At 47.8% G+C, this 112162-nt stretch overlaps 8 protein-coding genes and 2 pseudogenes across 12 annotated transcripts; 9 read left to right on the top strand and 1 right to left on the bottom strand.

Moving 5' to 3' along the window:
- The first annotated feature begins 2321 nt into the window (after window positions 1-2321).
- LOC120706097 lies at window positions 2322-6788 on the top strand. The gene is made up of 3 exons (XM_039990667.1): window positions 2322-4738; window positions 5378-5507; window positions 5879-6788. The coding sequence occupies exons 1-3, from the start codon at window positions 2966-2968 to the stop codon at window positions 6565-6567; spliced, it is 2592 nt and encodes an 863-aa protein (XP_039846601.1). The 5' UTR covers window positions 2322-2965; the 3' UTR covers window positions 6568-6788.
- Window positions 6789-7828: 1040 nt separating this feature from the next.
- On the bottom strand, window positions 7829-8917 carry LOC120706096. The gene has a single exon (XM_039990666.1). The coding sequence runs from the start codon at window positions 8776-8778 to the stop codon at window positions 8158-8160; it is 621 nt and encodes a 206-aa protein (XP_039846600.1). The 5' UTR covers window positions 8779-8917; the 3' UTR covers window positions 7829-8157.
- Window positions 8918-13125: 4208 nt separating this feature from the next.
- On the top strand, window positions 13126-18954 carry LOC120706093 (plastidic glucose transporter 4-like). Of its 3 annotated transcripts, none has more exons than XM_039990663.1 (14): window positions 13126-13402; window positions 13596-13865; window positions 14682-14793; window positions 14999-15066; window positions 15479-15611; window positions 15684-15783; window positions 15919-16031; window positions 16192-16285; window positions 16366-16519; window positions 17208-17354; window positions 17432-17505; window positions 17597-17685; window positions 17781-17895; window positions 18426-18917. In XM_039990663.1, exons 2-14 carry the CDS (start codon window positions 13622-13624, stop codon window positions 18606-18608), a joined length of 1626 nt encoding a protein of 541 aa, XP_039846597.1. In that variant the 5' UTR covers window positions 13126-13402; window positions 13596-13621; the 3' UTR covers window positions 18609-18917. The 3 variants fall into 3 exon arrangements, with proteins under 3 accessions (XP_039846597.1, XP_039846596.1, XP_039846595.1); XM_039990662.1 differs by having other exon boundaries at window positions 13143-13402; window positions 13602-13865; window positions 18426-18954; XM_039990661.1 differs by having other exon boundaries at window positions 13148-13402; window positions 13553-13865; window positions 18426-18954.
- Window positions 18955-19229: 275 nt separating this feature from the next.
- On the top strand, window positions 19230-25370 carry LOC120706094. 2 transcript variants are annotated; one of them, XM_039990664.1, is made up of 13 exons: window positions 19230-19363; window positions 19400-19695; window positions 19845-19992; window positions 20071-20222; window positions 20323-20505; window positions 21009-21084; window positions 21260-21337; window positions 21698-21783; window positions 22460-22533; window positions 23168-23213; window positions 23385-23494; window positions 23871-24045; window positions 24975-25370. In XM_039990664.1, exons 2-13 carry the CDS (start codon window positions 19432-19434, stop codon window positions 25143-25145), a joined length of 1563 nt encoding a protein of 520 aa, XP_039846598.1. In that variant the 5' UTR covers window positions 19230-19363; window positions 19400-19431; the 3' UTR covers window positions 25146-25370. The 2 variants fall into 2 exon arrangements, with proteins under 2 accessions (XP_039846598.1, XP_039846599.1); XM_039990665.1 differs by having other exon boundaries at window positions 19232-19363; window positions 24745-25370.
- Window positions 25371-25862: 492 nt separating this feature from the next.
- Window positions 25863-27413, top strand: LOC120710480 (annotated as a pseudogene).
- A 5104-nt stretch (window positions 27414-32517) lies between these two features.
- Window positions 32518-39366, top strand: LOC120709646 (annotated as a pseudogene).
- An 842-nt stretch (window positions 39367-40208) lies between these two features.
- Window positions 40209-41737, top strand: LOC120710478 (glycosyltransferase BC10-like). Its single transcript, XM_039996157.1, has 2 exons — window positions 40209-40788; window positions 40922-41737. Exons 1-2 carry the CDS (start codon window positions 40222-40224, stop codon window positions 41576-41578), a joined length of 1224 nt encoding a protein of 407 aa, XP_039852091.1. The 5' UTR covers window positions 40209-40221; the 3' UTR covers window positions 41579-41737.
- Window positions 41738-43249: 1512 nt separating this feature from the next.
- On the top strand, window positions 43250-45964 carry LOC120706091 (probable leucine-rich repeat receptor-like protein kinase At1g68400). Its single transcript, XM_039990660.1, has one exon. The coding sequence runs from the start codon at window positions 43497-43499 to the stop codon at window positions 45618-45620; it is 2124 nt and encodes a 707-aa protein (XP_039846594.1). The 5' UTR covers window positions 43250-43496; the 3' UTR covers window positions 45621-45964.
- A 9527-nt stretch (window positions 45965-55491) lies between these two features.
- Window positions 55492-60324, top strand: LOC120706090 (delta(7)-sterol-C5(6)-desaturase-like). Its single transcript, XM_039990659.1, has 3 exons — window positions 55492-55987; window positions 59086-59391; window positions 59755-60324. Exons 1-3 carry the CDS (start codon window positions 55750-55752, stop codon window positions 60042-60044), a joined length of 834 nt encoding a protein of 277 aa, XP_039846593.1. The 5' UTR covers window positions 55492-55749; the 3' UTR covers window positions 60045-60324.
- Window positions 60325-80251: 19927 nt separating this feature from the next.
- Window positions 80252-82832, top strand: LOC120706089 (protein SAR DEFICIENT 1-like). Of its 2 annotated transcripts, none has more exons than XM_039990658.1 (6): window positions 80252-80496; window positions 80584-80659; window positions 80765-81460; window positions 81556-81747; window positions 81860-81971; window positions 82074-82832. In XM_039990658.1, exons 1-6 carry the CDS (start codon window positions 80408-80410, stop codon window positions 82238-82240), a joined length of 1332 nt encoding a protein of 443 aa, XP_039846592.1. In that variant the 5' UTR covers window positions 80252-80407; the 3' UTR covers window positions 82241-82832. The 2 variants fall into 2 exon arrangements, with proteins under 2 accessions (XP_039846592.1, XP_039846591.1); XM_039990657.1 differs by having other exon boundaries at window positions 81857-81971.
- Window positions 82833-112162: the final 29330 nt, after the last annotated feature.

The raw sequence follows: 112162 nt of genomic DNA, 5'->3' as shown, positions 1-112162 counted from the left end.
TATTTATATGGGATGACCCAGATAACTTGGCCTATCAGTACCAGCCCAAGTCTAACTCGAACAGGCCCATTACATGATCCTCATCTTCTCAAATTTTGTAACCTCCCCAATCCCCAGGCCCAGTCCATCCCTCAAGGTCACGGTCTCACAACTCACACTCGACGCGCCTACCTGCGTCGCTTGGACGCGCTGTTGCTCCCACCCCGAGTGGCCGCCGCATGGTCGCGGCTCGTCTGCTGCCTGCACTACTAGCTGATGCTTGACTGCTTGTGCGCTGGAAGATTGGACTGGACACTGTACACTCTCTGCACCGTGTCCACTGCCCAGCAGCCACTCACCTTGAACCTGCCAAGTTGATGCGCAGCAGCAAAGTCTGATGGTACGTGTTTTTTTTTTGTTTGAAGCGAATGCCGGTACATGATTTGAACATCAGTATAGGTATAGACTCATGTCTTCTAAGTTACAGTCATTCCGGTGTAAGTTTTTGGTTCCGGTCCTTCGTGGTATTCCCACCCATATTTGTCCATTTTCGTGATCCCGCATATCCCGTTCCCGCTCCCGTTCCCGGCTATTCCAGTCCCGCTCTCATTTCCGGTAAAATAATATGGTAACAGAAATGAGAGAAGTTTTTCCGTCCATTCCCGTCTGTTTTAATTTCAACGCTAGTTGAAACGGAAGCCCCGCCACCCAGGCACCCACAGCTTGCACGGCGGCGTCCCCATGCATTAAGATCTGCCCAGACCTTGGATCTCGGAGCATCCTGTCGCAAGCGCCATGAGTGAGGAGAAAGCTACCGCCATGAATGATGCCACGGAAAACAAAGGGACGCAACCGATCGAGCAGCAGCACACTGCCCCCCGGTAGCAGAACAGCAGATTAAAGGTTAATCTGGTCGCAATGGCATCGCCTGATCACCGCCTTCATGATAGCGGGAGCAGCAGCCATGGTTGCTGGCTGGTATTGTGGTGGGTCCGCGGTGCCACTCAAAACGAAGATGATTTAGCTCCCGTTAGAAAATGATTGGGAGACCACGACGCGCGCATCAGATCCGTTTCGATTTTCCGCCCGTGGACTGTGGACAGGATCACAGGAAGGAGCTGCTGACACGAGACGACGAGGCGATGCAAGTACAGTACACACCGTGCCTGCTAGTCGCTGCGTGCGGCCGCAGATTCCCGTCCCGGGCAGTCGCTCGCTCGCATCCCGAGCCAGGAGCACGGAGACCACCGCGAAACATTTGCTTGCCGGAGCAGCAAGCCGCTCCTTGATCGTAGAATACACATGGCACGTCGCTTCGCTTGATCGCTGCGAGAGCAGATGCGTGCCGGCGGTGCCGGCGACACGGCGTCGGTGCGGCAGGCCCGCACTGTTGGCCCGTGGCCCTGGGGCGGCGTCCGCGTCACGGCGTCGGCTTCTGGCTTCTCGTTCTCGACGAGCGGCCCGGTCCCTTTTGACTAATCCACGCGGCACGGGGCTAGTGCCCCTGCCTGCCACCGGCGCGGGCACGAGTGTCAGAGCCGAGGAAAAGGACGACGCGCTGTCAACCTGCCCGACTTGTCTGTTCCCACCTCCCCCCTCTTCCCCATCTGGCTACGGGCTGTACCTACCTACCACCATCTCCCGTCGCCTGTGCTGCGAACCTGTGACCGTGATCGGTCTCGCTCGCCGTCGCCCGTCGGGCGTCGGCCATGCACACGCGGAGGGAGCTCGGCGGCTCGGCCCGCCCCGGCTCGATGCGACGCCCACCTCCTGTCCTGCCCGTGCACAGCACGGCCCTCACCTTCCCCGCCTGTCCGTATCCCGTCGCCATTACGTCCTCGTCGTCATTACGCACGGAAACACACAGTGCCTCAACAGCGCCATGATTTAGCACGACTATGTCGTGATAGCCATGGAGATGGAGGCACCGACGAGTTTTTCACTTTTTCGCCCGCGTCGGTGGACCGACTCCGACACGGACCTTTTCCGCCCATTGATGGATCTGTTTCTTTCTTTCTTTCTTTTTTGCTTGCTCAACTTTTGTTGCTTTGCGGAATGCGGAATTTTAGTAGTGACGTTGTGGAAGCATGGAGCTCTTGCTGGCCACTATACCTCCTCTAGATAATCTTGGAAGCGAAATGGAAAAGCCACGAATTTCTCCACTAGCGGCCGTGTGGATAATGCGGTCATCTTGTTATCCTATTAGCAGCTTTGACCAGAAAGACGACCGCCGCCGCTCCTCCGGCCTGCACAAAGAAGGCCAGCGGCGGCGGGTCGGGGAAGGCTGCCATTTGCATCGTCCGGTGGCCTGTGGTGAAGTCCGCTGCCGCCTCCCAGTCCCATCTCCAACTTCTTGCACGAGGCCTGAAGGTGAAGGCCCGATCTGTCACCTGTTACCACGAAGCCCCACCAGCCTTCACCCATTTTTCATGCGCGCGCGCACGAACCTTTCTACCCTTGCCCTATTTCTCCATGCCCGTCGGCCATCGTCGTCCCAGTCCCAGGACCGCCGGTCCTTCTTTCCTCCTCGGCCTCGCTTGCCGTGCAGACCTGTGCGAGAGGAAAAAAGCTGCGTGCCTGCCTGCCTGCTCACTTGGCTTCCTCGCTACTCGTTCTTCCCTTCCGCGCCACGCCCACGCTACCTCCTCCCACTGGCACCTGGGCCCGTGCTCTCCGGATCCCACCTGTCACCTATCGCTCCTGCCACCACTAGCAGACCTCGACGCTACCTTCTCCCACACTGACAAGTGGGGCCCACGCTCCGATCCTGCTGCCTAGCTGGACCTTCCCCCTCGCAGCGCGTGCCGAGGTGGAGGAGGAGAGCTAGACGCCGTTGCGTGCCAGCTACACTACCCGTTTCGACCCCCGGATCGAAGCACGCGGCTCGGTAAAAGAGCGGGGGCCCGGAGCGGCACGCCTTGGCACGGAGACCAGCGGCCGAGTTGGCAGCAGCCAGCACCAGCAGCAGGTTGTGGAGAAGCGAGGGATGAGCAGCAGCCTCGCCATTGTGGAGAAGCGGCCGTCGCCGTTCCCCGGCGGCGGCTGCGCGGGCGGCGTGCTCTTCCACCTCCTCGACTGGCACCGGCGCCTCGCGCGCAAGCGCAGGCTCTTCTCCCCGCGCCGGCTGCTCCCCTCCTCGCTCCGCTCCTCCCCGCGCAGGCTCCCGTGCCCGGGGCCTCCGGCCGCCCCGCCGCCTCCCCCAGCGCTCCACCCGGCGGCCGCCGGCGCGGCCGATGGAGCCGCCCCGGGCGTCGTCGCGCGCCTCATGGGCCTCGAGTCCTGGCCCGCCGCCGCGGCGCCCCCGAGGCCGCAGAAGCAGAGGAAGGTGGAGGCGTCGCGCCCGGACGGCGGCGACGACTCCGCGGTGGTGCTCGTGCTGCCTACGCCTACTAGCCGGAGCCGCCGCCCTCCTGCGCCCGCGCAGACGACGGCGAGGAGCCACCACGGGGCCGACCTGCCGGCGCGGAGCCCGAGGCGGGCCCGGATCGTGCACGCGGCGGCGGCGAAGCTGCTGGAGCAGGGCGCGCGCGCCAGCTCGCGGGCGAGCGCCAGGATGGCCCTCGCGTACGCCTGCTCTTCCCCGCAGCACCGCAGGGACAGCCACTCCGGCGCCTTGCTCCAAGGCTCGGACGTGGGCGACGACTTCCTGTCTCGCTCTGAGAGCCTGTTGACGCCTTCCACTTCTACAAGGGTACAGATGCAGCCTCCTGTTCTTCTAGCGGAGACAGGTTGTGACATCGCTTCTGTCTCGCGTAGGCACGAGCAGCGCTCCATTGACAATGCTGCTAGTGTAGATATCACTACCAGTACAGTAGTGTTGCCAAGAATGGATTTTGCTGATGGAAACATCAGCAAACGCAGCTTGGCTATGGATGCCAAGCACAAGGAGAGTAGAGTAAGAGATGAGGTAGTACGCACTTGTGCCAGGGTTAGATCGAGTGCTGCTGCCGTTCAAACTGGAGCTGAGAGGTTGCGCAAACGAGCAACACCCACTCGGCCGGATGTTTCAGGAGGTGCCAACTCTGGAAGCTTGGCTGAATCAACGCGCCTAGTTGGGCGTGCTCGTGAATTGGTATCTGCTGGTAGGAGAGTACCACAAAGTGGTTCTGGTCCAAGAAGAGAGTTCATGGGTTCGATCCCCGAACAAGGGAACACCACTCGAAGAGATGTGATCAACCGAAGTGGATTAGCATCCACAAGCAGGATTTCAAGCAGTGCATCGGGGCCAAAAAGGGGATCACGGAAGGTGGGGCGTGATACATTAGCCAGTAACAGGGACAGCAGAAATGCAGTTGCATTTACTTCTAGATCATCCACAAAACTAGTAGCCAGAGCTTCGCCGCACAGCAGCATGTTGAAGAGTGAGTGCCCAAGTAGACTAGCACACGATACAACTAGTACTCGAATGCCGACTCCAAATACCAAATATGTGGAAGCCTCGCCTTCTGTTATGGCTACTTCTGAGAAAGATGAATTTAGCAGGCTGTTGAAAGCAAAAGTGAATGAGCTTGGCTTGTCTGACAGTAATGAGTTTACATCAATTGATGAGCCTTCAGAGAAATTGACGGCAACTATGCTGCAAAAGCTCATTTCTGCACTTACTAGTGACATGAACACTTCAATCTCTAAAAGTAGCAACTGCTCAGATGCAACAGTACCCTTAAGTTGCAATGGAAGGAGTGAAAATATTGACTGCATCGATCAATCATGTTATATTTTCACCAATGATCAATCACCTGATTTCCAGAAGTGTTATCAGGTCAGTTCAGATGCCGGGATCCTTATGTTATCCCTTCTTATTTCAGAGCTTCTGATTTGTTCTTCCTGTAATAAATGCTACTTTTATCGTGTAATTTCTTTTCCAATTTGCTTAGTAAATGCATGGTGTAGTTTTAGTGCATGTAGTGTTACATGAATCACCTTCTATAATGGTTAATATTGCTCTAGTAACTTAAAAGTCTATGATATTCTAACATGGTAACGTACTAAGGTTATGAGTGGATGCATCTATCTATACACCTTATTATACAACTGTTCTGCATGCATTCTTATGCAATAATTGACATTGAAATTTTTTGGTCTTGTACAAAAAATCATATATCAAAATAATTCTTATTCCGAAATCTATCATCATAACGAACCATTCTTTGATGTATCTTGGACAGTTGTCAGATGCATTGGAAATCATTCTGTGGAAATTAATTATTCATCTGCATCCACTTGCATTCCTTACTTTTAACAAAGTCCACAATTTTCCATGCTTTCTTCATCTTCAAAGTTGTGTTTGGTCTAGAGAGCCGTTAAATTTACTGAATTAACTACTTACTAAATTGGTAGCTTCAGAACAAATTTGTACAAAGTCGTTGTGCTAACTACTAGTCCTTCATTCTGTGCACAGAATGAACAAGATGTTGATTCTTCTGCTACATCAGTGAACAATGAGCCCAACCAGCCGAGTCCAACGTCAGTCCTTGAAGCATCTTTCTCCAATGATGCTTCTTCTGTAGGAAGTCCAGTTGAAAAGAATGGTAAACATTTCTCTTACCTTGGCTTTTATAGTAGAAAATTTTATTGCTTAGTGCTTCGAGTTATCAAATTACTGCTGAAATCTCAAATGAGAAACCAATTTCTGCCTAGCACAAAACTGACTGGTGTTGCATGTCTTGAATGCTGCTTTGCCATGTTTGTCAATGCTCAACAATTAAGAAAATTAACATGCAACCATGCCAAGGCATGAATGCTTAGATATTATTAGTCAGAATATTAACTGGTCTACAGTTCTTCATGCGTAGCAAAAAATAATTGACTGCTCTGTGTTAAGTTGAGTGGCAGAACGGATTGAGATTGTAAATTTTGTGCATGTATTTATTGATGAACTCTATCTTCTCCTTTCTTTCAGAGTGTAAAGACTTATTTGTGTCAACTGAGAACAAGATGGAAGACCTGTTTAATTTGGAGTCTGACATTGTCGATTTAGCAATGTCAATTGATACAAGGAAAACTGATGTTTTTTTCTCGAACACAAGGAAAACTGATGCTGAAGAAACGCCTTATGACAATGACAAGTTATCATGTTCACAGAATTTTCTTGCACCTGATTCTAAATTCTTTGAGTCTAGGCTCCGCAGCATCGGAGAAGCAACCATTTCAAATGCTGAACTGCTTTTGGGCAGTACAATCTATCCTTTCATCATTGAGATGCTGGAAAATGCTGTGGATATGTTTGGTGGATTAGAGTATTCTGATCTTGCTGAAGATAAGAAATATCAACATACCAACTTCCTGTTTGACTGCATTGTAGAATCATTGGATTCAAAATTCTGCGATTTTGGCAAATGTGGGTACAAGGCTTGGCTGAGATTACCGAGCAGTTTGAGCAAAGATCTATTGAAGGGCCAAATATTGGAAGATATAGGCAATTGGAGGGAATCAAGTGGGACTGCTCTTAGACAAGTTTCTGACAAAGAAGTGGACCAAGTGACTGCCAGGTGGGATGCATGTCAGGTTGAAGCATTTAACATCAGCATTGCCATCGAGAATGATATTCTCGAGGCGCTTGTTGGTGAGTTTGCCCTCGACCTATGGTGAAACAGCGTATTGACTGCTTTTATGTGAGATATTGACATGTTTGGACTTCTGCTCGCATGATTAGGGATAAATAAGATACTGCGGATTTGTTTGTAGTTGTCTGCAGTAAATTTTGACAGGGTCATGTAAGGTTGAAGGACCCCCCGGGTTGTTTTCCTATTTGTATGTTGATATGTTCTAATGGAAACATGCTAAAAGCTTAAGAGTGTCTCCTATTTTTACTCTGGGTGACTTTTTCGTGGGCACCTTTTTAACCCAACTGATGGCATAAGGGGCCGTTTAGTTCCCAAAAATTTTCACCCAAAAATTTTCATCTCCCCTTTGAACACATGTATGAAGCATTAAATGTAATTAAATAACAAAACTAATTACACAGTTTAGATGTACACGGCGAGACGAATCTTTTGAGTCTAATTAGGGTATGATTAGCCATAAGTGCTACAGTAACCCACATGTGCTAATGATGCGGTCAAAGGCCTCAAAAAATTCGTCTTGCGGTTTCCAAGTGAGTTCTGAAATTAGTTTTTTAATTAGTGTTTGAAAAGCTCTCCCGACATCTGGTCAAACACTGATGTGACACCCAAAATTTTTTGATTTTGGGAACTAAACGCCCCCTAAGCCAGGGTACATTTTGTGCGTGGCAAAAAAGGCACCTTTGCTGGATCTAGTGTAAAGCATGACTTTTGAAAACTAATGTAAAGCATGACTTGGGTGACCGTTAGTTTGTCAACGTTAACACATGTTCTTCTCTAGGATCCTTCTCTGAAGTCTGAATCTCTGTTAAACCAAGATCCAAACGCTCCACCTTTTGGCTCTGTTATGTTGGCAACTTTCTCTCGCAGCAAATCAGCACCAGCTATAGCTAGTAGAACAGAGTGATAGTGATTTGCAAATGAAACACCAGTTTGCCACTGATTGAACCACAACTGAATCTCAGTGGAACCAAGGGAATTCAAAATCAGAATGCCCCTCCTTCCTGGACCTGTACAGCTTGTCCACTGTCATCTCAGGTCAGGTGGAGTATACTAGAGAACAAATCAGCGCCAGTTCTCAAAGCAGCGTTTTGTCAAAAGTCCTTCATCGATCAGCTTAATTTATCCAGGATACAAGACACTTGACCTTAAATTGTTATCCCACATTCTAGTATATCATATGTTGATTGATCTCTTTCCAGTTTCCATGATTTGCTCTGTCACCTACTATGGCCGCTCCTTTCCTATTCCGAAATAAAGAATCCATGAACACAAATTTGAAGCAGAAATTGACATTTGTGCGAACCAAAACAGATACTAGCACGGATGATTTGTAATTGTATACAAACTCAAAACACTACAGAAACGAAAATTGAAACACATGGATTACAGGGGAAAAAGTGGAGCTACAGCAGGGGAGAAGAATCTCCCCCGTCAGACAGCTCCGACAACAAACTCACACCTGATGACAAAACAACGGTAACACGAACGGTGCACGACACGAAGAGATTAACCGAACTGCAGCTAAGATAGCAGCGGCGAGCAATTGATTGATTCTACCCGATGGAGAAGGAACCGGCAAGGCAGCGGCAGCCGTCGAAACGAGGGGGTCGTCTATCTAGAGCTGGCGCTGGACGAGAGACCTCTGCCTCTGCAGCCTCATCTCGGCGTAGAACCGCTGGATGAAGCGCTCGGCGCGGCCGTCGACCTCCTCCTCGTCCTCCTCCTCACCGTAGTCGATTACCTCCTGCTCCTGCTCCTCTTCCTCCTCCTCCTGGTCGCCATCGCCGGCGTAGGCGTCGTCGCGCCCCCACTCGAGAGCCGGGGCGAGCACGAGCTGTTCCCTGTCCGAGCGCGCGTCGGCCCGGCGCGCCAGGCCGTCCAGCACGGCGACGTCGACCTCGTCGCCGCCGCAGAAGAGGGACGTGAGGATCATCCTGGCCCTGCCCCGGCGGCGCTTGGCGGCGGCCCTCCGCCAGGCCGTGACGCCGGGGGGCGGGCCCGGGAGGAGCGGGGAGCGGGAGGGCGAGAACTGGTACTCGCCCACGTACGCGTAGTTGTAGTGGCGGAAGGGCCTGTAGCAGCGGCGCCTGGCGGCGGCGGACGCGCGCTTCTTGAAGAGGAGCAGGCCGCACTTGGCCTTGGAGATCGGGGTCAGCGGCAGCGCCAGGATGGTGGCCATCGCCCGGCCCAGGATCGGCCTGGAGCCGGAGCCGGGGCTGGAGGAGGACCGCGGCATGGCCGGAGCGGCGGCGGCGGCGGCGGATAGTTGGGGATACTCGCCGGCTTGGGCGGGCTGGGCGGTTTTCCCTCTCTTTCTCACATTCAAATGCCGGGAGTGGGAGGCTGCGATCGAGTTGGTTGCTGCGGGTGGTGGGGGGTTTTATGGTGGTGGGGCTGCGGGCGCAGCGGCACGGCTCCTGTGCAGCCGCTGCCTGCCGCTGGCTGGATCGATCGTGCCGTGCGTACACCAAAGTTATCAGGGCCCTGTTTGGATTTTAGGGGTAAAGATTTACCCAAAGGTAAATGTTTTACATCTTACATTTGCCTCTAACTAATTTACCCCATGGGATGTTTGGATTTAAGGGTAAAATGAGGATAAAAGTAGTTGAAAATAGCAATCAATGCCTCTCATGTACCCAATTTTACCCCAATTTGACACCCTCTAAGGGGTAAAGGGGTAAAGAGGGGGCCAATGGGTAAAGGGGCACATTTACCCTACATGTTTGGATTTTTAGGGGTAAATGGAAGGCAAATTTACCTCTTTTACTCATTTACCCCACCATCCAAACATGGCCCAGTAGGCAGCAGAGTAAGGCTGGTTCCAACAGTGGGTCTGCAGCCCCAGCCCGCAGCCACAGCCACATCAGCGCCACGTCAGCTCTCGCCAGCCCACTCGACCCCAGCGCTCCATCAGTGAGCCTGCAGCCTCAGCCCACAGCCACGTCAGCTTTTCCATTTCAGACTTAACCATTTCAGAACGCATTCTTTTATAATTTAAATGGACACAATAACCTCATTTTATTAAATTTAAAAATTCGGAAATTACATAAAAATTCGAAATAAAAATTGGGGACGAAATTTGTGATTTTTTGGATTTTTTTTCGAATTTTTTGGAGTTCAAACGGTCAAAAATGGCTAATTGCAACGGCTAGCTGACGTGGTAGCCGTTGGCCAATCACAGAGCGCCATGTGGCAGCCGACCGGACGCCGGGTCGGTACCGACCGGCCGGGTCGGTATCGACCGGCCGGTACCGACCGCGCGCGGCTCCAACGCCGGTCGGTACCGACCGCCCGGCCGGTCGGTAGCGCTACCGCCCCGCGCTCTCGGTTCCCGCGCTTACCGACCGGCGCGGGTCGGTAGCCGGGTCGGTACCGACCGGCGGGGGTCGGTACCGACCCCGTTGGAACCAGCCTAATGTAGGAGTAGTATCGTGGTGCGCCTTTTTAGCGCTAGTCCTTTTCGACTCGTCAACTCGTTAATGGCTACCGGGATCGGGGTTAATTCGCATTGAAATGGTGTTTTTTTTTGTTATAGATCCGGCGATGGCCATCACGGGGGCAAATTGATGGCTTACGATCCGTCAGCTCGAAAAGGATCTTGATGGGCTACGCGTTTGTGCTGCTGCTAGTAGTGTACCACTCCTGCTCCGCTCCACGGGTCCTGCTCTTTGCTGGCTCAGGCAACAGCGCGAGCCGTGGTTAGCAAACGATCCCGAGGGATCGGTTTTCACGGTACAGTATCTACCCCCGCCGTCGGTGTACCCCCTGTAGCCGATCGCGACTCGTATGCCGCCTTTATCGTTTACCCCAAGGGGATCGGAGTACGCGCTCGGCCGCGTGGTCTCCGGCGCATTCATGCTCAGCAAGCACGATGGTCTACTCGTCCCGGGACCTTTGCCCCCAGTTGCCACGGCGCTCGTCAAGCCCGCGCTGGTATACCGCGTGGGCCATTTCTATTTGCCGGTCCGTGATTAGCGCACGGCTGAGATCTTTGATCCGCGCGATGATTGTTACACGGAGCACGTCGCCGGAGCAAGTATACGGGTACCAGTACGTAGCAGCAGCAGGAACCAGCGGAACGTCGAGGCGGCGTAACTGACCGCCGCGTCGTGGGCGCGGGCCTGGCCCAGCCGGCCGCAGGTGGCCGGGCCCGGGGCAGATCACACCGATGGCGACCGACTGGACAGGGGAGTAGTAGGCTGTAGGCCAGGGGCGGGCGGGCGCGCGGTGCCGGTCGCGCCTCCCCGCGGCCCGCGCGCTCGACTGGCTCGGCGTGGGGTGGAGCGGTGGTGGGGTTCGCAGCTGGAAAGCGTTCGCCGAGGTCGGTGGTCTTGTCGGATCAGTGGCGCGCCCGGGCCGCCCGTGCCGTGCTCTGAGCTGGTGGCCGGGCACTTTCCCAACTTCAAAACCGAGCTAGCCGTTGGTTGCCCCGTTCCCTTCCCTTCCTTGTTGTCGCTGCGTTCCCGCGATGCACGCAGCCCCTCCTCCACTGCTGGCTGGCAACGCGCTGCGCAGGGGCTCGGCGCGTGATCGTGCGGATGAGTGTTTTTTCTGCCCCACGCGGGCACCTGGGGCCATGATCCGTAGCCGATACTACTTCGAAGAGAAGTAGTAGCAGTTTAGCTCGTTGATAGGGATGGAACAAGAACAAAAATAATATTAACCCAACGGCATCAGACATGGCACGCTCCAAGGTCTCCGTTCAGCGTTCACAGTTCGCTTCAGGGTGTGTTTAGTTCCACCCCGTAAACGCAAAAAAACCGTAAACGCATTAAAGTGAAAAGAAATTTTACTAATTTAAAGTACTAAATGAAGTCTATTTATAAAACTTTTTGCATGGATGAGCTGTAAATCGCGAGACGAATCTAATGAGCCTATTTAATCCATGATTTACAACAGTGATGCTACAGTAACCATCTGCTAATTATTGATTAATCATGGATTAATTAGCATCATTAGATTCGTCTCGCGATTTATAACCCATATGTAAAAAAAGTTTTGTAAATAGACTTCATTTAGTGCTTCAAATTGGAAAGATTTGAAACGCAAAATTTTTTTGCGTTTACACCCTACCGAGCTAAACACGGCCTCAGTTCGAGGAACAGGGGAAGAAACAGAGCCAGAATATGGGACTGCATACGTGCAAACAAAATTTATTCTCCGGCGAGGCGTCTGGATTTGCCCGTAGTGACGAGAATCGCAATACGGCGGACTGCATCACAGCGCGCTTGACAGCTGCTATTAACTAGCGTACAGGAGCTAGCTAGCGCAATTTCTAGCTAGCGCAATTTGCATCGGCCAAAGTGATGCGATCTGCCAATCCATGCCGTTGCCAAAGCGCTGCGGCGCCAGCGAAACATCAAACATGGTTTAGTCCTTGTTAGTCTTAGTGATGCTCGCAAAGTTCGCAGCTTGGAAGACTTGCAGATTGCAAAGATGTGAAAAGGCAAACGGGCCCCGGATTCATGCGTCACAGTTGTTACCCATCACCACGCCTTCTTCTTCTTTCGTTCTTTTAGGCCCCTTTGGGAGCGCTCCCGCTGCATCGGCTCCGGCTCCTTGGCACTGTTTTGCACTGTTTGCAACACTATAGTTTGGAGTTGGTTTTGCTGCTCCGCGCTATAGTCAACGTAAGGAAGGTTGGAGCCACCGGAGCCAGCATTTTGTGGCTCCCCCGCTCAAGTGAACAGTAGATGAACAATGCTGAAATCCGAGCTGACCAGAGCCCTCCTAGAGAGGACCTTAATAAAGGGTGAAAAAAAAATGAAGACCGATGTCGTACTGCTATTCATTTGACTAGCAGACGCATAGCCACATTTGACCGACGGCTGTACGAGCATCCCTAGGAAAAGGTTGTGCGCATGTGTGCAGTGGCAAGCACTAGAATTGCAATTCCTCGGAGAAACATTATCAGCTATTGGAGCGTCAGGCCTAAATTTTAAGTTATCATCCTGGAAACATTCTGCACATCCACTATTTAATTTTGCATCATCGGCGGCTCTTTGTCTTCTTCCCAGCAGGTGTGTGTGGTACTACAGGATTAAATAACTTCTGAGTTTTTTTCGGCAGACTTAATAATTTGGCTGTTTTAAAATTCACAGGACATAACTTCTGAGGTCTGGCTCCATAGCACGCAGCAGCAGATGGAGCAGACTCAGGAAACTGGGTCCTCTTTAGATTGAAATAATAAAGCAGCTGTTTTTTTTATAGATTACACAGTATAACTCAGACACTCACAACGCACGCACACTCACACCCCTATGAACACACGTACACAAATTCTATCCCTATGAGTATCTTCGAAGACTGAACTGACAAATCTTCGAAATTGACAAAGTTACCACGGGTGCCTTGGACATTACTGTATTTTTTGATTGGGCCAAGCTGGTATTGAGACTTGGATTATCTCAGGTGGGCTTACCTGGGCCTGAAGAACATTACTGTATTTTTTCGATTGGGCCAATTTGTAGCGCGGCCTACCAGGCCGTGCCCGTCTCGCTCTCACTCCAGATTCCAGAGAACGACCCATCTGTCAGGTGCTGTTATCGATTTTCGGGCGCTTCTTATCCGGCCGGCGCACGCGTCGGCGGCGTCGTTGCCAGCACGGCAACTCCTCCCCGAGACCCCGACCCCTCGCGTCGCGTGGGCGTACCTCGTGCAGCCACCAGCCGTGCCCAAACGAAAACGAGACGAGGGGAGGAACGATTCGGCAAGACTCGGCCTCATCCGCTGCAAACCTCGCGACTATCGGATCTTGCCAAGGCATCGTCGTCGTCTCCCTCCCCCGTCGTCCAATCTTATAATCGCATTCCCAATCCCCAAATCGAGACCTCGCCACTCTCCACAGCTTCCACTCCAAGGTACGGCCACCGCTGGCTAGCTCTCGGATTACTCGAAGTCGTTTCCCAATCCGCAAGCTACCGCTAGCACTCTAGCAGTCTGCGCTGGTCAACGCCAACTCACGGCGACCTTTTTTTTAACCCTCCTTTCCTATTTTTATATGTATACAGAGGAGGAGTAATTTTCTGCGGTGGTGGTGGTGTGCGATCGCAGGAACAGTCACCGTCGTTAAGAAGAGGATGATGCGCTGCGCTCTCAAGGGCGGCGGGTGCGTCACCTCGTGGAGCGGCGATCGGAGGTCGCCGGCGGCGGCCGTCAACCCCTGCGGCGTGCGGATGCCGACGGGCGGCGGCGGGTGCTGCTCCGGCCTGCGGTCGCGGGCCGCGGATCTCGCGGGGCTCGAGATGGCCACCATGCGCGGCGGCGTCGGGGGCCTCTTCCGCTCCAGCCCGCGCTACGGGCGCTTGCAAGCCACGGCGTCAGGTGCGTCTCGGGACACGGATTTGTCGCGTTGGAATAGCGGATCGATGCGCTTGCGGTAGGGGTTGGTGTCACGGTTGCGGCACTGTATGTGCTGGCTGCAGTTAGATTCTGCGTGAGGGGATCGTGGTATGGGATTTGGTCATTGTGGAGGTCGATGGATTTGCTAGGGCATGATGTTTTATGCTCGGCAAATTTTTCGTGAATTGCATTGGCCATCGGGGATTCATGGAAACATGATGCATTTTCAGTATCAAAATAAGCTGCTGTGATGCTCCTGTGTGGTTGGTTGGTTGGGGACCTGCCCTTCTTATTGTTCAATCCATGTTTGGAGACATCAGAGTATATGGCATGGTCCTCAGGCGTGTCATGTGAGGGTGTAGATGTTGAGCTGATTTACTTTTGCCCTCAATTGGGAAAGGAAAATTTATGTGCATGTTCCACTGGTGATGGTGCTATCTGAATTTCAAACACAAGGGAGTTGACTTGCACATATCAGGATTTTGTGATTTTTATGAATGTCATGACATTTATTTGGCTTTTAATGAAAGTCGAGCATTGCGCTTAATTAAACTATAACACTTATTAGCAAGCAGAGAAAGTGGATGGGAATACTTGCAGAAAAGAAATCTGCATGATATTAGAGTGCACGTATCTTGTGTGACCCATTTTGTAAAGGGGATGCATAGATTACTATATCACCTCTGATGTTATAGATGTTGCTCATGCGCCGTGTGCACTTAAGCTTTGCTGCTGCAAGTTTAAACTGCAGATGGAAATTCCTGCTAATCTCTCAACTCGTTTTATTATCTTATACAGTTGATCCTGAAGACATTCCATTGGAGAAGGTTCAAGTTAAATCCTCGGGACATGTTCTGCCATATGTTGGTGTTGCTTGCTTGGGCGCTATTTTGTTTGGTTACCATCTTGGGTATGTACTTTGTCATGTCAACTAGTTGACTAAGTTTTCATGACAACTGCATTAGCATAATTTACTAATAATTTGAATTTCAATTGATGAAAATGAATAACAAGCTGGAGCAGTATGATTCCATCTTTTGTGCACTATTCCTTTGAAATACATACACTGTTAGATAATAACATGGTTTCGTTTCATGAATATTTATGGACTACAGTGTGGTCAATGGTGCGCTTGAACATCTTGCCAAGGATCTTGGGATCGCTGAAAATGCTGTCCTACAAGGTATGGCATACTTTACGTGCCCAGCTTAATCATACTTCCCTGGTTTCTTTATTGTAGTTATGAGTACCTTTTAGCATGGCCTTTTTCTCGGTATTTGTAAAGGAACAACTGAAATTTGAATTGTTGTGCCCAAATGCATCTTTGCCAAGAAACAGTGGCATAGCCAGGTAGGTACTCTGGTGTACCTGGGCACACCCAGGTTTTGCAAATATCAGTGGAGATCAGCTCTTTACATGACCTAAATTATGTACGGTCTAATACACCTGGGCACACCCAATTTAAAATTCCTGGTCACGCCATTGCCAAGAAATACAATCGGCATGTTTTCTATGTAGCAGATAGATGACTAGAAGCACTCAATGATAACAGTTGCTTTGCCATATGCTTCACTAAACATGTGTTTGTTACTCAGGATGGGTAGTCAGCACATCCCTGGCTGGTGCAACAATAGGTTCTTTCACCGGAGGGTCTTTGGCTGATAAATTTGGTCGAACGAGAACATTTATCCTGGATGCAGTCCCGCTTGCTCTAGGTGCATTCTTGAGGTGTGTTTTGAGCTATTTAGATGCAAGTATACACTGTTATCTTATTTGAAACTGACACATAAACGTTTGCAGTGCAACAGCTCAAGACATCCGGGCAATGATTATTGGTCGATTGCTTGCTGGAATCGGCATTGGGATCTCATCTGCTCTTGTTCCCCTGTACATATCTGAGGTTGTGATTTGTTAAAATGATTGCTGCTTTGTTCAAAACCTAATGCTGTGGCCTAATGCTACAGTCATTGCCTATCTTTGTTTACTGCCTATGCTGACAAACATTTCCAACAAATGAACTTCTTGTACTTTGCAGATATCACCAACTGAAATCCGTGGAACACTTGGCACTGTTAATCAACTATTTATCTGCATTGGAATTCTCGCAGCTTTGTTGGCTGGATTGCCTTTGGCTGGAAATCCTGCCTGGTGAGTTTTCCATTTGCTCATTCATTTATTTTTCTGCTTCAGTCTACTTTTTATTAGCAAAAGTAATCTGTAAAGTAGATCTAGATATGAGTATGGCAACAAATTTTGTATGATAAATGGATGGTATTCATGCTTTTGTCCTTTGTAACTATTTAATCAGGTGGAGGACAATGTTTGGAGTTGCTGTAGTTCCATCCATTTTACTAGCTGTAGGAATGGCCTTTTCACCTGAAAGTCCTCGTTGGCTGTTCCAGGTTTCTATTTGCAAATTCTTTGACTCTAGACTTCCAGGCTGCGGCACAAAACTCAACATTTATTCTGACATTAACTGCAGCAAGGAAAGGTTACCCAAGCAGAATCAGCTGTAAAAAGACTGTATGGAAAAGAAAAGGTTACGGAAGTTATGTATGATCTGAGAGCTAGTGGCCAAAGTTCTTCGGAGCCAGAAGCTGGCTGGTTTGATCTCTTCAGCAACCGCTATTGGAAAGGTAGTTTTGTTTTGACAGTCTTAGAATTTGGAAATGTGGTTCCCTAACAATTGTGTGAAGAATTTTTCTCTGATTATTATATCATTCCATTCTATTGCTATCATCATCCAACATCTAATGAATTCAATGACTTGGTGGAGAATTTTGACCAATTTTCCACATACTGTGATGGGTCAAGTTGGGCTGTGTCTGTGAAGTGACCACTAGGACCATGGCCCATTACCACCCCTAATTGGTGCATAGCAATCGCCAACGTATATCCATGTTACATATATGAAAACAAAACACATATATCAGGCTAATAATTATGTTAATGGGTTTTATGCTATCACATTTACGATGGCCTTGAATTCCATGCACCCATCATAACTCATAAATTGCTTGTGAACAAGCTAAATAATTTGTGTAGCCAATTTATTGTTCTTTTGATAGCTTCATTAGGACCTGTATGATACTCCCTCCAGTTGCAAAAAATTAATGTTCTGGATATAGGTCCCCGAAAAACACAACTTTGACTACTTACTATATAAGATTGATAATAGGAATATTATATAATATAGCATGTGCAAATGTTTGGTAATTGATGATGGCAGATTTGATATATTGACTGCGTACAACCCTCAACATTAAGTAATTGATATTATGGTGAAAAATCAACATGTATCCTGATATATTTCTCGTACTGCAGTTGTGAGCGTGGGGGCAGCACTGTTTTTGTTCCAACAGCTTGCTGGTATAAATGCTGTTGTATATTACTCTACATCGGTGTTCCGCAGTGCAGGAATTGCATCTGATGTTGCTGCTAGTGCTCTTGTTGGGGCTGCCAATGTTTTTGGTATGTTTACTTTATTAATAATATTTCATAATTAGTTTCAGAACGTTATTTCTGATGGGGGTATTATTTACTTGTAGGCACCATGATTGCATCTTCTCTTATGGACAAGCAAGGCAGGAAAAGCCTTCTGATAACAAGCTTTTCTGGAATGGTAATGCCCTTGTTCAACAAATCATATGATTATTTTATCTCTCAATCAGCAGAGTTGCTTACATATTCACTTCTTTTTTTAAACCTTGAAGGGTGCTTCTATGTTACTTCTAGCTCTGTCCTTCACCTGGAAAGCTCTGGCGCCTTATTCTGGGACTCTTGCTGTTGTTGGCACTGTTCTGTAAGTTGTTTACCTTATTTGGCCTTGCTGATTAATATGTTGGTTGTCTATATGAAACCGAACATTCAACACAACTGGAATGTAACTTTATGCAGGTATGTGCTGTCTTTTGCTCTCGGAGCTGGTCCTGTTCCAGCTTTACTTCTTCCTGAAATATTTGCCTCCAGAATAAGGGCTAAGGCTGTCGCATTATCTCTAGGCATGCACTGGGTGAGTCATAACTGTTCACATATGCACTAATGAAACCATATGCAGATATCTGTCCTTACCAATCACATTTTGTTTTCTTTGTTGCAGTATATCTTGATTTCTGTTTGTCATTCTGTTACTGTTACATATTTAACCACACATCATTAAAAACATAGTTTACCACACATGATTTTGCAAAATACAAGGTAAATTTGTTACGTTGGTGGATGAAGATTGATTGGATGCTTGGGCATGCTAAGTTGTTTTTCTTATAGTTAATATTGACTGATCTGGTAGATAGGTTTTCAGTTTGAAGGCATTACTCGTAAATGCTTCAGATTCCTCCTTGTCTTACCCATTCAAAAAGTTTTTTTTTAATCATTGTAAGTCAGTGTATAATTCTTTGAAGATCTTGCACTTGAATTTATTCAAATCTTTGAAGTTTTATGGAATCCTTTCTAGTTGCCAAGATGGTCGAAACTTTGGAGCATAATTAACCTAAGATTTGTCTACCTACATCATTGAGTCCTTACCCTCCTTTTTCATTGCAGGTATCCAACTTCTTTATCGGCCTGTACTTCTTAAGTGTCGTCAACAAGTTTGGCATCAGCACCGTTTACCTGGGGTTCGCATCAGTGTGTGCTCTTGCAGTTCTTTACATAGCTGGGAACGTGGTGGAAACCAAGGGGCGATCCCTGGAGGAGATTGAACGGGAACTAAGCGTAGTAGATTGATATGCTGTCCATTTTGGTGATCGAGAATGCTACCAAGCACACAACCGAGCATCCTTGGACGTGGAGACCCTGTTTCTAGTTCCATTTTGCATAAGAAATAAGCTGAGTGGCAAGAGCGCCAATCGTCGCTGACTTGGTGTGCGCAGTGAGGGCTTTGTGTTCGAGCAGTAAGTTTAGCTGCCCGCCGTGTCATCTGTCAGAATCAATGAACCCGTCGATGTTCCTGGAGATAAGTTTTGTGTTCTTAGATTTTTCGTTTTTCTGGTGTATAGATGAACCCTGTCTCCCGAAAATAAAGTCGATTATTGTCAATCAAGCCTCCTGTGTGCCAGTTTATGATTGAGAAGAGATCCATTTGTGCTGGACATAATTCTGAAGTGTTGAATGCTGACACTGATGCATAGATTGAGCATGAAAAAAAAAGAAAATCGTAGAAAGGCCCTTTCCGGACGCATATGGTTCTTGAATCTTGATGTGGACGCAAATTTCTGTTGTTGCACATGCCTTTGGCAGATGTGGATGTAAAGCCTGAACTGCTCCCGATCGTCCTTCGTACGCGCGACATTACTCGTTCGAACGGAAAGCCAGCCGAGCACGCCGGTCCCTTTCTGCCGCCATCGCTCGCCCCGTCCGCCTCGTCTTTGAAAGCGGATGAAGCTAGGCAGCTCGCCTATAAGCTGTGTAACCTACCGCTCCTCATCAACCTCAAATAACCCTTCCTGTCTTAACTGCTGACAACCAAGTAAGGCAGTAACAACTCAGAGCACAGCTGCTCAAAAAAAAAAAAAAAAAACTCAGAGCACAGCAGCCCGGTTCGCAGGAGATGGGCTCTCCGTCCTACCGTCTCGCGGCGGCGATCACGGTCCCCTCGACCGGCGAGTTCCTCGTCGTCCGGCAGCCGCGCCCGCCGTCCCCGCCCGCGGAGGAGGGGGAGGACTACCGGCGCTTCGTCGACAGCGACCTCTACGACCTCCCGTCCGCGCCTCTCGAGCCCCTCGCGGGGGAGCCCCGAACGGAGGTGGCCATTGCCGGCGCGGTCGCCGGCCTCGACCTCTCACGCTTCGACGTGTCCGCCGCCCTCGATCAGGTGAGCTACCCATCAGGTGAGCTACCCGTTTAGCCTAAGCAGCTACTGCCTTTTTTTTCCCTCCGTGCTTCTTCGATTCGACCGGTAATTTTTTGAGGCTGGCTGTCATTGCATCGATTTCGACAAACGTAACTGTTGCTTCTCGTCAGATTTTTTACCGATTTGGCTTGCCGGATGGGATGCGTGGGGAGTGGCGGCTCCTGAAGTACGTGGAGGAAGCAGAGTTTGGCCCGGACGCTGGCGTCAACATGGTGTTCCTCATCGGGTCGCTGGTGTCGAAATTGGATGCTCTACCAGGTGAGATACTTGAAGTTTTATTGTTTCTGAATTCTGACTAGTATAAATTGCTTAACCATCGTGTGTTGTGCGTGGCAGAGTCGTGTAAATGGATGACCAAGGAGTGTGCATTGGTGCTGCTTTCTGAAGCGAAGCCCGGTACCGATCGCATAGGGCAGTATGCATATATTGGACTTCTGAATTCAGAGCTGTCATCAAACAGCAGGGCTATCCCTGCGTTGCCCTCCCAGGTAGCTACAGTTTTGCTTTCTTCAGATTGTTCATAGAATAGAGATAATTAAGATATCAGAAGTGAAATGGTTGCCATTTACTAAAATGAATTTTCAATAGGAGTACCCACCTGGAATAACTCTTGTACCGATGAAGAGCAAGACATTACAGCCATTCCGCACAACTAATCTTGTGGTAGTACGAGCAACCAATGTTGCTGGTGGATCTACATGTTCTGACTGTTTTGCTTGTGGGGATGCTCTACTGTTAGATCCTGGGTGCAGTTCTCAGGTTCATGCAGAGGTAAGAGCAATTTCATCAGATTTTCTTCTTATAAAAAAACAATGGATATTCATGAAGTATCTTTCACTTAATTATCTTGTCAATTGCATTTTCTTACTTGGATCTGTTTGCTTTAATTATTCTGAATGGATCGTTGTAGAGTTTCAGAGGGTGATCCCTTCCTCTTATTCATTATCTTCAGTTCCTTCCACAATAGAGCTATAGACTCGACACCGTCTTCTTCATGACGGAAGTGCTTTTGCCTGATTATTTCTGTACTATCACATTAGAATTAAAAAAGAAAAGAAAAGAGGATGGCACTGGGTCCAAATTCATTAGGGGACTTCTTTCTAGAACATTAGCTTTTCAAAATGTACCAATTGCTTTTATAGATAACATTCCCTACACAGTTGCAAGGCTGCAACTTGCAGTGTTTATTATAATTTTATTTTGAGTAGAAGCCATGCATTTGCATGTACTGGTTCTCCCGTTCTATTAAATATTACATCCTTTATCATGTTCAGCTTGCAGATCTCGTCGATTCCCTTCCAAAAAAGTTATTAGTTCTTGTCACACATCATCATCATGATCACATTGAGGGTATGGTGAGAAATGTTTTAGTCAGCATTTCGTTAGTTCTTTTATATCGTATATGTGGGATCATCAAACCAAGGTGGTGGAATGGTTATCATGTAGTAGTGCTTGTTATATTCATTACTGGCAGACCTATTGTCCATCATAAAGAAAGTGAATCCATTTTATTTCAAAATTGTAGGTCTTTCCATTGTTCAGAGATGCAATCCTGATGCTGTTCTTCTGACTCACCAAAACACAATGAACCGCATTGGGAAAGGTGATAAGCTAAATCTGTTCATCTCATTTTGTTATTATTGTAAAACTTATCTTCATTGTGGCGGAAATGTATTCATCTTCCCATTTCTAAAGTTCTAAAATCAGTTGGGAAGCATGATACTTGATAAACTGGATAGGTATCTGGCAATTGAAAAAAATGTCTGTGTTGCTGTCAAACCAACTACAAATCTGGCACCTCAACTTAGTTATACATTCCAGATCACCACAGTTAAATCGTACTTAGACCTTGATAGCTTGATGTGAATATTAGGAATTCATTTGAATAGTCTTTTCTACATCTAAATGCTTAGCATGATATAGTTCGATGCATCTCAATGTATGTGATTCCCATGATGTATAGGAAATTGGCAGATTGACTACACTGCAGTAACTGGTGGTGAAAAGATATGCATAGGTGACCAAGAACTAGAAGTTATTTTTGCTCCTGTAAGTCATTGTGTTGCATAGAGAATTGTTCTCCCATTTTTATGCCAACAAAATTTTATACCTATGTACTTGCTGATGAAAATCCTCCATGGATCTCTCAACACATGCATTCAGTCGGTCCAATCATTGGAAAGTTTCTGAATAACTCAACTTATTTGCATAACATGATCTATTTTACAGCCTAACTCAAGAACATCATGCTATAAAAAAAGTCTGTAGCAGTTGAAAGTAATATATGTAATGCTTGGTTGCTAGCAAACATTTCTCTTCAATTTCCAGAGGAAAAAATATTAGCAAAACTAGGACATGTCTTGTACAAACTTAATATATTTGGATATTCTTTTATATATGTTCCTGCTGATTGCATGGAACTTACTATGAGGAGTCAGAGAAGAAACATATTTATTTCATTCAGATTTTGGGAGTTAAGCCGTTTCCTGATGTGATCTTAATTCCAACTATTGTCAATTCTTGCATGACTCATTTGATACCGAAAACTCAGATGTTACCTATATGTCCGCAAATTCAGTTTTGTTTGCCAAAATGACACTACCGTCACCTAGATTTTTTAGATAGTTTTATTATTTCATAAATACTATAGCAGTGTATCGCTCGTATATTCTATTTCTGTGTATTCTATTTTGGTCCTTAATTCATTACTGTATTTGAATACTAGGGTCACACTGATGGTCATGTGGGGCTTCTCCATGTTAATACCAATACATTAATTGTTGGAGATCATTGCGTAGGGTAAGTATATTCAGCTTATAAGTGCTAGCACAAGGAGGCATTGTGTGATGTTCCAGTGTGAATCAACTGTAATTATGGGATCACCTTTAAGGTGTTAACTTGTTAACCAAATACTTAATGCCCACAGTTTCCTCCATTTCAAGATCACAGTGGAAAACAAAAACACATGCCCAGATGCCTATGCTATGCACAAACCTTGCAGTACACCTTTGCCGATGTTTTCTTCTTACTAAAATGCAGTGTTTTTAAGGAAAAGAACCTGAACCAAATTCGGTTAACATTTGAAGTGCTGAAATTTTGCAGAAGTAATAGATGCCTGTTTTTCGTTTTGTCTATTTGGAACTTAAATTTCTTCACTGAAGACACAAACTGATTTGACTGATCTCCTGTGCTGTAGCAAGCAATATTGCATTCCTTTGCCATTTCCGAAATACTATCAATAATGGTTATATATTAAACCATGGTAAATATGAACATGTTAATCTTTGACACGAAGTGGTACTGGTCAACTTTAGTACTCTATGTACTCTCCTTCCCTTGTGAAAAAAAAAATCCTATGTACTCTAAACTTCAATGAGTTGTGTTTGCTCAGTTGTCTGCTTATTTCTTTTTCAAATTTTTAAACCATTTGCAGGCATGGAAGTGCAACATTGGACAGTAGAAGTGGTGGCAACATGAAGGTAATTGTAATTCTTTTTTTTTTTAACATGGAAGGTTATAATAGTGATGCATTGCGTTATAGGCTTACAGTACTTTGTGTAACTTGAGGGAATATGTCCCCCCTTCTTCATGCACACTCTTCCCTCCAAAATAGTGCTCTGTAACAGAGTGTTTCGATTTGAAATATGCAGGATTACTTTGAAACCACATACAAATTCTTAGACCTATCACCACATGTCATAATTCCAATGCATGGAAGGATCAACCTATGGCCCAAGCATATGCTCTGTGGATACCTCAGGTTTGGCAAACTAATAATTTATGCATACTTTTCTTTTTTAAGAAAAGGGAACTATGTTACTCCCCGCATTCTACAGAAGCCTGGATTGTGTTATTCTGCTGGCTATATATAGACAATACAAGTTCCATGGTTAAAGTTATTATTGTTTTTTTCTAATTAATTCAAATGCAGCATGTTTACTTCTTAGTTCTTACCCATGTAAAGGGTTTTTATATTAATAATGGAAAATTGAACTGTTTTTTTTTTGAGCTTGTACATGTAGAGCACATATGGTTATATACAGCTACATCATTTTTTGTTTAATTACTGTAGATGGTTTGTCACTTTTCAAGACTCTGCAGACATTCTGATTCAATCTTTGTTTTACTACTTTCAGGAATCGAAGGTCTAGAGAAGCCTCCATTCTGCAGTCCATAGAGAATGGAGCGCAAACTCTATTTGAAGTAGTTTCGAAGACTTACAGTGATGTAGACAGGAAGTTGTGGATTCCTGCTTCTTTCAATGTTCGCCTTCATGTTGATCATCTGAACTCCCAACATAAACTGCCCAAGGTGCGTGTTCAAAACAGTGTATCCTTTTTTTTTTGAAGAAGGAAACATTGTATCCTGAGAGTCGTCTTTCCCCTGAATGCCTTAACGAAGATATAAAGACATATAGATAATTGTACACGTGAATATTGTTGATTTAGAGCCACATGATTGAGCTAGAGTTTCTCATTTTATATGAGACTATGGTTGGTTTGCATTTTGCAATATTAAAACTGTGCCTGACCCATTAACTCAGTACCACTGCAAAGAGGTATACTGGAAAGTGCAATCCACCGTAACTGTGTGAGGATGTGGCTTTCACTACTATAAGTTTATGCTCGTGAAAAACCAGAGGCGCTAGAAGCATGGGTGAACGTCGCTCCTGCTCGAGGGTGCGATGGTTGCATGTTATATGTTGTGCCAAAAACAGTACAGGAGCGTACAATCTAAAGAACCCTGGAGATATGCTCGTCCTGAACCAACTAGACAACAACCGGGCCAAACATATCTCGTGGATGAATGAGTTTGTACAGTTGATAGATTATCTAATAATGCTAGCTTCAGTTAGATGATTTATCAAGTTATGGTTTTCCTCATTCGCAAAAAATGAAGTTATATTTTCCACATTTAATCTATACCTTCCTAGTTCTTGCTAGAACTAATTATTCAATCGTACTAAAAACAGTTTGTTTAATCAAGATTATTTTGGGGATCATCGTGCAGGATTTCTCCTTGGAAATGTTCAGTCAAAGTTGTGATGATTTTTTCTCTAGCCTTTGACGGCCATGTATGAGAAGGGAATTCGAATTCTCAATTTGAGTTCTGATTCCATTTCAGCTGCTCTTGTTTGCCATTTTATGAAAACCAACTTCTGTAATCCATTACGTATGTAGATTGGGAACCAAGGTTAACATTATTAGCCCGTGCTTGATTAACCACCCCAACATAAGCAGGACTTCTCATTGGAGAATTTTAAGGGGAGCTGTGGAGTGCATTTCATATTCCGTTGGGCGGTGGCGTATGTGCAATCCAATAGCTCCCCAGCTATCCTTGCGGCAAGTGCCCTTGCTGGTGGTCTGGCAATTGCTTGCGCTCTCAGAAGGAACAGTGGCAAGCAATCATAGATTCTGTTGGTCGGTAATTTCCAGCCACACACATCTTTTTTTTTCTCCCTAAGATTCTGCTACCATTATGTTGAGTCCAATGCTGAATTGCCAAAATTGTTGGTCTCCGATTGTGTGGGTGAACTTTGCCACATCTTGACCCAACCGAGTCCTGGGATGGATTTTCCTCTGCTTTTGGATGGTGTGATTTCAACGTTTCTGGAAATGTGAAACAAAAGTTTGTCCCTTGCATCGAACAAATTTGCGGCTTCTTGAAATGACCAGCCTATGAAATAAGCGGAAAAGCGTAACAGGAAAGTGCCCAGATTAGGGCTTGGAAAGTATGGGATTAGGATATAAATTGTTAGGATTTTCATCCAAATTGAACTGAATCTGAATTTAGCGCTGGACCGAAGTGGCATACTAAAAAATGAGCATCTTCAGGCTTGTGCCGCCTTGACGTCTTGTTACCGCGAATACGTTGACCTGGACCAATATAAAAATGCTAAGAGCAGGCGCGGCAAAGCGCGATATCTGTTGTCACTCCTACGCATGGCCGTGTCACTCCAGAGTGTCTCTGTTACCACTCCATGTTGTTTCTACCTTTTTCCTTTCTTTGAAAAATGGGGAGTAAAATCAGCAGCGAAATTGAATGATAGTTTAAACATCAGATCCCCTACTGACAATGAAAAAAAAAGAGTTCGTGAACGCTAATACGGAGTAGCATTTTCAGGTTGAAGCCATCGCTAATAATCTGCAGAGCAAGCAAAGCTGGAGCTGTGGGAGCGCGTGTATTAATGCGAGAGGTTCCATCTGGTTGAGGCAGTGGAATAGCAGAGGTCGTCGGGAGAGCAGCTGTCTTTCTCTCAGTCATGCTGCGAGCTTGAGGCCGATCGAGCCATGAAGGACACAAAGCAAACCATCCCGGCGGCGTCTCACACAGCCGGGAAGCTCCTCAATGTGGTGCCCATGCTTCTCCTCTTCTCCCTGGGTGTTGTCTTCGGCATGACCTACAACTCCAAGTTCCCAAACTTGTACCTCCATTTTGTTGCGCCATTGCCCTCTCCTGCACCGCCGCCACCACCTCCACCGCCACCATCACCGACGACCAACCGGCAACCGGGGCCGATACGCTTCCTGTCACCGAGCACCGTGACGCACAACATGACCGACGAGGAGCTGCTCTGGTGGGCGTCCATGACGCCCAAGGTCCGGCGCTCGCCGTACCACCGCGTGCCCAAGATCGCCTTCTTGTTCCTGGCGAGAGGGGACCTGCCGCTGCGGCCGCTGTGGGAGAAGTTCTTCGCGGGGCACGAGGGGCTCTACTCCATCTACGTGCACACCGACCCCTCCTACACCGGCTCGCCGCCGGCGGACTCCGTCTTCTACGGCCGCAAGATCCCTAGCCAGGTAATCAACCGTAGATTCGTACACGTAGCAGCAATCTGAGCACACGTCTTCTCGTTGTCGATCTCACGCTTCACTTTCAAGGCAACGAACTTTATATTTATATTTATATTTATATTTATATAAATGTAACTTCGGTGAGCGCATGCATGGGTGCAGAAAACGATGTGGGGAGACATCACCCTGGTGGCAGCAGAGCGCCGGCTGCTGGCGAACGCGCTCCTGGACCTGGGCAACGAGCGCTTCGTGCTGCTCTCGGAGTCGTGCATCCCGCTCTACAACCTGACCACCGTGCACGCCGTGCTGGCGGCCACGGACACGAGCTTCGTGGAGTCGGTCGCGACGCCGGCGCGGCACGACGCGGTGTTCGCGGCGCGCCACGGCATCACCGCCGCGCGGTGGCGCAAGGGGGCGCAGTGGTTCGCGGCGGACCGGGGCCTGGCGCTGGAGGTGGTCGCCGACGGCACCTACTTCCCGACGTTCCGGGACCACTGCGCGGGGCGGCGGGCCTGCCTGATGGACGAGCACTACCTGCCGACGCTGCTGGGCGCGCTGGCGTGGCCGCGGGGCGCCAACCGGACGCTCACGTTCGCGGATTGGGACCGGCGGCGGCGGACGGGGTTCCACCCGCACGCGCACCGGGCGGGGGAGGTCACGGCGGGGCTCATCGGGGAGATCCGGAGCGGGGAGCGCGCGGGGGCCAACTGCAGCGCGTACCGGGACGCCGCGAGCGGGGGTGTGCTACCTGTTCGCGCGCAAGTTCATGCCCGACACGCTCGAGCCGCTGCTCCGGCTGGCGCCCACGGTCCTGGGGTTCGGGTGACAGTGACACGAGATCGAGGTCGGTGTGTCGCAGTGCCTGCATGCGCTTTTCGGATGTTTTTTTTTTTGAAAATTACGGAGGAATTGTCAGGATGCGTGATGTGTAGTACCAATGCAACAGGTAAGAATAAAATTTCGAAGCTTCTGCTGACGTGTGCCTGAACAGGTGAGCTATCGTGTAGTTCGTTAACAGGAACACGTGGCTGTGGAACCCCGTTGCTTGCAGAGCTACTCCGGCTGTGGCAGGTGTGTTTGCGTCAACGACTCAACGTGGGATAAGGTTAGACCGGACACGCTAGAGGCCCACTCCGGTTGCAAACGGCATACCCGTTTCCTGGCGGGAAAAAAAATGGAAATGCGTATTCTGGAGCAAATATGGGCCTGATCTTCTCGAGCTGTGACTTCCGTGTTGAGCCCACATTTGGCCCATCCGTTTCCACCAGGTAGCCCACGCTCCCGCTGGCCCAACGCCCCTCTCACCCATTCCCTCTTGCCCGTTGCCAAGGCTGACCGAGCTCGGGCAGACCCGACGGCCAGATGAGCATGCGCGCGGCGGGCAGCAGCGGTGATTTAGGGTTCGCTAACTGTAGTTCCCGATCCCCATCTCGCAAATCCATCATCGCCCTTAGAACATCTCCAAAAGGTCTTCTATTATGTTATGTAAATTTGGTGATTATACTCTCTTTGCAAAAAAAACCATCTAATTCTATAGGGTAATCCAAGAGACTAAATAAAACATGATTTGCTATATTCAAAACTACTTCCACGTCATCCTATTCCATCCGATCGTTTTCCTTTCCATGCCCGCCGCTGCGCCCATCGCAACGCCGCCGCCGCGATCCCGCGACGCCGCCACTGCGATCCCTCCGCGAAGGCACCATCGCATGTCGCCGCCGGCGCCTTCACGTTGAAGCTGCGACACCCTCATCGCGTCCACGTGAACGGCAACGACGATCGACACCGCACCCATCGCACTGCCGCCACCGCAATCCTTCCTGTACGCCGCAAAGGCACCATCCCTGTCGCCGCCTGCACGTGGACGATCGGCGACACAGCGACCACCTGCTGCAGGACGTTCCATCAAATTGAATTCAGGTACGTGCTGACTACCATATAGCGCCTTCAATCCATATTGCATTATTGAAGCCGTTTTTTGATGAGCCATGTTTTGAATGCAGACTGAAATCTTGCGTGGTTGATTGGGTATTAGACAACAACATCCTAGACTATGGATTCAGATGATGAATTCAATCAGTCTGGAATGGATGAAATCATTGATTCCTCATCTTCGGATGATGAGAGGAAAGCTATTATTTCTGTTGCCTCACACTTGATAGTTGAGGATACGCTTAATCATCCGGGTCGAATTGGTTCCATTGTGGAATATGAAGTAGTGGATCGTGAAAGACTATTACACCATGATCTTCTTTATAAAGACTATTTCTCGGATAAACCTACTTTTGGACCAAAGATTTTTAGATGCAGGTTAGTATTTGTGCCTAAAATTTATATCGTTATTTTTTATGACTTGTTTTATAAATGTAGATAATTTTTTAATTATGTCATGACATAGATTTCTGATGAAACGACATGTATTCATACGCATAATGAATGCTGTTGAGGTTGAGGAGCATGATGAATATTTTGTACAGAAGCGGAATGCGGCTGGTACCCTAGGACTATCTTGTCTGCAGAAGGTTGTGGCAGCATTTCGGCTGCTAGCTTATGGCGTCGCGGCTGATGCTTTGGACGAGTACATTCGTATTGGTGAGAGTACCGCTTTAGAAGCTTTCAGAAAGTTTACAGTCGCTGTCGTTGAAATTTTTGGACAAGAGTACATGAGATTGCCTAATGAATAGGATACCGCTAGATTACGGCAATTGGAGCCAACAGAGATTTCCCTGGTATGCTTGGGTCCATAGATTGTATGCACTAGACCTGGAAAAATTGTCCTACTGCATGGCACGGTATGTACCATGGACATAAAAAGGAGCCAACAATTATACTTGAAGCAGTTGCTTCTAAAGATCTCTGGATATGGCATTCATTCTTTGGTATGCCTGGTTCACACAATGATATCAATGTGCTTCAAAGATCTCGTATATTTGCAAGGCTTGCTGAGGGAGAAGGTCCACAAGTTAATTTCAACATCAATGGCAATGATTATTCTATGGGTTATTATCTAGCAGATGGCATATATCTATCGTGGGCCACTTTTGTGAAGACTATTCCAGAGCCTCAAGGTAATAAAAAGAAATATTTTGCAAAGGCACAAGAAGCTTGTAGAAAGGATGTTGAACGGGCATTTGGGGTCCTACAATCTCGGTTTGCTATTGTTCGTGGGCCGGCTCGCTTGTGGGATGAAGACTCGCTAGGGAATATTATGAGGGCTTGCATCATAATGCATAACATGACTGTTGAAGATGAGAGAAATGAGTACACTGATGAATATGATTGCGACTATAACGACATGGGAGTAAAGGTGACAGTATCCCATAATGAAGCACCAGAACTAGAAGCTTTTATTCAGAATTACAAGAACATCAAGAATAAGGAAACCCACACTTGGCTTCAGGCAGATTTGATCGAGCACCTGTGGAATTACCACCCAGATTTATACTCTCTTGATCGGCATCATCTTTTTTCATCTTTGCCACAAGATAGTCCAATGCTTCGATGGTCGAACGTTGGCGTAGCTTCTTTTTCTCTGTCTTGGTTCCATCCGGTCTTTTTGAAGAATCTTGAGCTGGTGCTGCATCAACACCGCTACTACCAGTTGTGAGTACGGGTATATGTGATGACGGAGAAGAGTTTTCTTTTGTCTTCTGTTTCTTGTTACTAGTTGCTTTTGGTCCTCCAATTTGCTTGCGTCTTTCTATCCACTTGGGCTGGTCCTTCAGAATTCTCCAACAATGCATCAAGGAAAAATTCCTATGCTTCTTGTCTTCTGACTTGAACAGTGCACATGCTGCTGCAATCTGTACATAGACATGAAAAGTTTTAGTTGCAACAGGATCACATGAAAGACAATTATTTGTTTGCAAGGAAAATATTTACCTTGTCATCAACTGAACAACCACTCTGATTTCTATCCTCAATCCTGGTCACACATCCACAAAAAATATTGACATCATGTAGTATAGTGGACCATCGATTCATTAAAGAACCTTGTGTACGATCTGACTCGAATGACTTGTTAGCATGGAAATAATCATGGATTCTTTCCCAATAGGAGGTTTGTGATTGATCAACTCCCCGAATAGGATCCATGCCCACATTTAGCCAAGCAGACACAAGCAGTCTGTCCTCATCATCTCTGAAATTTTTTGTTCTTCCCTGGGATCCTTTAGCTGCTGCAGGACCATGATCTTGAGACTCTTGTACAGGCAGATTTATGAGGTCGCTGAAATATGACCCTGGACCCATATCACCTGCCACAACAAGAACATAAACAATATACATTTCAATATCAGGACACAGATCTTCCCATTGACAAGCAATTGGATTGGAACTACCAGTAACTATCATGAACCTATACGAGTGTATCTGATAATCAGGTTCAGAACTGAACTGAAAATGACAACAATCTATTTTGATTGAGATATTGACAGAAATAGTGCACACAGGATCAGCAAACCTTCACCGGAACAAAACAGTTTCAAACTGAACCTGATAAGTCAATTGGTTTGAGTGGTATGCAAGCCTGATAGGTGGCGTGCTACTATAAACTTTACTCTTGCTTCTCACTAATTCAGGCATCTCCTAAATGTGTTGATGTTTTACTGATGTTCAGATTTTAAAATTGTGCAGGTCGCAGTGGGTGTTTCAAACAATCTCAAATAGATACTGAATACTCATAGGCTATTTAATCCAGCATTTTAACCATACCATTCATATGCTAATAAGCTAAGAATATATGGCAGTTTGCATAGAACAAGCATCAGGTACATAGGCACAACAAGAATAAAGCTGAAATCTCACCACTGCAGCCATCCCGTAGGAATTGCTCACCATTGAGCAGATCCTCACGCATCTGGCCACTGAAGTTCGATGGAGGATAAGCAAACGTGGGTTCCTCAAGAGGCGTCGAGACGACCGGCGCTGGCGCGAGGAGGGCAGCGCATGGGAGCAGATCCGCTGCGAGGGCAGCAGGCCGCGGGAGCGGCGCCGGCGAAGAGGGTACAAGCGGCTCGTAGGCGCATCTACGGCAGGGCGCGGCCGTCTGTACATGTCGACAACGAGCGGCGGCGGCGCGAGGAGGCGGGAGTAGCGAGAGGGGGGCCGCAGCGCGACGGGGAGGTAGCTGGGAGAGAGGTTGGCGCCGGCGAGGAAAGAACTGCTGACAGGGCGGCTCGGTAGATGGCGGGGCGGCGCGCGGCAATTTGTGGACAAGCGAGAGGGGTCAGCACAGGAAGCCGCCAAAATGGGCGCGTGGGACGGCGAGCGCGCGCGGGAAGCTCCGATGGCGAGCGGGCGGGGACGGGCAAACATGGCTACCGGCTTTCACGGGATGGAGAAGGAGAAAGCCAGCGGAGGATTTTAGAAGACCTGTTGGAAGCTGGTTTTTAGTGCCCTTTGCTATTTTTACTGATACAAAGTCATTTAAAAGAGCTCTTAGAGATGCTTATCTCCAAGAGTTTGCCAAAATTAACTTGGCAAAATTTGTGATTTGGCAACTTGCTAAAATATATGTAAAAAAAAGCTATCTCCAAGAGTTTGCTATTTTGGACTTGGCAAAATGAAAGAAAGGCCCACAAGAACACAACCTTTGCGGTTGGGCCCCTGGATCCTTTTGGGCGATTGCAAATGGATCCCTGGCCGGAGTTCAGGGGAGGGGCGGACATGGCCGGCCGAAATCCGGCAGCGAGGGGCCCCGGCGGCGAGGGAGGACAGGGGGAAGGGCTTCACGGAGGCTTGGGGAACCGATTTTGGGGTCTAGTTTGGGAGGAGGAGGGTCAGAAAGGGGAGCTCCACGGTGAGCTGGAGGGCGGCGGCGGCAATGGCGGACCGCGACTCCGTCAGCTTCACGCGGGTGAAGCCGGTGGCGAGGGAGGACAGGAGGAAGGGCTTCACAGAGGCTAGGGGAACCGATTTTGGAATCTAGCTTGGGAGGAGGAGGGTCGGAAAGGGGAGCTCCACGGCGAGCTGGAAGACGGCGGCGGCAATGGCGGACTGCGACTCCGTCAGCCTCACGCGGGTGAAGCCGGCGGTCAGGTGCGTGGAGCGGCTGGCTGTGACGGCCCAGGTTTTTAAATAGCCAATTTAGGGTAATTAGAACCAAATCCTGCATCATTAAATAGGAAACCTTGAATTAATGCATGTGTATGCATGAATGTCTATATGTATGTGTGTGTTTGAACCTAGGGGAGAACACTTGAATAACTTTTGAACCGAGGCACGTGTGCATATGAAATTGATTAGGCATCTCATTAACATCATGGTAAACCAAAGTTTAGTTGAGGTCAAGGGGAGAAAATGAAGTTTTACACATGAAATGACGAGTTCTTCAAATTACAGCTTTCAAACGTTTAAATCATCTTTCAAAACGTAACGAACAGGTATTAAAAATGAATTTTAAACTGTTGCTCAAATGAATTTTTGCCCAAAACCAAAGTTATAGGTTTTCAAAAAGATGAACAACTTTTGTGTTCAAAGTTTTTCGAGTTATCACACAACAATGGGAGAAAATTTTGAATTCCGAAGTATATAGTACCTTTTCAAATGCACTCAAGTTTCAAATTTTAACTTTCAAAGGAAGCTTCAAATGAACTTTTGCCTAAAACAAAAGTTGTAGATCTCGAAATTTTGAACAATTTTGGTATTCAAGAGTTTTTCATTTGAGGTCAAGAAAATGGAGAAAAATTGAGTTTACAAAATGAAGTTTTGGAATTTTGAGTTATTTACGAGTTTGCCTTCACTCCATCTCCTTCTCTGTTTTCCCAGTGACGCCGTCGACGCCGAACGCCGAGGCCGCCGGCCGCGTGCCGCGCTCTCGTCGCGTCCCCAGCCCTTTCCCCGTCCCTGGTTTCTCCCGAAGCCTCTCGACCTCGCCACGCGTCGCCGTTCCCTGCACGCACGCCGAGAATGGACGCCGAACCGCCACGACGACGACGTGCCGAGCCGGCCTACCCGCGCCTCATCCTCTGCCCTGCTCGCCACCCTTCCCTTTTGCTTCGCAAGCAAGTTCTCTACCTCCCCCTCCACTCTCCTTCCTGCTCCGAGCGCTTGCCCGTGTTTCCCCGGCGTCCAGAGCCGCCGCCGCCCACCATTAGCGCCACCGCGAGCAGCTCGCCGCGGAGCTCCACTCCCCAACCCTCCTCCGCCCGAGATAGCCCTCGGAATCGGTCCCCCACCCCACCCCGAAGCTCTCCAACCATTCCTCTCCGCCCCTCCTTCACTGGACCAGCGTCGCCGCGGAGCTCCACCACCGCCAGCCGCCCCTCTCCGCCGCGAGGCCACCACAGTCCACGTCCGCGAGCCCCAAGCCCCTCCAAAGGTAGCTCTTGTGCCCCTCTCGCTTTTCCCCAGTGGGGCCCCCACTGCCGAAGCCTCTCCTCGCCGGGAAAAGCTGCGCCCTACCTCCTCTGTTCCTCACCCGACCAAGGACCCGCGCTGAGAAGAAACAGAAGTCCAGGGGGCCAAGCGCAAAAACGCCATGAACTCAAAAACAGCAAACTTGTAAATTCCATATAAAATCTTAGAAAATCATAAAAATGCAAACTAAAATGTTTTGGAATCCTTAATCAAAACCTACAACTTTTGTTATAGTCACATGTTCATATTATGTTTATATTTTAATCTAGGATAAAGATTAGAATAAATAGCACACAAATGTATCTCCTATTGTATTCATGAGCTAAGGCTAGATTTTGGACAGTGTGCTACACCATAGATGAATATATTACTGTAAAAATTTGAGAACATTTTGACAAATCTAGCTATAGGTTTCATTAGATTTTGGTTTATGCCTATTTTAAATAGATTTAAATCCACAAGATTCTATACTAGTTTTATCGAGCTGCAATTTTTATTACAGTCTTACCTTTGTTTCTAGATACTATAGAAAAATTTTGGGAATTTTTAGTAATGTATAACTAGTTCTCTTGTTTTATTCATGAATAAACTTTGTAAATCAAAAACCCTAATTTTCTTCATTAGAAAATTCTCATATTTTTACTAGAACTTAGTTTTCAGTACATGAACATGCCTGTAAAGGTTTAGCTGCTGAAACTAAGTAGTTTACTCTGTAGATTTTTAGTTAGATATATGCCTAGGAAAGGAATCTAAATTCCTATGCTTGTTGTATATCTCAATAAATTATGAAAACTTTACCACAATCTCATCTTAAGCAATCTAACATACTGGTAAAATTTTATTACCAGAACTTGCATTCTTTACCCTAGATATTTGTTTTTGTACACTAGTAGTGATAGATTCATGAGTTTTTATGATTTATTTGTCACATCAAATGACCTGAAAATTTTACTACACACTAGTGACCCAGTAAAGCATCTCTCATAACAATATCAGCAACATTCTATGCTTTTAGCTTTAGTTATAGTTTCTCTTGTTTTCCATGTGTTAATATGATGAAAAACACCTTTTATGCATTTTTCTGTACTAAAATAAAAGAAAAGCAACACACCCAACTCTTTTATGAGTTAGTATAGATAGAATTGCTACTCTATAAATGACTGCCCAGGAGATGTTAATTAAGAAGTTCACATCCAACTCGCTTTATGTTGGACTACAACTTCATCGTGAAGGAAAAATAGTAACATCTACATTGTTGAGCAACTCGAAAATGTGCATTCATACATATGCATTGTTGCATTTCATTTAGGTACGATGGATGAATCACGAGAAGGACGCGACGTTGGAGTCGAGCCAGAAGACGGTGAATGGTGGACACATCCAGAAGATGGACGGACGGATCCCGATGTGCACGACCGAAGGAAGATGTTCGTCGAGCAAGTATTCTCTAACTAACACTGACCTAGTGTTAATCCCAGGCAAGCCCCGGTGCATCAATCCCAGTATTTTAAATGCTGTTCAAATTATGTTACTATTATGTATCTATGCATTTACGTTTACAGGAGTTGACTGGAACCTTAGATGCATGATCCTAGGTACCCAGGTACCGGTTACTAGAAGTTAATTGCGAGTAGATGCCCTGCTAATTAGGACCGGTAAAAATCGAGTGGTTTCCTGCCGCTCGCGAGATAATAGGTTCTCTACTACATACTGCAGAATATAAGGTCTACGGGCGGGGTCAGGGTACTATGTTTCTGGATGAGACACCGTCTGTTTAGTGAAGAAAATGCTAAGGCCGCAGTGTGTGGTAGTGGTGGTTAAGCGTTTAAACGTACTAATCACATGCCGAGAATATGGTAATCAGTAAGCTTAAGTACTGGATTGAACCGCGGCCGGAACATACCTTCCCACTGTCTTGACTTTGGTCTCATCTGGGATGACGGGTGCAGAGCCGGGCTCTGTAGTCGAAGGCGGTGGGCCTGTTCCGTGAAGCGGGAATTGAAGGGAAAAATTGCATGTGTGACTCTGGGAGTAACCACGTGACTTGTGTTTAGGTCTGCCTGGCCAGGATAACAAAATCGATTCGAATCGTTCCACCGCTCACGGACAATGAGACTGCTTAACCCTTTTTTCACATAGAGTAAGAAGTGAAAGATGATGATGATGATAATGAATATGGTTGGTTGGTTGATGAAAGATAAATGTTTCCCACCATGTATGCTATTGGATAGATGCTCACCTAGAATGGTTAATTGAACTAGAACCTGAAAGCTAAAACCTGCAATTAAGGATCTACTCTTTACTGCTTTTCGGCAAAACAAACCCCTCAAGCCAAAAGCCTTGCATGTCTAGATAAAGGGCTAAGTATACCCTTAGTCGGGTAACCCTTGCTGAGTATTAGTATACTCAGCCTTGCTTGTGGCTTTGTTTTTCAGGTTGTGCATCGGAGGTTACGGTTGACGTCATGTACGGGCTTCATCATGACGTCTGGTTTCGTCGCTAGACCATTGTTCGTTTTTCGTCAAACTTGAACTCTGTTACACTTTTATAAATTCAAATTTGGTTTGTATTATTAATTTAATTTCATACTCGGTGCTGTAAAATTTGTGGAATGTTGCATTCTCTGGACTGCTTTGTCGATCCTGTTCAAGTGGTTTAATCGGGATTTTACCCGACAGCACTGCCGGATTGCTCCGTTTTAAGTGCGTGTTAACCCTAGTTACTGTTTCGGTGATGGTTAGCGCACTTAAGCCGGATTAATTTAGGCAGGGCTGCCACACCGGCGCCGGCCAACGTCGTCGGCGACCAACTGCAACAGGAGAGAGCGCGAGGTAGAAGAGGAAGCAGCAGCCATGTCTGTACGGGCTTCGCCTCCGTCCGAGAGTCGCGGAGACGATGGAGACCGCGATGCCAAAGCGTTTCCGCGCGTGCATATATGCGCGTCGAAGGGGTAGAATTTGCCAAGTTCCCAAAAATGCCAAGTTGGTTGCCAAACTGTTGGAGGCTATTTTTTCTTATTTTGCCAAATTTAAGATGCCAACCTCATTTAGCAAACTCTTGGAGATGCTCTAACTCCGGAATGAGATCTTGCTCCGAGGAGTGAGCTTATCTGTGTCGTCAGTATACAAGTTTACATACTCTCATTATGTAATGTTACATGTGGAAGGGTGCTGCTTTTGCTTTGTTTCCCCATTTCGGAAGAAGATGAAATTAAGTTCAGTGGTGACAATATGGAGAGGAATTTAAGCATCGGTGCCATCATTTCAAAAAAGCAAAAAGAAAAACAGTTGCTATATTGTCTCCAGTTGCATCTTGCAGTTGATTATCGCTTCCTGGCTATGAGCCTGGCCCAATGAACAGTGCTCGGCTGGCTTATTACGGTTTATTCTCTCTCACAGAATACTATGCATTCTACCAGCCGAACAGGCTCTATATCTTACTGATCATGAAGCAAGAGCTTAGTCAATACCCTCCAGCTTTTGCACGAGCAAGCCATGCCAATTTGCGCAAGTTGTACATGCCTACATGGTCGCCTCACTGGACAGTGGGCGAGTAGACCACTTGCAGCGGCAGTAGTATAACCATAGAAATTAAGCTGCAATCTCCATCGCGCATGCTGGTATCGGTAGCTTGAGGGAGGCTACGCCCATGAAGGACTGGACACGAACAAGCCCACCCGGGCGTCGCGCTCCGGCGGCAAGCTCCTGTATGTGGTTCACATGCTTCTCTTCCTCTCCTTGGGATTCGTCCTGGGCATGGCGTCCATAGCCAAGTTTCCCTACTTCAACATCCCTTTCGTCGTGACATCGCCGCCCTCTCCAAAGCCGTCGGCACCTCCGCCGCCGCCGCCGCCTGCAGCACCAGAGAAGCCGCAGATGAGGCTGATGAGCTTCCTACCGCCAAGCGGCGTCATACACAACATGACCGACGAGGAGCTCTTCTGGGGAGCGTCGATGGCGCCCAAGCTCCACCGCACGCCCTACCACCGCGTGCCCAAGATCGCCTTCCTGTTCCTAGTGAGAGGGGACCTGCCGCTGCGGCCGCTGTGGGAGAAGTTCTTCGCCGGGCACCAAGAGCTCTACACCATTACGTGCACGCCGACCCCTCCTACACCGGCTCGCCGCCTGCGGACTCCGTCTTCTACGGCCGCATGATCCCGAGCCAGGTAAATCAAGCAGCAATTAAACAAAATGCTGTGCAGCTTCTTCGTCATCAATCTCTCGCTGCAGAAAACGAAATGGGGAGACGTGAGCCTGGTGGAGGCGGAGAGGCGGCTGCTGGCGAGCGCGCTCCTGGACCCCGGCAACGCGCGCTTTGTGCTGCTGTCGGAGGCCTGCATCCCCGTCCGCAACCTCACCGCCGTGCACGCCTTCCTCACCGGCTCCACCACCAGCTTCGTCGACAGCTACGGCGGCGGCGACTGCCGCGCGCGCTACGACCGGTACTTCGCCGAGCGCACCAACATCGCCGTCGAGCACTGGCGCAAGGGCGCGCAGTGGTTCGAGGTGGACCGCGCCCTGGAGCTCGAGGTCGTCGCCGACGAGCCCTACATCCGGATGTTCCGCGGCTTCTGCGCCGGCCGGTGGCGCTGCCTCACCGACGAGCACTACCTGCCGACGCTGCTTAGCCTGCTGGGGTGGGGCCGCCGCAACGCCAACCGGACCCTCACGTACGCCGACTGGAAGCGGCCGCAGGGGATGCATCCGCACACCCACGAGGCGGAGGAGGTGACGGCGGAGCTCGTCGGCCGGATCAGGGAAGACGGCGGCGGGCGGTGCTTCTACAACGGCTCCAGGAACAGGATCTGCAACCTGTTCGCGCGCTAAGTTCGCGCCGGACACGCTCTAGCCGCTGCTCCGGTTGGCGCTGAAAGGATCCGGTGCTCTAGTGTTGTAAGAGGGGGAGGGGGTGAATTTGACACTAATAAAAACTTTGACATTTGGTTCCAACTAGTTTGCATAAAATTTAAACTAAAACATGCTATTTAGATGTGCAACTAGGTTGTTCTAGTGTGAAACCCCTATCCCAAAAGAGTTTAGCAACCTATGGCTTTTCCTATCAAGAAATTATTCTATGAAAGTAAAGGCACACAAATTGCTAGTATGAAATGCGGAAAGTTAATGAGCGGGATAGGAGATAGCAAACTTTTGACGCGGGTGTTTATCCCGTGGTTCGGTTAGCCACAAAGTCACACCTACATCCACGTTGTTGTAGCACTCACTAAGAGTATTGCTACTCGGCCACCAAGTCTCTTCCGTGAACACAATCACGGTCACCTTGGCCCCGGGTTCCACTAAGGACTAGCTACGCCTATCTTCTCTCTTTGTCATCACTTAAACCTAAAAGCCTGAGAATGGTCATCTTAACAATCATATTAGTCACATTGATTGCGTTGTCATTCGATCACCAAAATCACTCGAAAATGACATAAATGATACCATGTTCGTTTCAGGCGCCCAAGGTCATGGTCTTTGGGTGACCTGATCGTCAAGATTTTGTGCCATTGTACACTTCCCAGAGGCCAGAGCCTACGCTAAAATGAAAGAATATTTACCCGAAAAAAAAGAGAGAAAGAATATTGAAATAGACTTGTGCTACTGGATCCACTGGTTGGCGATCTTATGTACTCAGGAACATGTTTGACCTGAAAGAATACTGAAACAGATGAGAACATGCATCACGGTTATGCATCCTCGTTTACCGTGCCTGCACTTGTGTCAATCCCAAGTTTCCTTTCCTTCCCAAAACGTGTCCGGTCCCTGGATCAGACGTCAAGCCACTTCGACATGTGAAGAATCAAAGGGAGATGAATGTGAATACAATGGAGGGATGGATGGCTGTGGCTGGGATATGTTAGATATCCGTAACTGACAGAAATTGTAACGTGATCATGTTTTCGTTCGGCGGGGAGATTTGCCAGAAATTGTCTGTCGTCTGTAAGCTGGCCAGGCCAACTGATTCCTCCTATGTTGTGCTCCTAAGAGGCAGCTTTGATTCTCCTCATACTATCCTTTTGCGCAGTATAAATACGTAACAAAAAAGAGATCTGAAGCTGCTTATAGTTCTCCTTTAATTATCGGTAGTTCATAACGGAAGCAAAGGATGAAACCGTGACCCATCGATTGCTTGCATCCTACTAACAGCTAGTGAAGTAAATCAGGGAGGAGTAGCTTTTGCACGAGCAAGCCATGCTAATTTGCAGATAAAGCAAAGCGGCCGGCGCCGTGGCTGAACGAGGCCATGACTCTCTACGAGCCATTCTGCCATTGTATAAGGCTGCAAGTGTGTGGAGTGACCTACTGACCTGGGCAGAGCATTTCACCCTCACGCACGCATGCTCCCTGGAGGCCAAGCCATGAAGGATGCGACGAAGAAGCCCACGCGGGCGTCCCGCCTGGGCGGGAGGCTCGTCGGCGCGGCGTCCATGCTCCTCCTCGTCTCGCTGGGGTTCGTCCTCGGCGTCACCTCCTCCAACGCCATGTTCGTCAGGTTCTACCTCCCTTTCATGCCGCCGCTACGCTCCGCTGCCGCCGCGGCGTCGTCGCCCCCGCCGCAGCCCCCGCCCACGCCGCCGCCGCCGACCCCGCCGGCGCAAGACCAGCGGACGACGGGGTCGGTGGGGTACCTGGCGGCGCCGAGCGGCGTCATGCACAACATGACCGACGAGGAGCTCTACTGGCGAGCGTCCATGGCGCCCATGGTCCGCCGCGCGCCCGGCAGCCGCGTCCCGAAGGTCGCCTTCTTGTTCCTCGTCCGGGGGGAGCTGCCGCTGCGTCCCCTGTGGGAGAAGTTCTTCGAGGGCCACCAGGGGCTCTACTCCATCTACGTCCACGCCCACCCCTCCTACACCGGCTCGCTGCCGCCGGACTCCGTCTTCCACGGCCGCTACATTCCCGGCCAGGTACGTAGTAATAACCAAGAATTCAAATTCAGACAGAGCCCTAGCTCCGAATACGAAATGTTCAAATCTCCTCCTGCAGTTTGCAACGCAAATATAGTAATTTACATTCGAATTTGGGTGGTTTAATTCGCAGAGGACGAAATGGGGCGACGCGAGCCTGGTGGAGGCGGAGCGGCGGCTGCTGGCGAACGCGCTGCTGGACCTGGGCAACGAGCGGTTCGCGCTCTTCTCGGAGGCGTGCATCCCGGTGTACGACTTCCCCACCGTGTACGCCGTCCTCGCCGGCGCCAACACCAGCTTCGTCGATTGCTACGAGAACGGCGGCAGCCGGTCGCGGTACCGTCCCTTCTTCGCCACCCGCAACATCACGCTGGCGCGGTGGCGCAAGGGCGCGCAGTGGTTCGAGATGGACCGCGCGCTGGCGCTCGAGTCCGTCGCCGACGAGCGCTGCTTCCCGGCGTTCCGCGACTTCTGCGTGGGGCGGAGCGAGTGCCTTATCGACGAGCACTACCTGCCCACGCTGGTGAGCATGCTGGGGTGGGGCCGCCGGAACGCCAACCGCACGCTCACGTACGCCGACTGGAAGCGCGCCGTCAACCGGCACCCGCACACCCACGCCGGCGAGGAGGTGACGGAGGCGCTCATCAGGGGGATCCGGGAGGACGGTGGCGGGCGGTGCTTCTACAACGGCGCGAGGAGTGGCATCTGCAACCTGTTCGCGCGCAAGTTCGCGCCGGACGCGCTCGAGCCGCTGCTCCGGGTGGCGCCCAAGGTCATGGGGTTCGGCTGACGAGGCGGCGCAGGCGCCGGCGGCGGCCGGAGCAGGGAGTGTACCATAGTATTCCAATCTTTTTTGCGCCATGGCCGATCGATCCAGGTCGAGCTGGGATCACAGGCCGAGAAGTCCAGTATCAAGAGGAGAATAAACTCTGAAATCTTTTTGCGATCATGAACACCTCGCTTGCCAACCGATAGCCATGCTCGCGGCGGCGTGGCGTGGGCACGCCGTTGTGGTTGCGCGGCGTGCCGCGTGGTGGTGTGGGCGCAAGGGCGGCAGGAGGAGCACGCTGCCCTCGTGCGCCGCCGCCGCCGCGACCGGCAGCGGTGTGCTGCGTCGGTCCCTTCTCGGCTAGGGGGGGGGGGGGGGGGGGGGGGGGGGCGGGCTCCGAGGGGAAGAGCTTTGACTTTTCCGCCCCTTGGTGGGCTGGATAATTTATTTTGGCCCAACACTGGTTGAAACGAGCCGGCCGGCTGGGCAATTTTGGTGAACTGGCAGGCTGCGAATTCAGCCCAACAAAAGGCAAGGGCCTTTCAATTTGAAGGCCTGAACAGCTCACGGAGGAACAGGAAAGGGATTATCGGATCATCCAAGTAATAACGATATCGATTCCGACTTGTATTAAGCTTAATAAATAATGCCGTATTGCGTATTTATCTTTTCCGCGTCTTGCTCTAAAGGCAAAACGTGGTCGACGGTTCGACGTAATTAGTCTCCGGCAAGGAGGCTCCTTGCATGTTATACGAAAAAAGAATGTGCATACGCTGTTTGATTTAAAAAAAAATCAACGTAAGACGTATGACACAAATGTATGTATGTAAAAAGAAAAAGAAATGTAATGTTAATGTAAAAAAATGTAAAATGGTGCTGCTATCCATTAGCACTGGCGAACCAAGCTTAAGTACACAGTATAGAACGATAACCATGGAAACCCTAAGGTCCCCCCTTTTTTCTCTCTCGTCATGGCCTGAAGCTACCAATTGCTCGGCACGTGCTCACGAATTAGCCTAGTCTGTGCTCTGTACTCAACCATCCGTGACCGGTAATAATAACAGTAAACCGCAAGGTAATGCATGTTACTCGTCAGGCGGTGCGGTGCGCACGTACGTGAGTACGTCCCGAACCCAAACTGCATCGCAGTTACTCGAGTTTGGCAGTTTGGCACGGGAGCCCCCACACCACCACCAGCACCCCCGCCTCTGCAGCGCGCGCGCCGCTCAGGCATCTTGGCGCCATCATGATCTCCAGATTGCGCACGATTTTTATTTTGCCCCCCGTTTCCACGCATCCCGAGACCACCCACCCGCTAATCTAGGCAGCAATAACTACTCCCGCCTTTGCTCAAGGCAGCGGTAATAAAGCCCCACCGCGGCGGCGGCGTGCCGTGATGCTCCTCCACCGGCCCATGCAACGGCTGCGCGGTGGAGCCCAGGCGTCATCCGCTATGGGCGACGCCCCGCCGCTCCTCCGTACCCGTGTTACCGTTGGCAATCCATCCCATCGCCTTCGTCGTCCTCCCTGATCGGGCATGCGAGCACAGAGCTCGCCGTGCACCGGTGGGGACCAATCGCCAGTTACGCGAGGCCACCGCGCCCGGCCGGTGGTGGGCCACGGGCCGAGAGGCTTCACTGTAGTAGCTCACTGCTCAAGCCCAGTAAAAAGCTGTAAAAAGACGGGAGGGCAAAAGGCTTCAAGCCACGAGGGCAGCGAGCCAGCCAGCGACTGCCCGCGCGCGGCGAGCGAGAGGGAAGAAGCTCCACTGCACCAGGCCACCAGCACGAGCACCAGACAAGAACACCCCCCGCCGCTCCGTGCCTCTCCCTCGCCCCTGTCCATTTCCTACTTGCGGCGGACCGAGCTGCCACACGCGCCCCCGCGCACGAGCAAAGCGCAAAACCCCAAGAAAAAAGAAAAAAGAAACGAAAAGAGCATGCCTCCCAACGGCGGCGGCACTGCGCTGCCGCTGCCGCTCCTCCTCCTGCTGCTCCTGTCGCCGCCGCTGCTGCTGCCGCCGCATTCCCTCGCCGACGCCGGCTCGCTGGAGGCCGACGTCGCGGCGCTCGCGGACTTCCGGCTCGCCGCGGACCCGTCGGGCGCCGCGCTCGCGAGCTGGAACCTCTCCGCCGCGAGCCCGGCGGCGCCCTGTAGCGGGTCCTGGCGCGGGGTCACCTGCGCCGGGGGCCGCGTCACGCGCCTCGTGCTCGAGGGCCTGGGGCTCTCGGGCGCCGCCGCGCTCCCGGCGCTCGCCCGGCTCGACGGCCTCCGCGTGCTCAGCCTCAAAGGCAACGCCTTCTCGGGCGGGGTCCCCGACCTCTCCCCGCTCGCGGGGCTCAAGCTGCTCTTCCTCGCGCGGAACGCGCTGTCGGGCCCCGTCCCGCCTTCGTTCGGCTCGCTCTACCGCCTATACCGCCTCGACCTCTCCTTCAACAACCTCTCCGGCGTCGTGCCACCAGAGCTGGGCCGCCTCGACAGGCTGCTCACGCTGCGGCTCGACTCCAACCGGCTCACCGGCGGGATCGACGCCGTCGCGCTGCCGCGGCTGCAGGAGCTCAATGTCTCCAACAATCTGCTGTCGGGGAGGATTCCGCCGGCCGTGGCGGCGTTCCCCGCCGCGGCGTTCGGCGGGAACGCCGGTCTCTGCGGCGCGCCGCTCCCGCCGTGCAAGGACGAGGCGCAGCAGCAGCCGAACGCGTCGGGGGCGGTGAACGCGTCCGCGGCGCGGGACTGCCCTCCGGCTGCCGCCATGGTGGCGTCCTCGCCCTCGGGGCGGCCTGCGGCCGCGGAGGCGCCGGGCGGCGGCAAGGGGAAGATGAGCCGCGCCGCGGTGGTGGCAATTGTGGCCGGGGACTTCGCCGTGGTGGGGCTCGTGGCCGGGCTGCTGTTCTGCTACTTCTGGCCGCGCCTCTCCGGCCGGCGAGGCGGCAGGCGGCTCCAGCAGGGGGAGAAGATAGTCTACTCCTCGAGCCCCTACGGCGCCGCCGGGGTGGTCGCGGCGGCCGGCGCCGGCGGCGCGACGTTCGAGCGGGGGAAGATGGTGTTTCTGGAGGACCTCAGCTGCAGCAACGGCGGCACGAGGCGGTTCGAGCTGGAGGAGCTGCTGCGCGCGTCGGCGGAGATGCTGGGCAAGGGCGGGTGCGGCACGGCGTACAAGGCCGTGCTGGACGACGGCACCGTCGTGGCCGTGAAGCGTCTGCGCGACGCGACGGCGGCGGCGGCGGCGGGCGCGTCGTCCAGGAAGGAGTTCGAGCACCACATGGCCGTGCTGGGCCGCCTCCGCCACCCCAACGTCGTGCCGCTCACCGCCTACTACTACGCCCGCGACGAGAAGCTGCTGGTGTACGAGTACATGCCCAACGGCAGCCTCTTCTCGCTCCTGCACGGCAACCGGGGCCCCGGACGCACGCCGCTGGAGTGGGCGGCGCGCCTGCGCATCGCGGCCGGCGCGGCGCGCGGGCTGGTCTACATCCACCAGTGCGGCCGCCGGGGCAGCGGGACGCCCCGGCTGGCGCACGGCAACGTCAAGAGCACCAACATCCTCATCGACAGGCTGGGCGCGGCGCGGCTGGCGGACTGCGGGCTGGCGCAGCTGGGCTCGTCCCCCGCCGCGGCGGGGTACCGCGCGCCCGAGGCGCCCCCGCCGCCGCGGCCCTGGGCGTCGCACAAGGGCGACGTGTACGCGTTCGGCGTGGTGCTCCTGGAGCTCCTGACGGGGCGGTGCCCGGGCAGCGAGCTCCCGAACGGCGGCGTGGTGGTGGAGCTGCCGCGGTGGGTGCAGTCCGTGGTGCGGGAGGAGTGGACCTCGGAGGTGTTCGACCTGGAGCTCATGAAGGACAAGGGCATCGAGGAGGAGATGGTGGCGATGCTGCAGCTGGCGCTCAGCTGCGCGGCGGCGGCGCCCGACCAGCGGCCCAAGATCGGCTACGTGGTGAGGATGATCGACGAGGTGCGCGCGTGCGGGGAGGCATCGTCGCCGTCGCACGACGAGTCCGTGGGCGAGTCCTCGGGCGTCTCCGACTCGCCCGCCGTGTCGGAGGGCGGCGCGCTCAGCCAATGATGTGCCTTGTGCTGCGTGGCCGGTCACTAGGGTACTACCTGCATTTGTTACCTTTTGTTGGTTTTAGACTTTTATATAGGGGTGATGTGGACTAGCACGGGCCGTTGGATCCGGTGATGGGCCTGTATATGGTGGCTGGCTCTGATCCTGATCGTCTTGCTCGTGTTTTTTAACTGGCAGTAGATTCCTAGATTAGTACTAAGCTGCAGCAGCGCCGGTTTGTGTTGGGGGAAACAAAAGGTTGTGATTGTGTGTGGATCATGACAGTGTCTTTTGGTGCATCTTTTGCTGCTGTGACTTTTGGCACTTGTTACCACGCCCTTGAAGTGGCAACTGATTGATTCGGGGTCCATGGCACCTGCTAATCTGTTTGGCAAGGACCGTGTGGTGGCTCTCAGAGATGGCTGGTTAGTTAAGTAGTACTGTACAATAGTACGAGTTATTGGATAAGCATAGTGGGATCACCTGCTGATGAATCAGTCCAGGGCTGCAGGCCCAGCACTGTGGAGGCGGTAGGGGAGCCTGCTGGACCGTTGGGTCCGTCCGGCATCTCGTTTGTTACCGACCTCTTAATTATTACCGTGTTAAAAAACACGGTAGCATCTAAATTAATGTATAAAAAACTAAACAAAAAATATGGATAGATAGAGGAAGCACACATGTCTCTTTTGTGCTATCAGAAACAAAAAGAGAAATTGGTATATGAATAGTTGCGGGTAAAACTATTCATGTCTTTTTTTTTGTTTCTTCTTGTATAAATTTTTGTTTAAGCTCAAATTTTAAATGCAAGTAGACGATTGTGATTTCAATCAATCCATTTTTTTACAATATTGTATACACCGGTTGTATGTTCTATCATATTTGATAACACGATAACACCTATTCGGCTATTCCGCTTATAACATAGGAGATGTTCTTGACGGATGGATGGGTTGGGAACTCAAGCCATTTGCGATTTGATTTGGACGGACACACCCTCATCGTCTCATCTCTGCCTAGCACGAACTACACTAGATTTGGGTGTGATGGGTTGGGTGCATATGCCCCCAACCAAGCTCCTTGATTCTATTTTTTATTGTTTGCTTCATTTCTTGAGCCTAGCTCTGTAGGTACGAAAAATTATGGAACATTGATGTGGATTTTAAATCTGGATTGGATTAGTCGATGAGCTTTGTTTGGCAAAACCAAGACGGTAGCATACACAATATCTAGAACTATTAAACTTTATATTTCAATATGCAAGGCTTATATTTGTTCGGCCAGCTGAATTGGGACTAGGCTCATACCCATCATCCATTCATCTATAAAATGAGGAAGTCAAATATATCATAGTGGAAGAATGCCGAAGGGTGTGATTGGTTGGGTGCGTATGCCCTCAACTAGACTTTTCAGGATGCAAAATTCTATTGTTTGGTTGTGTGTATAACCTTTTTTAAGTCTAGCTCACCTCGTGCAAAAGGGGCCCGCAGCGTGGCCCAGTTACGAAAAGATTCTGCATTCAGATCTAGTACTCGTACATCAGGCGTGATCAGTGGCGGAGGTAGGATTGGGAATTAGGGGGGCTGAATCAATGGAGTTAGGGATTGAGATAGATTTTTAATGATAAATTAATGTTTTGCTACAGTATTTTGAGTGTAATTATTTGCTTTAGGGGGGCTGGAGCCCCCCAGCCCCCCTGTGCATCCGCCCCTGGGCGTGATGAGTCAAGTGGGTGCAACAGCGCAGTGCCGCTCCCCAATGCTTGCTCGCATTCCACTAGGGGAGGGAAGGCTTTGCATACTTGGCTTTCCTGCAACCCGGTAAGAGACATTGGAAGCAACGGGAACCTGGCCTTGGCCGTGACGGGGGCGATCGCTAAGCTCAGCAACAATTGCATCTCGGTGTCGCCTCCCTCTGCCGCACTGAGTTAGCTCTCATCGCTCGCTCTATGAGCACAGTGAGTCAACAAGTGACATGTAGCACCAACCAAAAAAGCAGGCGCAGCCACTACCCACCCGCCCAGCAGCGGGCCCCCTCTCGATCCGCCTCGAGATGGTTGGGTGCATATGCCCTCCGCCAACGGGTAATTTTGCTATCGGACACTGTTAAATGTTGGCCTTTGCTGATGGACACTATTTAAATTAGCCTTTGCTGTTGGACAACGTTCAAATGGAGATATTTGCTATTGGACACTATTTCTATTATAATAATATTTTTTATATTGAGGTGAGATATAACAATTGAATGGACCAAAATACCCTTGCAAACAGGTGCGCTCTCCCTTCTGACTTCTCTCTCCCTTCCCGCTCTCCAGATGACACTGACCACCCCGCCGGCCCATAACAACATCAGAACAGAGAGGAGCACGAGCTTTGGGCTTGTTGTGTTGTTAAATTAGGGGAAAGTACTATCAGGAGAATGACGTTTGGGAGATGAGTGGCTGGCGTGTGGTGCTGTGCTTGTGGCCTCCTTGGCAGTGTCTTTGCTCAGATCGATGGGAGCAGAGAGGAGTTCGAATGTTAAGCTGCGGGCGCGCATGACGCTGGCGAGTGCAGCGCGCTACTAGACGGGCCGGCGCCGGGCGCCGCTCAGCGCGGGTATGACCGGGACTGTCAGTAAATCTTGCACACACGCATTGCATACATGTTAGCTAGTTGCTGCATGTTTAACTGCTTTCAGTTTTGCATGCGCACGAGCTCCGGTCCGTGGCGGCCGTGCGCGTAGGAGGGCGTCCGAGAATAGCTCCCACGACCCTGGAACATCCGGTGATTCAGCAGCATCGTGGACGTGGGGATGGACGCGTTCAGCGCGATGCGCGGCTGGCCACCGAGAGTTCATCTCTCTGTATGCGAAGCCGCTGCGGCATGGGAGCCGCGCAGAGGAGCGGGCCGGGGTCGCCGCGAATTGGGTAGGGAGCAGCGTCCTGGTGTGCTTGTGTGGGTGGGGGTAGAGTTATTGGCAGTCAGGGGCACTTTAGTCATTCTTAAATACTTTATGTCATATATTATATAAAATTATTGTTATTATAACCATAGTGTCTAATAGCAAATATTCATACTTGAAGGGTGTCCAACAGCAAAAATCAAGTTAAGTGATGTTCATCAGCAAATATCAAAAATGAAAAGTGTCCAGCAGCAAAAATACTCTCCGCCAAACTACCGGGATGCAAGATTTTACTGTTTGGTTGTCTGTATAACTTTTTGAATCTGGCTCACCTTGTGTAAAAAATAGGAGCCCGTAGCCCGGCTATGCAGATAGAAAAAAAGATCTGCATTCCCACCAGCAGGTGCAGCTCTAGTATGTCATGCATCGGAAAGCACTTTCCGGCAGGGGAGGGGTAGGGAAGGCTTTGCATCCATGGCTGTGTTTAGTTCCCCTAAAAAACACTGTAGCACTTTTCGTTTATTTGTGATAGATATTGTTCTACCATGACCTAACTAGGCTCAAAAGATTCGTCTCGCAACATACATCAAAACTATGCAATTATTTTTTTATTTACCTACATTTAATACTCTATGCATGGGTCATTTGTTACATTTAATGTTTCGATGCGATGGAGATGTGATGGAAAGTTTGGTTTTTGTGGGGGGTTTTGGGATCTAAACGGGGCCCATGGCTTTCCTGCAACCTGCAAGAGACGTTGGAAGCAATAGCCAACAGGAAACCCTGGCCCTGGCCGCGACCGGGGGCGGCTGCTATGCCGAGCAGCAATCGTGTGTCGGTGTCGCCACCCTCCATGCCTCCACCGCACCAGCCAGCGGCGAGCCCCCTCTCGATCCACCTCGGCACCGGCCACCAGAGTACGTCCCAACACCGCACGGAGTCCTGAACCTAGCTGCAGCGTAGTACAGCGCAGTACCTTTGCGCTCTGCCCGCTCGAGATGGGGTTCACATGCAGTTATTGTGGCCGTTACACGTACAGAATTTACTAGCACCACACTAGCTATGTGCATCATCATAGTGGACCAAAGGTAACTGCCGTCCCGCACGGCTGAAGTCCTGAAGGAAGGTAGATGCAGGAGGGAGTAGAGGCCAGGCTGGGGTGGCGCGCGCAGGTATATGCACATCGGTCGGCATCGCCATGGCAATTGGCAACGCCTCGCCGGACCCGATGGTCCAGCCGTCCAGAGCAGCACGTGCACAGCAGCCGCCGCGCAGCGCTCGAGATCCGCCGGCCGGGCAATGAGCGGCGCCCATGCATGTACACTCATGCGGTGCGAGGCATCCCATTGGTCGGTACAGTGAAGTGGTTAGCCAAGCCAGCCAGCGGCCCAGCTGCGCACCCAGGTCTGCCAAGAAGACTCCAACCGGCTTGTGGCGTCAACGGCCTACAAGTTCAGCGCGACGTCAAGCTTACCCTACCGGTCAATCAACCAGCTGCCGTCTTGTTCGTCAGGCAGGCAACGAGGCGTTGCTCGCCGTCGCCGAACTTCCGGAGTTAGTTCAACGGCGCTGCTAAATGAAAGTAAGCTTGGACCTACATCAGCGCCGTCCCTTGTGATCGACTACGCCGCGCCGCAGCAAGCGAGCTGTGTACTTTGCATATGAGCTAGTATGAGCTCCAACCACAAGACTGTTGCGTACTGATCCGCGACGCCAGCGGAGGCGGGGGCTGGCTACTGTCGGGCACTGACGCGCGCGCCCTGTTGCTCCACATGAGCGCGGAGCAGGACGCTCATGGAGTGCCGCCCCGCCCCCATCGCTTTCCGATCCCGCCGGCCTGATCCGAGCTGTTCGGTCCCCCGCCTTCCCTTGGATTTGGAGCCCGCGCGGCCGGCTGCCTCTCTCTAGTCCTTGGCGGGCACAGGCGCGGGCGCGAGAGAGGCCGGTCGATCTGGCGCGCGCGGGGACAGGAGGTGTGGTGGACCTTACCAAGTAGTGACCTTACCTCGCATCTCGGGTTGCTGGATAAAGTTGCGTGCGGATCTACGGAGAGCGGGGAGATGGCACGAACGAGCGCTGTCTTTGAGTGCCAGAAGGAACAGTAGTGACAAAAGAAAGAAGCATGTCCATTTTTAACTGTCTAATTATCGTCTTAGTTTAGTTTTGACCATTGAGCTGCAAAATTAAAAATATCTAGCCACCCAACTCTCAGAACTGTTCATATTTAGCCATCAGATAGTTTTGCTAGGTGGCTTTGGTGACGTCGATGCCACGTGGCGATAAGCCTACTAGTCAACCGTCCTCTCTCTCTTTTTCTGTCCTCTCCTCTCTCTCTAGCTCCCGCTGCTCCGCCGAGCAGCGCTGTTGGGCAAGTGAGCTGCAGCTCCCTGTGGGTCCGCACTGGCGGCCGGGCGAGCTGGAGCTCTGCCGCGAGCCAGCACCATCGGGCAAGCGAGCTGCAGCTCCGTCGCGAGATAGCGCCGTCGGCCGAGCGAGCTGTAGCTTTGTCGTGGGCCACCGGGTGAGCTGGAGCTCCACCGCGGGCCAGCACCGTCGGGCAAGCGAACTGGAGCTCCGCTAGCGAGCTGCAGCTCCGTCGCGAGCTAGCGCCACCGGCCGAGCAAGCTGTAGCTTTGCCACGGGCCACCGGGTGAGTTGGAGCTCCACCACAGGCCAGCGCTGCCGGGCAAGCGAGCTGGAGCTCCACCACCGGCCAGGCGAGCTGGAGAGGCGCACAGGGAGGGGTGGGGGCAAGCGCAAGGTGAGGTGAGAGTAGAGGGACAGGAGAGAAGAGGGGGGAGAGTGAGGAGGACTGACAGGTGTACCCTACCACCATGTGGTTTCCACAGCAGCAAAACCATCGGCAAAACCACCCAATAACTAAATATGAACGGTTTTAAGAATTGAGTGGCTAAAAATTACTGGTTTGCAGTTTGATGGTAAAAAGCAAACTGATATGATAGTTGGATGACTAAAAATAAAGTCTAAAAGAATCCGGAAGGAAAGTTCAGTTGAGCCGGCTGACGGCCAGCTTTCTTAAAATTGAAATGGATATCTCTGATCTGTCTGAGTGGTGACCATGCAACAAGAAAGGCCCAGAGATGCAGGCAAGCCCAAGAAAAGGCTTCTGTAGTTCTATGGGCCGGGGTGACCAAACCAACATCGAATTGTACTCCGATGGGGGCTCAACGACAGCCCACGGATCCAAGTGTTTTTGGGCGGGTAATGGGTCCGGCACATATTGTTGGGCCATGTCAACCGGAAATCCATCATCCCACGCAGGAGATTGCTTTCTTCCCCCTAAAAGAAAAAAGGAGATTGCTCAGTCAGACTCTAGCACAAGAAAAGGCTTGTGCCATCAAAAAAAAAAGAAAAAAGAAAAGGCTTGGGTAGAACTACGGCCTGGGAGACCAAACCCAACATCTAATTCTACTACAAATTGCCATAAGGGGGCTCAACAACAGCCCACGGTACCAAGTGTTTTTGGGCGGCTAGTGGGTCCGGCCCATATTGTTGGGCCATTTCAACCGGAAATCCATTTCGCTCGGTTTTGTTTCCTTTCCCTTTTTGTTTTTCTTTTCCTTTTCGTTTATTCTTTCTTCCGTACTTTCGTTCCACGTCTGAAGTGGCTCCAACAAAATCTTAATTTTGTTATCTCGCTACCACCGAATTTTGTTATCTCGCTACCACCGCCTCCACTCAAAGCTAGCCCTCCGTGTCTGACGATTCCAGCTCAGAACCCAATCCCTGAAGCACGGGTCGTTGGGGTTGGAGGGAGAGTGAGTGGCCGGCTTAGATTGTTCTACCACTACCACTCGTGCAAATCACTAGAGAGTACACGTGCGGAATCTTCCTGCGACGGCTACCACAAATCCACAATGTATAGCCAGGTCCCAGGTGTAGTGCTGCACAGATTTCTTTTGGCCCTGCGTGCTCGTCTCGTTGATCTCGATCCTTTCGTATCCTTGGCTGCCACAATGACTCCTCCTCTTGGTCGATACGTAGAGACGCCGTACCCGTCGGCCGGCTGCGTCTCCCATGTCCAAACGAACCGCGGTTTGCTCGTTCCCGGCGAGCAGCGATCACAATTCACAGCACTCTCCTGCTCGTTCTCGGGCGGTGGACGGCGGCATCGGTCGTCGTCGCCGCCGGTGGGGTTAGTAGCAGCGCGTGGCCAACGTGAAACACGTGGCATGCGTCATGCACAATTGTTGTGGTACCCATACGTAGGATGTACGACGACGGAAATAGCTGCCAAACTTTTAAAGCAAAGGACGATTAGTTTACGACGAGTGAATAGGATTATAAGAGAGCGCATAAGGCAAGAAATGCATTGTCATCTATACCCAACCAAGACACATCGTTTCGTTCAGAAAACAGATCAGCTAGTATATATATGACCATCTTTCATCCAATGTTTGAAAAAAATATTTGGTCTCTCGGATCATCCGATCCAATCTCGAGAGATCTCTAGCCGTCCAATCATCAGCATTTTTCGGTCACGGTAACTTCTACTACGTCCGAAGGCGATTCATCATACGGCCATTTCATTCGACCTTCCCGACCAATGCTTCTTCATCATTGACGGGCCCGGGCCCGGGCCCAACTATTATGATCCGACACCGTATCTTGATGGTGATCGACTTGCTTTTCTTTACGTCGTCTCTGATCAAATCAAGCTCGAGATGTCCGAAATAATCAATTTGGGTTGGTAGCCCGTCGCCCCGGCCCAGCGGGTCCAGAGCTCGCGGCAGCCAGGCCCTCGTGCCGTGCGTGGTGGCCCTCGGGCAGGTCGCCGGCCCCAGATTCGTAGCTGTCGCTGTCGCACGCGGGCAACGTGCGCGCGGGGTTGCTCTCCGCCGGGACCGGCCCCCGATGGCGGACTTGCCTGGCGTGCCATGCGCGGCGCGAGCGTGGCCATCCGACCGGGGCACCGGGCACCCACCAGGCCACCACGCCTCGCCATCCGAATCCGTGGACTGTTCACGTTCACGGGATCGCCACACCACAGCCACACACACTGTTTCATCAGCTTCAGAGCTCAAGCTATGGGTACAGATTCAGCACCTACTACTGGTTTTATTTTTTAAAAAAGAAAAAAGAAAACAGCACGTACTGGCACTGTCAGTCCACCGAGTAAACGTTTCCGCACAGATCTTTCGTTTGTCTGATTGCTCGCTCCAGACTGTTTAGTATATTCAGAGTAGATCGGACGGGCAAACACGAACCGAAAGGGAATCCCCCGGCAACATGTCCGCGAGCCGCCTGCGATGCTCCCAAACGAGCACTGCCGCCGCGGTGTGTGGTACTAGCTCTAGGTGGACGTGCACGGTTTGCACTTTGCAGAGGAATGAACGTTTCGCTTGTGCAAGATGTTTCTACGATCCTTGTCCTCGCAATACCTTGGGCGCACGATGTTTCGCATGCGTTCTTCCCAATGGCCAGGGGACAGCACATCCGCGCGACAGGTTGGGTGCGAAGCAGGCAAAGCCAAGTGGAGCTGCTCCGTGCAACGCGACGTCCTCGGCAGTTGGCATCACGGTTGTGTACTTGTGTTGCCGTGCTTGGCTGCTTGCTGGCCTAAGTGTGTGTGTGTGGCGGCCCAAGTGAACTCCTAATCTCTATCTAGCAGCCTACGTAGTGGCACCCTGGAATCTCTTCCTTTTTTTTTTGTTGGAAGAAACGGCACCCTGGAATCTCACCACCACCGCTTGACTCAAATGCGTCAAGCGTCAAATCGAGCTCCCTGGCTATTTTTTCCCCCTCTTCCTTTTTGAAAATAGCTTCCTTTGCCCTCGTTTTGCTTGTCGTAGATGCATTCATCTTATTTTCTAGTGTCAAATCCTTTACGCGATAGCTTGCTGCCTTGCTAGGTGGAGCCTTGGATTGATTGGCATCAGCATACCAACGACTCACTCATTTCGTCATTGATGTTGGTGCGGCGTGCACTAGCCGACTCGCTAGCGCGTGGCGGTTTCTTTTATTGAGGTGGTTGGTTGCCTTTCGTCCGTGTGGGCACATAGTGAGCGTGGTTATTGGCTTGTTGTGGCGTTGTAGTGTTATTTGTATTTTCTTAATTAATACGTCCTCCGTTTCAAGTTTAGGTTGCTGTCCGATTTGAAGTCCAGCAAGTCCACCACGGATATCCCTATGTGGTAGATTTTTAGTAGAGGAGATCGTATAAGGTAACATAAAACAATAATTTAGACAAGTTCATGTTGTGATGCGCATAATACCCCCTACGTTCCGTTGGGGGTGGATCTGTATTGTCTTGTGTTCATCCGGACCGTTGAGCTAATGATACCCTAGGGGTACTCTTACTCCTCTTATATACTCAAGGAGATAGGATTTACATGACAAGTCTTATTGCCGGTTACATAAGATCTAGTCGAATTACAATTGTGGCCATGCTTAGCTCAAAAAAAAAAGTTCCTACAGTATTCATCACATCGAATCTTTGGACACATGCATTGAGCATTAAATATAGTTTAAAAAATAGCTAATTATATAATATAACTGTTTCATAATAGATGAATCTTTTAATTATAATTAGTCCATAATTAAATATTAATTGTTAAATAACAACGAAATGTGTTACAGTATTAAAATCCAACTTTTTCACGAACTAAACACAATCTGTATCTTGGTAGAATACACCTTTCTTGTGTAGTCGTCCCGGCTCATCTGTTCGTCGGCTGGACCCTTCTTGAGGGTACCCTAGGGATCTACCTCTGTTAGACATTCTATGTATCTATAAATTCCAAAATGATCTAACTTTGAAACTGGAACAGAGGGGGTACATAGATAGGCAATTATTTTGTTAGCTTCTCTTAAAAAGAAAACAAAAAAGATAAAATATTTGTTCCAACAGACAGATGATCTTTTTTTTGTGTGGCACTTCATCATTCCTGTAAGAGGTGAATGCTGGATAGGAGAGGAAAGGCAATCAATTGAAGGTTGGCTCATGAGTGACACGTTAGATGGCGATCGGACGGCTCTGGTAATTGTGTCCATTTTTCTCCTTCCGGGAGCTCGCCCAGGTTTATCCCTCGGAAAAGAACTCGCCGAGTGGCATCATCCTCTCCACTCCGAGTCTCCGGTCTTCCCCACCACCACACCACCTGGCGGCTGGCCGCACGGCGGAACCAGCCCACCGCCACAGATCCATTTAAAACCCCAGAACATCTCCACGCTTCCGCCGCTTTACGGCTGCCCACCCCCCAAAGAATCCACCGCACCCACCTAGTGCCGCGGGCGGCCGCCGGCAATGGCGGCGGTGGCGGCGCACGGCGGCGACTACCTGCGGCGCTTCGCCGCGGAGACGGAGTGGTACAACGAGATCGTCCTCAGCGCGGTGGCGCCCGGCAACTGGTGGCGCGGTCTGCCGCACCCGGTGCAGTCGTGGATGCGCAACTGCGTCGGCGGCTACCTCCTCTACTACCTCTCGGGCTTCCTCTGGTGCTTCGTCATCTACTACTGGAAGCGCCACGCCTACATCCCCAAAGGTCCTGCCCCCCCCCCCCCCCCCCCCACTCCCTCCCTTCCTCCCTTCCCGACGCTGCTAGCAGCTGCTGCAGCCGCCGATTCGTTCGTACTAGGATCTGGGAGTGCTTAGCGAGAGGGTTTGCGCTTTGATTCGAGAGTTTATTTTCGAGAGGTTGATTCCAGAGGGTTTTCGGTAGTGCTGGTAAGGGATTTGCTATTAGCGCGGAAAGGGAAACCTGGCAACTTCCGATCCCGAATGTCCGCTCCTTTCGGGAACCTTTTGGCTTGATCTGGAGCATTTTTGTGGTGCGTTTTATGGTCCTCGCCGTGTCGTTGTTCTCGATCTCCATCTCCTAGTAGGTACCGGAGGCAGTGAGGTGTGGCCCTCGAAGATTTGTTGGGGGGAATTGTCATCCTATTCCAGCTTGTTTTGGTTGATGGTTTGGAGATCTATCCTTCATTGCCAGGCAATCTGAATGGATCTGAAGGGCAGATTTTCCTTCTCGGCTAAGAGCAACTCCAAGAGTTTTCTAAAAAAATTCTTTCCCAAAACTACATATTGGGGGCTTTGCTAAAAAATTCTTTCTCCAAAATCATACCATCTCACAGCAGATCCCTAATAATAAATTTCCCAATACTTTAAAACTTACCACGTCAGCACACTGCACGCCTGGCTCCCTGACCTCGGCCGCCCCCATCCCCTTCAGCTAGCCCGCCGGAGCGTTTTCCTGCCTTCTTCTACAACACCGGCCAACGCTCCGTTCTCGCCGTGCCCAGCCTCCACGGCCTGCCAGAGTGGGTCCTTTTCCAGCATGGACGGGCTGCTAGTCACCAACGCCCGGCGGCCGCACGTTTCGACAACCGTGGCGCCCCCGGCCCTGGGCGAGTGTGGGGCTGACGGGTCGTCGGGTACCCACTCAGCGCCGCCCGCGAGGAACTCGAGCCCACCGACAGCGTCATCCTGAACGAGCAGCAGAAGATGATGATGACCCCGGCGTCCATGCGCGCGCAGGCCGCACACTTGGTACTGACGAGTGGGCCGAGTGAGCGATTGGGGGAAAGGCCAACCACACGCAAATCTGCGGGGCGGTCGAAGTTGGATTCACGTTCATGTATTTTTTCGGTGCGGATAGGGAAGCTGTTGGAGGTTCGTTTTTTTAGCTTTTCTCCCTAAACAAGGTATGCGGGTTAATATGAGGGAGCTTTTGGAGTTGCTCTAAGTGCCTAGCCTAAGTTTGTGAAATGTATGCCTTTGTGCTTGTTAAACAGAAACTTACATGATGTTTACTCTGCTTTGCCAAGGCTTTGGTTGAGCTTGCTATTACTGCTTATTGCTTAATTGCTTGAGCCTGTAAGCAGCTTATTAGTACAAGTTGCTGACAAAGACTGAGGTTGGCTGCAGCTAAGCAATTTTAGTTTAACAAAAAAGATTCTAAATTTCTGCCTGAGATCTGGTTGAATTAATTATTCTCTATTACCTGTTTTACCGTGCCTTCCCGTTCTTGGCAAGGCCGCCAATCAAGGTAGATGCAATAAAAAAGATAAAGGGAGCCGGCACTTGACTCATGTGTTTGGATCGCTAAACAAAATTCTATGAGGTCATTCTAGTGCTCTTGTCACGGTTACTGTATAGTTAATTGATTGCTTTGGCTGGTTCCTACGCTCAACCACATGTAGTGCACTGGATGTTTCTATCAAGTGCTTAATATTAATCTTAGCTTATGCGTTACCTACTGGCTACTGTTTCTGTGTGCCCTGTCTTGAGCATTTTTAGGTCCCCCAACCCTTTTCCACATTTGTGCCATTATACAGCTTTTATTCTGAAATATAGTTGGAGCATCTGTCGTGTTGATGCCCATTCAAAACTATGTGGTTGTGCTTGCGACACCGTCTGATATTTTAAATTCAGGTGTCCTTCCAGGACCACTCAATTGAACCTTGATTGCACTCATATATATTAGTAGCAAGCTAGCCTGTCATGTTGGTAGCACCCGTTGGACCTGCATGCCCATGTGGGATAAGGTTGCATCTGGTTTCGTTGGTGAATGGTGATGCAAACCAAGTGAAATACAGGAAGAGAATTATTCTGATAATTAGGTTCATATTAGCTGGGCATCGTGATGGTACTACTCTTAACACCAGTGCAAGGCCACCGTGTTGTATAATTGCTAAGTCCTACATATTAAATCACTAAATTGATATGTCCTTAAAAATCATTAGATTAATATTTTTCTCTATTGGTATCTCAATGAATTATAAAGAATATTGGATGGTTGCATGATACGAAAGAGAAAGGAGTATTGTAAAATGGATGTATCAATCTTTTGGAGGGGTTGAAACTTGAAAGATGCAATTCTTTGAGGAAAGGCACTTTGAATATGTGGTGTTGTGATAGTACTTAAACATATTTCCAAAAAGCCTGTCTAATTCTTCTAGAATACCCGCTTCACCCTCCTTTTCATTTTTCAGTTCCTCAGAACTAAGATTTCTCGATGAAATATGTTCACTTTTGATGTTCTGACTGGAACTACCATTATTTTGGTATATCCATTAGATTGCGCTTCACTGAGTGTAGACATAATTATAAGGATACTTTTTCCAGCAAAAAATCTTTATCCATAGAGAAATCTTAGTTGGTATTTTTCGTAGATCTTAATAAACTGCTGCCGGCAGCAATTACTTGTACTGCATACTGTAATTATTTTTGTTCCCCAAAAATGGAAATATTCTTCGTACATACCTTTTTTTTTGCTTTATATGTACTGTAACAACAATATTCTTCATACACACGTTTTTTTTGCATTATATTTACTGTAACAACAACAACTGTTGACAAGCATGCTGCATGGCTGCTTGGAATGCACACAAGGACTTGTCTCGTATCATTTCTAAGAAACTAGGAGCAACATTTCCTGGACATCTTCATATAAAAGTATGCTGAGGATCTGACAATCTTGTCAGATCATCCCTAGGAATACCATGTTCATACCAGTAGAATTGTTAGTACATTGGTTTTACCTTGTGTAAGGTATTCTAATACAATTGTATAATTTCAAAATTTTATGTGATTATGTCTATGTCTATGCGATGTTTGATCTAACGTTAGCTTTTGATGCAGATTCCGTCCCTTCAAATGAAGCTATGAGGAAGCAAATAATTGTCGCATCGAAGGCTATGCCTTTCTATTGTGCTCTTCCAGCTTTATCTGAGTACATGATTGAGAGCGGATGGACACGGTGTTTCTTTAATATCAGTGAAGTTGGTGTGCCCATGTACTTAATTAATTTGGCTTTATATCTCATCTTTGTGGAGTTTGGAATTTACTGGATGCACAGAGAGTTGCATGACATAAAGCCATTATACAAATATCTACATGCAACCCACCATATTTACAACAAGGAAAATACTCTGTCTCCTTTTGCCGGTAAGATCTTACTGCCTTAATTCAATTCTTAATTTTTGCTATTTTGTTTTAGTATGTTCTTTTTGTGGGCAAATCTGAGTTCTGTCTAGGTGACAGGAGTTACAGTAAATAAACACACACATCCCCTCTCCTTGTTACTTCAAAATGTTGGAAAGAAGAATTCAGTACTTGTACTTATTTCTTAACATGAAGGCAGCAATAAACCAATAATTTTACATGATACATGAGTTCCATGTATGGCTTACTATTTCTCTGCAATAACATAGTTCTTTAATGTTTACTTCTAGTTTGTAATTTTTTAGTCCAGTTTTACTCCATAGAATCATTTTAGCACCCCTAATTTATGAATTCGTTGCCTTCTAGGGCTCGCGTTTCATCCAGTGGATGGGATTTTGCAAGCAATACCACATGTGTTTGCCCTCTTCATTTTCCCAACGCACTTCAGGACGCACATTGCTCTTATATTCTTGGAGGCCGTGTGGACGGCAAACATCCATGACTGCATTCACGGCAAGGTATGGCCGGTCATGGGTGCCGGTTACCATACCATTCACCACACAACTTACCGCCACAACTATGGCCACTACACCATCTGGATGGATTGGATGTTTGGCACGCTCCGTGAGCCAGTAGATATACTCAAGAACGAGTAAGATGTGTGTTCTCTGATGCTAATCTGCTCGGCCTGCTTGGGCACTGTCTGTCGCCTGAAGCATTGGTATGTTTACTTCAGTATGCTAGGTGCAATGTCATGTTGTGTTGCCCCCCGTAATTTTAGCTCTGTTCCTCGTGATGCAAGGGAGCCCAGGACGAATAAAAGTTTGCTAGATGCATTCTGGGTTCCAGTCGCCTGTACAATTCGGCACCTCCATGTGTCAATATAGAATGTACAATGCTTTCCTTGTACCTGCTGAGTATGTCGCAGTTCGGACATGCATTGCTCTGTTTCGACTGTTGCTTGGGTTTGTGGTATAGCGAAACGAAGGCCTATTGGGAGGGCTTTCAGCTTTCTCAAAACCGGTTTACCCGTGAAGCCGGTGAAGCTAAAAAAATGATTTCATCCTGCTTCTAGTTTGTTTTTACCCTAACTAACAAAATAGCTTCGTGCTAATCTCGGTTTGTGCAAAACAGGTGAAGCTGAAGCTGGTAAAAGCCTCCCAAATGGGCCCAAATTTTATATAAAAGAGGAGTAAGGTTAAACACTTTGCTTGCGATTGGTTGTATAGGCGTGTTGAATTCGTGCCCCCTTTTCTTTGAAATTTTAATTCTTAGGGCATATAGAAACCCATCCCCGGTATGTGATACGAGACAGTGCATTTGAGAAAGAAAAAAGAAAAAAAGGACTACGGGAGGCACTAACTTGGATTGAAGAAAATAGGGCCATTTATTACGCTAATTATCCAGACTCGTAAGTTCTCGGATCAGACAGGCTGGAAGGAGAGGCGTGAGGTTACGCGTCTCCTCTTTACTGTACTCCTATAGTAGCGCAGTGGACTGAATAATCGCGGTGTGCTTTCGGCGCCAGACCGGATAGGTGTGACCGTGTGACCACATCTTCATACCAGTTTGTCGTGGCCGCCCACACTCGACACATCGTCTTCAAAAATGTTTTTATCTGATCATTTGGCCTGCACCCGGCACTCCCATAAACACGAAACCTAACCCTAACCACCGTCTCGACCACCACCCGGCCTGCAGCGACCTCGTCATTGGCAGCTCGGGCGACGTGACACCAACGGCAACGGCGAGGTCCAGCGGGAGAACTTTTTGCTTAACGTTAATAATCTTAAGCTGACCTCGATTATTAGCGGGAGAGGTGGGGAGGCATTTTGCTTAACGTTTGGACTCAGGTGTATTGCAATCGTGCCTGCTTAAGATTCCGTTGTGTTCCAGACGGGCCCATGATACGACACGGCGACTGTTCGTCGGGCTGGACCGTCCTTAGGTCCAATTCATTGATGTATTCCGAAGCCACCAAAGCAGGCTCTTTAGTTCGGCTAGACTGTCTGAAATACGTCTTCGTTGACGTGGACTCCGAATGTGGGCCCAATCCGAAACAGGCCCATTACCAGAAGCGGTTTACCGTTCCCCACGCAACCTACCGCCTCCACACAAGCCCACAACTGCTGTTGACAGTGTCGTGCCTTCTCCAGGTTCGTCGATCACGCGAAGTAGCTGTCGCTGAATCTGCCACACCTACGCAAGAACTGCTCCGGATCGTTGAAACGAGAAACCGAGAGAGGGAGAGGGCTATGCCTACTGTTTCAGTAGTGGGCATTGGGCAAATCAGGCGACGCGCGTCGACTACGTGGAGGAATTTGTTTCACGCGGCAAGATTCAACGCGGTTTTCGTGGCGTCCAATGGTAGGGAGGTCCACTCGCTCCGAATCGGGATGGAGCACCCGGTGCCTGGTTGCTGCCGCCGTCTTCTCTCTCTCGCTCTGAATGAAACGCTCATCATGCTGTATGGAATGAAGTACTCCATTCGACTAGCTTTGGTCTTTGGTACTGAAGGACGACACGGCCTCGAACGCATCAGGATTCAGAGATCCGCCGCCCGTATCCCCGGTCGGTCCCAAGTCTCCACGCGGAGGGATGACGATGCTGACGAGTGAGACAAGATTAATTCGCATGCACGCCGCCTTCTCCGTCAGACAATCACCAATCCACTTCTCTCTCGTCGCCGTGACAGGGATATCGACCGTACTCGCGTGTTCCTCAACTCGTCTATTGCTCGAATTGTACTATGATCTTGGTTGGTTAAGTCCCTGTTCCGCTGTTCGCCGGCGGCGCCCTTTCTGCGCGCGCTGAGCAGGACGCTGTCCGTCTCGAGTCACGCCGGCCGGAAGCTGCCGCGTTCAACTCCCGCGGCAGACGGCGGCGGCGTGGAGGTAGCCAGGCGCGTGGCTTTCTCTCGCCATCTCAATCCGGGTAGGCGGGGGGGGGGGGGGGGGGGGGGGGGGGAGGGGCTTGCGCGCCGGGCGGCCGATGGATATGGGCATATGGCGGTGGCACTTGCGACTTCCGAGGCATCGTCGTCGTCGCTGGATTAATTTGGCGGCTGCATGAGCGATAGATTCTTCGCCTGATGGTGAGGCTCCTGGATTGGGCCGGCCTGACGGTCTAAATTTTCCACGATTGCTGCTGAGTGCAGATCGTGCCCGACAAGTCCCCAAGTGGACGACCGACCAATGCAGATGGTTGTGATTGGAGCTAGCGAGCCGTGGACTCGAATCCGTACGCGCATCTGATTATTCGAGTCGCCTCTGAAGAACAAGAATGCACTACCCCGGCCGTACGTACGGTTCGTCAAGACCAGATAGCCACGCACCTACCTAGTAGCTGCAAAGTGTGACTTGAACTGGGAAAAAAAACAGTAGTTTACCGGTGAGTCATTGGACGAAAAATTCCATGACTGCTGCACAAAAATCGGTAGAAGGTACTACTTATTTGATACGTCTTTCACTCAAACCTGTTTATTTTTCTTTACAAATATGCAAAACTGCGCCAGCCAGTTCAGAATTACTTTGTATATATCTCGATCGGTTTGCACAAAACTAGTATAATCGATCGAGAGGGAGCAGGCTCACGGCATGTCGCAGATTGTCAAACACCAGAGACAAAGCACATCAACCCATAATGTAATCGTGTCCACGCAGATCATACGCAGCACCCGGGCTTGGTTGCTTGCGCTTGCACTGCACGACGCCCTGCATCCTGCCCCGTCCGTCGCACTCAATCCGACGCCTGATCACGACGATCTCTCTTCCTATTCTCCGTCGCGGCACGGCAGCAGGGCGCCCCCCCCACCCCCCCAAAAAAAAAAACATCCGCATCCGCGTCCCTCTCGCTGTCAGCTGCGCGGTGATCTTACAGTACAGGGAAGGCGTCCCCGCGCGCGTACTTGCTCGGCTGCCGAGACGCATTTGGATCGGCCCTACCTGACAAATGGTTCCAGCACCACCACTGCTACGCTGTAATTTGACAGGCTGCTTATTAAGAAATTGGTGCTTGATAGTTTGGTTGCCGACGGCGTCCTCTCTGTGTGTGTGTCAGACAGAGACAGACAGAGCTTGTTTGGAGTTTGGAGAAAACGACGGTTTGGAAGACGGTTAACGCTGCGTTGCTTTTCTGCAAGTGTCGCTTCCTGTGCGGGTCTGATGTGGCGATGAGTAGTGGTTCCTCGGAACGGCGACATCATTTTTGGTTCTTGTCTTTGTCTTTTTTTCAGAGATGAAATGGCGACATGATGTTGGTGCGATCTCGTCGCAGGTCTCTGTCGCGAGCACATAGTTTCTACATACTGTTTTTGCCGTGTTTTTTTTTAATTAAGTAAAATCCGGCCTCGACCTCTCACAATTGAGAGACTACGGCCTACAGTTCTTGTCATGTAACTAGATATATCGCACTAGTCTGTTTTTTATTTTTAAAAAATCTCAGCCTACAGTCTCAACTTTACATGCAGAGAGGGAGCGAGAGGCTGATGAGTGATGAAAATTCGCTGCTGAAACTTTAGTTGAGACGAGGGAGAAACAATTGGAATCAATTTAGGTGATCGAAAAGCACCGAGTTTTCTCCCTTTTTAGCCAGCAGCCATTTGTGCGGTCAATGATAAACATTTGTGTCATCCACCATTTGTATTATATTTTTGATCCGGGAAATTACACCAAAAGAGGAGATAAAGTAGTACCTGACATTTCAAAGATACCGCATCACCTTTTTCTCTTTTCAAAAAAAGGGTAATTCTGTCAAAATCTTACCTGCCCCCCTCCCCCACAAAGTCAAATTTAATTACCTGTTTAGGGTCATCAGTTCGCCCATACATGCATGGGCAATCAAGGTCTAGCCTGACTGCCTTGTAGGAGCACGCCTTGACAGTGTCAGTCTCCATAATTTGATTCCTCCCTGTAACTGTCGCTGAATTTGCTGGGTCAGGCGATGAACTGCTCAGGATTGTTTAAGAGAGAGACTGACTAAAAGAGGGAGAGGAGATTTGCTTGCATGCATGCATCAGTGGACAAATCAGAGAGCGGTGCATGCGTACGTGGTGGAATTTGTTCTAGCGTTCGGCCACGAATTCAACGCGGTTTTGTGCCGCGTAATGATAAGGACGTCCACTCGTTGTGATCGAACTCCCAATGCTGGGTTAATTTGCGACCAAATAAAGCATATGATTTTGTCCCCCCTCCTCTCTGCTCGGATTCGAGCTGAAACAAACGAACCTTGGCACAAAGCGCCGTGTCTATTTATCACGCGCGCGGGTGGGAGCCGTCGCGTCGCAGAAGGCGCCGGCGCCCCCTGTTCATCTTCTTCCTCGAGCAGGGGGTTGGGGGACGGCCGCCGGCGGGGTTGCAAGCTAGGGAAGGGGGAGGGTTGGCCGGGGAGGGGTGGTAGGTGGGCGGAGCGGCCGGCGGCGAGGTCGCCGGCGGCCGGGGTGGTGGAGGGCGGCGGCGGCCTTTAGGTTCCAGGTTGCCGGGGCTCCAATGGCCACCGGACCTAGAGGAGGGGGCCGGGGGTGGCGGCGGCCCGGCGACGGAGGCGGTTCGGCCGGCGGAGGGCGCGGCGGCGCGGGAGCGCCACCGGCCGGGCAGGGCCGGACCTCCCGTGGGCGGTGCCGGCGGCGGGGGCGAAGAGAAGACGACGCGGCGGTGGCTAGGCGGCGCGGTGGCGGGCTCGGTTAGCGTGGCGGCGGTGGAGGGCGGCGGCGGAGGCGGCAGGGGCGGCGCTCGATTCTGCGATTGAACGCCTTCCAATCGCAGAAAGCGATGAATAGACGCCCCCCCCGCATAAAGTGGGCACCAAAACTGAATCTTTAAAAGTTAGTACAAGTTACAATCGATGCTATTTGAAAGTAGGAGGATCCTCTTTTCGTTTTCTTTTTCGTGTTCGTGTCCGCTCTTCGACACGGTTTGGTCTTTGTATCATACGCATCAGAATTCAGAGAGGTCCCAAGTCTACACGCGGAGAGATGCAGAAGCTGACAAGCGACAGTGATATCAACTGTATGGTATTGGCCTAGTCGCTAGTATGTTGTTTCGCACCGTCTTTTACGCTGAACATTTAGGGTGTGTTTAGATTTTTACCCGTAAAAATTTTGAAAGAAAATTTTACTATTTCGGAGTACTAAATGAAGTCTACTTATAAAACTTTTTACACAGATAGGTTGTAAATCGCAAGACGAATCTAACGAAGCTAATTAATCCATAATTAATTCATAATTAACGGATGATTACTGTATCGTTACTGTTGCAAATTATGGATTAAGTAGGCTCATTAGATTCGTCTCGCGATTTACAAGCCATCCATGTATAAAGTTTTGTAAATAAACTTCATTTAGTACTCCATGCATGTGTCCAAATATTCGATGTGATGTTTTTTTGCTAAATTTTTTTTAATCTAAACACGTCCTTGTCTAAAAGACTCGCAGCTCGTCCTGCCGGAAGCTGCCGGAGTTTGATCGACGGTGAAAAGCACCCCTGCGGCACTCGGCTCCGCGTTGTTCGTGGCTTGTCGCGTGGCCAGGCCACATCAGAGACCAGACAGCGGCCTGCAGGCAGCTTTGTCTCGCCATGTCGCGGCTCCATCTGCGCTGCTGGTAAACTTGCGAGGGCGGCGTTGTCGCCGGCGAACTTTCCGACGACCGGCCGCGGCCGGATTCCTGGAGCGACGACGGACCCTCCTCGCTTGTGGGTTTGGCCGGCCCTGGCGGTTCAGAATTTCCACCATCGCTGCGTGCTCTACTCGTGCATGTCCCGACAAGTCCCAATCAAGCGAACGACCGACCAAGCTGGTCTTGGACTCGTCGACTCGAGCAATTACCGCGCAGCTCTTTTTACGGCCGGCTGCGCGACCGTACGTGCGTTCCACCTCGACCAGATAGCTAGATGGCCCACCATCCTACTGCTCCGTAGCTCCGACTAGGAAAAGTCACTGACGGCCGTGGCTAGGGGTGTGTTTAGTTACCACAAAAACTTCAAACTTTCCATCACATCGAAATTACATCGAAACATTAAATATAACAAATGACCCATATATGGAGTACTAAATATAGGTAAATAAAAAAACTAATTGCATAGTTTTGATGTATGTTGCGAGACGAATCTTTTAATCCTAGTTAGGTCGTGGTAGGACAATATTTTCCACAAACAAACAAAAAGTGATACAATGTACTACAGTGTTCGATGTGACTTTTTCTCCCATCTTTTCAAGAATCTAAACACACCCTAGCTCCTGCCGTCCTCTACCTCAACAAGTCGGTCCTCACAAATGGTTTTCCAGTGACTAGCTAAGCTCCGTGTTGTTGGATGAAGGAAAATTCCTTGCTATTTTGTCCATAGATCATCTGATCATGGTTTCCTTGCAACAATCGCCGAAAAGATATTTTTTTCTTTAATTTACTGTCGTCTGTCTTTTATTACACCGGTAAAAAAAGAGGTACAATTAACCATGCATCCAAGCCGGTTCGCAGGCGAGGAGGCATCTCGCGGATTGTCAAACGCAAGGAGGATAGTTTAATCGCGTCCACGTAGACCGGACGCAGCCGCGCCTTGCTTGCCCAGCACGCCCTGCTGACCCGCCCACACCAGTCTGCGTCAATCCGACGCCTGCTCACCGTGTTCGGCAGGCTGGAGCTGGAGTAGTGTGAGAGAAAAACACTGTTATCTGACTGGTGGCTGGAGGCTGGAGGCTAGAGCTGGAGTGGTGTGAGAGTGAATTACTGTAGGGCTGGAGACCTACCCAACAGCCGAACACTGTGATTCCTTTTGCGAGAGGGGTTGATTGGGACAATCCGAGATGGTTTCTTCCCTCACTTCTCCGCCCCCAAACCAAACCCGTCAATTTTTCTTTTCTTTAATCGTCGCATCTCTCGGCGTCTGCGGCGTGGTGAAGATCGCAGAGGTGTGCTGCTAATACTGCTGGGTGCCTGGGTTGTATTTTGACAGTCTGGTTAAGGATGTGAGACGTTGCTTGCATTGACAGCTTCTGTTTGGAGCTAGGATGGTAATTTTGGAAGGCAGAGTTAGAGTTACATAGAAATGACCATGGATGGTTCCTGCAAGTGGCAACATGTTTGTCTATTTTTACCTTTCAGAACTGGAATGGCGATATATATGTCGTTTTCCGTTGATTGATTTGTCGTGGTTACTGTTCATGCTCGCTAGAACCGGAAGCTAATAAGCGAGAAGCCTCACAGCAATATTCACAGCGGCATCAAGTGAAGCTGTAGAGTAAATCATGCAGTGTTTGGTTCACGACAGAGTTCTGATTACTGACCTTTTGACACTGTAAAAAAAAAGTACCGAGCTCATGCTTGATGTCAATGAAGACGTGCCCATGGGAAATCGGTTCTGTTGGTGAAACTCTGCCAACCTGAAGTTACTTACTAGTAGCTCTAAAATTATACTTACCAGTACGTTTAAACAAGAGAGGACGTCAATGTCAATGATGAGCATTTTTTTTTTGGCAAACACTAAAGGCCACTCCACCATCAGCTAGAGACCAAGGACTGCAACAAACTTTGCTGTAGGTTCAATTCTTTAATAATGCCACCAACTGTATGATCTTGCCAATTGTCAGTTAATATTTTTTTTGAAGAATCAATTGTTAGTTATTAATCTTAGGACAACAAGGCCTTCGCATTCGCTGAACAGTCTGATGAAGCGTTCAACAATTGGACAACGGTTCATGATTTTCTTGTTTGAGGAACTGAACGTCTGCTACTTTACCTTTGCTCTACTATTTGCTGTTGGAAAATCTGACATGCTTATTTTTAGATTCTTGGAGAAACCATTTCATTTACTTAAAAAAACATTTCGAAGCCATTTAGTGAGCCATGCATGGAAACTCTGATTGCGATGATGAGGCACAAGCACGAGCTTCATCTGCCCAAAGGCGGAGACGATCTGTCCACAGGAAATTCAAATCACAGAAAGATTTGATGCAACCTGTCCGCTGTCTTTGTTAAGCATAAAAATCTCGGCTCCCATGTGCTGTTTTTATTTTTCGACGCTTGGTTGCTGCACCATTTGTACTACCCATCTTGACGAGACGCATGTATAATACAGGCCTTGAACGCGTTTTCTGACGGAAGTAAGAGTGTCATACTTTCGGAAATTTTCATTCCCTTTGGTTTTTTGTCTGGCTTTTTTTTCTTCTTTTTTGTTTTGGTCTTACGGTAGTACTAAGGAGCAAGGCCTTGTTAACCATGAGAAAACTCGTCAGTCTCAAGTCTACACGCGGTGAGAGAGGGTGAAGATTTAGGTTAAAAAAAAGAGAGAGGGCAAGGAGTGAATGAAGATTGGCTACCTTGTGATCTTGTCCTTGTCATAAGGTATAGAGAATAATATAAGAAACATTTTTTACTAATAAGAGAAATCGAATAACACTCTTCTGCCTTTTAATTTACTAGTCTATCAACCCGTGCTACCGCACAGGCTAGTTAGAGATATCTAATAATTATCTATTTCACGGTTTTTTAACTAATTAAATATTCTAATCTAGTACTGTAAAGATACATATATATCATTATGTAATTGTAATAAATATGATAGGTTTAGGTACTAACATTTCTTCTCACTTTGCATCATACATCCATATGTATTTTTATATGTATTCAATTCAACACTTTGTTTGAGCTATGTGACAAGCATAAAAATTGATATTTTTATCTCTTTTCTTATACATGAATATATGGTAACACACACATTATAGTTAGCATTTTATATAAATAATAACATAAATAATATATTAATCATAATAGAATAGTAATTTAGAATTTTATATTAATGCGCGTTAAGATTTTATTATAATAATATAATTTTCATTCAGATTTTGGGTTTATTTGAACTTTATATTATGTTATCATTGGATAATATGTACAAAAATTTAAGGGATTATTTGATATTATTTTATAGTGGCATAAGTAGATAATTTACATGAAGATTAGGGAGTTACTTTATATTATTTTTTATAATGGCAGAGGTGGGTAATTTAGATACATATTTAGGAGATTACTTTAGTCTATTTTCATAATAGCAAAGGTGGGTAATTTATTAGAAAAAAATAATAGATTCAATGGCTATTATGATTAGAGTTGCCAAATTGATGGCAGCATGTTTCTGATTTTTACGAGAATTTATAGGATTTTTCTATTTTATTAGACTATCCACCTAGAATCCTAGGTGGCTTCACCTGGAGGCTTTAAAAGGAGCCTCCAATTAGAATAGTAAGATACTGTCTAAAAGAAAAAAAGGTTCATTTTACTTTTCTCACCAATCAAATTTGTCTGCTTAAACCCCTAAAAAGTTAGAATCAATTTATTTCCCCCAAACTATTTTAATTGGTCCAATCTACCCCCATCGAGATTTCTCTTTTTCATTTTTCTGCGTACAAGTGAAATTTTAACTTCAAATTTTGCAATGTATGATGCCCTATGCTAGAAAAATACATTATGATTTTTCATGTATAATTTTCATGCAGAATAGTTTCTCTGTGCTAAATTTCGTGTTAAATGTCTTTGACCTATGAAAATAATAATGAAAAATTCTTAATGTATTTTTTAAACAGCATCGTATTCTCTGCCACCTAACAAAATTTGAAGTTAAAAATTCTATTTTTGCGCGCTAAAAAAGGATAAATATCATAAGAGGTAGATTAGATTAATTGGAATTATTGAGGGAGTAAGTTTAGCATAAATTTTGCTGAGGGAATTAAGCGAAGAAAGTGAATTGGTAGGGGAGTAAAATGGGCATTGTTCTATTTTAAAAATAAAATTATATATTTTTTAGGTGCCGCAGATTGCTTTCATGTACGGTGAAAAGCACCTGTTAATAATTTCTGCCGGTTTGCTGTCGAGACATGTCGCGTATTGTCAAACGCAAGAAGCCTAGTTTAGCCACGGTCCTGTTTGCTAGCACACACATTTTTCGAGAAAAGAATTTCACATGCATGGAATACTAAATGAAGTCTATTTGTGAAATTTCTTTAGAAATGAGTGTAATTTTTCACGACGAATCTAATGATGGTAATTAATCAATGATTGACTACAGCGATGCTACAATAACTATCTTCTAATCACGCGATCAAAGACCTCATTAGATTCTTCAGACTTCCTAACGTAGGGATTCTGAAGTTGGTTTTGTAAACTGACTTTGTTTGACACCATAATTAGCGGCTAAAATATTACTATTCCTAGCCGAAGAACAAATCAAACAAGACCCACATCCACGTAGAGCAAACGCAGCAGGCGCGCCTTGCTTTGCTTTGCTTGCCCAGTACGCCCGTTGCAGCCCGAAGAGTCGAAGACGGCTGGGCGACGGTTACTAGCGCGGGCGCGAACAGCGGTCAACTCACCACGCCCACCTGTCTCAGTCAATGCGAGGCCTAGTGGACTAGTGGTGACTGCGACACTGATTGGGACAAGCGACCCGGGGTTGATTTTTCGCGCACTTTTCCGCGGCGGCAACGCCAAAACCAGTCCCAAAGTACATGCTCGCATCAATATACTACTACTCCCTCCTTCCCCGTTTATAAGGCATGGTGGAACATGACACGGTCTTCTAAACAACACTTTGACCATTTATTTATCATATATTATATCATTTTTTATTATAAATTTATAATCATTGTAAACTATATTTGATTATGAATCCAATCATATGAAATTTGCATTATAAAAACAAAAATTTAATAGTCAAATTATTGGTCAAAGATGAGAAGGTTTGAATCTTGATATACGTGTATGCCTTATAAACGGGGAAGGAGGGAGTAGCTTTGTTTGGAACGGCCAGTTGGCGACTAATGCTGCTTACTTTTCAGGACAGCCTCTTTATGAAGTTAAACATGGCGATTGACAGTTTGGTTGCCAACAGTGTTTTTGTGTCGTTCGTGTTTGGAGATTGGGGGAAAATGACGATTAGGAAGTCACTGTTAACATGCATACCGTCATGCGAGTAAACCAAAAATAATTTTAACATTATGCTAGGCTTAAATGCAGCTGCCTACCTCCCCTCTGTCCCTCGCTTCGCCCCTAGGGCGACTCAAGCGCCACCGCCAACCCCAACCCAGCAAGTCGCTCCTCCCCCGCCTCACCAGTGGAAGTCCACCTGCCGCGATGAGGGTGGCGGCGGGCGCATCCATCCATCCATCCCCTTCCCTCCCCTCCCCGTCCTCTTCCCCTTTGGAAGTCCTTCCCTCTTCCTGGTGCTGGCATGCCGGTTGCTGGCCGCCGCTGTCCTTCGCCGGGAGGGGGGAGGGGGGGAGCAGATCCGGCACCGGTGGTCGCCGATCCGTTGCCTGTCTGTCCGGCTGGGTCTAGCCTTCGTGATCGGTTAGGGGTGTGCTCGGTTGCACTGCTCGCGGCACGACACCTCAGAGGGGTGCCCTTGTGGTGGCCTCCTAGCCTGCGTAGGCATCAGGGACTGGAGAAGCACCGGTTCGGTTCGTGCGGTGAGGCAGGGGGCTCTTCTTTTTCTTGATTTGCGCGGGCCCAGCCCTACCCATGGTTGCTTCCGGGTGGGCACCAGTCCGGTTCGTCTGGAGCTGCCTCCAGTTTCTCGATTGCTGCATAACGCCGCGGTCTGTGCGATGGTGTGTCGGCGGTGGCACGGTGGTATGGCCGATGGCGGTTTGCTTGGGCGTATGTCAGCGTCTTCGTGGTGGCGTTGTTGACTGCGGCTATGCGAGGCTCCCAGTTGTGCCATGGTGGTGGGGCTAACGGTGTCGGCCATTTTGTTTTACTGCGATGACATTGCGGGTGAAAACCCATCCCTTCTTGGGACGGCGTCGATGGCGTCATTGGCATCATGTCCTTCCCGAGGGCGACATCGGGCATCTCTGCCGCGCAGTGGGCGTTATCAGGCAATTCCAGCAAGGAGGCTTGCTTCGGGGTGGCGGCTCCTGAAGGGCGCTTCTCTCTCTCTCTCACTTTTCACAAAAAGAAACAAAAAAATCAGCCTGTGGCGTTGGTTGTGTTGTGGCTCTTGTCGACATCCTAGTCCGGCCGGGCAGAGGTTCGGATCGATGTCCCAATCCAATCGGGGCGGAGCTCCGTTAAGGCTCGTGTCGATGTTCCAATCCAATACAGTTATTGAGAGAGACCCGGTTGATGTTCCAATCCAACCGGACGATGTTGTTCGCCTGAGTTGAGTGTGAGTAGTGTGTGGGCGTGTTACGACGCAAGTTAATGTCCTAATCCAACCGGCCGATATTATTTTTATTTTACCCTGCTTATTCCTTTTCAATATAATCGGCAGCTCTCCTGTCTACTAGTTCGTTAAAAAAAACATTATGCTTGCTTGTAAAGGCCCATCCCCGTATTGTGTAATGGATGGAGCGCAGAATTGAAGTGCTTTAAAATTAGTTGACGTCGGTTAACAATGGAGGCATGCCGCAGATTGTCAAACACAAAGAGCTACTATAATTTAATCGTGTACACGCAGACCATACTCATCATCAGGCGCACCCGTCCCCCCGGCATTGGTTACTACTAGCAGGACCACACCTGTCTCGGTCAATCCGACTCCTCATAGGACAAATACTGCTTACACCACTCTACTGTTTTCTGAGAGAGTGATCGATTAGGACAGCCACTATATTTTGCTTCAAAAGGATATTAAGACAACCGATCTGAGAAGCTCATTTCTCATGGACTTTTCCATGGCGGCAGTCCCCAATGCAAACACCTAATTTTTATTTGGTGTGCCGCGCAAAGTACCATGGTCGCTTAATTCTGGAACCATCCAGCCTGCCTAAGCGCAGTCCCAATCAAGACTCTACCATGGAGTCTAAACCTCCTATTTATTGTGTTTTGATGATGTGACAGTATATTTATGGAAGAGAGAGGGAGATAAATCAAGACTCCAAGTCTTATTTAGACTCCAAGTCTTCACGCAAATAAAAAATGAATGTGAGAGAGACAAGTGAGTCATATAAACGAAAGTAACACACTTTGTATTGAGAAGTATAGTTTCTTGTCATGGAGTCTTTGAGGCTTGACTCTATGAATGGAGTCTGCATTGGGACTGCCCTAATGCTGCTTGCTTTTCATGACAGTCTGCTTAAGAAACTAAACATTGTGATCGACACTAGTTGGTTGCCAATGGCACCATCACCTTGGTTGTGTTCATGCGCTCTTGGAGTTTCCGAAAAGGACAACTTGATCGGCGCCTGAAAACTGATGGAGCACACGGCGTGGAAGGAACACTGGGACGGCCTGGCCTGTACGTGTCGGTTCTTGCGTGGGTCTGAGGTGGCGATGAGAGGCAATTCATAGAAAACGGCGACGACCTTGTGAAATGGCAACTGGGTCTCTGTCATGAGCATTGTTCATGCTTGAACGCGTGAAGCTTCCCAGTAATGTTCACCGATCGCCAGCACCGACCGCCGGGTGGAATTGCAGAGTAAATCATACAGATACAGCGTTTGTTTGTTTTTTTACTGCTGAACACAGGCAACTGAGCTCATGCATGATGTGAATCAAGCAGTGAAGTGATCAGATGAATAGCGCATCGGATGGACTTGCTTCTTCTTTTTAAAAAGTTCGTGACAAAACCCTCTCGATTGTTCTGATAATCCGCATAACACACCTGACTCTTAATTATCAGTCTCGTGTGAACAAAAAGGACCGAATCTAAGAGCACACTATGTAGCGCGTTTTCCCATCTGGTCCCGTCCCTACTCCATATAGCATACGAACAGCATCAACGTTCAGAATACTTTGACATGCCATCAAGACAGAAGACCTGAAGAAAAGACTGCCTCCTGTAACGTACTATAGTAGTACTGCTATGTGCTTTTGCACTTCACTTTTGTCAGTGAAAAAGTTTGGATTTGGATAATGTAGTACATTTTGTTATTATTTAATAATTAATGTCTAATTATAAATTAATTAGATTAAAAAATTTGTCTTGTTCTAATCAGATAAACTGTGTAATTAGTTATTTTTTTAACTACATTTAATGCTCCATGCATGTATTCAAAAATTCGATGTGACATGTACTGTAGGATTTTTTTTGAAAACTAAACAGGGCTGAGCTGCCGGGATTGGGCTGTCAGTATATTTTTAAAAAAAGGAATGTCAATTGTCAGGGAGTTCGTTAGTCCTAGCACTAACAATATTCAATGAGCATGCATGGTTCTTGGCAAACTCTAAAGGTCACTCAACACCACTAGCTTGAGACCAAGGGCTGCAACGAACTCGATCAGCGCTAGGCTCAATTGTTTACTCTTACCAACTTTCTGTCCTTGCCAATTGTTAATGTTCGCTCAACAAGACCTTTTTGGTTCTTTTGGACTTTTGGTTTTTGTGATGGATCTCAGCAAGACCTTGTCATTCTCTGAAGACTGAAGTGCTCATACATACTGATGCTTTGCTTGATCTTCATCTCCAACTTTACCCGTCGCATTTGCATGATAAACTGAATGCCTTCTAGTAGCATTTTTCTTCTCTCTCACGCACAGACACAGTTTTATTGCCTTTTCATTGGAGAAACAATGGTGTCAATCAGCCTGTGATTACAATTCTCCGTTTGAGGAAGTTATTCTGGATCCGTGCGCCGAAATAGAATCGGCAGGCGCCATCGATGTGCACCGCCATGAATTGATTGACGCGCGGCGAAGTCTACACGCGTCGTAAGACTGACATGGCCATTCTGCCTAAGATGGCGACAGGCACGAGCATGAGATCCAACTACCTCCAACGGCGACAACGATTTGTCCGCAAGAAATCCCAATCGCAGTCAGATAGTACTTCAGATTTGTTCACTGTAATTGTTAGGGAAAAGTCTCATATTACGATCTTTAGCTATCGTAAAAAATTGATTTTCAATCTTCAACTATAAAACTAAATAATAAAGACCATCCAACTATCAAAAAGGGCAAATTTAGCCGTTATGGTGGTTCAAAGGTGGTTTTGCATTTTTTCTAATTTTTTTAAAATCAATTAGATCTAAAAATCAAAACTAATTATTTTAAATAAAAAATATGAAACTAGTACCATTTTTTTAAAAAATGTAACATATCTTTTACTGCTCTATTTTAATTATTTAAAAACAATAGACATAACTACAAGCAACAAAATATTTTGAACATAAAAAAATTAGATCTAAGTAACTAACAAGTATGGTGCGAATAGATTGGTTATATTTTTTTATAAAACTTTTGATACTCATTTTATATTTTTATTTCAAAAAAATTACTTATAAAATTATATTTTGAATTCAGATATATATAATTCTCACAAAATAAAAAATCACCTTAGAAACCACCTAAAGGGCCAAATTTATCGGGTTTCAACAGATGACATCTGTTATCCGATTTCGTAATTAAAGATTGAAAACCAAATTTTAATATAAATCAACCCAGGCACCCATCTTCTATCATATTTTTGCTTTCAATAAAAAAAATAGATGCTGTCTACAATTTTTCTCTAGATTGCTGCACCATTTGTACAATTCGGCCGTGTTTAGTTCCCACCCCGTAAACGCAAAAAAACCGTAAACGCAAAAAAATACAAAAGAATCTTACTAATTTGAAGTACTAAATGAAGTCTATTTACAAAACTTTTTGCATGGTTGGGCTGTAAATCGTGAGACGAATCTAATGAACCTACTTAATCCATGACTTGCAACAGTGATGCTACAGTAACCATCCGCTAATTATTAATTAATCATGGATTAATTAGCATCGTTAGATTCGTCTCACGATTTACAACTCATTTGTGGAAAAAGTTTTACAAATAGACTTCATTTAGTACTTCAAATTACCTAGATTCTTTTGCAAATTTTTTTTTTGCGTTTACACCCATCGGATCTAAACCGGGCCTTCATCTTGACGCGCGCGCGAGACAAGGTTATACAAGCCCGTGTTCAGTTCCAAACTTCCAAATTCAAATTTTTTTTCGGCACCCGCATGGAGACTTAAATCTAGACAAAATAAAAAACGCATTGCGACTGCTGTCTGTAAATGGCGAGACGAATCTAATGAACCTAATTAGGCTGTAATTAGATGCTAAATTGCTACAGTAATGCTACAGTAAATAATCTCTAATGACAAATTAATTAGGCTCATTAGATTCGTCTCGCGATTTACAGACGAGTTCTGTAATTATTTTTGTGATTAGTCTATGTTTAGTACATCAAATATAAAAAGATGCCTTTTCAAAATTTTTACAGCCTGCAACTAAACGGGCCCAAGTCTACAACGCGCTTTCTGACCGGAGCTTCATGGAGCCCAGATCTTCTGCTCCTCAAGTGCAGCATACCGGTTTGTTTCTGGTTCCTTCCGAAAGCAGTCCATGATTCAGTTTTGGTCTCCAACAAATCAGTAATGGCTTCTCTGCAGGGGAAACGAGTGATGGTCACATGCCGGGCTACACGGTGGGCCTCTCAGGTTTCATGGCGCTGGGGGTACTTTGTAACCATCGCACGACTTGGGAGCATTGGCAAGTCAAGGTCTTCTCTGCTCCTCGGCCTACGTGTAACGCGTTCTCCCATTACTTTATCCTCCTTGGCGCCAATAGGCGCCGGATCCGTCGTGTCAAGGAACCGCGTTACCGCCAAGTTTTCAACTATTTTTTTTTGAGAAGAGGAGAGGGAGGGATGGCTTGTGTTTTGGCAAATCAACTGCTCCGGTCTAGTTTAGTTTATCTCGACAACTTAGTTTATGTGATCATATTGTTGGTCTTCCTGTATGGTCATGGCTCTAGGTCTAGTCATGACTTCGATTCGAACTCTGTAGCTAGTAGACTGAAGTGTTAGTTCTTTTAAAAAAACAATTTGAAAGGGAGAGAGAGTGTTTGAACGATATAGTTGGGCTAGTTGCAATACAAAAAGACATTTGAAGGGGGAGATCTGGACCCGTGATCACGCGAGATGACGGTTAAAACGCGTCTTTTGATGCCCCACTGCATCTTAATTTTAGAGGAAGATGCTTACAAGATGATTTTAGATTCAGAGACACTTCAAATCAAAGCATTTTCAATCCATATATGATATATTGTTGATAGGTTGTTGACCCAATAATACAGAACCAAATTAGTAATGCAGATAGGCTACATTAGTCGCAATTTCATTCTTTTTTTTAGAGAAAGGAATCAAAGCATTGATTTAGACAGTTTTTAGAACCGGTGGCAGGTGTGTCGTTGGAGTGGATCTTTGTTAAGCTGTGTGTCAGTGTGTTAGTTAGAGCATCTTGGTCTCATGAAAAGGGCCATCAGTTAGTTTAGTTATACTCGGTAGCAAGGACAGGGTGCTCTGATTGAAAACGGTTAAGTTCCTGGAAATGCCAGTCCTCCTTGGGCTGCATGTTACTAGTTGCTTTCGTCTCAAATTTGGCCTCGCAATTATATGGATTTCATGTAAAGACCCCTTCTTGACAATTTTACTTTTCTTATATCGATGTACTTTGAGGTCGACTTTAGTTTTATAACTTTCTGTTTTTATAATAAAGATGGCTTGGGCTGCATGTTACCGGTTGTTTTTGTTTAAGCTTCAGCTCACATTTCCAGCTCAAGTTAGTGTTCGTTCAAAATTCTGAAGAGAGTCTGCTACTTGAGTGAGACTTAAAAAAATTAGCCATATCAGTATTCAGGCCATTACAGATCATTTAGTTTTTTTAGACCACCAACTATTTACAAAAAATAATCAGTTTAACACATCAGTAGCAAAGGCAGAATATTACACTCTTCTGTGATTAGACAGGGTATTATTAGTTTCCACGAAAGAGCAGTCCTCTGTCCAGCATTTGGTCTGTTGTGTAGGCCGAAATTTGGCGTCACAATTCAAAAGTTTTCAAGCAAGGACACCTTCTTGACAATTACCCAATCTTATTATTGTTGTTCTTTAGTAGCTGAGCCAAAAGTCAGCCAGTCGGCTTGGCTGCCGCCGCCAAAACTTCAGTTCTTCAGCTCGCAGCCTCCTCACTCTACTACATTATCTATCGAAGTGTATGAGAATTTTCGAACCTAATTAACTACTAATAAAGAGAATCCAGTGCTTACGATGGGCGAAATCTAGCCATATCTCCCTGATTCAGGCCTTGATGAAATAGACTTTCTCCAAGCATTTACCCGGAAGATAGTCGTCCAAATCGGCCTGTTCTGAGGAAAAAAAATGTCAAAAGAAAGCTACGGGGCTGCTGCTCGTGTGGCGCCTATTTTTCAAGTGATGGTCCTTGCATCCAAGGCTTAGAAATTCAGTTTCAGAAAAAGGTTACGCATGGTCAGTGTTGGGATCTTTGCTTCTTAGATGCCCAGACAGGGAGCATGAACGGTAAGAAAGATGACAATGAAAGTTGGTGTCGAACTCTCCAATAATAATTAGAAAATTCAACTCTTTACACTGTGGAGAGGGGGGCTATTTATACCCCTAGCCCTCGGCCGGGTTTTCCTAAATTGCCCCCATCCAACTCTTGTACAGCTCACTTACAATCGGTTTCAGGGTAAAATTACAAGGTTATAGGTGCGCAAATCCGACCTTCTCACGTATTCAGGTGTACAAATCCGACCTTCACACGTATTCACGTTCTACTCGCATGCTTGCTCCAAACGAAGGTATTCGCTTCCTTCGGAGAGCTCCGGTGGTTACGGACCAGGAGGTTCCGTCAACGATCGACCAGCCGTCATCCTCGTTCCCGGTGGCGGTCCTTTTCCCGAAGTTCTTGATCTTCGAGTTTATGCTTCCGGGTAGCCGTTTGTCACCTTCGTCTCCCAAAGGTGGTCACCGAAGGTCTTGTTCTTAGACCTTTTGCTTCCGAGCGGCCGTTTGTTTCCTTCGTCTACCGAAGGTGGTCACCGAAGGTCTTGGTCTTTAAGCTTGTGCTTCTGAGTGACCCTTCGTCACCTTCGGGTACGCTTACCCTCTTCTTGTTGGAGCCCTGCAAAAGAGTCAGGGAGCATTTCCGAGGGTGGGAGCTTGACCCGGAGGTCCAATCCCTAACAGTCAGGGTTAGGGCCCTAGTCAGGCTCAGGGTGAGTGCCGGTGGGTGTTATTTTGCTCCTTCGTGCAGATTACATACTTGAAAATAAAGTGATACTACTATCTGTGGCAGAACGCAGAAGAATACTTGTCGTCTGTAATTATTCTTCATAATCTTCAAGATATAACTTTGCCTATTTTTATATAAAGAACATATTGATAAAAATCTAGGATGTTTAAAAAATTCTCAGAAATATGATTTTTATGTTAAAAAATAAACAACTTAAAGGATATTAAGTCAGGTTGAATTTAGAAAGTTGACTGTGCCTTGTCTCAAACAAGTGTTTATTATCCCAGCACTTTTGGAGTTTGGCCAATGTCTTCCTATCTACTCAAGCGGTGAAAATTCCCAAGCGGTGAAAAAAAAAACCCAGACAGATAAAAAAAACACATGCATTTTTTTGAAACGAAAAACACGAATTTTTTAGAAAACAAACAAGAGTACATACAAGACTATAGCAAAAGAAAAACAATTCCATCCAACAGCAAAATCAAAAAAATTATTTTGCTAGATGGGTTCATCAAGGGACGTATACCACCACGTCAACAAAAAAAAAGTTCAGTTTTGCTGTAGGCGTGGCGGGCGCTTTGTGATGAACCGGCGGACCGACCTCGGATCCGCAGATATTCCGTGCCGGCGCCGGCGAGCAGCTTGGCGACGGAGAAGGTCGAGTTGACGGACCTCTCCCTGAGTCTATGACATCGGGAGATGACGTTTTTTTTTGGAACCAAAACATCGGGAGATGACGTCACAGCTGCTACTGCGAGCTGAAGCAACTGCCCTTCCTCCCACCTTCCCTGCACCTTCCTCTCACCTTCCTTCCTCCCCGAGCGCACTGTGCGAGCCCGGCCCGCATTGCGGCTGCCTATATAAGCTGTGGCCGGCGCTACCGTGCAGCCTGCCCAAACCACCCGAAACCGGCAAACCCACACAAATCCTCCTCCTCCTCGAGCAGCCCAGTCAATCACTGCATCATCTCGTCTTCCGGACCCTCCTCCAGCGCGCGAGGAGGTGAACAGCGATCCCTGGGAGGGTAGCAACAATGGCAGCGAAGCGGCTCCACGACGGGTACGAGCACGACGGCGACCAGCCCGACGACAAGCGGATGCGCCGCCTGCCCTCCTTCTCGACGTACGCGCGCGAGCTGTCCCCTGCTCCTCTGTTCTGCTGATGGCCAATTGGCAATTCGTTTGTAACACTGTCGCCGTTGAATTCCAGGGTGATCCGGGAGGCCATGATGCAGAAGCACATGGCGAACCTGTTCAGGCTTCTCGAGCCCCTCCTCCGCCGTGTGGTGAGCAGCAGCAGCTCGATTCCCCATTCGCCATTTCCTCGCCGAGCTAAGCTACCCGTTCTTGCTCTAATCAAGTGCTCTGTTTATTTCCTCGTGGGCGTTCAGGTGCAGGAGGAGCTCCAGGCGGGGCTGATGCAGAGCCCGCGCTACATCGAGAGGTCGCCGGCGGCGCCGCCCGCCGAGCGCCCGGCGTGGAAGCTGGCGTTCCGGACCCCGCCGCAGCTCCCGATCTTCACGGGCAGCAAAATCGAGGACGCCACCGGCGCCCCGCTGGAGATCGTCCTCGTGGACGCGGACACCGGCTCCCCCGCCGCGCTCCCGCAGGCGCTGCGCGTCGAGCTCGTCCCGCTCTTCGGCGACTTCCCGCCGGACGGCCGCGAGGACTGGGCCCCCGAGGAGTTCCAGAAGGGGATCGTCAAGGAGCGCGAGGGCAAGCGCCCGCTCCTCACCGGCGACGTCGGCCTCACCATGCGGGAGGGCCGCGCCACGGTGGGCGAGCTCCAGTTCACGGACAACTCGTCCTGGGTCCGCTGCCGCAGGTTCCGCATCGGCGTCCGCGTCGTGCCCGGCAGCTACGACGGCGCCAGGATCCAGGAGGCCATGACGGCGGCCTTCGTCGTCCGGGACCACCGCGGCGAGCTCTACCGCAAGCACTACCCTCCCGTCCTCGGCGACGAGGTCTGGAGGCTCGAGAAGATCGGCAAGGAAGGCGCGTTCCACCGGAAGCTGAGGCACAACAACGTCGTCACCGTCCAGGAGTTCGTCCGGATGCTCATGGTGAAGCCCGACGAGCTGCGCGCGGTAAGCTTGCAAACTTTCTTTGATGGGCTCTCTCCGTAGCCTCTCGCCGGCGTTCTGGTTCTGATGGGCTGCTCTGTTTTGCTCCGTGGTTTCAGATTCTGGGCGAGGGCATGACCGACCGCATGTGGGAGGTGACGACGAACCACGCCAGGACCTGCGAACCCGACGACAAGGTGTTCGTCTACGCCGCGCCGCACGGCACCATCTACGTGAACTCCGTCTTCAATCTCGTGAGGGTCGAGATCGGCGGCGTGGAGTGGCCGCTGCAGCAGCTGAGGGGCCACGCGGTGAGTCCGTCTCCGATCATCTCCCTGGAATCGCTCGCCGTCGTCGGAGCAGAACGCCGGAGCTCCGTGGATTCCTCCTTCTCTGACACCTAGCCGTTCCGGTTTCCAGCAGATGATTGTGCAGCAGCTGATGCTGGAGGCGTACGAGCAGCGCCACAGCCTCCAGGAGGCCGAAGCCTTCATGCTCCACGGCCACGCCGCCAACAACGTTCCACTGCTGCAGAGTAAGTGTCTGAACTGAATGAACTGACCGAACAGATACCCACAACCAAACAGAGTTTGGCCTGTGATTCCTCTGCTCTAACAACATCCTGGGCAACCTGCAGATGCAGCACATGTCGCGGTGCCGGCGCCTGCGGAGACGCCGGTCTGGTACGAGAACGCCCCGGAGATCGAGTTCCCGGCGCCGGTCGTCGACGGCGTGGTCTCCATTCCCCAAGCCAACAGCTTCGGCTACCAGTGGCCTGGCCAAGTGTTCCACATGCCAGGTTAAGAATTGCACTGGGAAAAGCCCCCCCAAAGATTGAGATCTTCAGAAAGTAACTCGAGTGAAGATCACCTGCAAGGTTCCAAGCTTCCAGCTCTAGGATGTACATTAACAGATACTACTACGCGATGTCTGTCTGTCTCTGTCTGTCCACGAAAGTGTGTGGTCGGTCGGTCTGCTGTGTGTTGTCAAGTAACGGCAGGGTTTAAGGGTAGGTGAACTTGAGCGGCCCTTCCGCTGCGTCGCTGAGCATGCGCCCCAGCATCCGCCGCGAGCAGCGAGAAGAGGCGACCAAGTGCAAAAATTCTTTGGTTTAATTCGTATCCTTTGTTGTAATTTTCTCAGTTTCTCGTTCTCCCTGCTGGTCGAGTACCGCTCTGCTCTGCTGTGTTTTGCTCTCAAAGAGCTGCATGTAAATGTAATGGTAGGGCAGCGATTCTTGGGCAGGAGAACGAGTGTGGTATGCCTGCAAGGGCTGTAGAACTTGTGTAATCAGACAGTTCTGCTTTTTTTTTTCTTTATCATTTCAGAAGTTTTTGTGTCCTGTAAACATCAAGGTCCTGATTAATAAAGGAAGGAAGCTGTCTTTTGTACATAACTAGGCATATAGGCCGTGCATTTGCGCGGCTAGTATTGAAAATTCAAAAATTTGCATGTCATTGTATCCTTACTTAAAGGTTATACTATTTTTTACCATACATCATCATGTTCATTATCGTAAATTATGTCTTTTTATTGATTAAAATAATTTAACTATGATCTACCTATAATAACAATTTGATTTGTTGAGCTTTAATAATATTATGCAGATATCATTTTATTTTGATTGATTGTTGTTAGCTTTAGTTTTTATTAATAGTATATATTTATAACTGATACATAGCTAAATGATATTTTATATTTAATTTTTCATAATGATATTGGTGGGTGATTTTTAATTAGGCACAGGGGTATTTTAGGCTAATTTTTATCATAATAGCAGTGGTGAGTAATTTTTATTTTTTTATTTTTCTCCGATTAATGTGGGAATTTCTAGACTTTGATAGCAAACGTGGAGGCTCCGTTTGTTGGCCAAATAATAAATAATAGATAAACACAAGTCTTTGAGATGTCCGGACTCCGGGTCTCTGATGTTTCAATATTTTTGCATTGTGGTGGCAATGGATGATGCCTAAAGATGAGACAAACACTTGACCTGCAGTGCTGCGTTGGGGTTTTCACTGAAAAATCCAGAAAAAGCTCTAGTCTATTATCCTGTTGTTGCTCGCCTCTTCCTATACACAGACCCTTTAGAGGAACCAGTGGAGAAGAGTAGCCAGGTAGATAACGCGTGGGACAAGTCAAAATCTCAAGTGAAATCCTGCGCGTGATATCAGAAAGAGAAACTTAATTTAGTTCTTCGTGATGTACTTAGAAAAACTCTTGCAAGAAAAAATATTCAGCCACCAGTCTTGGCTCCTGGGAGCATCCAACCACCCAAATTTCTGGGCAGTAGATTTTCAAAAAAGATTTTCAAAAAAATGCACGAAATCCAAATAATATTAAAAAAATTAAATCATATTAGTTCATCAACCATGCTTTGGAACGGGTAGTAATTTGAGAGACATAAGTATTATGAAATCGCTAAAAATAAGGTCCTAGTTAATCAAGAATTCAAGATTGCTTACCTTGATCTCATTTGTGAAATATTCTAACATATAATTTTCTGTTCATAATAGAAACAATATGTGTTAGAAATTCTATAGACAAGATTGCTAGTTAATAACCGAGATTGCTTACCAATGTTTACAATAGAACCATAATATTCTAACATAGCTTTCTCTTCGTTTAATATTCTAGATTTCTTACCTTGATCTTTGTGCTTACCGTAGAAATATGTAATTTAGAATAAATGTTAGTGTACTTTAGGATATATTTTTATAATCTTAGATGTTGGTAATTTAGATGAAAATTTTGGAGTTATTTTAGGTCATTTTAAGAATGGCATGATGTAGATAGTTTGTGTCCAAATTTCGGGGTTACTTAAGATTATTTTCTTATAAAATAATAGGTGGGTAATTTACATACTTTACACTATTTTCACAGTTGCCTAGGTGGTTTTTTATGAAACATTATTGGTTAAATAGCTATGATTAGTATGGCCAGGCTCATTTTGCTTAGGTTGTGGACTCTACCTTGTTTTCTATCACCCCTATCACATTTGCAGTGCCGGATCGTCGGGGCGGGGAGGGGGGTGCGGAGGGGGGGCACGAGATCAATGGATACCCCTTAAACCCTCCTCCATCTTCACTACTAGAGAACATAGCTTTAGTAACACCAACTTGTGTTACTATAGCTTAATAAATGTGTTACTAGATTTTCTATTGTTGATGTTACTACTGTCTGATCTATTATAACACAAGACATGTGTTCCTTCACATCCAAAAAAGTGTTACTGTTTGATCTATAGTAACAAAAGACATGTGTTCCTTTACATCCAAAAAAGTGTTATTAATTGATCTATTGTAACACAATACATGTGTTCAGTTACAACCAAAAAAGTGTTACTACTCTATATAGTACTACGTACATAACTATAAAAAGATACAAATTTTTACCCACTTGCCATAATGAGGATTGAAACTTGCAACCTCCTTTTTGCGCATTGCCTTTTTTACCATCCCACTGCAATGTGTTTCTTGTCAAAATCAATATAGGTTTTTATTTTAACTATGCTTTGCAAAATTGATGATGAATATTTGGACAACCTAAGTGACTTCAAATGAAATAATTTTAAACTACAACATTGTAAATCTTGTCGAGACCTAAAATTTTTATATAAACATTTTTTCTCATCCAACAAGTCGTATAATTTTTTTAATTTCCTTGTATCCCACTATAAACTTGAAAACTGACACTTATTTTTCAACAAGCCAACTTACATGTTGCATATGTTAGCTTAGTGATCATGATATTTTTATCTGGAGTTCAACACTTGTCTCTAGCTTATACTTGCACCATAAATATTTCATCTTATATAGAAATAGTGCCTTTCACATAAACATAATAGAAGAGCATCATGGTTTGTTTTGTACAAACAACATGTGCTAATCTTTCTTTTGTAGTTAATCATTAAATATAGTTACTTAGACACAATATTGTATTGTTTATCCTTTTGAAGTAATTTATAAATGGTTATCTTTTTTCCATAATGTGATGTCTATTGTGCCTTGGGTAAAGTTTGTGCTGCTCATAGTATTAAAGTTTCGATAAACATAACACATGTGTCACAACATTAATGCCACTGAATAAATAAATATTTTTATGGTTACTTTCTTCATTTTAAAAACTTGAACAATATCTTTTTATTAACTTTAAATAAAAAAGTATCAAGTATAAAGAATATTTAATCTCTACTATTAAAAAAAATGAATAGCTGGAGTTGCATACAACATATCTTGGGTTCAGCACTTCTTTGTAGAATTTTTTTTGCCAATACTAATATTATTTCTGGTAATTTTGAAAGAAAAATTAAGACACAAGGATATGAAACTTTATAAATAAACTGTCATCATTCAATCACAACAAAATGATATGTTAGTTTGTAACACTATTAAAAATATTATTTGTATGTGTTACAAAATATTATCACTTTGTAACATTTTAGGCGTAACATTAATTTTGTGTTACTATTTTATTCGTTTGTAACACAATTTTATAGAACAAGAGCTATGTGTTACAGTGTTTGCTGTAACATAAAGTTTTGTGTTCCTAGGATTCTTCTTTTGTAACGCGCTGATGAATGTGTTACAAGAGTGTGTTACAATATCTATGTTTTGTAGTAGTGTTTGGGAAGAAAGAATGAAGAAGAAGGGAGACGAAGAAGAAAAGAGATTTATTGATCCTTAAAGGCCACACGATCCTTAGATTAGGTCATACAATACACTATTTATGTAGTATATTGCTATAATAGTATGCACTGTTGTCGTGGTGTGGCAAACCACAGCCGGGGTGGCGGAATGCACCCGCCTAAGCCCAGAGGGTGAGTACTCGGGGGTTAGCTAGTGATTGGTTCGATCTCGCTCAAGAACACAATGAACATAGCAAGTTTAGAGTGGTTCGGACCGCCGGAGTGTAATACCCTATGTCCACTGTGTGCTGTATTGCCTTGCCTCGAGAGAGTCTGCGAGAGCTTGGAGCTGAGTCCAGCATGCGTCTGTGTGTGCTGTCGAGAGCTTGGACTGTACAGCGGGCGCCTCCCTTTTAAATCTCAAGGGATGCACGTAAATGGCCGTTGGGTCCCCGACAGGTGAGACCAACGATGTAGTACAAGATAATGTACTGTTTATACATTATGGCACTGCAGGTGAAGGAGATCACACTCCTGGATTTCCTTGCCTGCTCCTGGAATCCCCCGTTCAACATGTCCAGGCGCTGTCTTGTTGAAACGGCGCCAGGCGTAGCTTGCAGCGTCGCCTGCCACGTAGCTGAATGGGCCGTGTAGCTTGCGGCGTAGGCGGCATGATGGAAAAGTGTCGTGCCGTCGTATCCAATTAATGCGGCAGACGGGCCCTGTGCGGGTGCAGCGCAGGCGGCTGCACTGTGTACCTCGGTAATACGCGGTCTACAGTGAGGACTGACAAAGTCTGCCCCGCGAGCCGCGGCAGCAGAGCACGCCTCAACCACCCGCATTGAATACGGGGTGTAAGCATCTAGGCCCTCAAGGTATGTTTCGGTGATTAATGACAACCATTATTGTGACTAATGAGTTTGTGCAGCTTAATAGATCATTATCGCTCATTTGGTCATATGTCAAAAGAGGCCCCTCAATTTCGGTTATTCCAAAAGGCGATCTCGGTTTTCAACTTATATATGTCAAGGCTAAGGATCTTTCTAGTCCTAAGTGTCACAAGGTTGAGAAGGACACTTAGGTTAGTATAGGTTTTATAGTTTTGTAGTGATCGCACTATTAAGAGGGGTTAAGGCTAAGTAACTTGAGCATGGACATGGTCATTTGAAAATGGATGCACACTATGGTCACTCAGGTTTCTAGAAGTTCAAATAAGTGGTTCTCAAACTAGATCTCAAGAATATTTGGATTTCATTCAAGACTCAAATCAGAAAAGACAAAATCAGAAAAAGTCTATACACCGGTTTAACCGACGCTCTCAATTTTCTATACGTCGGTTAAACGAAGTCAGCAGAGTCAGGACAAACTCAATACACCGGTTAAACCGACGTGTTTGAATTTAGGGTCAGTTGGATCCATGCCACTACAACTTCTTGAAATTGGATTTCATGTTGAAATCCATGCCATTGAGTGGCATGATTTTTAACGTGAAACCCAATTTCACGGAGTTGTGGTGGCATGAATCGAATTTTCCCTTGAATTTAACGTCGGTGCATTAGTCCAGAGTTGGTTTTTCCAGGGTATTTCAAGTTCTATACACCGGTTAAACCGACGATGTTTGAATCAAGACGTCGGTACAATTGACCAGTGAGATGGTTTTTCAAAGGAATTCAGAAGTTGTACTCACCGGTTAAACCGACGATAGGTTTGAGTTAACGTCGGTGCAGTTGTCCAGAGACTTGGTTTTTCAGTGGTTCAGTGGACAACTACACTCACCGGTTAAACCGATGATACGTCGGTTAATTTGCCCAAGTTGTAACGGCTAGTTTTCAGAAGGGGCAGATTACATTCACCGGTTAAACCGACGATGACTATTGGAGGGACGTCGGATTAACCGGCGCTACGCAGTTTTCTGGCAGCTTTTCTCCAACGGCTCTATTTGTGTGAGCTGCCTATATATACCCCTCCAATGGGTCATTTCGCCCACTCTTGACACCAGGCAACATCCATACACTCATACTATAGTCAAGAGCCACCTTGAGCTTCATCATTTACATACTTGTGCATTCAATCAATCAAGAAGCAAGATTAAGGACTTGAGTAGAGAGAAGCTAGTGTGCATCCGTTCTTGGTGATCGGTTCTTGCTCAAGTGAAGGCCTTAGCTTGTTACTCTTGGTGATTGGCATCACCTAGGCGATCTTGGTGATCGAGGTGTTTCTCGCGGAGCTTGCCAAGGATTGTGGGAGCCCGGAGAAGAAGATTGTACGTGGCTTGATCTCCACCACACCGGGATGGCGAACGGAGACTCTTAGTGAGCGCCCTCGTCTCGGTGACTTGGGAGGTGACAATACTCTTTGTGAGTGTCACAACGTGGATTAGGGGTGTGTGCCAACACATCGATACCACGGGAAAAATCCGGTCGTCTCTTGTCCACTCTCTTTATTCAAGCATTTTCTTTCATGCAATTTACTCATGTGCTTGACTTAGAGATCATAACTTAGCTCTACCTTGCTAGGCTTTATTTTGTTTTTATCTCTCTTAGCTTGTGTAGGTAGCTTAGTTATCCGGTTGGTGAATTGGTGCCCTACTAGCATTGCATAGGTTAAGGTTGCTTTACTTTGTTTTAGAAATTGAAAAAGGCCCAATTCACCCCCCTCTTGGTCCATCGATCCTTACAATTGGTATCAGAGCCTCGTTGCTCATTTGGATCATTAGGCTTCATCGCCTAGAGCTATGGCCAAGATGGGTGGTTCGCCGCCTCACTTCGAGGGCAAGAACTTTGCTTATTGGAAAGTTCGCATTGCCGCATATCTTGATGCGATTGCCCCCGAAGTGTGGTTGGCCACTAAGACCGGGTTCACCGGAACTCCCACCACCGAACAATTAAAATGGAATGCCAAGGCTAGAAATGCAATTTTTGAAGCCATTAGTGAGGAAGTCTTTGCTAGAGTTAATGGCATGGACTTAGCAAGTGATATTTGGAAGGAGCTCATTGAAATTCATGAAGGCTCCACTAAAGTTCGTGAGCAAAAATATCACTTGTTTAGAGCTAAGTATGATTCTTTTAAAATGCTAGCTCATGAAAATTGCAATGATATGTACTCTCGCTTGAATGTCATTGTCAAGGACATTAATGCACTTGAAATATCCAAAATTGACAGTGCCTCCATCAATCGCAAGATTCTCATGCTCCTCCCTAAGCCCAAGTATAACATCATCAATGCTATGCTTCAAAAGGAGAATCTTGACACAATGGAAGTAGGAGAACTTGTGGGCGAAATTCGCGCTCATGAGATGAGTATCCTTGGTATGTCCGAAGAGCCAACTTCAAGCAAATCAATTGCTCTAAAGACCAAGGCAAACAAAGCCCGCAAGCTCAAGATGATCAAGTAAGATTCAAGCTCAAGCAATGAAGAAGATGATCATTATGAAAGCTCATCCGATGTTGAAGATGATGGAGAGCTTGCTCTCATGATGAGAAAGTTCACCCGCTTGAATGACAAGATCAACAAGAAGGGTTTCAACTTTGACTCAAAAAAGGGAATGTTCCGGCCAATGGATGTCAAGAACAAAATTTGCTACAATTATGGAGAAAAAGGTCACATCCGTCCAAATTGCCCCAAGCCGGACAAAAGAAACAAGGACAACAAGAGCAAGCATCGCCATGATTCAAGCGATGATGAAGAAGAAGAAAGGAAAAACAAGAACAAGAGACTTGGGAAGAAAAAGAGCCATGACAAGAAGACCAAGCTCTTCCCAAAGAAGAAAGGGCACACCAAGAGAAGCTTCTTGGTGGAAAAACAAGAGTGGGTGACCGATGTCTCATCAAGCGAAGAGTCAAGTGATGAAGAAGACATAGTCACCATCGCCCTCACAAAAGAAGAACCATCACTACCTCCACCTCCAATGTGCCTCATGGCCAAAGGTAACTCTAAGGTATGTGAGAGTGAAAATGATAGTGATGATGAGCTTGACCCTAATGAGTTTGCTAACCTCATTAATGAGTATACATCCGTTATCAAGAGGGAAAAGGGCAAAGTCAAGGTTCTTGAGATCACTCGTGCCAAGTTAGAGCTTGCCCACTCCGATTTGCTTGGCAAATACAATGACTTGTTTAAAAAGCACAATGAGTCACTTGTACTTGCTAAGCAAGTTGAAGAGAGCCACAAAAAGCTTAAACAAGAGCATAGGGAGTAGACTCACAAGTATCAAGAACTTGAATTTGCCTATGAAGCAATTGACCCAAGTCTTGAGAACTTTGCTCATGAAACTATTGAGAAGGTCAATGCTTCTACTTCATGTGATGACCTACTCATTAATGCAAATGCTACTAATGCTTTGCCCGAGCTTGCACCTTCTAGGGAAAAGGAATTAATGGATCAAGTTGCAAGCCTCAAGAGTAGTGTGGAGAAGCTCTCAAGAGGAGAATACATCCACAAAGAGATTCTCTTCAACAATGCCCGTGACTATGGCAAGAGAGGTCTTGATTCATTTCCGGAGCCAAACATAGCTACTACTCCTTCTCCGGAGATAAAGATTAGCTTCATCAAGGAAGTTGGATCATATTGCCAACATTGCCAAGTCACCGGGCACCACACTAGGGAGTGCACTTTACCATCACGTCCTCTTCCTAAATTACCCAAGAATTACTCCTCAATGTTTCAAAATAACCATTTTTCTCTTGAGTAAAGTGAAGGGCAAGGTGAAGGCCAAATTCATTGGCAAACTCACTAAGGAGTCAAAGAAGAAGCTCCCCAAGCAACTTTGGGTCCCAAAAGCTCTTGTCACACATGTGCAAGGCCCAAAGCTTGTTTGGGTTCCTAAAACTCAAAAGTGAATTCTCATGTGTGTAGGTGAACTACAAAGCCGGTGGAAAACATTGGGTACTTGATAGCTGTTGCTCTCAACACATGACCGGCAATGATAGCATGTTCACCTCCCTTGAAGACCCCGGCGATCATGAACATGTCACCTATGGTGATAACTCAAGGGGAAAAGTTTTAGGTTTGGGTAGAATAGCTATCTCTAAAGATTTATCCATTTCAAATGTTTTGTTTGTAGAAGCACTTAGTTTCAATCTCATTTCTATTGCTCAATTGTGTGATCTTGGACTAACGTGTACCTTTGACAAGAATGGTGTTATAGTAACTCTTGAAGAAGACAAGTCAATGGTATTCACGGGGTTTAGGCATGGCAACATCTATTTAGTGGACTTCTCTTCAAAGCAAACAAGCACCATGACATGCCTCTTCACCAAGTCTTCTCTTGGGTGGCTTTGGCATAGAAGAATTGCTCATATTGGCATGAGCAACCTCAAGAAAGCCCACAAGAGAGGGATGATCACCGGCTTGAAGGATGTCACGTTTGACAAAAACAAGCTATGTAAAGCATGCCAAGCCGGGAAGCAAGTCGCAACACATCATCCCATCAAGACGATGTTGTCTACCTCCAAGCCGCTCGAGCTTCTTCACATGGATCTCTTTGGTCCAACTACATACAAGAGCATTGGTGGCGATAAGGGTGAAACTCCGGAAATCTTCAAGACTTTTGCAAGAAGAGCTCAAAGGGAGTACAACTCTCCAATTGTGAAGATCCGGAGTGACAACGGCACCGAGTTCAAAAATATGAAGATTGAAGAATGGTGCGATGAAGAGGGCATCAAGCATGAGTTTTCCGCCACCTACACACCTCAACAAAATGGAGTGGTGGAAAGAAAGAAAAAGACACTCATCACCCTAGCTAGAGCAATGTTGGATGATTATGGCACGTCCGAGAAGTTTTGGGCGGAAGCAATCAACACGGCGTGTCATGCATCCAACCGAGTATATCCTCACCGACTCCTCAAGAAAACTCCATATGAGCTCATCACCGGGAAGAAACCAAATATATCATACTTTCGAGTCTTTGGTTGCAAATGCTTCATCTACAAGAAGAAAAGGCTCGGTAAGTTTGAAAGTAGATGTGATGAAGGTTTCTTTCTTGGTTATGCATCAAACTCCAAAGCATATAGAGTATTCAATCAAACCTCCGGGTTAGTTGAAGAAACATGTGATGTGGAGTTTGATGAATCTAATGGCTCTCAAGAGGAGGTTGTTGGCTATGAAAATGTAGGTGATGAGGAGATTGATGAAGTTTTGAAGAATATGTCCATTGGGGATATCAAGCCGGAAGAGGTGCATGAAGGCAATGATTAAGGGGGAGGACCTTCCTCATCTACACCAAGCACCTCCACGGCGCCCCAAGTGGATGAAGATCAAGAAAAAGATGATACACAACGTCAAGAAGATGTGCCAACGCCAACACCCCAAGTTCAAGAACAAGAAGAGCAAAGTGTTCCACCACAAGCACAAGTCACCCATGATCCACCCCAACAAGCATCCACGCAAGTACCGCTAGTGAAGCATGGTCGCATCTCCAAGGATCATCCAATTGGTCAAATCATTGGTAGTCCATCAAAGGGAGTAAGAACTCGCTCTAAACATGCTTCATTTTGCGAATATCACTCGTTTGTTTCTTATATTGAACCCACTAGCATAGAGGAAGCGCTTGAGGACTCGGATTGGGTGATGGCCATGCAAGATGAGTTGAACAACTTCACCCGCAATGAAGTTTGGGTCCTCGAAGCTCCTCCGAAAGACAAGAACATCATCGGCACCAAGTGGGTCTTTCGAAACAAGCAAGATGAACATGGGGTGGTGATACGCAACAAAGCAAGACTTGTGGCAAAAGGGTTCTCTCAAGTCGAAGGTTTGGATTTTGGTGAAACTTTTGCTCCGGTCGCAAGACTTGAAGCTATCCGTATCCTTCTTGCTTACTCTTCACATCATAACATTAAGTTGTATCAAATGGATGTGAAAAGTGCATTCTTAAATGGCGTTATTAACGAACTTGTTTATGTTGAGCAACCTCCCGGGTTTGAAGATCCGAGGAATCCTAACCATGTTTATAGGTTGCACAAGGCACTCTATGGGCTCAAACAAGCTCCAAGGGCTTGGTATGAGAGGCTTCGTGACTTCCTAATCATGCAAGGCTTCAAGATCGGGAGGGTGGACACCACTTTGTTCACAAAAGATGTCATCGGGGATCTTTTCATTTGTCAAATTTATGTTGACGATATTATCTTTGGCTCAACTAATGATTTACTAAGCCATGAGTTTGCTACCATGATGTCTAGGGAATTCGAGATGTCCATGATTGGCGAATTGACCTTCTTCCTTGGTTTTCAAGTCAAACAAATGAAGGAAGGGACATTCATCCATCAAGAAAAGTATACTAAAGATATCTTGAAGAAGTTCAAGATGGATGAGTGCAAGCCAATCAAGACACCCATGGCAACCAATGGGCATCTCGACTTGGATGTGGACGGTAAACCGGTTGATCAATCCCTCTATCATTCTATGATAGGGTCTTTGCTTTACCTTACCGCATCTAGGCCCGATATAATGTTTAGTGTGTGGTTGTGTGCCCGCTTTCAAGCTAACCCAAAGGAGTCACACCTCTCGGCTGTGAATAGGATCCTTCGGTATCTCAAGCACACCCCAAGCATAGGCTTGTGGTACCCCAAAGGCGCTAGCTTAGATCTCTTGGGATACTCGGATTCGGATTTTGCCGGAAGCCGTGTGGATCGTAAGAGTACCTCCGGGGGTTGCCACTTGGTTGGGCGTTCTCTAGTTTCTTGGTCAAGTAAGAAGCAAAATTCCGTGGCTTTGTCCACCGCAGAAGCGGTATATATAGCGGCCGGTGCATGTTGTACCCAAATCCTATATATGAAGCAAACCCTTTTGGACTTTGGTGTGAAACTAGATAGGATCCCACTCCTTTGTGACAATGAAAGTGCCGTAAAAATTGCCAAGAATCCGGTTCAACACTCTCGCACAAAGCACATTGATATTTGCCATCACTTCTTGCGTGATCACGAAGCCAAAGGAGACATCTCTTCAAGGTGTGAGATCCGAGGAGCAATTGGCGGATATTTTCACAAAACCATTAGACGAGAGTACCTTTGTTAGGCTAAGGAATGAGCTTAATGTGTTAGATGCGGCAAACGTCATGTAAGTTGCCATGTCATATAGAAAAATGCATACATATAGGACACTTGTCTAACCATGGTAAGATAGTGATGAGCAAGGGTTTAGCTAGAGGTGGTGGTCCACTTGTGTTCCTCTAGGCTTGTAGAAAGGCTCATCATGAAGAAGCTTCCCGTGGGTTCAAACTTGACAAGTAGATCTTAATTTCTTGTTATGCATTTCTTGTCATATAGATGTGCACTTCATGTTTACTTTACTTTCGCATGTGGTTGTAGCTTGCATTATCATTGCATGCGTAAGGGTCACAAAGGAGGTCACTTGATGAAAATGAGACTTGTTTCATATACAAGATCTTAATTCATGAAAAGTGAAAAGAGCAAAGTATTAGGTGCGTTATTGCCTAGTGAGCAATGTCATGATGAGTTTGAAGCTTTCTATCTTCAATATTCCTATGACATGGCTCATACATTTTATTTGGCGCTTTGTCTCTCTTGCGGGTTTTCCTTGTGTTTAAAAAGAAATCTATTTAAGCAAGTGTGCTATCCTATTTATTTTGAGGGGTAAAGTCGCCTATGCAAGTCCATTAACTTGAGTTTATTTGAGTTTTATAAGTTTATTGGACTTAGCATAGAAGAGTGAGCTGAGTGTGGGGTTTTTGGCTTCACCGGTTAAACCGACGTTCAAAGGGTCTCTACCCATCGGTTTAACCGGCGTTACTAAAGTTGGGTCTCAGCTCAGGCAGTTTCAGGAGTTTAACCGACGTATACAAAGTCAGAGCATCGGATCAACCGGTGATCATAATTGCAGAACAGACCAAGCAATCAACCGGCGTTTTGATCAATCAACCGACGAGTTCACTTTTGGCATCATCGGTTCAACCGGCGTTCAAAAACAGATCTTGCAGAGTCTCGGGTGAACCACACCGACGCAATCAACCGGCGTTCAAACCCTACACGTCGGATCGACCGGTGTTAAAGAAAATCGCGGGTCCCACCTGTCATATATGTGTCTTGTGCGGGCCGCGGTTTCTCCTTCCTCCTCTGTTTCGCCCAACTCATCTCACGCCGCCGCCGCTCCACAGCCGCCTCCACGCCGCCTTCCCTTCGCGCCGCCGCCGTTCTTCCACACCGCCGCCGTGCGCCCGCGCTGCCATCGCCGACGTGCGCCCGCGCCGTTCTCGCACGCTCGCCGCACCGCCGTGCCACGCCGCGCCACCCGAACAATCGTTCTGCGCCGCCTGCAGCCGCCATCACCGCCGCCTGCGCCTCACGCCGCCACCACCGCTTTCCTCACAGTCCACGCAGCCACGCCGCCTCTCCCACACGCCTTGTAGCCCACGCAGCCGCGCTGCCTTCGCCTTTCACGCCGCAGCAGCACCCAATCAGCGCTCACCAGGTGCTCGACAAATTGCTTGTTCGAGATGGGTCGCGAGAAGAGAAAGGGAAAAGAAGTTGTGGTCGAGAAGCCCGCTCGCAAGCGGACTCGTGCAGAGAAGGAGGCCGAGAGGGCCGAGATGGTAGCCAAGGCCGCCGAGGAGCAGGCATCAGGCCGTGCTCGTCCTTTCCAGATCAGGGAGGACCCCAGAGGCAGAGGCAGAGGCAGAGGCAGGGGTATGGGCAGAGTGAGAGGTGACAGGGCCACCAGAGCCGCGACAGCAGCAGCAGCAGCGACAGATTCAGATGGTTCTGACTCAGAGGCAGCACAGTCAGAAGGGCAGAGTTCTCCACAACAGTCGTCTGAGGGAGGTTCCCCGCCAGCGACAGAGCGTCGCACTGGACCGAGGACTCGGGGAGGACACCAGCCACAGGAGCCCCGCAGGTCAGCAGCAGCAGCGGCAGCTCGCAGAGCCGAGGCCCTAGAGGCCGAGCGCGCAGTGTTCCGTATGGACACTGTTGTGCGTCTGGAGCCAGGTGTGATGCTCCAGAACTTGACCCGAGCCAATGCGGCCAAGGTCAAGAGGCTCAGGTGGAGTGTTGAGGAGGAGGTCTGGTTCCCAGTGACTCGAGACAGCAGAGTCGACAGGAGGTTCTGGACTCTGCTACAGGCCAGCTTCTACGAGACTTTCCAGCGGAGGGGCCACCGGATCTTCCAGCACAGGGTTCTTGACTGGGTCTCACTGAGGACAGCCGCAGGGGGAGCAGATGTGAGAGCACACTTCGCTCACTTCAGAGGACTGCCCAGGCTGCTAGAGATGGAGCAGAACCGTTATATCGAGGACTGGGTCAGAGTGTTCTACGCCACAGCTTGGATAGCTCCCGAGCGCAGAGCCGTGCACTTCATGTTTGGAGGGCAAGACTTTGGTTTGTCGAGGGCGACCATTGCTGGTATACTTGGAGTTGACCTGGTCGACGTCTCGCTGCACGAGAGGGTTTACGGGGACTCAGATCCACCCCGCAGGGCAATGGTTGGCGGGATTGCTCCTTCCCACGAGGCGATCACTCAGTGCTTCCGCCAGCCGTTCCCAGCCTCTTACGCCAGAGTGCCGAGCTTGCTGACTCCAGAGGCTTACGCTATTCACATGGCACTCCGGAGGACTCTGTTACCTAGGAGTGGCTACCCAGAGGGGTTCACAGGCTTGCAGCAGCTCTTGCTCCTACACATCCTCACTCACGAGCCATTTGATATAGTTGACTTTATTCTGGCTGAGATCGAGGATGTAATCACTGATGGGATGGGTGTGGTGCGACAGTTTCCTTATGCGCACTGGATCAGTTACATATGCTCTATGATAGTGCCAGCAGAGTCACCCATCAGCGCCCCTTACCGTCACGACGAGGCTCCCAGTTTCCCTGTCTACCGACCCACAGCTCCACAGGACAGGAGGAGGGGCAGACACGCAGATAAAGCAGCGATGGCTCGACTGTCACCAGAGGTTCAGGCACGAGTGGCAGAGGAGGATGAGGCACTCCTGGCAGCAGAGGCACAGCTTCCTGGGGGAGATGATGAGATTCACTGGTCTGAGCTTGAGTCAGACTCCTCCGACGACATAGAGTACTTTCCTTCAGCTGCCCCAGCCAGTCACGACCATGAGGCAGGAGGTTCCGGAGAGCCAGCTCCTCCGATTTCAGCAGCTGCTACAGTCTCTGAGTCTCAGGTGACTCAGCCGTCCGAGCTCACTGCACTACTATAGCAGCTCGTGACTCAGCAGAGGGAGGACAGACTTGCTCAGGAGGAGGCCAGGAGAGCGCATGAGGCCCAGATTGCAGCTATTCAGAGAGAGGCAGCCCGTGAGCGTGCAGCGATAGAGGAACGTTTTGTCGGCCTCATTGACAGAGTTTCACAGAGGACAGACGCTCAGTTCCAGCAGATGCAGCAGGGCATGATGGCGATGTTCGGGATGATCTCCCAGCTTTACTCTCACACCGGACTCGCCCCACAGCAGCAGCAGCCCGGACTTCAGGGTGTAGGAGCACCTCAGCTTACAGTCACACCAGCTCCTCCTCCTCCAGCCCCTACTGCAGCTCCAGCTACCACAGCGACACCGGAGACCACGTTCTCGATGTCCGCACTCTTTGGGTCTGCCGGTCGTCCGCTCTTTTCACCACTGCCAGCGACCACACTCTTTCAGGACTCACCGTCAGCGGTTCAGTCGGTCGCCCTCCCTTCCTCACTTCAGGCAGCACCTTCAGGGGGAGGAGCAGTAGAGGAGTCCATGCTTCCACAGTCGACGCAGCCGGCAGCCTCAGCGGTCACTTCTTCAGATATTGATACTTCTTCTGCTGACCCGGTTACGACTTCTACGGATCCTCTACCAGGCAGTGCCAGCACGAGAGCCTCCACGACAGTCACTCCCCCAGTGAGCTCAGACCCAGACCAACAGCTTCCGTCTGTCACCGAGGGTGAGGGTTCTCCGTCTGACGACGATGACGACGACGACCCGGACCGCTTCCTCGCCGTACCACGACAGCACGACCCGTAGCTCGCCTTTTGGTGCTTTGATGCCAAAGGGGGAGAGGTGTTAGGGGGAGCCTCAGAGTTAGGGGGAGGGTAGAGCTAGAGAGAGCTCGTAGTTTCAGGACCTTGCTTATCGTCTTTGTATCCTTTTGGTGTTAATTCATGGATATGTACATTTGTCGCTTGAGTATGCCGTTCTTTGAGACATATCTATGAATTTCGTTTGAGCCGTTGAGCTTTTTGGTCCTGCTTTCGAGTTTGCTTGTGTTTATCCTGTTTTATCTTTCTCGCTCTCTCGTTATTTATGTTTGTGTTGTCATCAATCACCAAAAAGGGGGAGATTGTAAGCATCTAGGCCCTCAAGGTATGTTTCGGTGATTAATGACAACCATTATTGTGACTAATGAGTTTGTGCAGCTTAATAGATCATTATCGCTCATTTGGTCATATGTCAAAAGAGGCCCCTCAATTTCGGTTATTCCAAAAGGCGATCTCGGTTTTCAACTTATATATGTCAAGGCTAAGGATCTTTCTAGTCCTAAGTGTCACAAGGTTGAGAAGGACACTTAGGTTAGTATAGGTTTTATAGTTTTGTAGTGATCGCACTATTAAGAGGGGTTAAGGCTAAGTAACTTGAGCATGGACATGGTCATTTGAAAATGGATGCACACTATGGTCACTCAGGTTTCTAGAAGTTCAAATAAGTGGTTCTCAAACTAGATCTCAAGAATATTTGGATTTCATTCAAGACTCAAATCAGAAAAGACAAAATCAGAAAAAGTCTATACACCGGTTTAACCGACGCTCTCAATTTTCTATACGTCGGTTAAACGAAGTCAGCAGAGTCAGGACAAACTCAATACACCGGTTAAACCGACGTGTTTGAATTTAGGGTCAGTTGGATCCATGCCACTACAACTTCTTGAAATTGGATTTCATGTTGAAATCCATGCCATTGAGTGGCATGATTTTCAACGTGAAACCCAATTTCACGGAGTTGTGGTGGCATGAATCGAATTTTTCCTTGAATTTAACGTCGGTGCATTAGTCCAGAGTTGGTTTTTCCAGGGTATTTCAAGTTCTATACACCGGTTAAACCGACGATGTTTGAATCAAGACGTCGGTACAATTGACCAGTGAGATGGTTTTTCAAAGGAATTCAGAAGTTGTACTCACCGGTTAAACCGACGATAGGTTTGAACGTCGGTGCAGTTGTCCAGAGACTTGGTTTTTCAGTGGTTCAGTGGACAACTACACTCACCGGTTAAACCGATGATACGTCGGTTAATTTGCCCAAGTTGTAACGGCTAGTTTTCAGAAGGGGCAGATTACATTCACCGGTTAAACCGACGATGACTATTGGAGGGACGTCGGATTAACCGGCGCTACGCAGTTTTCTGGCAGCTTTTCTCCAACGGCTCTATTTGTGTGAGCTGCCTATATATACCCCTCCAATGGGTCATTTCGCCCACTCTTGACACCAGGCAACATCCATACACTCATACTATAGTCAAGAGACACCTTGAGCTTCATCATTTACATACTTGTGCATTCAATCAATCAAGAAGCAAGATTAAGGACTTGAGTAGAGAGAAGCTAGTGTGCATCCATTCTTGGTGATCGGTTCTTGCTCAAGTGAAGGCCTTAGCTTGTTACTCTTGGTGATTGGCATCACCTAGGCAATCTTGGTGATCGAGGTGTTTCTCGCGGAGCTTGCCAAGGATTGTGGGAGCCCGGAGAAGAAGATTGTACGTGGCTTGATCTCCACCACACCGGGATGGTGAACGGAGACTCTTAGTGAGCGCCCTCGTCTCGGTGACTTGGGAGGTGACAATACTCTTTGTGAGTGTCACAACGTGGATTAGGGGTGTGTGCCAACACATCGATACCACGGGAAAAATCCGGTCGTCTCTTGTCCACTCTCTTTATTCAAGCATTTTCTTTCATGCAATTTACTCATGTGCTTGACTTAGAGATCATAACTTAGCTCTACCTTGCTAGGCTTTATTTTGTTTTTATCTCTCTTAGCTTGTGTAGGTAGCTTAGTTATCCGGTTGGTGAATTGGTGCCCTACTAGCATTGCATAGGTTAAGGTTGCTTTACTTTGTTTTAGAAATTGAAAAAGGCCCAATTCACCCCCCTCTTGGTCCATCGATCCTTACAATTGGTATCAGAGCCTCGTTGCTCATTTGGATCATTAGGCTTCATCGCCTAGAGCTATGGCCAAGATGGGTGGTTCGCCGCCTCACTTCGAGGGCAAGAACTTTGCTTATTGGAAAGTTCGCATGGCCGCATATCTTGATGCGATTGCCCCCGAAGTGTGGTTGGCCACTAAGACCGGGTTCACCGGAACTCCCACCACCGAACAATTAAAATGGAATGCCAAGGCTAGAAATGCAATTTTTGAAGCCATTAGTGAGGAAGTCTTTGCTAGAGTTAATGGCATGGACTTAGCAAGTGATATTTGGAAGGAGCTCATTGAAATTCATGAAGGCTCCACTAAAGTTCGTGAGCAAAAATATCACTTGTTTAGAGCTAAGTATGATTCTTTTAAAATGCTAGCTCATGAAAATTGCAATGATATGTACTCTCGCTTGAATGTCATTGTCAAGGACATTAATGCACTTGAAATATCCAAAATTGACAGTGCCTCCATCAATCACAAGATTCTCATGCTCCTCCCGAAGCCCAAGTATAACATCATCAATGCTATGCTTCAAAAGGAGAATCTTGACACAATGGAAGTAGGAGAACTTGTGGGCGAAATTCGCGCTCATGAGATGAGTATCCTTGGTATGTCCGAAGAGCCAACTTCAAGCAAATCAATTGCTCTAAAGACCAAGGCAAACAAAGCCCGCAAGCTCAAGATGATCAAGTAAGATTCAAGCTCAAGCAATGAAGAAGATGATCATTATGAAAGCTCATCCGATGTTGAAGATGATGGAGAGCTTGCTCTCATGATGAGAAAGTTCACCCGCTTGAATGACAAGATCAACAAGAAGGGTTTCAACTTTGACTCAAAAAAGGGAATGTTCCGGCCAATGGATGTCAAGAACAAAATTTGCTACAATTGTGGAGAAAAAGGTCACATCCGTCCAAATTGCCCCAAGCCGGACAAAAGAAACAAGGACAACAAGAGCAAGCATCGCCATGATTCAAGCGATGATGAAGAAGAAGAAAGGAAAAACAAGAACAAGAGACTTGGGAAGAAAAAGAGCCATGACAAGAAGACCAAGCTCTTCCCAAAGAAGAAAGGGCACACCAAGAGAAGCTTCTTGGTGGAAAAACAAGAGTGGGTGACCGATGTCTCATCAAGCGAAGAGTCAAGTGATGAAGAAGACATAGTCACCATCGCCCTCACAAAAGAAGAACCATCACTACCTCCACCTCCAATGTGCCTCATGGCCAAAGGTAACTCTAAGGTATGTGAGAGTGAAAATGATAGTGATGATGAGCTTGACCCTAATGAGTTTGCTAACCTCATTAATGAGTATACATCCGTTATCAAGAGGGAAAAGGGCAAAGTCAAGGTTCTTGAGATCACTCGTGCCAAGTTAGAGCTTGCCCACTCCGATTTGCTTGGCAAATACAATGACTTGTTTAAAAAGCACAATGAGTCACTTGTACTTGCTAAGCAAGTTGAAGAGAGCCACAAAAAGCTTAAACAAGAGCATAGGGAGTAGACTCACAAGTATCAAGAACTTGAATTTGCCTATGAAGCAATTGACCCAAGTCTTGAGAACTTTGCTCATGAAACTATTGAGAAGGTCAATGCTTCTACTTCATGTGATGACCTACTCATTAATGCAAATGCTACTAATGCTTTGCCCGAGCTTGCACCTTCTAGGGAAAAGGAATTAATGGATCAAGTTGCAAGCCTCAAGAGTAGTGTGGAGAAGCTCTCAAGAGGAGAATACATCCACAAAGAGATTCTCTTCAACAATGCCCGTGACTATGGCAAGAGAGGTCTTGATTCATTTCCGGAGCCAAACATAGCTACTACTCCTTCTCCGGAGATAAAGATTAGCTTCATCAAGGAAGTTGGATCATATTGCCAACATTGCCAAGTCACCGGGCACCACACTAGGGAGTGCACTTTACCATCACGTCCTCTTCCTAAATTACCCAAGAATTACTCCTCAATGTTTCAAAATAACCATTTTTCTCTTGAGTAAAGTGAAGGGCAAGGTGAAGGCCAAATTCATTGGCAAACTCACTAAGGAGTCAAAGAAGAAGCTCCCCAAGCAACTTTGGGTCCCAAAAGCTCTTGTCACACATGTGCAAGGCCCAAAGCTTGTTTGGGTTCCTAAAACTCAAAAGTGAATTCTCATGTGTGTAGGTGAACTACAAAGCCGGTGGAAAACATTGGGTACTTGATAGCTGTTGCTCTCAACACATGACCGGCAATGATAGCATGTTCACCTCCCTTGAAGACCCCGGCGATCATGAACATGTCACCTATGGTGATAACTCAAGGGGAAAAGTTTTAGGTTTGGGTAGAATAGCTATCTCTAAAGATTTATCCATTTCAAATGTTTTGTTTGTAGAAGCACTTAGTTTCAATCTCATTTCTATTGCTCAATTGTGTGATCTTGGACTAACGTGTACCTTTGACAAGAATGGTGTTATAGTAACTCTTGAAGAAGACAAGTCAATGGTATTCACGGGGTTTAGGCATGGCAACATCTATTTAGTGGACTTCTCTTCAAAGCAAACAAGCACCATGACATGCCTCTTCACCAAGTCTTCTCTTGGGTGGCTTTGGCATAGAAGAATTGCTCATATTGGCATGAGCAACCTCAAGAAAGCCCACAAGAGAGGGATGATCACCGGCTTGAAGGATGTCACGTTTGACAAAAACAAGCTATGTAAAGCATGCCAAGCCGGGAAGCAAGTCGCAACACATCATCCCATCAAGACGATGTTGTCTACCTCCAAGCCGCTCGAGCTTCTTCACATGGATCTCTTTGGTCCAACTACATACAAGAGCATTGGTGGCGATAAGGGTGAAACTCCGGAAATCTTCAAGACTTTTGCAAGAAGAGCTCAAAGGGAGTACAACTCTCCAATTGTGAAGATCCGGAGTGACAACGGCACCGAGTTCAAAAATATGAAGATTGAAGAATGGTGCGATGAAGAGGGCATCAAGCATGAGTTTTCCGCCACCTACACACCTCAACAAAATGGAGTGGTGGAAAGAAAGAAAAAGACACTCATCACCCTAGCTAGAGCAATGTTGGATGATTATGGCACGTCCGAGAAGTTTTGGGCGGAAGCAATCAACACGGCGTGTCATGCATCCAACCGAGTATATCCTCACCGACTCCTCAAGAAAACTCCATATGAGCTCATCACCGGGAAGAAACCAAATATATCATACTTTCGAGTCTTTGGTTGCAAATGCTTCATCTACAAGAAGAAAAGGCTCGGTAAGTTTGAAAGTAGATGTGATGAAGGTTTCTTTCTTGGTTATGCATCAAACTCCAAAGCATATAGAGTATTCAATCAAACCTCCGGGTTAGTTGAAGAAACATGTGATGTGGAGTTTGATGAATCTAATGGCTCTCAAGAGGAGGTTGTTGGCTATGAAAATGTAGGTGATGAGGAGATTGATGAAGTTTTGAAGAATATGTCCATTGGGGATATCAAGCCGGAAGAGGTGCATGAAGGCAATGATTAAGGGGGAGGACCTTCCTCATCTACACCAAGCACCTCCACGGCGCCCCAAGTGGATGAAGATCAAGAAAAAGATGATACACAACGTCAAGAAGATGTGCCAACGCCAACACCCCAAGTTCAAGAACAAGAAGAGCAAAGTGTTCCACCACAAGCACAAGTCACCCATGATCCACCCCAACAAGCATCCACGCAAGTACCGCTAGTGAAGCATGGTCGCATCTCCAAGGATCATCCAATTGGTCAAATCATTGGTAGTCCATCAAAGGGAGTAAGAACTCGCTCTAAACATGCTTCATTTTGCGAATATCACTCGTTTGTTTCTTATATTGAACCCACTAGCATAGAGGAAGCGCTTGAGGACTCGGATTGGGTGATGGCCATGCAAGATGAGTTGAACAACTTCACCCGCAATGAAGTTTGGGTCCTCGAAGCTCCTCCGAAAGACAAGAACATCATCGGCACCAAGTGGGTCTTTCGAAACAAGCAAGATGAACATGGGGTGGTGATACGCAACAAAGCAAGACTTGTGGCAAAAGGGTTCTCTCAAGTCGAAGGTTTGGATTTTGGTGAAACTTTTGCTCCGGTCGCAAGACTTGAAGCTATCCGTATCCTTCTTGCTTACTCTTCACATCATAACATTAAGTTGTATCAAATGGATGTGAAAAGTGCATTCTTAAATGGCGTTATTAACGAACTTGTTTATGTTGAGCAACCTCCCGGGTTTGAAGATCCGAGGAATCCTAACCATGTTTATAGGTTGCACAAGGCACTCTATGGGCTCAAACAAGCTCCAAGGGCTTGGTATGAGAGGCTTCGTGACTTCCTAATCATGCAAGGCTTCAAGATCGGGAGGGTGGACACCACTTTGTTCACAAAAGATGTCATCGGGGATCTTTTCATTTGTCAAATTTATGTTGACGATATTATCTTTGGCTCAACTAATGATTTACTAAGCCATGAGTTTGCTACCATGATGTCTAGGGAATTCGAGATGTCCATGATTGGCGAATTGACCTTCTTCCTTGGTTTTCAAGTCAAACAAATGAAGGAAGGGACATTCATCCATCAAGAAAAGTATACTAAAGATATCTTGAAGAAGTTCAAGATGGATGAGTGCAAGCCAATCAAGACACCCATGGCAACCAATGGGCATCTCGACTTGGATGTGGACGGTAAACCGGTTGATCAATCCCTCTATCGTTCTATGATAGGGTCTTTGCTTTACCTTACCGCATCTAGGCCCGATATAATGTTTAGTGTGTGGTTGTGTGCCCGCTTTCAAGCTAACCCAAAGGAGTCACACCTCTCGGCTGTGAATAGGATCCTTCGGTATCTCAAGCACACCCCAAGCATAGGCTTGTGGTACCCCAAAGGCGCTAGCTTAGATCTCTTGGGATACTCGGATTCGGATTTTGCCGGAAGCCGTGTGGATCGTAAGAGTACCTCCGGGGGTTGCCACTTGGTTGGGCGTTCTCTAGTTTCTTGGTCAAGTAAGAAGCAAAATTCCGTGGCTTTGTCCACCGCGGAAGCGGAATATATAGCGGCCGGTGCATGTTGTGCCCAAATCCTATATATGAAGCAAACCCTTTTGGACTTTGGTGTGAAACTAGATAGGATCCCACTCCTTTGTGACAATGAAAGTGCCGTAAAAATTGCCAAGAATCCGGTTCAACACTCTCGCACAAAGCACATTGATATTCGCCATCACTTCTTGCGTGATCACGAAGCCAAAGGAGACATATCTCTTCAAGGTGTGAGATCCGAGGAGCAATTGGCGGATATTTTCACAAAACCATTAGACGAGAGTACCTTTGTTAGGCTAAGGAATGAGCTTAATGTGTTAGATGCGGCAAACGTCATGTAAGTTGCCATGTCATATAGAAAAATGCATACATATAGGACACTTGTCTAACCATGGTAAGATAGTGATGAGCAAGGGTTTAGCTAGAGGTGGTGGTCCACTTGTGTTCCTCTAGGCTTGTAGAAAGGCTCATCATGAAGAAGCTTCCCGTGGGTTCAAACTTGACAAGTAGATCTTAATTTCTTGTTATGCATTTCTTGTCATATAGATGTGCACTTCATGTTTACTTTACTTTCGCATGTGGTTGTAGCTTGCATTATCATTGCATGCGTAAGGGTCACAAAGGAGGTCACTTGATGAAAATGAGACTTGTTTCATATACAAGATCTTAATTCATGAAAAGTGAAAAGAGCAAAGTATTAGGTGCGTTATTGCCTAGTGAGCAATGTCATGATGAGTTTGAAGCTTTCTATCTTCAATATTCCTATGACATGGCTCATACATTTTATTTGGCGCTTTGTCTCTCTTGCGGGTTTTCCTTGTGTTTAAAAAGAAATCTATTTAAGCAAGTGTGCTATCCTATTTATTTTGAGGGGTAAAGTCGCCTATGCAAGTCCATTAACTTGAGTTTATTTGAGTTTTATAAGTTTATTGGACTTAGCATAGAAGAGTGAGCTGAGTGTGGGGTTTTTGGCTTCACCGGTTAAACCGACGTTCAAAGGGTCTCTACCCATCGGTTTAACCGGCGTTACTAAAGTTGGGTCTCAGCTCAGGCAGTTTCAGGAGTTTAACCGACGTATACAAAGTCAGAGCATCGGATCAACCGGTGATCATAATTGCAGAACAGACCAAGCAATCAACCGGCGTTTTGATCAATCAACCGACGAGTTCACTTTTGGCATCATCGGTTCAACCGGCGTTCAAAAACAGATCTTGCAGAGTCTCGGGTGAACCACACCGACGCAATCAACCGGCGTTCAAACCCTACACGTCGGATCGACCGGTGTTAAAGAAAATCGCGGGTCCCACCTGTCATATATGTGTCTTGTGCGGGCCGCGGTTTCTCCTTCCTCCTCTGTTTCGCCCAACTCATCTCACGCCGCCGCCGCTCCACAGCCGCCTCCACGCCGCCTTCCCTTCGCGCCGCCGCCGTTCTTCCACACCGCCGCCGTGCGCCCGCGCTGCCATCGCCGAAGTGCGCCCGCGCTGTTCTCGCACGCTCGCCGCACCGCCGTGCCACGCCGCGCCACCCGAACAATCGTTCTGCGCCGCCTGCAGCCGCCATAACCGCCGCCTGCGCCTCACGCCGCCACCACCGCTTTCCTCACAGTCCACGCAGCCACGCCGCCTCTCCCACACGCCTTGTAGCCCACGCAGCCGCGCTGCCTTCGCCTTTCACGCCGCAGCAACACCCAATCAGCGCTCACCAGGTGCTCGACAAATTGCTTGTTCGAGATGGGTCGCGAGAAGAGAAAGGGAAAAGAAGTTGTGGTCGAGAAGCCCGCTCGCAAGCGGACTCGTGCAGAGAAGGAGGCCGAGAGGGCCGAGATGGTAGCCATGGGTACTCCATGGTGGTGGCGGCGGCGGCAATGAGCCCTTCCGCCATCACTGCTTCCCCACGAATTTCGGTATCATATCATGCATCCCAACGTAGGCTCGCCTGTAGGGCCTCTCAGCCTGGTACAGAGTCTACCTCATTTTCTATCATCACTATCATATTTGCAGAGCCAGATGGGGGGAGGGGGAAGGCTAGGGGGCTTAAGCCCCCTATCTCTCTAAGATCAATGGATACCCCTAAGCCCTCCTCCATTTTTTGGAAGAAACAATGAATAAGAAGAGGGAGGAAGAAGAATAAGAAGAGGTGTTGGCTGGATTCACCCAGGTGCCACGTGCTTATGTCACTGAAGAGTGCAAAGGTGGTTGGAGCCATGGGTCTCTTGCCGGGTCTTTGCTTCCCCTAGCGATTCTGGTCCCGGTACATATCACAGCTAGACTCAGAGGGTCTAGTGATGCGGTGATACTAGGATGGACTCGCGAGAGGGTGATGAAAATGTTACATGAACGGAGACGAAAAAGCACAAAAAAATCAGTCTCGGACTGTCCTCAGCGAAAAAGAATCAGGAGAGATTGGCATCATGAGGCGTCAGGTTGACAAAGACAGATGTGGGTGGCACGTACTGATGTGTCACGCCCTCCTGTACCAGTGGCTAGTGTATCTTGGGCCGACCCTATCTAGGCCTTTCGTGTAAGCCCAATGGGCATAGGCGTGAGTCGGTGTCGACGGTTCATATAACTGTCGTGTAACAAACTGGAGGACATCGTTGAACAGAGTCCCAAAGCATTTCCTTATTCTGCTCGAGTTCTTTCTTCCCCGCTCGAGTTCTTCCCTATTTTCCTCCTCTGTTCTTCTTGTCAATTCCCAATTCTAGTCTAATCCCCAATCCCTTCATTTCCAGATAGGCTTGATCGTTACAATTGGTATCAAGAGCCTATTACCCCCAAATTTACCCTAAATTTTTTTCCTGCGGTTCCGTTCCTGACCTGGAGGCCATCTTGGTGCTCGGGTCTGCTCCGCCATGATTCCCAATCTCGGCGTCCACGCCCCGCCCCGACTTCCCATCGGCTGCGGCCACCGCAAACTCGCCGGTAAGCCACTCCGGCGCCGTCGACCAACCCCCGCTCGCGTAGGTTGTAGTCAAGGAACAGAACCAACTAGCGATCTGGCACCGCAGAAGCCAACCAAATTTGAAGCGCAGATGACCACCGCCATGGACGACCTCACCAAGAAGTTCGGAGCCTTTGAGTCGATGATGACTCAGGCGCTGGACAAGCTATCCGGACTCGAAGCATGGAGGACATCCGCGGAGGAGGCTACCGAGCTCATCACGATGCGACTCCAGCGACTCAAGACGGCACCACCACTAGTACCACTGCCGCCGCGTCCGTCCACCGCCCCTCCGCCACCACCATCGAGGTGGTCGAACCTGTTCGACCTCAACCTGGCTCCATCACCGGGGACGCGCCCATCTGCGTTCGCCGGATAGCGGTGTGACACCTTAGGTGTCTGCAAAGTAGAAATGTAGTTATTTTATGCATCATGTGCTTAATTGCTTGAACAAGGGTCTTATTTAAAAAAAATAAGGTTAATTGTGTAAATATGATTTGATGTAAGGACCTTCCTATAATTTAATTTGAATAAGATGGGTGAATATTGCTTTTGTGGAGCATTTCTTTGTAAAATTCAGTGTAATCATTACATGGCAGGAAATTTTACTTTTCAGTCTGAAATTAAGATGAATTTGCTTTGGAAAAGATGAAAGTCCATTAAATTCAAAATCCTTTCTATGTTTTCAAAATAACCTTTCAACCTTTGGTCAAATCAAATTTTGCACAACATCAAAGTTGTAGATCTTGAAAAGTTGAACAACTTTCATGTTGGGCACTTTTTCATTTGTGCCCTAGTTTAGGAGTTATTTTTGTTTTACAGTAGGACCCCTAAACTTTTCTGAAATTACAAACAGGCCCAGCCTGTGTCTTCCTCCTCCCTCCCTCTCTACTTCCTCTGTCGCCGGCGCAGAGCGGCGCCGCCCGCCGCCGAGGGAGGGCCGCAGGCCACCTCCTGCTGCCCACCGCCACACGCGGCACCCCCCGCAACCCCCTGGCCCCACTCCACCCGCGCTGGAGCCCCCTTTCCTGCGCCACGCTACCCCGGTCGTGCTCCGCGGCCGCCACCTCGCCGCCGCCATGGCAAGCTCGGGTAAGAGCCCCGACTCCCCTTCTCTCGCACGCTTCAGCACCAGGAGAACCCCCGCATTCCAATCCCCTCGCTCTCTCGCCAGTTCCCCGCCCCAAACCCCCTAGAACGCCGCCACCGCCTGCCTGAACGCCGGCGAGCTCGAGCTCACCGTCGCCCCGCTCCTCCACGGCCGCTCCACCTGCGTAGATCCCATCTTCAGCTCCTCCTCACTCTCGCGCAGCTCCCCAGCCACTCCTCTTCCACCCTCGACCGCCGGAGCATCCTCGCCGCCGATCCCCTACGTTTTTCCCCACCTTTCCCTCACCGCCGGTGCCGAACTTCACTAGAATCCGAGCCGAAACGGCGGCTCTGTTCTTGTTTCCCGGTGAAGGACCTATTCATAATTTAGAAACTTGATTCCAGGGGTCCAAGTGTAAAAACGACATGAACTCTAGAATTCAAATCAGTGAACTTTGAAAATGCCTAGAAATTCATAGAAAAATCAGAAAATACAAATCCAAATTTTTTGGAATCCTTGTTACAAGACCTACAAGTTTTGTTACATACACATCTTCAGTTTTGGTCTGCATGTTAATCCAAGAAAAAGAATAGAATAAATAGGCTTTAATTGTTCTAGGAGTTGTACTCAGTAACTTCATATGGGTTTTGGCTAGAATGTGTCCTGCAGTGTTACTAGTATTTGGTAAAAATTTGAACCCTTTTTGAAGTCTTTTACTAGGTCAAAGTTTCCAGATTCCTAGATCTACTAGTTTTGCTAATGTATTTATGCTGGTAGAAATATTAAAGTTCTGTGTTTGAAACAATTTCCATGCATGCATGTCACTAAAACCTTGCTGTTGCACAAGTTTGAGAAATTTTAGATCTGTTTAACTATATCTTTGATTTAATGCTTGTTAAGTAGGCTTTAATTATAATAAATAATTTCCTTGATTAGAAAAATTTGAGAATATTTGTGGAACTCTATTTTGGTAAATTGGTTATGTCTGTAAAATTTAGGTTCCAGAAACATTATAGAACTTTCTGTACTATTTAGTTTTACCATATGTGGTTTAATTTTGTCAAAATTATTACTTCTGTTTTAAGCCTATATAAATTCTGAAAATTTTACAATAGCTGTGTTATCTCTGTGTCGATATCATTGTAAATTTATAGAATCTAAGTTTCTCTAGTTTAGTCTGTAGAATTTGATCTTGTTCTAGGTGCTGTCTGAGTAAATGTTTTATTCTGAATAATTGGCTGCATGAAATGGTATGAAATTTACAGGATATATTGGTCTCTATACTTACTGTTTGAAGTAATTTTTCTGAGTTTAAATGCTAGTTGTGTACTGAGTTACTTAATTCTTAGCAAACCATGATTTACATGCTATGTGAACTAACTAAACTTACTTTGTGAAGATAATCAAGTTGTCTTGTGAGGTTAATCATGTTGTTTTGTGTAGTAAGACATGTTAAATAACTACTCTATAAACGATTGCCCATATACTAAGTTATGTTTGCTAAATGTTAGACTGCCACTTTATCGCGAAGTGTGTATGTTGTAATACCGTTTCTTGCATCACATATAGATACGACTGTTCTAGCGGACGGGACGTACGAGCTGATCCCGGAGTCCGAAGGAGGTGATCAAGGAGCCCAGGTGAACGCCGCTGCACTAACTGAAGACCCGGATCAAAGTCCGGAAGAGCCCCAGGCTGAGTTAGCTAGTGACTACCGCGAAGGCAAGCCCCGGACATAAACCCAGTATTTCAAATTATGCACTTTATATACTACTTACTTGTGCATTTACAGTTCTTAGGATTTGAATTGAAACCCTAGATGCATGATCCTAGGAACCTATGTACTGAACACTAGACTTGAGTTCGAGTAATTGCTATGCTAATAGGACCGGTAAAAGTCGAGTGATTGCCTGTCACTCGTGAGCTTAATAGGAGTTGCTTGTTTTCTTTTATCTGCAATCACTATAAGGACGTCGGACGGGGTCATGTTCGATATCATGACCTTGGGTGAGACCCTGTCTGTGTTGATAAATTCTGTTAAGGTCGCGGTGTGTGGTAGCGGTGGTTACGTGTTTGAACGTACTAGCCACATGCCGTAAATATGGTATGCGGTAAGCCTAGTAGCTGATCGGACCGGTGAGTGGATATACCTTTCACTCTCTCTTAGAGATAGGTTTTTATTATGTTTATGTTGCTCAACACCACATGTGCAGGGAGGAAGTTGGTTCCCTGTAGTCAGGGAGAGTGACCCTATCCACAAGCCAGAATGAAAGGTCAACGGTTGTTTAGGAACGACCCGACGGTGTTCCAAACGTGTGTGTTAGGTTTACCTTGCAAGGTTGAAAATCCGATTCGAATCATCCGTCTCTCGTGGATATTGAGACTACTTGATCCCTTTGCCACACAGAGTAATAAGAGTAATATTATTATGATCAATCTTGATGTTTGACTAAAGTTCTACCATGGTTGATTAGAATTAGTTGCTTACATAGAATGGTTAATCAACTAGAATATTGAAAGCTAAAATGTGAAATTAAGGACCTACTCTTTATTGATTTTTAGCAAAAGGAAAACCAGAGCCTTACAGAACCCTGCATAGTCTAGCTAAGTGGACTAAGTATATCCGTTGATGGTTAAGTCTTACTGAGTATTAGTATACTCAGCCTTGCTGTTGAATCCTGTTTCAGGTATGAGTTTTGAGGACCAGACCGCTAGTCTGACTTGGCCCTGCTCTTTGCCCTATGGCTGGTCCGTAGAGTGGGATATGTCTCCGGCCGGCAATGACCCCGACGAGTGATACCTTGCTTGGGCTAGCTTGGTATCCTTTTGCGATGTGTTGTAGCCGTCGTGTTTTCTTTCCGCTGCTTAAACTCTGAACTTTAAACTTTTGTCTTATATAACATTTTACTAAGTTTGGAGCTGTAATAATACTTTGAACTTGT

This window comes from Panicum virgatum, chromosome 5K (assembly GCF_016808335.1).
Source record: "Panicum virgatum strain AP13 chromosome 5K, P.virgatum_v5, whole genome shotgun sequence".
Classification (NCBI taxonomy): Eukaryota; Viridiplantae; Streptophyta; class Magnoliopsida; order Poales; family Poaceae; genus Panicum; species Panicum virgatum.
Note: the sequence above shows the minus strand (reverse complement) of the source record. Positions and strands in the feature narration are given on the sequence as shown.

Excerpts from the sequence above, each read along its gene's own strand:
- LOC120706097 (XM_039990667.1), top strand. The coding sequence starts at position 2,966 with ATGAGCAGCAGCCTCGCCATTGTGGAGAAGCGGCCGTCGCCGTTCCCC. Across the intron at positions 4,739-5,377 it reads ATTTCCAGAAGTGTTATCAG|AATGAACAAGATGTTGATTC; the intron begins GTCAGTTCAGAT and ends TTCTGTGCACAG. Across the intron at positions 5,508-5,878 it reads AAGTCCAGTTGAAAAGAATG|AGTGTAAAGACTTATTTGTG; the intron begins GTAAACATTTCT and ends CCTTTCTTTCAG.
- LOC120706096 (XM_039990666.1), bottom strand. The coding sequence starts at position 8,778 with ATGCCGCGGTCCTCCTCCAGCCCCGGCTCCGGCTCCAGGCCGATCCTG.
- LOC120706093 (XM_039990662.1), top strand. The coding sequence starts at position 13,622 with ATGATGCGCTGCGCTCTCAAGGGCGGCGGGTGCGTCACCTCGTGGAGC. Across the intron at positions 15,067-15,478 it reads TGAAAATGCTGTCCTACAAG|GATGGGTAGTCAGCACATCC; the intron begins GTATGGCATACT and ends TTTGTTACTCAG. Across the intron at positions 15,612-15,683 it reads GCTCTAGGTGCATTCTTGAG|TGCAACAGCTCAAGACATCC; the intron begins GTGTGTTTTGAG and ends AAACGTTTGCAG.
- LOC120706094 (XM_039990664.1), top strand. The coding sequence starts at position 19,432 with ATGGGCTCTCCGTCCTACCGTCTCGCGGCGGCGATCACGGTCCCCTCG. Across the intron at positions 21,085-21,259 it reads TCATCATGATCACATTGAGG|GTCTTTCCATTGTTCAGAGA; the intron begins GTATGGTGAGAA and ends TCAAAATTGTAG. Across the intron at positions 24,046-24,974 it reads CCCAACATAAACTGCCCAAG|GACTTCTCATTGGAGAATTT; the intron begins GTGCGTGTTCAA and ends CAACATAAGCAG.
- LOC120710478 (XM_039996157.1), top strand. The coding sequence starts at position 40,222 with ATGCTCCCTGGAGGCCAAGCCATGAAGGATGCGACGAAGAAGCCCACG. Across the intron at positions 40,789-40,921 it reads GCCGCTACATTCCCGGCCAG|AGGACGAAATGGGGCGACGC; the intron begins GTACGTAGTAAT and ends TTTAATTCGCAG.
- LOC120706091 (XM_039990660.1), top strand. The coding sequence starts at position 43,497 with ATGCCTCCCAACGGCGGCGGCACTGCGCTGCCGCTGCCGCTCCTCCTC.
- LOC120706090 (XM_039990659.1), top strand. The coding sequence starts at position 55,750 with ATGGCGGCGGTGGCGGCGCACGGCGGCGACTACCTGCGGCGCTTCGCC. Across the intron at positions 55,988-59,085 it reads CCACGCCTACATCCCCAAAG|ATTCCGTCCCTTCAAATGAA; the intron begins GTCCTGCCCCCC and ends CTTTTGATGCAG. Across the intron at positions 59,392-59,754 it reads TACTCTGTCTCCTTTTGCCG|GGCTCGCGTTTCATCCAGTG; the intron begins GTAAGATCTTAC and ends GTTGCCTTCTAG.
- LOC120706089 (XM_039990657.1), top strand. The coding sequence starts at position 80,408 with ATGGCAGCGAAGCGGCTCCACGACGGGTACGAGCACGACGGCGACCAG. Across the intron at positions 81,748-81,856 it reads AGCAGCTGAGGGGCCACGCG|CAGATGATTGTGCAGCAGCT; the intron begins GTGAGTCCGTCT and ends TCCGGTTTCCAG. Across the intron at positions 81,972-82,073 it reads CAACGTTCCACTGCTGCAGA|ATGCAGCACATGTCGCGGTG; the intron begins GTAAGTGTCTGA and ends GGCAACCTGCAG.